This window comes from Myodes glareolus, chromosome 5, assembly GCF_982192425.1.
Source record: "Myodes glareolus chromosome 5, mMyoGla1.1, whole genome shotgun sequence".
Classification (NCBI taxonomy): Eukaryota; Metazoa; Chordata; class Mammalia; order Rodentia; family Cricetidae; genus Myodes; species Myodes glareolus.
In genome coordinates this window covers 90,682,772-90,815,744 of record NC_142030.1, presented here as the reverse complement: position 1 = coordinate 90,815,744, position 132,973 = coordinate 90,682,772, and the positions used below count along the sequence as shown (strand labels likewise).

The 132,973-nt window shown below is 51.1% G+C and overlaps 5 protein-coding genes across 11 annotated transcripts; 4 read left to right on the top strand and 1 right to left on the bottom strand.

The window, feature by feature from the left end:
• The first annotated feature begins 5,775 nt into the window (after positions 1 to 5,775).
• On the top strand, positions 5,776 to 17,633 carry Golt1a (golgi transport 1A). 2 transcript variants are annotated; one of them, XM_048430758.3, is made up of 5 exons: positions 5,776 to 5,903; positions 14,475 to 14,566; positions 15,378 to 15,556; positions 16,655 to 16,718; positions 17,311 to 17,633. In XM_048430758.3, exons 1-5 carry the CDS (start codon positions 5,879 to 5,881, stop codon positions 17,347 to 17,349), a joined length of 399 nt encoding a protein of 132 aa, XP_048286715.1. In that variant the 5' UTR covers positions 5,776 to 5,878; the 3' UTR covers positions 17,350 to 17,633. The 2 variants fall into 2 exon arrangements, with proteins under 2 accessions (XP_048286715.1, XP_087762637.1); XM_087906511.1 differs by lacking the exons at positions 16,655 to 16,718; positions 17,311 to 17,633 and adding an exon at positions 15,774 to 15,949.
• Positions 17,634 to 17,780: 147 nt separating this feature from the next.
• Kiss1 (KiSS-1 metastasis suppressor) lies at positions 17,781 to 25,352 on the top strand. Of its 2 annotated transcripts, none has more exons than XM_085688229.2 (3): positions 17,781 to 19,584; positions 22,308 to 22,448; positions 24,802 to 25,352. In XM_085688229.2, the coding sequence occupies exons 2-3, from the start codon at positions 22,346 to 22,348 to the stop codon at positions 25,101 to 25,103; spliced, it is 405 nt and encodes a 134-aa protein (XP_085544355.2). In that variant the 5' UTR covers positions 17,781 to 19,584; positions 22,308 to 22,345; the 3' UTR covers positions 25,104 to 25,352. The 2 variants fall into 2 exon arrangements, with proteins under 2 accessions (XP_085544355.2, XP_085544354.2); XM_085688228.2 differs by lacking the exon at positions 17,781 to 19,584 and adding an exon at positions 21,285 to 21,640.
• A 13,896-nt stretch (positions 25,353 to 39,248) lies between these two features.
• Positions 39,249 to 48,640, top strand: Ren (renin). The gene is made up of 9 exons (XM_048431107.3): positions 39,249 to 39,387; positions 42,357 to 42,507; positions 42,988 to 43,111; positions 43,708 to 43,826; positions 44,584 to 44,780; positions 46,599 to 46,718; positions 47,102 to 47,246; positions 47,504 to 47,602; positions 48,308 to 48,640. Exons 1-9 carry the CDS (start codon positions 39,293 to 39,295, stop codon positions 48,467 to 48,469), a joined length of 1,212 nt encoding a protein of 403 aa, XP_048287064.1. The 5' UTR covers positions 39,249 to 39,292; the 3' UTR covers positions 48,470 to 48,640.
• Positions 48,641 to 51,640: 3,000 nt separating this feature from the next.
• Etnk2 (ethanolamine kinase 2) lies at positions 51,641 to 70,157 on the top strand. 2 transcript variants are annotated; one of them, XM_048430761.3, is made up of 8 exons: positions 51,650 to 52,029; positions 53,593 to 53,852; positions 56,793 to 56,915; positions 61,966 to 62,108; positions 63,340 to 63,423; positions 65,680 to 65,825; positions 67,486 to 67,559; positions 69,173 to 70,157. In XM_048430761.3, exons 1-8 carry the CDS (start codon positions 51,775 to 51,777, stop codon positions 69,243 to 69,245), a joined length of 1,158 nt encoding a protein of 385 aa, XP_048286718.1. In that variant the 5' UTR covers positions 51,650 to 51,774; the 3' UTR covers positions 69,246 to 70,157. The 2 variants fall into 2 exon arrangements, with proteins under 2 accessions (XP_048286719.1, XP_048286718.1); XM_048430762.3 differs by lacking the exon at positions 56,793 to 56,915 and having other exon boundaries at positions 51,641 to 52,029.
• Positions 70,158 to 72,730: 2,573 nt separating this feature from the next.
• On the bottom strand, positions 72,731 to 118,518 carry Sox13 (SRY-box transcription factor 13). Of its 4 annotated transcripts, none has more exons than XM_048430759.3 (14): positions 117,964 to 118,518; positions 83,377 to 83,575; positions 80,660 to 80,771; positions 80,494 to 80,580; positions 79,526 to 79,698; positions 79,241 to 79,309; positions 78,816 to 78,930; positions 77,589 to 77,671; positions 77,244 to 77,406; positions 76,730 to 76,839; positions 76,537 to 76,633; positions 76,044 to 76,187; positions 75,009 to 75,225; positions 72,731 to 74,420 (listed from the first exon to the last, which is right to left on the bottom strand). In XM_048430759.3, exons 2-14 carry the CDS (start codon positions 83,572 to 83,574, stop codon positions 74,144 to 74,146), a joined length of 1,845 nt encoding a protein of 614 aa, XP_048286716.3. In that variant the 5' UTR covers position 83,575; positions 117,964 to 118,518; the 3' UTR covers positions 72,731 to 74,143. The 4 variants fall into 4 exon arrangements, with proteins under 4 accessions (XP_048286716.3, XP_085544352.2, XP_085544350.2 ...); XM_085688226.2 differs by lacking the exon at positions 117,964 to 118,518 and adding an exon at positions 115,573 to 115,626; XM_085688224.2 differs by lacking the exon at positions 117,964 to 118,518 and adding an exon at positions 106,810 to 107,237.
• Between the last annotated feature and the right edge of the window lie 14,455 nt (positions 118,519 to 132,973).

Here is a 132,973-nt window from a genome sequence, read left to right as displayed (position 1 = left end):
GGGGTGGTGCAATGCTGAGGTGTTCTTGGCACAAAGACCTGGACAGGTGACTGGATTCTGTGGCCTTGGGTTTCTTATCTGACAACCGTGACTATTCCCAAGAAGTTCTTGGGGGGGGGGGGAGAAGTGGGTGAAAAGAAAAGAGTCTTTTGAAAATTTGAATTCATTTGCAACCATGAGAGAGTGTAGTGGTGACACTGAGAATGTCCCTGAGCTGCCTGCAGGGCACGATCCCTGACAGGTGACTGTTTCATTAGATTCCTCCTTCACTAGCCCATGGTCTTTGCTGGAAGACATGCTGGCTGGCCAGCCTCCAGGGTGCTCTCTCCTGCTCGGTCATAGGTCTGTAGCCCCAGAGAGGACGTCTCTTTCCCAAAGTGGCTAGTTGAGAAGGCAGCCACAGGCTGAGGATCAGCCTGACCTTTAATGGCCAGACTTCTTCCTAGGATTGCCCTTGTGACACTCCCTCCCCAGGAGAGTGGACACCCCGCTCCAGTGTCCAGAAAATCATGCCAGGGAAAGTCCACTTCAGAGTCTGCTTGCGCCATGTTCCAAGTAGCCTACGATGAGAGCCATGACAGATAGCATCCCTAACTGACACCTGATACCTTTGGGGAACAGTTTAAAGCCACAATTTTTAGATATAACAATCTATTGATAGAAAACTAATAATAGTGAAAGTAATTAATATAACTGCATTAGAATATTAATAGCAATAACTCATTAAGTGCTTACTCTGGGACAGGTACCCAGATCTATACACGTGTATAAAGCTACTCAGTGATCCTCATGATTACCCCCGCCCCCCCCCCCCATGTAATAGCTACTCATTGAGAGTATAATGATACTCTCATTATAATAATAATGATACTCTCATTATAATAGCTCATGAGACCCGCCCTCCATGAGATAGGTACTATTCTTGGCCAAGAAATTGAGGCACAGAAATTTTAAATAGAAAGTCTAAGGTCTCGTAACATTAGAGCTCACGAATTTTAATGGTTGCCATACTGTCCCCTGGTGGCCGTTTGGAAGATTTGCAAGAGAGCCTTGAGCTTTTTCAAGGATAGTGGCAAAACTCTGGCTACAGTTGCTGCACTGCATGGGGACAGGCTTCCAAAACAAGACTCAGGCCTCTGCAAACCGCTTCAGATTGTCTGCCTGGACCAAAACTCACTTCTCATACAAGCTCGCCCTACGTCAATTCTTCATACTACTCAAAAGTTTGTGTGCGGCTTTAAGCTTTTGAGAAGACTTTATGAACAGCTCGGGAAAATGAAGAAACTTAAGTGGAATATGACATAGTCTCAGAATTATCAAATAACCCATTCTGTGTACAAGTGTATTATAACAGTTTGTGCAACCTAGAGTTCTTTCAAGGCTATGTTGCCAAAGAGCAAAAAAAGCTGGCTACAAGTATCTGCCAGAGGGGAGCCCAGCACCCAAAATCATTTGCTACAAATATCTCCCAGAGGGGAACCCAGCACAGGAATCACTAAGAGATCCCTTAAATGGAGGTCTCATAACAAAAGCTTTGAGAAATTATTTCATGGGCTTGAGAGACAGCTCAGTGGGTCAAAATGCATACTGCTCTTTCAGAGGACCTGAATTTAGTTCCCAGCACCCAAACAGACAGTTCACAACGTCAATTCCACAGACACCTGCAGTAATGTGCACACACAGGCACACCCAAGAGCATACGTGAAAATAAAAGTAATCCTTAAAAAAAAAAAAAAAAAAAGCAGGCAGTGTGGCAGACGTTTTTTAGTCCCAGCACTTGGGAGGCAGAGGCTGGTAGATCTTTTTGAGTTCCAGGTCAGCTTGGGCTATATGTATCAAGTTGCAGAACAGCCAGGGCTACAGAGTGAGACCCTGTCTTAAAGAAAAAAAAAGTACTAAAAAAATCATTTCATTTTGTCATTGTTTACATTTTCCCTTAATTTTTTGGTTTTGGTTTTGTTTTTGGAGATATGACTGTCCTGGAACCTATAGAACAGGCTGACCTCAAACTCACAGAGATTCTCCTGCCTCTGCCTCTGGAGTGCTGGTATTATTAAAGGCATGTGCTACCACTGCCTGGCATTTCCCCTTAAGTTTTAAGTTTTCTGTTGTGTGCAGAAGTCAGACAGCCTTGTGGACTTGCTTCTCTCCCTCCAAGTTTACCTGGGTCCACAGCAACTTTATCTGCGAGTCAGCTTTCCAGTCCCGAGTCTTTAAACTTTTTTAAGTTTTGTGTAGATGTTTTAAATCTTTCTCTGATACTGTCCTGAGGATACCCTTGTGGTTGTTTTTCTCAGTCCATCCCCTGTTGCCCATGGATCTTTGGAAATGTAGATTCGCTGAAGCCATTTAAATCCCCCCTGGGGATGGCATTTCATGGCAGATGTGAGTCTGAGAGCTACCACAAGTTCGCTCCATGTCGTGACAATGATGTCACACCACCCATGTCCCCTGCAGAGTCACATGATTCTTCAATCTACTTCGTCTCTAATCCACCCCTCTTCTCCATCCTCCTTCAACCAGGGTCACTTCCCTGTTTCCCTTGTTACATGCAACTACCTGGGGCTTTTCTTTGTTTGCAGTATTGAGGAACTGAATCTAGAGCCAGGAACAGAATCTAGAGCCCTAGGCATGTTGGGCAAACATTCTACCATTGTGTAATTAATAGATCCAGCCATTTATAACTAATTTTTAAAATGCCATTATTTTATGTGCATGAGAATTTTGTATGTATGTATGTCTGAGCTCTGTGTATCATTGCACAGAAGCCTGAAAAGAGTATTGGACACCCTAGAACTGAAGCTACAGACAGTTGTGAGCCACCATGTGCATGCTGGGAAGTGAACCTAGTCCCTCTGGAAGAACAGCCAGTGTTCTTAACTGCTGAGTCATCCATCTCTCCCAGATCCAGGCTTTTAAAAAGCTTATAGAGGGACTGGAAGGATGACTCAGTGGTTAAGGGGACTTACTGCTCATCCAGAGGTCCTGAGTTCAGTTCCCAGCAACCACATGGTGGCTCACAACAATTCGTAATGAGATCTGGTGTCCTCTTCTGACCTGCAGGCATACACACAAGCAGAACACTTATAAATTAAATAAATCTAAAAAAAATGTAGATAGATTATAATTACATCATCCTTACCCCACCCCTTCCCTTTCCTCCCTCCAAACCCTCCCATAATCCCCTCCTTGCTCTTTTTCAAATTCATGATCTCTGTTTTCAGAGTTGTTACACACACACACACACACACACATATATATATATATATATATATATATATATATATATATATATATATTCCTAAACGTAAGTACAACCTGCTCAGTCTATATAATGTTACTTGTATATTTCAGAGCCGACCATTATTTGGTACTGAGCAGTCAATTGGAGTGCTCCTCCCTGGAAAGACCATTCTCAGCACTTCTTAGTTGCCTACTGTTCTTCGTATGGATCAAGACCTCTGGGCCTCACCCTCCATCCATGTTAGCATGTCTATTGGTGTCCTCCTTGTTCAGCTCATTTTCGGGCAGTGATGTTGGTGAGACTTTACGGGTGTAGCCTCTGACATTCCTAGGAGACACGATCTCACAGCCAACTCCCTGATCTTCTAGCTCTTTGTTCTCTGAGCCTTAAGGTCTGAGGGTTGTTTTGTAGATGTATCCATTGGAACTGGACTCCACAACTCTGCATTTGATTGGTTGTGGCTTTCTGTCATGGTCACCATCTGTTACAAAGAGAAAGCATCCTGGATGCAAAGTGAGGACTACACCTCCCAGGCTAGACCCTGGAGAAGGATTCTTTTCAAGTATTTTATTTTGAGACGTGGTCTCATTAAATTGTTAAGGCTGACCTTGAACTCTAATCCCGGCTGCGAAGCCTTGCACGTGGGATCCTCCTGCCTCAGCCTACAGAGCAGTTGGGCAGACAGGTCTGCATGGCTCCTAGTGTCAGAGTCCAGTCTACTGCTCATTCTACTATTAAGGGGGAGAAGGGATGAACAAAGGATCTTACTAGGTAGTTCAGGTTAGCCCTAACCTCGCTGTATAGCCCAGGCTGACCTCAAATTTAGCTCCTCCTGCCTCAGCCTCCTGGGATAAGATTACAAACAGGTGCTACCATGCTTTGCTTGTTTGCTTATGGACATGTGGGGTTTCGTTTCTGTATAAAATGACTTAAGGTGATTTGTTATTTGTCTTTGTATTTGAGACAAGGTCTCACTAAGTAGCCTTGACTGGTCTGTCACTCACTATATAGACCAGACTAGACTCCAATCCAAAGAGGTCAGCCTGTCTCTGCCTCCTGAGTGGTGGAATTAAAGGCGGGTGCCACCACACCCAGCCTGACCCCTGCTTTTATTTCTTTTACATTTAGACACTTGTTATGCATAATACAATTACCTGTCTGTTTTGTGTGCATCTTCTTTATTTTTTGAAATTTTATTTATTTATTTAGTGCCTGCCTGTCTGTCTATGTCACATGGAATTACAGGTGGTTGTGAGCAGCCTGACGTGGGTGCTGGGAACTGAACCCAGGTCCTGTGGAAGGGAGGGAAGTGTTCTTAACCACTGAACCATCTCTCCAGCCCCATGTGCGTCTCCTGGGTGGCCTCGTCTGAGCTTTGGTATCTTGAGAGATACCACGTCTCATAATGATTCTGTGTTCCTTTCTGGTGCGGCTTTGAGTTTTCAGATGGTATTTGGATGTCAGTCATGTCATCTGAGAGCTTCATGTTGGGATCAAGGACACATTATAAAGGGGAACTGATCACGGTTCCCTCTAAAATGGGGGAAGGTCATCAGAAACCATCTGCTTCTTCTCTTGTTTTAAAGATGTTTCAAAATTTATTTGATGTGTATAAGCATTTGCCTGTATATATGCATGTGTACCACATGCATGCCTGGTGCCTGCTGAGACCAAGATCGAGACTTGGATCCCCCGGAACAGGGATTACAGGCAGCTGTAAGCCACTATGTAAAGCTGACAGCCAAACTTGGGTCCCTTCAGGAGCAGTAAGTGTTCTTAACTGCTGACCTAGCCCTTGAGGCCCCATCCCCCTCTTCCTCAGGCTCACAGAGCAAGGAAGGATGCACCCATGTACACCCAACTGCTACGTGAACTGACACAGGTTCCCTCACTGTCCAGTCTTCTCCTAGGACCAGCTCGCCAGCAGCTCGACCTCACCATCCCATCAGGACTCCGCTGGGGAAAGAAAGCTGAAGTCTTGCCACCCAACTCCGTGTGGCGCCTATGTCCTTGGTTTATATGAACCTGACTCCCCTTAGGTCTGCTACAGGTTTTACTCAGATGAGTCTGGGCCCATAGCATTTCTCATATGTACTAGCACAAAGCCAACAACAGAAACAAAAAAAGAAAAAAGAAACAATGATTAGCACATTTTCAAAGAGATGAGCCAGGCTGAATGTGGTGGCACATGACCTGAATCTCAGCACTGGGGAGGCAGAGGCAAGCAGATCTTCATGAATTCAAGGCCAGCCTGGTCTACATAGTGAGATCCAGACTAGCAAGTAGAGACCCCGTCTAAAAAAAAGCAAAAGGGTAAAGGGTAGGGCACCATCCCAACTCTTCCCATCCTCTCTACCAAAGCAGGTGAGAAAACCCAGACAGGCCCAGACCCTTGCCTTTCCATATCCAGACCAAGTTGTTCAGAGGAGGTAGGCCAGAAAGGGCCTTGTGAATGTTTCCAAATAGGCCTGTATCTTTAAGCAGCCATTTGTGTGTGTGGAATGATGGGAGTTAATGATTTACCAAAGATTCCTTCACTGTTGCCAAGGGTCAGCTTCCCAGGAACATGCCCAGGATCGGTCCTCCGGGCTCACTCCTAGCCAGCTGACCAGGAAGGCCCCAGGGGACTGAAGCATGATCTCCATCACCGAGTGGCAGAGTGAGTGGAGGGGAGGGGTGGTGTGGGAGGAGAGGCATGTGGGGCTGTAGGGGGGGGTTCCTGCTAGGGTGAGTGTACACGTGCTCTTCCCAACCTGGCTCTTCCTCTGGGACCTAGAAATGTGACCTCTGGAACCAGCAGTTAGAATCTGTTCTGTTGGCATCTTCAAAGCAGCAGGGTCAGGGCGAGTGTGACCTCTGCCTTGTAGAGGGTGGGGCCAGCCAGGAACCCAGGCCATCAGAGGCAAGTTCACGTGGCAGGCTGAGCCCCTGTCACCCACGGTTCTGAAAACGAGGGTGCCTCTGCCCAATCAGACATCTCCCAAACCCTCAAGGTCTCCTGTGGCCCTAGTTTGTGGTCTCACTCCATGCATCCCCACTTCTTTAGGGGAGCAGGGAGGTGGCAGCCCACTGCCTGGGAAGAGTGGCTCGGCCACAGGGAGGACAGAGATATAGGTGTCACTGGGTGAGTTGCTTAGCCTCTAAGCCGACTCCCTCTGCAGTGACCCTATGGTAACTGTCTAATGTATGCCAAGTACTATGCCAACACAGAATAAACTACTAAAAGTCAGGCAAGGGAGACTCCAGTTTACCTGCTATCAAGGGAAGGCAGGCCATTAGCTCTTGAAGAAGTGACTGTGTAGCAGCTCTGATGGTAGTAAGAACCCCCTTCCATTCTAAAACAAAACCGAGTAAAGGAACCATGGAGTTTGAAGAGTGTGTGTGTTTGTGTGTGTGTGTGTGTGTGTGTGTGTGTGTGTGTGTGTTGGGGGATTCATTTCCATTGGCCAGGGAAGGCTTTGCTGGAAAAGGCCCTAACTTGGAGGACTACAGGAAGTAAGAAGGCAATCTGTGCAGTCATCTCTTCCAGGAAGAGGGAGTAGCCAGCACAAAGGTCCTGAGGTGTCAAGTCTGTGGAGTGTGAGGTCCAGCAAAGAGGCTGGTGTGGCTGAGACTTCACAGGTGGAAGGTTAAGAGCTTGGGTAAGGGAAGTCCCCGAAAGGCAGCCCAAGGTGGAGCACCGTAGAGATGGGAAGGTTTGTAGTGAGCTCTATGTGAGAGGTGTGACCTCTCGGCGGTTTAGAAGCTCGCTCTGGTTGCTGGAATTCTCAAGAATAGAGTGTACAGGGTAGGATAACAAAAAAGAGGCCTTTCTGAGGTGAGAGAAGGCCGGAGACAGCGTGTGGCAGTGCAGAAATGGGAGGTGGTCCTGTGTGACTGGAGGAATTTGCTGGAAGATGGGATGTGAGACATGAAAGGATGAAGAGTCAAGAATACCTCCCCGGTACCTGGGGAGCAGACTGGAAAGTGGTTCCGTAAGTGGGAAGCAGGAGCCGGATTTGCATAGGCTGGGTATGTTTGTCTCAGATGTCTCAGATATCCAGGCAGGGAGGAGAGGGCCTGAACTTCAAGAGAGAGATTTGTCCAGAAAGAGAAATCAACAACATGTATATAGTCGCTGCTTAAAGCCATAGGAGTCCCCAGATCTCTGGGGCACAGCCTCTCAGCCTCCCAACTCCCTGAGCCTTCGGATGCAGCCCATACTGTTGTGGGAACTGCCCTGGGCACTAAGGAATTTTTAGCCATACCTCTGACCACCCACCAGGTGACAAACCTCCACTCCCTTGTGACAATCAAACTGTCTCCATATCACGCCAAAGCTCACCCAAACTACTCCCCCAGCATCCCCACCTTGCAACTCAGTGAATCAAAAGGGGGAGAAAGGATGATGAATCCCGGAGTCCTGACACGGGAGGCATGCTGCTGTGCTCATTAGGACAGGTTTCCCTGAGGAGCTGGCATGTAGAAGCGTGAGCAGAGTGTGCCACGCAAAGAAGCCTCATCTACAAAGGTCCTGGGGCAGGAAACTATGGGCAACATCGGAAGTCAAAGGCGATGGCGTAAGAGGAGTGTGTGCGTTTGAGAGAAGGTAGAAGGAGAACTTTGACCCCCTCGCCTCTATAGGATCTGTAAGGCATGCATAGGAAAGGCTCCCCCCTTCATTCCAAGTGGGTGGAAAGACCAGGATGCTCTATGGTCAGCTGGTATGTTTCCAATCCTTGAGCACTGGGGATGGGAATGGTGGCAAGCAGGAAACAAGAGACTAATGGAAGCCATGCAGGGGGTGGGGGTGGGGTGTCCTGGAGAGAGAAGAGGTGGCTAGGGGCGACGTAACAAGGGAGAAGCATGGCAGCTTTTGGATGCTTCCGGAAGCAGCCTCCTGAGACTGTGGATTAGACAGGGAGGGTGGCAGGCGCCTCAAGTGGCTTGGCAGCCGGTGGCAGCGGAGACGCTTTTCACAGGAGGTGCAGGATAAAGAAAGGGAGGCTGATCACAGCTTGGGACCAGAGGCACGCTGAGTGCCAGGGAGAAAACCAAGCCAGCAGCCAAGCAAGCAGTGGGATCTGCTGAGTGCTGGGCGAGAGAGATAAACGTAGACATTGTCAGCACACGTGCAGCATTTGAAAACACGGGAAGGCGCGTGGAAACAGAGCGAGGAGAGACAGGAGCTGCGAGGAGAGACAGGAGCTGGGCCCAAACCCTGAGTGAGTTAAATCATAAAAGAAAGAAAGTGCTGGCAAAGGAGGTGGGGGAGCACTGGAGTGGGGAGACAGCTAGACAGCTGGAAGAAAATCAGAACGTCTCCTGGAAGCCAGGAGGGGCGGTTTCCACCGAGGAGTGGCCTGCCTCTCGCTGCCAAGAACTGACACCTGCTGGGAGATTTGGCTACCTGAAGGTTGCTAATGGCCAGAGCAAGAACACTTCATGCAGAAGTGGTTAATGTCACTTTTCAAAGTCTCAGCTGTATCCAGACCTGGGCGGGCAGTGTTCCTGTGAATCCTCAGGATTCAGTTTGTGAAGTGGAGTAAACCACGGCCCCGTCACAGGTGGTTATGTCAAGTTAAGATGTGACCAGTGCCCACTGTGGCACAAGCACCAGGTGCTATTTTCAACTCCCCTTCTTCCCCTCGAACATTTGACGGACCGCGAAGAGTACTTAGAGTCCCAGCCTGTGGGCAGAGTGGGTAGCCAAGATGAGGGTGACGAGGGTGCTCCCATGGGCAGAGGCAGGGTTCTCATACAGGAGGGTCCAGTGTGTCACCTGGAGAGTAAAGAGTAAAGTGGTGTCAGGCTAGAAGCAGGCTCGCTCCCCAGCCCCCCAGGCTACTGGAAGTGTACCTGATAATACCCGGCAGACAGCTCTGCGTGGACTCTTAGACACACCCTATGAAGGGACCAGCTACAAAACGGTTGTTCTGAATCTTCCAAAGACCAAGATCATGTTGAGTTCCGATTGTAGAAGTATTCCAGACAGGCACACTAACGATGCCACGTGTTGATGAGCTGCATTCTCTTCCCATGAATGTTGTGGGCACACATAGGTAAAGCTTGGGTGGAGTCCGAAGGCTGGAGAATAGAAATATATGTGCACATTTCCTGTTTTGACATCTGTATCTTGTCTATCTGAAGGGTAAGGGAAAGGCACCCCACAAGGTTCAGGGGTGGTGTGAGGACAAAAGAGTCCTAATAGAGAAATTTTGGCACATTTGTGATTGTAAAAGAGAAAAAGATCACCGGCTGTCTCCCTCTTGTAGCCTTAGCTGCTCCGAAGGCTGAGGCAGGAAGATCACATGAATTGAAGGATGAGGAATTTGAGAAACAATGAATAATGTTTTACTTCTTCCACAAGCTTGAGCCAAAGAGACCTACCCACCTGCTCCAGGTGACAATGCCCTGCAGCAAAAAAGAGATTGAAGCTGGCTTTGCCTGATACATTCTGAAAAAAACGTGCCCTGGCCACCAGGCTTTGGCCTGTCCCCAAGGGCTGCAGGCTGGGGGTTCCTTCTGGCAGCAGTTTGGGAACTGCAGGACCTAGGGACCCAAGGCTGGAGAGTTGGGACTCAGATGCAAGATAACAGTCAACATAGGGAGACTCCAAACTGGCCAGTCCGAAGCCAGGGAGGTCTCTGGAGCCCTGGAGGAGCCCTGGAGCCAGGCTATCCTCAAGAGTTTGCCTTACTTACTCCCTGCTGTCTGCTTTGTAACTTGTGCAGCAGGGGGCGCACTGCGACCTCTGTCTGGATCCCGGGACAACACCTTCTAACACTTCTGCCATTCCTGCCTAACTGTGTGACCCGCCTACCCAAATCCACTGCTTCCTCTGCCATGGCTGCTGTCCTGAAAGGAACTTCGGGTGCAAGCCCCCCTCCCCAGATTTGACTGAGTCCCTAAACTACAGGAGAAGCAAAAGACGGGGGACGTTTTGAAGCTGTGTGTGAGAAACACATCTCCTGACACTTGTCTGTGAGCTGGTGTGTGATGCTGACTGCCAGAAACAACTAAATGTGGCCTATGAAAAAGGCTGATCTCAGCAGATGAAAATTCTAGAATCGCATCAACCTGTGAAAAAAAAAGGCGCAAGACAAACCAGAAAGTGAGCATGGCTCAAACCGCTGTTAGAGAAGATGTCTAACATTTAAAAAAAAAAATAAAAAAAGCCACACTCAGTGGAAGACACCTATAATCCCAGCACTGGGGAGGCTGAGGGGGAGGTTGAGGCAGGGGGACTCTCCTGGGCTACATAGTAATGTTAAATCTCAAAAACTCCAAAAATATTTGTAATGCGTATGAGAAGACAGAGTATTTGGTTGATTGGTTGGTTGATTGGTTGGTTTAGGTTTTTTGAGACAGAATTTCACTCTATAGCTCAGATTGGTCTCAGACTTGAAGTAACTCTCCCGCCTTTGCTTCTTAAGACTGGGATTGCAGCACGCACCACCACATTGGACATTTTGTTTGGTGTCAGCCCAAGCTGATCTTGAACTTGCCTCCTGAGTTCGGGGGTACAGACACACACTGCTGAGCAGGGCATGAATTCTCACCAGGCCGTGTCTGAGGATCACAGTCTTTCACACCTCAGGACGCTCGCCACAAGGACTTTCCTCATATTGGTTCTCAGAATCTTGATAGGGACCCAGAATGGTCCTGGGTGCCTATAATGACATCAACACACATCTTCCGGCACACTCAGCAGGCGGGGGGGGGGGGGGGGCGGTTACTGCTGTGGCTGGTTAGCCCAATCAATCCCGCCACTCCTGGCCTTCACTTTCATGAGGATGGCTCCGTGTCTACAAGCCTCTCCTGGCCTCCTGACTCAAGTTCCTGTTTCTCTATGAAGCAAGCAGCAGTGACTCACGGTCAGTGGACTGGAGAGCTAGGCTCTGCTGTCCTCCTCAGAAAGACATACAAAGCGGATCTGAGAAGCTTACATTCTTTGCAAAACAAATAGACAAACAAACCCGAGTCCATTCTTAAGGGTGCACAGGACAGGAAAACAGGTGTTTTAACAGAACAAAACCAAGAGCAAAGCCACACTCATATCATGTCTCCACGTAGGAGGAAGGGCGTCCTAGAAGACTGGAGTCATAGGACAGTCATAGACCAGTGTAAGGAGATAACAGACTTTTGTTGTTGTTATTGCTGTTGTTTTCAGGCAGAGTCTCTCTGTGTAGCCCTGGCTGTCCTTGAACTCACTCTGTAGGCCACCCTATAATTCACAGAGATCTGCCTGCCTCTGCCTCCTGAGAGCTGGGATTAAAGGCGTGCATCACCACACCCAGTTGATAATGTATTTTTATAACGTTTTATATATATATTTGTATATGTATACACACACACACACGTGTGTGTGTGTGTGTGTGTGTGTGTGTGTGTGTGTGTGTGTATTGCAACAAACAGGCAGGTCTAGGCTACAGACCATGACCGTGTCTGGGAGGCGGGTTAGATTTAGATGTAGCCCTAGTACAGAACGCTTGTCTAGCACATGGAGTACAACCCTGTATTCAGCTCTCACTACTGCAACAAATTCCAAACATCTTTATCATTCACACTAAAGAAATGTGGTATAGTCTTCCACCATGCCCTATCTGTGTGGTTGTAGTAGGTGGGTACCTTATCACCGAGGGGCCAGACATCATACAGTGTGAAGGGTGAATACCTTATCTCCTACGGTAGAAACATTGTACAGTGTGGAAGGTTGGTACCTTGTCTCCTAGGGTAGAATCATCGTGCAGTGTGGAGGGTGGGTAGCTTGTCTCCTACAGTAGAAACATCATACAGTGTGGAGGGTTGGTACCTTGTCTCCCAGGGTAGAAACATCATACAGTGTGGAGGGTTGGTACCTTGTCTCCCAGGGTAGAAACATCATACAGTGTGAAGGGTGGGTACCTTGTCTCCTAGGGTAGAATCATCGTACAGTGTGGAGGGTGGGTAGCTTGTCTCCTACAGTAGAAACATCATACAGTGTGGAGGGTTGGTACCTTGTCTCCCAGGGTAGAAACATCATACAGTGTGGAGGGTTGGTACCTTGTCTCCCAGGGTAGAAACATCATACAGTGTGAAGGGTGGGTACCTTGTCTCCTAGGGTAGAATCATCGTACAGTGTGGAGGGTGGGTAGCTTGTCTCCTACAGTAGAAACATCATACAGTGTGGAGGGTTGGTACCTTGTCTCCCAGGGTAGAAACATCATACAGTGTGAAGGGTGGGTACCTTGTCTCCTAGGGTAGAATCATCGTACAGTGTGGAGGGTGGGTAGCTTGTCTCCTACAGTAGAAACATCATACAGTGTGGAGGGTTGGTACCTTGTCTCCCAGGGTAGAAACATCATACAGTGTGAAGGGTGGGTACCTTGTCTCCTAGGGTAGAATCATCGTACAGTGTGGAGGGTGGGTAGCTTGTCTCCTACAGTAGAAACATCATACAGTGTGGAGGGTTGGTACCTTGTCTCCTAGGGTAGAAACATCGTACAGTGTGGAATCAGAGCACAACCATTCTGAAGCTCCAAGGGTGAAGTTTAATTCAGGCCAGTACCATTGGGCGTGGAAGGAGAAAATATGTTCAGACGCATCATGAAGACTTGTCACAAACCTGAGATCCCACACCAAAAAACAAAGCAAAAACCTACAATGTGATATCACAGTGTCAGCATGGCTGCTACCAGAAGCATTAAAATTGGGGTTGGAGAGATGGCTCAGCAGTTCAGAGTGCTCACTGCTCTTCCAGAGAAACCATGTCCCAGCCCCTAGGCCAGGAGGCTCAAAACTGCCTGGAACTTCAGGTCCAGGATACCTGGCCTCTGCAGGTACCCACACACATGACATGCAAACATATAACACACAGACACACATACATACACATAAATAAAAATAAAACTAGGAATGAATTTTTTAGGGCGAGGATGTGGGAAGTCTTGTGCTCTGGGGACAGGAAAGTGAAAGGAACAAGCCACTCTGGGAAACAGCACTGAAGCGTCTCAAACACCAGAGAGAAAAGTTATCATGTGACCCAGAAATCCCACTGCTGGGTAAAAACCAAAAGATCTGAAAGCAGGATTATTATTATTATTATTATTATTATTATTATTATTATTATTATTTGTTTGTGGAGAAAGATGCTCTGTGGTCCACAGTGATCTCAAACAGACAAGGATGACATGGACTCATGATCCTCCTGCCTCCACCTCCCAAGTGCTGGGATATTACGGACCTGTATTAACATACTCAGCTTTGAAAACAGAATTTCAAAGGTGTGTGTGTGTGTGTGTATACTTCAAACAGAAGTAACTTTTTATGTTTAATTTTTTTACTTTTATTTTATGTTCCTTGATGTTCTGCCTGTCTGTATGTCTCTTGAGGGTGCCGGGTCCCCTGGAACTGGAATTGCAGATAGTTGTGAGCTGCCATATAGGTGCTGGGAATTAAACCAGGCCCTCTGCAAGAGCAACCAGTTCTCTTAACTGCAGAGCCAATTCTCCAGTCCAATGTTTAATGTAGTTTAAAAAAGAAAAAAGCGCATAATGAATGGTCATTTGTTGCCTATCACAGTGGCAGAGAGTCAAATTCACACTTCCATGAGATGAGAAGGATCTCAGACCAAAGAGCCCACGTGCCCTGTCTATTATTTCTGGAGGGAATGTTCAGAAGCACACATCACATACCCAGAGTATAGCCCTTGGCCAAACAAGGTGTCCAGACTGTCCCACACTTCTGCCTCCTGCTCATTGGTTTTGTTAACCCCTGTGGTCTTTGGTGATGCCCGTAGGACATTGCTAATGGGTGGGGACACTGTCTGTGGCAGTCAACTCTGTGAGCTAATACTGATTTGAAATTAGAGGAGACTGGGGGTGGGGAGGTACCTAGGCCACTGCGGCAGGATGGGGGAGTGTATTCCTAACCGATGGCTTCTATTTTCCCAGTCACCTGTGGTAGGTCAGCCCTGAGGGCTGAGGAGAGAGGAGAAAGCACAGAGGGATCCAGGAGCCAGTCAGGGCCTGGAGTTCAGAGTCTTGAGCTTTCAGCCTCTTCTTCTCCTCACTGAGCTCCAACTGTAGGAAAGAATAGGCAGGTTATTGCGTTCAGCCGAGGCTCAATCCTGAAGATCGTGTGCTGTGGGCTCAGGAAGAAGCAGCACTGATAAAATGTGAGGGCAAAGCTTCCCAGGAGCCCAACAGCTCCTGCTCATCTTCCTTCCCCTGGTCAGCCTTCCCCTGAGAGCTCTCTTTGCTTCTTGCAGAGATTGGTGTGGGCGTCACCGGCTTCGGTGTCTTCTTCATCCTCTTTGGGATACTCCTGTACTTTGACTCCGTACTCCTGGCTTTCGGAAATGTGAGTCCCCCCAATACTAGGTGCCTTTGCTGGATGGCCAGGAGAGTCGGTCCCAAGTTCATTCAGGTCATGGCTATTTAGGGTGGATGAGGACAGGGTGGGGGGTAAAGGTGGAGCGACGGTAGAGTCTGTGGGCATGGAGAACCTGAGATGATTATACCAAGTAATCCTGAAGTCCTAGTGTTCCCGTGATGAATTAGACCCCCTGCCCACCACTGAATCCCTGAATCTAAGGACACCTCCAGGACAGCAGGAGCAGTGGGGGGAAAGCCAGAGTAAGATAAAAACTTCATTATGAAACAGGGGCTGAGAGAAAGGAGTAGACAAAAGATAGCTGGGAAGGAAATGGAGGCTAAAGCTCTCAGGAGTGATTGGAACACTGAAAGAAAAGGCATGGTGGAGGTGTGGGTGGGCAGGGAACATTCTAGAAAAAAAAACCTGTATACTATGGGAGCCTGGGCCCCCATAAACGAAGCACTAGGAACCATGCTGAAGGTTCTGGCAGAGCTACAGAGTGGGGACCCTTCAGAGACTTTGGGTACCAACTTCTTGTCAGTCAAAGGGGGAGGATTCCATTCCACAGACTCCCTGGGAGGAAGAGTTTAGAGCTGAGGAACTGGGTGGGAAATGAAAGGCCTTCAAGTCCATCCCTCTGCCTCAGGGCATTTCTATGCCCCTGCTAACTAGAGCCATTTCCAGTTCTGGGATTCCGCCCCACTGCTGGGACATACACACACACACACACACACACACACACACACACACACACACACACCACCTCTCTGTCCTCACTTCTTCCCTGGGCCTGCAGCTGCTGTTCCTGACTGGCCTTTCCCTCATCATCGGCCTGAGGAGGACATTTTCCTTCTTCTTCCAACGACACAAGCTCAAGGGGACCACCTTCTTCCTGGGGGGTGTAGCCATCGTGTTGCTGCGCTGGCCCCTGCTGGGCATGCTCCTGGAGGCCTATGGATTTGTTAACCTCTTCAAGTGAGTACCTTCCCCCTCTGCCTTTGTAGACCGTGATTTAGGGAGCAGTGGCCAGGTCAAATTCTGTGGGACCGTATTTCCACGTGGTGTGACAGCCAAGTTCTCTGGCCATCGGTGGTATCCAAAGCAATCAGGTACCCTCTAGACAGGCTGTCGCAACCTAGCTACCTAACACAGGCTCAGGAGGTCCTGCTCCTTCTCTTTTGCAATTATGCAGATCGCCTGAGAAGAAGTGTGAATGCCGAGCTGCTCACGTGACTGTAGTCCTGATACTCCTGGAAAGATAATGTTAATGAACTTCTACCTCAGTTTACCTTGGGGGATAAAAGGTGTTTGGATAATAAACGCGGGTGATCTTCAGGAATGAATGAAGCCTGAGACTCCCTTCTGATATTGCTGTGTGAACTCAGTTATTCCCATGCCTCCAACACTGGTCCAGAGAGGGAAAAGTAGTTTATGTTGGGGCACCGGACCCCGACAATTCAAATCTCTAATCTCCTCACTCACCCGGGACCTTGAGGGTTCACTTCTCAACCTGACTGCCTCCAAGCCCTACCAAAGGCAAAAGTAGCTTCAACAGGGGGATGCTGAGGCATAAGACTGTGCCTACAATGACACAAGCTCCAGCCTCCATCCATGCCAGGGGCTCAGCCACTCAGTGCGTTTGCTCCCTACCTCATCCAGCAAAGAGAGGGCATCAGGCCAGGATAATCATCAGGAGAGGAAGTCACAAAAATGTGCGCCCTTTGAGCTTGGCTTTATGTAAGGCCCAATGACGTAGGTACCAGTACTGCTAAGCATGTTGGGAAACTGGCCATGGGTTCAGAGAAGTGAGGATTTGTTCCCTGTGTACAGGGTCAGTAAGAGGCAGAGCCGTGATGTGACCATAAGGCACCCGAGCTCAGCCCATGATTCTCAGTCACTTTACTCTGCTGCATCTTTCAACAGAGCCCAGGACATGTCTGTCCCCAGGGCTCAGGGGCTGCTCTCCCAAGAGCTTTCAAAGTCTGAGCCTCTGAGTAAGAGCTTGTCAGTCTTGCTATCTTCCTCCTCCCCTCCTGGGCCACCACTGACCCCAGTCCTCTCTTCTGTTCCTAGGAGCTTTTTCCCTGTGGCCTTTGGATTCCTGGGCAGCGCTTCCAACATCTCCTTCCTGAGCGCTGTGAGTAGAGGGAACCTGGGCGTGGCAGTGGTGTCTGGGGTGGGAGAGCACTCGGAACTGCCTCAAGTGCCATCCTAAGTGTCGCAGACCCCCTCTCCCGTACTCTCTGAGACCCACGCACCCCAGTTTCACTCGCCTCCCCTCCCTGCTCCTTCTCCACTTGATAAGATCAAAAGTGGGGCCCTGGAGGCTGGAGTGGCTAAGGTGTGGGTGGAGAGGAGGCGGCCATTAATAGCTCCCCAGACAAAGAAGTGAAAGCTGAGGTGACCCAGACAAGGTGTGCTTCTGGGGACACTTGATTAAGCCTGGGCCACAGGGATGTATGACAGCTGGTGACATCAAGCCAAGCAGGGAACAGAGCCTGTTCTGGGCCCACACCCACCTCTGAAGTGCCTGATAGATCCACACTGAGACATCCAGGAAGGGGGCCAGAACCCACATCTTGGAGCGGCTGCCAGCTGGGCACACCCCACCACCACTCTCCATGCCTAGTGCATCATAGCCCCGCATCTCAAGGTCGGCTGGGTAATAGCCTGGATATTGAGTCTGCTTCCCACTCTTTGTCTGGAATAATGATTCTTGGCTCCCACAGCTGTCGCAGAGGCTTCAAGGCTCCAGCTCTATGGTCTGAACCGGCGGGATGCACTTCTCGAGCTTGGATTGTTGGCGGAGGGGCTGGAAGGGGGGCGGGGGTTATCTTCGTGAATCCCCGCCCCAGCACTGACTTACTTCCTATCACACGTGGGCATCGCCAAGTCCGGAAGAAAGATGGAGCTGAGTGACTGATCTTAAACCCCCAAGTTCTCCCAAGAGGCTTCCAGGAGTCGAGATCCTGTCCCTGACAGCTGAGACTGGAAGCAACATTCCCACCCCGAGTTTCTGCAGGGAGTCAAGATTAAATCCTCAAGTTGTAAACATGTCTGAGATTTGGGGTTGGTGTCTCCAGTTCGGAATATCCACCCCAGGCCTAGGACGGGTTGCAGCACCATCTGCAACCCCGAGCGAGTCCACAAGGTGTAATTGCATTCTCTAAGAGTCGGACCCTGTCCCTGGTGTGATTTTCATGCTGGTATTTAACATCCTGAAGGCTCTGGTATAATGTTAAGCCTCAGTTAATGTTAGGCGAGCAATGGGAACTAAGCCCACGCAGCATCAGGAAGAGCATCTCAGCCATGAGGTGACCACCCCACATAGGACATAGCAGGTAGAGGTGGGACTGAAACCGCCTTCTGTTTGGGGGTGGATGGTGCCTTTGTCTTCAGAGAACCAAGCCCCACAGAGCAGCTGCTTCTTGTTCTAGGGAGCTCCTTGTCTCACAGTAAAGGGTTTTTCTTTGTTTTGTTTTTCTGAGACAAGGTTGTAGATTGGCCCGGAACTCACGACCATCCTACTTCAAGTGTCTGAGTGCTGGGATTATACATATGACACACTAGACTTCTTAAAAGGAGTTCATGTACACTGAAGAAAGGTGCAGGCCAGGTTTTGTGGGCACAGACTCTAATCCTAGTATTTGGGAAGCAGAATCAAATGGATTTCTGTGAGTTCAAGGACAGCCAAGGCTACAGCGAGACCCTGTCTAAAATAAAATAAAAAACAAAGAACCGAATCCTCAAGGGAAGAAAGGGGGAGGGCAAGGGCAGAGTCATGGTGAGCACCCACTGAGCCCCTGCCTTTATTTGCCTAGTAGTAGAGTAGGTGCCGGGAATACCAACCGTGAGGCTGGCCCTGCCCTCCAGGCACCAAATGCTGCCCACTCTCTACACTTACTTTCTCAAGACCAGCTCGGCCACATCAAGTATAAAATAGATGTTCCCTCTCCCTTCCCTCCTTTTGTAGCATTATTATAGTTATCTATGGTGGGGTGACAAGGTCTCACTTTGTAGAATAGGCTGTTTGCAAACTCATAGGTTCACCTGCCTTTGTCTCCCAAGTGCTGGGGTGTGCTATTATGGCTACCACTTTTTGAGACAATATCTCACTCTGTCACCCAGCCTGGCCTGGAACTCCCTGAGTATCTCAGCCTGGCTTCAAAACTATCATCCTTCTGCCTCGACCACCAGGAGGTAGAATTCCGTGTATGGGCTGCTATGACCAGCTGGAGTCTCCTTCCTTCCTGACAACCAGCTGCTTATATAACTGCCCAGCACTTCTGACCATGTCATGTCACATACGTGTCAAGCCCTGCGTCATGCAGGAGCTCGGTTATCAAGGAGAAAAGGAGGGGGGGAGACCCCTCTGCCCCACTCCCACTCTCAATTCACAGCCCAGGAGCTGCCCCGATGGAGGCCAATATGACCCCGTTTCTCTCTGAGAGGGCAGCATGTGGGCATGGAGGAGCCTCTGGGTCAGGCTGTGCCCTTCCCCTCCTCCTCCAGCCTGTGTCTCCTATTCACTTCAGTGTGTGTATGTGTGTGTGTGTGTGTGTGTGTGTGTGTGTGTGTGTGTGTATGTGCGCAGAGAGGGATAAGACATTTCACATATACACTCCTCAGTCATTTTCTCTTCATTGTTTGGGGCAGAATGAGTCTCCAGCTGCAAGGGAGGGGGTGTCAAGAGGATGGAGAGGCTGGAAGAATTAGTGAGATTCTGAGAGCAGCCTTGGATGGTTTCTGGGGGCGAGGAGGTCGCCGGATCCAGACGTGACAGCCAGGAGGCGGAAGCCGGCGGCAGGGCGTGGAGTCCTGAGGAGGGCCTGGGAGGGCAGAGGTGGGATTGCGCCTGGAGACGTCACCCACCTAGACCTCATAAAAGGGGCTGTGACCAAGGATCAGAGAGAGTAAACCCAGGAGTCAGTGGCTTCTGTCGGTGTGTTCCAATACCCAAGCGGCTCTCCTCCCTCCAGCCCTCCAGCCAGAACCCAGCCAAGGTAGGTACACTGCTGACAGCGCTTGGGACTGCCCCGAGTCAGGGAAGATCTGGGAGAGCAGACTTCAGTCCAAGGCCAACTGAAACATCAAGTAAGCCAAAAGCAAGGAGCACTGATCACTTCTGATTGCCAGGCTGGCCTGATTATCCTGGAGTGTGTATGTGTGTGCACGTGTGTTCTTTTTGATTTTCAAACAATTAAGTTCTACTTACATGCACCACATGGCCTGTAGACTAAGCAGGTAAGAGTTATCAGGGTCTGGGGTGTCTGTATGTGTGCATGTGTGTGACATGTGTATGGTGAATGTGGGAGACATGTGGTATGTATTCGGAGTATGTGTGCTGTGCCTTATTCTACTTATTTACTTATTATTTATTTTTGCTGTGTGTATGTGTGTGAGCATAGCACACATATGGAAGTCAAGATGACAGCTTATGGGACTTGTTTTTCTCCTCTCGTCCTGTGGGCCCAAGGGATCAAACTCAGATCGTCAAGCTTGACAGCAAGCACATTGATCTGCTGAGCCATCTCACCAGCCCGTGTTGTATGTGGTGCGTTTGTGTGTGCTTTATGTGTGGTATGTGTGTCCATGTGGGGTGACGGTGTGTTGGGGGCAGGCAGAGTTCTACACATGAGACGTGCTGTCCCTGCATCCTCAGCATCCCAGCACCTAGCACAGTCCTAGTCTGGAGACAGTTGCCAGCAGTGGCTTACACTGGCCCTGATAACCAAGGCTCTGCCTAGTGGATTTGGTTTCTACCCCACATTCTATTCAGGCCTTAAGGCAGCTGCAGCATGTATCTGGCTTTCAGGGTGTCACAGAGTCAATAGCTATCTGAGCATGCAGCTGGTGCCCAGGTATCAATGGTACTCGGAGATGGGCGTGGCCTATCATGATTCATGGGATGAGGGAAAAGCTGGAGCATTTCGGAGTCAGGATTTTTTTATTTTTTTAACTTGGGGTAAAACTCATGGAACTCATCACTATCATTGGCTAAACAAAAGCAAACAGAATAGATGACAGGTAGAGAAGGGGAAGGAGACACGAGGTTAATAATACAAAGGCCCTGAAGTAGAAACCAGGGTACCGCAAGAGCCGCACACTGCTCATGACTGCAATCGCGAGAAAGCTGGCGTAAGATGGTAGAGAACCTGGTTCTGCTCAGCCCATGGATGCTTAGATACATGACCAGTTGCAAACTTTTTAAAGAGCAGTGTGAAATCTCTGAAAGAAACTATGTACACGGATTCTGTGGAAACAAACCTCAAACATGTGAAAATGGTGTTGTCTTTATGGTCATTCACTCCATACTCGTTTTTTGCCTTGTAAAGATTAGAATCATTGCCGGTTGTGGTGGCACACACCAGCAGGATTTGCTGAAGGAGGCAGAGGCGGGAGGATCACGAGTTAGAGGCCAGCCTGGGCTATACACACACACACACACACACACACACACACACAAGAAAGATTAGAATCATTACGATGCTTCCATGTTTCCTTACTTTAAAAGGAGCTACAGGAAGCTGTGGGAAGCTGAGGGCTGGAGGGTTCTTACCCACCACTGCATATGTGAGTCTGCAGTTGGCTGGGTAGAGGGACCAAGGAGGGGCACAGTAGCAGGATGCATGGTGCTGAGAAACTACTCCGAAAATGGGTCACAATGATACTCCCCACCCCTGTCCTTGGACAGAAGCCTAGGTTCAACCTGTTGTGCCGTCAGCCTCCCGGGCACTTTGTCCTTAATCCCATTTGTTGGACAGTGTCAAAGTGCTTGATGACTTTTTCAAAGAAAGATTGGCCTTGGGAGTTGGAGAAGTGGGGCGGAGTGGGAAGCAGGAGAGGAGGAAGGCGGAGTGGCTGGATGAGGGTCAGGCTACACAGCTCCTATCTCAGCAGTCAAACTGATGAGGCCAATTGAGTTGACAACCTCCCAGAGCCCCTGAGAATAGAAGCATCTGATGGGCTAGGTGAGAGAAAGGCTTTTCCTGTCTTGAATTACAGGCAATAAGACAATTTGATGATGGTCTCCAAGACTGCGGAGAGCTTTGAGAATGTGTAAGATGATTACTCTCTTTCTTCCTTTTTTTCCTGGAAGAGATAAAGAATTGGATTTCTATTCTAGCAGGAGGGCTAAGGCCAGATTGCGGCAGGTGTGTGCTACCCCGGGGAGTGAGCACCAAAAGTTGCGCTTTTACACGGAACCCAGCACTAAGGGGAGGAGGGCTTGATCCCAGGACCCCAGGAGAATAGCTGAACCTCAGAGCACGCACTATGTGACCTCATCTACCTCCATTCCCTGATCAACCCCATGGGCACACTCCTGCGTGACCTCATCTACCTCCCCTCCCTGATCACCTCCCCTCCCTGGCCGCCCCCATGCACAGCACACTCCTGGGAGACCTCATCTACCTCCTTTTCCCTGATCAGCCCCATGCTCGGCACCTTACTCTCCTTCTTCCACATCTCTCTCCAGCAAATCCATGACCCACAATCTCACCAGCGTGATCAGCTTATCCCTTCCACCAAGTCTGACCCTTCCTTTTTGTCCATCCTTCCCCGCTCCTTCAGTCCCGTTCCCTGTGGCCTCGTTTCACGCTTATCCCTCCACAGGTCGTGTCTGGTCACAGGGCTTTCTCCTCTCCCCCAGTTTCTCTCTTCGACCTGGGTTCTGGTACAGTGCTAACTCTGACCCAGACTTTTTGCCTCTCTCTGTCTCACTCAGCCTCTGAGCACATCGTGGACCTGCCTCTTCCTGACAGAATGACTGCACTGGCTTCTTGGCAGCTACTGCTTCTCCTCTGCATCACCACCTTTGGGGAGCCACTGGCAAAGGTGGCACCTCTGGCAAACCCTGGGCCCACAGGTACGAACGGTCCAGGAGAGTCACTGAACATGAGAATTACCATCTTTTTCATACTGTAGCCAGGCTACTGCCATGAGTTTAATTAGTGCACTTGGCGGATACCTGGGGCTGGCCCAGGACCAGCCTGCTGGGAGTACAGGAGGCTCACCTAGGTCTATTAACCCAGCCCCTTGGTGATGGCTCCTGCTGTGCTCTCTACTCTATACCAAGTGCTTCTCTGGATGGATGCCCGAAAGGAGCTGACTGTGTACGCCACTTTTATCTGTGACCTCAGATCCCTTAAGGGGGTTTGAAAAACAAACAAAAGTGGAAAACAAAAACCTCAACACACAGACCTTCATGTCTATCAACCTTTCAAGCTCACTGGGGGAACTGAGGAGCTGAGGAAACTAACGTCCAAAGAGGCAAAGTGTTCCCCAAAGGTATTCAGTCAAATCCTGATGAACCCCAGCAGGTGCTGGGTACCCCAAGAACATAGCTGCTCCCCAAAGGTATTCAGTCAAATCCTGATGGGCCCTAGCAGGTGTGGGGGTACCCCAAGAGCATGGCTGCTCCCTGAAGTTATTCAGTCAAATCTTGATGAATCCCAGCAGGTGACAGGGTACCCCAAGAGCATATCTTCTCCCCAAAGTTACTCAGTAAAATCCTGATGAATCTCAGCAAGTGCCGGGGTACCCCAAGAGCATATCTTCTCCCCAAAGTTATTTAGTCAAATCCTGATGAACCCCAGCAGGTGCCAGGGTGCCCCAAGAGCTTAACTTCTCCCCAAAGTTATTCAGTCAAATCCTGATGAATCCCAGCAGGTGACAGGGTACCCCAAGAGCATATCTTCTCCCCAAAGTTACTCAGTAAAATCCTGATGAATCTCAGCAAGTGCCGGGGTACCCCAAGAGCATATCTTCTCCCCAAAGTTATTCAGTCAAATCCTGATGAACCCCAGCAGGTGCCAGGGTGCCCCAAGAGTATGGCTGCTCCCTGAAGTTATTCAGTCAAATCCTGATGAACCCCAGCAGGTGCCAGGGTGCCCCAAGAGCATGGCTGCTCCCTGAAGTTATTCAGTCAAATCCTGATGAATCCCAGCAGGTGCCGGGGCGCCCCAAGAGCATGGCTGCTGAGTCAGGGGTCTGAATTCTCCTGGGTCGTCTGCTCTCTGTATGTACTAGAGCTTGATCAACCTCTCTGGACCTCAGATCTTAGGCGTGGAACGCAGGACACCCCTGTGAATCTGACATCACTGTGCATAACCACAGCGAAGGGAACAGGGTCCCAGACACTTCACCAATGGTGTCATCATTCCAGGGGAAGAAATAACCCCACCGCTTACAGGGACACTGGCTATTGGCTCTGTCTGGCCACACAGTATATCCTGTTGTGGAAATGAGATCTTCTCTCCCACACCAGTTACCCAGAGAAGGTAGGAAAGGCCTCCTAGATGGTTATTATTAATCTTGGACCATAGCCACACTCATCTCCAAAGTGTGCCAGGGTTTTGAGGAGCCAAGCTCAATGCCACCCTCGGCCCCAACACCCACTCACATCAGGCCTCCTTGCTACTAACTCGCTATAATTGACTAGACTCACTGTGTACTCTGAGCTACTTGCCCTGTTTTATTGCCAAAGAAAGAGAGGGAGGGAGGGATGAAGGGAGGGAGGGAGAGGGGGATTAATGAGCCTTGTCTGTGAAGTGTTTTCGGAGTGAGCCCTGTTAGCCTCCAGCAGGAAGGGAAGGCATTGCACCTGCCCGGGGAAGTTGTGCCTGTTAAGGCCACATGTGTAACATCTGGTCTTCACTCAGTCTTGATCCTGTTTATCAAAGTTTGCAATTGTCCTCAGCAGGCAGATCACAGGTCACAGGTGTGAGGAGGGGGTGGTCACAATGACCTTGGCTCCACCTTTTTGATTTCCGTTACCCCAGGTTTTTCCGTTAGCTTTTATTTAATGAGTACTTGTTGAGGCCCTACTACGTGCATGGTACTGTTTCACCCGTTCTGAGAGATAAATGGAGTCCCCTCCCTTGCCCACACCCCTTATGGGCGGCTCAAACTCCAGATGCAGACACTCACTGAGGGACCAGGCAGAGAGCCCAGAAGAGGATGGAACAGAGTGTTTGCTTCCTCAAAGGAGGTCGTTTAATAAAGTTATTTAGGAGAATTTTGGCAAGCACTTGAAAGCAAAGCTATCGAAGGAGGGAGGGAGGGAGGAGCATGCAGCTTAACCACCCTAACCAAGCAGCACTTTGGCTCCACGCTGAGGTCAGAGCTAAGCTTCTGAGGTTGAGGACCCGGGGCCAGCATCGAGAGGTCTGAGCGAGCCCTGCCGCCCCAGTCTCATTTGCCTTTGCTCTCTGTTTTAGGCCAGCAGTCCGGATCCCAGGAACTCATCAATGTCTGGGAAAAGGGCCCGCGGTGCGCAGAAGGGAAATCTGGGGTTGCAGGGCTGCGAGCCCGTAGGACCTCGCCATGCCCACCGGTTGAGAGCTCCGCGGGGCGCCAGCGACCCGCTTGCGCCGCTCGCAGTCGCCTGATTCCGACACCCCGCGGAGCAGTGCTGGTGCAGCGCGAGAAGGACCTGTCAGCCTACAACTGGAACTCCTTTGGCCTGCGCTATGGCAGGAGGCAGGCGGCCCGGGCGGCGCGGGCAGCAGCACAGGGCTGAGTGCAGGGCGGCGTGTGAATTGTCAACCCAGTCTGCCAGCATGCAGGGCTGGGGCAGGGGGCTTCTGGACTGGGGCAATAAAGCAATACTGCTGTCTCACTGCGTGTGATTCCTCCCTGACATCTACGAGCAGTGCACATGGGACAACAGGTTCTCTTCTCTCTCGGTTGCCTCTTAGCTGATTTCAAGATGTCTCTAGTGCCAATGACAGTGCTTTTGAAACTAATGGTTAAGGAAGGCCTTTACTGTTTCCCAGTCTGTTGCAGCTCAATGCTTTGAAAATATAAAATAAAAATTAAGGGGCTGGAGAAATGACTGGGCTGTTGTTAAGAGCACTTAGAATTCGTGTTTGGCTCCCAACGCTCAGTGGATACAGCTACTTGCAACTCCAGCTTCAAGGGATTCAAAGTCTTCCTCTGGCCTCTTGGGCATCTACCCTCACACGCACATACCCCAAGACAGGCAGACAGACACAGACAGGCATGCATACACTAATTAAAAATAAAATAGACCTTTACATTAAAAAATAAATTGCTGAGAAATTTAAACCTAAAGAGGTCGCCAATTGGATGCCATCTGACAGCAAGATAAATGTTGATCTTTTTAAAAGTATGTATCTATTAGAATGGAGGTTTTTGTTTGTTTGTTTGTTGTGAGATGGTTTCACGATGTAGCTCTAGCTTGCCTGGAACTCACTAGCTAGACCAGGCTGACTTGCAGAGATCTACCTGTCTTCACCTCTCAATGCTGGGATTAAAGGTGTGCCACCATTCCCAAGCCCAAGATCAAGTTACTCTAAAGTGTTCTGAAGCGGGCCTTCTAGTTCTGAGACGTCTCTTCTTTCCTAATGGAAGTTTTGCTGCACACATTGAATGGCGGCAGAGTGGGGCTCAGACCATTAAGTTCCTTCTCTTCAATTGCCTCGTATCAGTCAGCTGGGCAGAATGATCTGGAAGACAGTGCCGATCACTGCCCTGTGTGCAGAGAATTAACTATCACCTGAGCCAACACCAGGCTTCGGGAGGGCTGCCTGGCCCCTGGGCATGGAGGTGCAAGGGACATCCCCAGCATCCATCTCTCCCAGGGAAGCTCTTGGCGTGGGCCCACAGCCGTGTCTTCTGGTCTTCCCAGTAGTCTGCTGAGGACCTGGATGGACAATGACCCATGAAGTACAGCCTGTGACAGTGAGCCTAATGGTTCTCAGCCCTCGTCACAGCTGCACCTTCGAGACTCTTTAAGATGACAGCGTTCCCATCTCAGTCAATTCCTGGGAACCCAATAGCTGGGAAGTAGAAATTTGGGTAGAAAAAGGTAGAGCTTGTCATTAGGAAACCCCAGGAAACCTATCCTCCTGCCCATGAGATGCCTCAGTCTAAGCTGAGAGCCTTGGGGTTCCCTAGTCCTGGGAATTATAGGGTCTCCTTACCCCCACACTGTGAAGCGCCACAGAGTTTGGTCCATCACAGAAACCAGGACTACACAGGATGGAGGCAGAACTATGTTGCTATGGCAACACAAAAAGGCTGTCATGGGAACATGACAACTCGCCCCCATCCCCATCTTTATCCTTGAAATTGCCCTCCAGCATCCGCTGTGAGCTCGTGTTGAAGCATGTTGTGTCAGCAGGGTGACACTGTTGATACCGGAAAGGGCACCCCAATAGCACAGATGTGGTGTCAGCAGGGTGATGCTGCTGATATTGGAACGGGCACCCCAATAGCACGAATGTGGTGTCAGCAGGGTGACACTGTTGATACTGGAAAGGGCACCCCAATAGCACAGATGTGGTGTCAGCAGGGTGACACTGTTGATACTGGAAAGGGCACCCCAATAGCACGGATGTGGTGTCAGCAGGGTGATGCTGCTGATATTGGAACGAGCACCCCAATAGCATGTGTGCTGCTGTAGCTTGTGGGAAGGAATAAATTCAGCACCTATTCCCACGAGTGTTGTTTTTCTTAGACCAGCTCTTTTTTCTGGCGGAGCTTGTAGGTAATAAAGACGACGGGCCTCTGAACTCCGCTCTCAGCCCAGTTGTTATAAACTCCTGTGGCTCCCTCTGCCCATCCCTTTGTTGTTGAGGCAGGAGGATTGCCACTTTCGAGTCAGGACTGTTCTCTGCTATGGGAAGCAGGCCTTTCTGTGGAGGGCCGGACCACATTCTCCATTGCTTCTAGGAACAAAGGTAGAGATTGACCTCTGTGACCTCAAGGTGTGGCGGTACACGCCTTTAGTCTTGATGCCTGGGCGGCAGAGGCAGATTGACCTCTGTGACCTCAAGGCGTGGTAGTGTACGCCTTTGGTCCCAATGCCTGGGAGGCAGAGACAGGCAGATCTCTGTGAGTTCAAGGTGATGTAGCACACGCCTTTAATCCCAGCGCATGTGCTTGGTAACTCTCTACTGCTGCGTCCCTGCCTACTCCCGAGGCATCATCTGGGATAATGGGCAGCGGACCAATCCAAGAGTGACACGTCAGAAGCGAGGACTGTTTCCTTTATAAGGGCTGGGTTCCCCTCATTCTGGGTCTCCGCCATGTAAGCTTATGCTCTCCCTCTCAAGACGCATAAAGCTTTACTGCAGAAGAATCCTAAGTGTCCCGCGTCGTTCTTGCGGGCGAGGCCGAGCGCGGGGCACCTTTCTGTGTGATACTGGAGGAGATACGAGAAACTACATGCAGGTACATGTGTGTGTACCTGGGTGAGCCGGGTATGGGGCAGGCCCCCGACCACATTCCCCGCCTCGCCAGCCCTCAGTACAACCAAGCGCCTCTGCTGAAGATGACCCAGAGGTTACTGCAGCAGATAGTACAGCGGAGTTGGTTCTATGTCGCATGCCTCTTGACTCTAAACTGCCACCTGCAAGACTCTGGGTTTCCCAGTTCTCGGCCCCATGTCTTTAGAAAAGCTGGGGTCTCTATGGGACACAAGAGATCTTTGTCTTCATGTGACCCCAATTTAACTTTCAACCTGCTCTCCAGGTTGGAGGAAGGGCAAGGGAGAAAGGAAACTGTGAACGGATATTCTATTACACAGCCCCAAAGTTCCCAGGACCCTCTCCAGAGCTCATAGACTCGAAAGCAGAGATGCGTAGGGGCTCTCAAACCCAAAGTTCCCAGGAGTAAGGCATCTAGAAGGCACGGGCATCCTTCACTGTGGGAATGAGTCTGCCCCAGGCTCCACCCCTCTTGAGTAGCCTCCCATCCCTGAAGAAAGAAATACGGCGGCCAGGGTTAGGAGGGGAAGAGGGAGATTTTGGCTTCTTCTAACTACTACTCTTAGTATGTTCACAAGCAACGCTGAGAACCTACAGTTGATCAAGCAAAGGTTACGTCATTTCATCTTCACAGTGGCCTACGAGATGGGAAGTATAGACTCCATTGGTAGAGAAGAAAACAGGCTCAGAGAGGTAGGTGAAATGGGCCCACATGAGGTTCCTGAAAAGATACAGTCAAGAGGAAGGTACATTCCCACACGCCCACTTTCTGTCTGCAGTCAAGGTCATCTTCCTGCAGTCTGTCCTGAAATGGCACCCCCACCCAACTCCTGTTTGTCCAGGGATTTGCCGTAGGCTGCAGATCCAGGAGCCGGAGTGACACCACCGATAAGGTTCCTGGTTCCCAGAGCAGGAGAGCCTCAGACTCTTTTGCCTCTGCCTCCTTTCTCTGTCAACAACTTGCCTGAGACCAGGAGTGGTCACCAGAAGACTAAGGGCATCAAGTCTGAAGAGCCAGTCTGCTGGTCCTGAAGTGATTCTGCTTCCCTCTTTTCTCTCAAAGGCAGCAGAGCCCAACATGGTTCCTGGCTTGGGTCAAAGTGGGTGCCTAGGGTAGTGCTGGCTTCTCTCGTGGGAGGGGAGCAGGACACGGCAAGGAGCCATACGGTCATTACCTCGGGTTATGCCTTCTTCTGATGTCCCTAATATCAGCCTGATGTAGTCTGCTGCTACCCCTTTAGCACGTTACATCACAGGAAGTAAAAAGTGCCACCCTTGCGTCATTTGTGCTAACCTGACCATGGTTCAGGTCAGGCCTCACATTTTAGTCTCTCAATAGTCAACAGAGGAGGAGGGATGGGTCAGACCCTTGCGATAGCCACTTCACTTCACTTGTGCAGTGTTACCGTCGACAAGGATGACCTCAGGGAGCAAGGGTTCATTTTGGCTCACGGTTTGAGATGAGACAGTCCTCGAAGGTGGGATGGCAAAGACATGAAGCTGCTGTCACATGGGCTCACTTCCTTCTTTTTATTTAGTCTTGGACCCAGGGAAGGGGACCACCCACATTCACGGTAAGCCTTCACTTCTCATTTAAAACTCTGTGGAAACATCCTCATAGACACACAGAGGCACGTTTCCATGGAGATCCTAAATCTGGTCACGGCAACGACAACAATTAATCACCATGACTCCCAAGGACAGAGAAAAGGTTTAATAAGGGAATAAATAGATAAATACAATTAAAACATAACAAAATAAAACCAGAGCTGGCTAGATGCTTCGGTGGGCAAAGGCTCTTGCCGCCAAATCTAATGACCTGAGTTCTAACGCTGGGACCTACATGGTAGAAGGAGAAAACGGACTCCCACAAGCTGACCTCTGACTTCCACAGGTAAGCATGTCATGCTGGCACCCAATACCCCCCACACACACACACACATACACACATAAGTAATACAGGTAATTACCACATATTTTACAAAGAGGAGAAACAACGTTAAGATTTTGTGGATGGAAACTCCATGGGGTGGGGGTGGCAGAGCAAAGGAAGTTACAGCTACACAGTCAAGAAGAGCTCCTGGCTCAAAGCCCGTACCCAGGCTATGCCTCTAGATGGCAAGTGTCAGGTGTGGATAAAGCGTGGCCTGCAAACAGGAGGCCAACTGACAGTTCTGTATACAGCCGTTGGACTTCCTTAGTATGGTACCCTCCCCGTCATCCCCAGCCAACAGGCCCAGCCTTTCCTGCTAGCTTAGTATCCTACACGGAAGAGGCAGTATCCTCCCCTGAAGACGACATCAGAGGAGGGAGCCCTGCCTAGGCAGAGAGAGTGGCTGTGGAGACAGACTGTGTGGATGCTTAGGGGAGACCTGAGTTCCTTTCCTTTCTCTGCTCCAGGAACCCAAGCAAGCAGCAAGGCTTATGTCCCTGGACAGAAGCTGATGAGTCCGGAGAAGAGACCTTCCGGTACTGGAGCATGCCCCAGAGAATGGTAGACCAGAAACCTCCAGTGGGCACAGCCAACTGAAAGTATTGCTAGTGTAGGTTCCAGACCCTTCCACCTGCCTGGCTCCTAACCGCGTGAGAAGAGAGGTGAGGAGGCATGGGAGACCCAAGAAAGCCTGGTGTTCAGAAGACCAAAGCAAAAGAGAAAACAGTGCAGAACGTGTAGAAGACATTTTCTTTTCTTTTTCTTTCTTCTTTCTTTCTTTCTTTCATTTATTTATTTATTTTTGAGACAGAGTCTCTCTACATAGCCCTGGTTAGCCTAGAATTCATTTAGGCTGGCCTCAAACTTACAGAGGTTCATCTGCCTCTGCCTTCTGAGTGCTAGAATTAAAGGTGTACACCACCACACCCAGCCAATGACATTTTAAATGTATAGTTGAAACATGAAATTTACCATCATAATTGTGGGTAAGTGGGAAGCTCGATAGTATTAAGTATATTTCCATTTTTGTGCAACGAAGCTTTCCATATCAGAGATAGCATTTTGAATGATTCTATAATTAATATCTTACTGGGGAGAGGTAAGAGGAAAAATTTGCAACTATAAAAATATAAAAGATGAAATAAAAACAGGAAGAGGCAGATCAAAAACTTGGGAAGTTAAACACATAAGAGCAAAATTTTAAAAAAAAAAAGAGTTGGAACATTCAGGTAAGGAATGCTAGGAGGACAAACAAAAAGAAACCAGGAGATAAAATATAAAAATCTTAGAGAAGCAGAAGCTACGCAATCCTTTAGTTCTGGGAAGAGAAAGGAGAAAGGAGAGAAAAAAAAATTGACTCCAGGAAGACTTCCAGAAGAGAAACACGGTCTGCAGGCCCAGGTAGGGGTGGGGTCAGGGTGCTTGTAGAACATCCAGGCCATAGTAGAATGCGGTTTGCAGCAAGACTGCCTGGCATAAGTGCAGGCCGTAAGAGATGATTTGACTCTCCAGACCTAGAAATGTTCCTTTCTCCTGACCCCTTTCAAGGAGCACTGAGAGCCTATGCCAAACTCAGGCAAGGATGGAAGCTAAAGAAGTCCCCAGACAATGGGAACAGCAGAGAAGAGAAGCCCGGTGTGACTCTCAGCCGTCCAGACACCAGGCTGTGGGACCAGATGCAAAGGGCTTCGGAGCATCTGGGCAGAGTTCACGGGGTCGTGGAAACCCAAAGGGGCATCAGTGGTGGATTTAAGGAAAAGCATACACCACAGGGGTAACTGTAATACACAGAAAAAAAACCCAGAATTTTATCCAGAATAGTGACACACACCTTTAATCCCAGCACTCAGGCAGGTGGATATCTATGAATTCAAGACCAGCCTTATCTACAGAGTGAGTTCCAGGAGAGCTAGGGCTACACAGAGAGACTCTGTCTCAAAAAACACAGGAGTTTGTCTTGTCAAAACCTGGAGGATAGACCATGAGACAAAACCTCTTCTACTGTGAGAGATTAATTTTTAAAAAATCACTAAAATTAACAGTGAGAATTTGCAGCATGCATATAACAATGTTTAGGAATATAGATGCCCCATGACCAAGTAGGGCAGAATGGCCAGGGAGAGGGTGGGGAGCTGGGCCCTTGGGGATCAGGGCTGAGGATAAGGAGAGGACTGAAGAACGCCAGTTTTCATCATAAATGCTTTTTAAATTAGAACAGCTTCCCTATTCTTGCCCTAGCTAGCTCCCTGCTTGGTGAAGCTCAGCTCGCACCCCCTAGCGCCGCCGTACAGATCCCCCTTGAACCACCCATTGGTGTCTATGTGGACACAGATGAGCCCTCTTTCTGCCACACCCTCCTCTGCGACCCCCCACCCAGGTTCTTCAGTACCAGAGATCCCCAGAGGAAGTTGGGAAGAGTCTGTGTTTGTAGCTTCCCTGTGTCGGGGCGCAGTGTCAGGCTCCATTACACTGAATGCCCTGTGTTTCAGGAACCTTCCACTAGGCTCTCCCACTGACCCCCTGCTCCCTTGCCGACTCTTTCCTCCCCCATCCCCTGCAGCCCCTGAGGCCTAGGAGACTGATCTTCAGCTTCTTTGGGTCACGGCTTCACCAGGTCTCAGGTTGGGACAATCCCAATCCGATGGCTAAACCCCCGTCCCCACCAAGGTCCCCACAATGAATAGATTAGGACACATGGTTCCCCACCCCCATCCAGCCCCAAGGTTCTATCCCAACCACAACACCTTGCCTGGGCTCTGAGTAATATCCTTGTATCCACCTACACAAGGCAGCCCTGGGTGGCTATTCAACTCTATTCTGGGCCTTTCTCTCTCAAGGTCCCGGTTGCTCATCCCTGCTGAGTTCAGCCTCAGCTCTCTAATTGAAAATTTTCTGAAGAGCCAGCTGGGTCCTTGCGAGAATGGGAAACAAAGCAGGTGGTTGGGGCAGGGGCACAGCGAGGAAGGCACAGGGAAGAGGACACAAGGAGGAAGCTGTGTCTATTTTCCATCTTTCTTCTGCGTATCCACTTGCTATTTATGAACAGGAACAGGGCTGGACCAGAGACGATCGATTCTCAAGCACTACACTGGATGAGTCCTCTCCTCATCGCGGACTAGTCCCTGGGCATGTGTCATATTACATACTGATGGCCAGGAGAGAATCCATGCCCCTTTCAAAACCACAAACAAGGTTTTTTGATACCGCTCAGCCCTCCCCACTTCTACCTCCAGTCTTCCCAAGCCACCACAGCCACCATCTAAACAGCCATCTCTCATTGTCACGGAGGCGGATGGGATTGAAAACCAAATTAAGACCACCTCCTGACACCACTGTCTGTGGAGAGACTCCCTGGCTGTCAAAGCCCCGCCCCCAGTCCTGGACGTACTGACCATGGCCTCCGAAGACCAGTGGGAAAGTTGGGCTCAGCTAGATTTATGCTTCTCCTGCTTTGTTCTCACATCCACTCTGCCCCATAGGCAAAGAGGGGACCAACAAAACCCTCTCCTCCGCCCCTACCCCGCTCCACTTCCTTAACCTTGACCTTGAGATGACGTGATACAGCCTGGTGCTAGAAATGGCATCGTGGGGAGTCCTATGAGAAGAATTAGACCCCTGGACTAAGGGCCTCAGAGATGACCTGATAAGGGTCTTAAACACACTCTGTCCCATGGTCCAGGATGCCAGAAGGTCCTGGAGGGAAAGAAGGCCTGCCTGAGCTACCCGCCCCCCTCGCCAACAATAGAAATGGCAGAGGGTCAGGCAGGCCAATGGGCTGAGCCAAGACAGAGAGGATCAACTGTAATGCTGGAAGGCCTTTGATCAGCTCAGCCTCTCCTACCTGGGAAGCCTCCTAGCCTCTGAGCATCGGTATGACCATCAAGGGTCCCAGGATACCCACATGGCTCGAGACATTCATGCTCCTTCATGTGGAACCAAGACCAACTTGGTCTACAAACAAGTTCCAGGACAGCCAGGACTGTTACACAGAGAAACCCTGTCTCAAAAAAACAAATTAAAAAAAATTCATATCTCACCCTAACATATTCGTGAAGGCCCTGCCTCTGTGTGCTGTGGTCTAACCTGGGCTAGAGAAGCACTAAGAAGCTATGTCCCCATCCGTAGGTTTGGCATCACTCCCTCTGGCGAGGCTGAAGCTCAGCACCCATCTCTTTTGACTTCATTGGCTTGTCCTAACACCACAAGGGAAGTTACAAGGGAGAACTTCAGCTTGTCCTCCCTCCGTTCTGCAGCATCAGCATCCTTGTCTGAACAGAAGCTGTGCCTATGTCATGGGACTACTAAGGGGTCAAAGCCTGCTAGAGCTGCCCAACCAAGGTGGCTGGTGGGATCACCAGTCCCCACGACCCCTTCCCATTTCTTCTCTCCTTGTGTTTGCTCCCTCTCCTCTAGGACTGGGGAAGAGCAGAGGGAGGAAGGAAAATGATAGACGGGCCAACCACTCTCCCCAGCCACGGCAGATAACAGCCGTGAAGGAAAAAAGACATCACCAGTTTTAAGTCACTCCACTGAGATTGATGAGGAACTCCGTCTCAGCAGGGGCCTCAAGGTGTGGAGAGTGACATTTGGGGGCAAGGCTCCACCGTCTGGGTGGCTGCACCCTCTGTCTGTGAGTTAGGATACACTGCTTGTTCTCTGGGTCTTTGTTTCCTCTTGCATCCCTGAGAGCACTGGTCCATTTGCCTCCCAGGCTGACGTAGACACCGGGAGATGACCTTGGCCTTCTAGCCCTGCTTCTCTTCTTGGACCCTCTCCACTCGCTCACTGTGTTATTACTGGACTTGTGGGTCCTGCCCTGCCATTTATTACGGACTTCGGCTCCCGACTTGCAGGCTTCCTCCACCCTGTGCCTTCTGTAATCCTCCCCAATGACATCACTAACCACGCAGATGGTGACCTGGCTGTACCCTGACCTCCTAATTCCTTGGGTGGCTGATTGTGATAGCACATGCCAGTAGGAAATGCTGACGCAGCAGAGGCGAGAAAATCCCAAGTTCAAGGCAAGCTTAAACTACATCTTTCAATGTGTGCTGGCCATTTGGTGTAGAATTCTCTGGCTCCTTGGGCATCCCATTCCCAACAGCATCACCTCTGTTCTGTCTCAGCCATCGCCCACATCCAAGGCTGCCCTTATCCCATGACACCACTCCACCTTCAGACTAGCAAATGCCCCATACTCCTCGGACTGGCCACCCCAGCCTGGGATTCAGCTATTGGCACCACCCCGGCTCTCTCTTCTCATTTTATCGTCTTGTTTGGCTCAGCTTGTCCTATCTTGATTTCCCTCCTTTGGCCCACAGTTCTTCGGTTAATAATATTTTGTGTTGGGTGTGGGGACACACATCTGCAATCCTAGTACCTGAGAAACTAATACAGAAGGATCATGACTTTGAGGCCAGACTGGGCTATATAGTGAGATTCAGCCTCAAACCTCTCTCTCTCTCTCTCTCTCTCTCTCTCTCTCTCTCTCTCTCTCTCTCTCCCCCCCCCCTCCCTCCCTCCCCCTTTCCTTCTCTTGCTAAGACTGTAAATTCCTTTGTTCCTTATCACTGACTCAACCCTAGAGTAAAGCCAGCCACATGTTTCCTGTGTCTGTGTCTAAGCAGCTGGGGGAACTCTTACGTGACCTTTTCCTGAGAAGACATGAACATCTACTTACTCCAGATAAGCCACCAACAGACCAAAGTATGATTCCACTGAAGTCCAGTCCGGTGAACCAACGAGTTTACTAGGCTTCCTTACAAAGTCTGAGTGATTCCAGAGCAGCTATACCATCGAAAGGTCTCACTCCAGCACAATGACTCCCCGAGAGCGGCACAGGCGGAGCACCTCCTTCAGGTCACCTTCCACAGTCTCTGCACCCCAGCACCTCCACAGCCCACACAACTACCTGCGGCTGGATCCCCTACACCTGGAAGGCAGGTCTAGGAAGGAACAGCTGGACTCTCAAGTGAGGGTCTAATGACCTCAACCCCCTCTTCTGGAAAGGTTCGATTTTGAGGGTTGCTAGCAAGGAACTACAACTGTTTTGATGAAGATACTAAGGGCAGTTGTACAAGATACAAGACAGTGTGCTCTAGGCACTAGGGGATCAGGAATGGAGCGAGCTGGCTCCCTGTGCAGTTCTGGGCTCCAACCATTAAACATCTCCAGCCTCTGCAATCCTCTGATTTCCCAGGTCAGCTTCTGCATTCGCTGCAATCATTTCAAAAACACTGATGCTTTCTCTGTGCCTACTGGCTGGAGAAGATTACAACCTCGGGAGCAAGAAAGAACATCAGCTCCCTATACCGAACAAACCAACTACTTCCACACTGCCTTCCCTCTGCTCCTAAGGAGGGGTCACCCACTCCTGTGTGGAGTCGTTAGTCCTGCTTCTCCCTTTCCTCAAGAGAGCACAGTGGCAGTAGGGGTGCGGGTGGGTGACTATACTGGATTGCCTCTCTCTTCTTCTTCTGGTCATTCTGAGTTACTATTTGAAGTTATCTTAGGGTGTGGTGGCACAAAACTTTAATCCCAGCACTAGGGAGGCAGAGGCAGATGGATCTCTGAGTTCAAAACCAGCCTGGTCTACCGAGCACATTCTAGGACAGAGAAATTTTGTCTCGAAAAATCAAAAAAGGAAAAACTAGGAGTGACCTATGTGGTCACTCCATCATGGCCTCTTCTGCAGATTGCTTCTCCAGGCTGGTTCCCTGGAGCTGGGGTTCTGATCTTGCCTGCTGTCTTCTCCCAGACTCACAGCATTCACATCTGTGGCAGAAGATGCAGAAGCTTTTCCCCCAGGTCTTTCATTATCACCTCTGGAATTTCTCAAAAGAGGCCCACACCCAAGATGCCCTCGAACCCAGGATCTCCCCCAACTCCCTTCCCTTACACCACACAATCGCCCAGATCCCAATGGTCACTCCCTCAGTCTCTACACCCATGGGCCTTGTGGGTTTGACTGACTAAGTTCCTACCAAATCCGCTAACTTCCAAGCCCACCCACCCTAGCACAGGCACACTCCAGTGCTGTGGCCTCACCAGCATGGGTCCACAAAGCCAAGATATCTTTGCGAAATGTGCTGATTACATCATTCTTTCCCTGACCATCAAGGGCTCCTCACTGTTCTGTAGGTAAACCTACAGCTGCTTAGCGTGAGTTTGGTGGGACCCAGGTTACTCGGAACGCTACTCGGTTCTGTAAGGTGCTCTGGGTTCCCACCCAGTTTAGAGTCTGACTCTGACATATACTGACACATACTGTCACATGACTTTGGGCAAGTTACCTGAACCTTTCACTATCTAATAATGGAAGTAGCTCACACGTGAGATGCAGGGGCATTAAGTTTATCAAGCACCTATAGTAGTGCCTGTTACACACAGGTAAGAGGGATTCACCTGTGCACCCCAGAGGTGGGGCATCTCTTTCCACTCGCTCTCTCTATTCTAGAAGACACTGGCTTTTTCCTGGGCCTTACTTCATCACGTTTCCGCTCCACAGGGCCTTTGCACACGCTCCCATTGAGTCTTGTTTCCTTTCCCTCTTCAACCCTTCATTGCCCGTGCAGCCAGCAGGTCACAGCTCAAATGTGATCTCCTCGGCGGAGCCTCTGGAACCCCCTGGCACACACTACTCCTCAGTAAAACAAATTATATATATATATATATATATATATATATATATATATATATATATATGTATATTTGTTTTCATTCATTTGTTATTTTAGTTCTGGGGGTTGGTTATTTTATACTCATGCGTCAGAATAACAATCCTTCCTCCGAGGCTCTGGGCTCAGCAAGCAGAAATTAATTTTGTCAACTTTATAACTCTGGCATCTAGGCCAGGTGTGGTGGCACATGCCTTTAATCCCTGCACTTGGGAGGCAGAGGCAGAGGCGGAAACAGGCGGGCCTCTGAATTCAAGGCCAGCCAGAGCTACTAGTGTAACCCTGTCTAAATAAACAGGCTAACAAAACAAAACAAAAATCTCCAGCCACCAGCAAAGAGACTGACATAACAAAAGCTAAGTGAATGCTGGCTATTGAGAGAGAGAAAGAGAGAGAGAGAGAGAGAGAGAGAGAGAGAGAGAGAGAGAGAGAGAGAGCTCCAACGCCTAGAGACATGCATAACCAATGCTTGTTTAATCTGACAAGAACTCTCCTTTGGGGGAAGTTCTCAAAAGTCCTTCCCTGTCTCCAGACGCCTGAAAATTCTCAAAGGCCCCAAATGTGGGAGGGGATTGTCTCCACGGTGAAGACACCTTCCTTAATGGGCATCTAACAACATCTAGCAACAGAGACCAGTTCCTCCCCACAGCTGGCCGAACAGCGCTCATGACGCAGACTTAAAATGCTGGTGCATCTGAGCCAGGCCTGCCCTTGGGGTCCACCTAGCTGCTTCCTGGGGGACCCGGAGGAGGGTAGAGAGAAGTCCAATCTCAGGGTCTCAATGTCACACAGCAAGTTCTTGGTAGAACCTAGGGCGCTTCCCTGCTCATTGCCAGTCACTAGTCTTCTCTTTGGATAAACAGTAAGCTCCACATGTGACCAAGAGGCAGCAGCACACACATAACTTGGCTGCAAAGAGATGGAGGTCACACCCGGAGGAGGGCTGGGGAAAGGCCACAGCAGAAGATGGCTCATGCCAGTCAGGGTCTCCCTCATGGAATGGATGGGCTATTTGGAGTTGTCCCTAAGAAATCAGCAGGGAGAAGGAAAGAGAGAGAGCTCCTTACGGGGAATGAGTACTGCCAGCCTGGGGGACCTAGGGGTCAGGTGCATTTAGATAGCTCTGCCAGGCTGTTGTGAGGCTACGGGAGGAAGGAGGAAGGTAGAGAGACAGGTCTAAGAGAGTGAAGGGCCGGTAGGAGGGGGTGAGCTGGAAACCAGCTGCTGTTGAGACATCCTCCCCAGTCCTTGAGAGCTACCCTTCCCTCTGCCAATGCCAACCCCTAGAGGGGACATCCCATCCCATTCCCTGATGCCAGAGGTTAACTGAGAAGTTACTTTTTCCACCAAGCAGCGGCCAAATGGAATCAGCTATGATCAGGATGGAAGACAGGAGCCGAGTTAGGAGGAGCCAGCCAGAAGTAAGGCAAAGGTTAATGCAGCGGATGTAGCCTTGAGCATAGGTGGTGGTGTCTGTGTTGCAGCTTAGCGGCTCAGGTTCTACGCTCTCTGTACCCCGACCTCATGCCTGAGCAGTACAGCTCCTCATCAACCTCTTCCTAAGCTAGAGGTGGCAGGGCCAGGCCAAGCAGAGACGCTAGAGTTACTGGGCTCAGCCACGCTTCCCACACCAACACTACACACACACACACACACACACACACACACCCTGCTCAGTCACTCTGCTCTGCCTCCAGGACCTGCTTATCCCTCACCCACCTAGCCTGGTCTCACGAGGTAGGATTTATGAGGACTTCCCTGCCATGGGTCCTGGGGGAAATAAATCACACCAGAGCCTGTGTGTGTATAAAAGAAGGGTCATGGGCTCTGGAGCTACACAGACCTTAGACAGCCTTGGCTGAACCAGATGGACGGAAGGAGGATGCCTCTCTGGGGACTCCTGTTGATGCTCTGGAGCTCTGGAGCCTTCAGTGTCCCGACAGATACAGCTGCCTTTGGACGGTAACTTGGGCAGAGAGGGGGTGGCAGGGTATGGGACTGGCTAATGCTCTCAGCTTTCAGATACGTTGGGTCACCAGTTCTTATAGCCTGTCAGTCATGAATGTGCAGTCCTGCTCTGAGAATTTCAGTGACTTGCCCAATGCCACACTAATCAGCCGTATCTAATTAGACCTGGAAGGTTCTGTCTTTGGATACCCATCAGAGGACCACACATTCCTGACCCCTACGTTCATCATGCAATGACTGCAGAGGGTATGGGCAAGTTAACTCTCCTGGGCAAGGAGAACGGTGAAGAGGTCAGGGGCAGGGCCTCTAGATTCTTCCAGGTTAAATTCCCTGCTTCAATAGCAGCCGACAAAGCCAGCTCCAGCGAGCAGCAAGCTAATCCCACCAAGTCTTAGTGCGCTGTTTTAAAACAGGATCATAACAGAGCCTGCTTCGTGGGGCTGCTTTGAAGATTTGATGAGATAATACATATAAAGCCGTGAGTGTCATACTGGGCACGGTGTTAGAAGTCATGGCCACAGATTGGATTATCACCAAGTGAAGTAAAGGAAAGGTTCCTGGCAGCCTCATGCAGGGAAGAGGAAATATTCATTCAGTGCATGTCTAGGCCTGTGGGAACAAGGTTTCTTTGCTGTTGTTGTTTTGGAGACAGGGTTTCTCTGTGCAGCCTTGGCTACCCGGGAACTCGTTCTGTAGACCAGGCTGGTCTTGAACTCACAGAGATCCATCTGCCTCTGCTTCCTGAGTGCTGGGATTTAAGGTGTGGGAACAAGGTTTCTTACAGCAGGAGTAGGGAAGAGGCAAGACTAGGAGAAGGTTCACGCAGAGCCAGAGTCTGGAGATGGAGATGGGGGAGGGGTCTGGGGAAGTCCTGAAGGATTCATTGCAATAAGAGTTGTGAATCTTCCAGGTGGTGGTGGTGGTGCCTTTAATCCCAGCACTTGGGAGGCAGAGGCAAGTGGATCTCTGAGTTCAAGGCCAAGGCCAGCCTGGCTACAGAGTAAGTTCCAGAGCAGCCAGGACTACACAGTGAAACCTGTCAAAAAAAAAAAAAAACAGAAAAAGAAAAGTTGTGAATCTATCTGGTGTAGGATCTTATAGATTAATCCATCCTAATCGCGGCCCCAACCCTGAGCACCCATTTTGCAGATGAGAATACTAGGGATGTCCTCACAGACCCCTGGCCTTTGTTTCCAAAGCCTGCCCCTCCTTCGCTCCCAGGTTTGCAGACAGCCGCTGCTGCAGTAAGAGGATCGTGCTTCCCAGCACCCCATCCCCAAGGACAAAGGCCTAAGAAAGCCAAAACTTGTGAGAGGGAGAGTGGACTCAGAGGAGGGCAGGAGTCAGGCTCCCTGCTCCCTGCTCCGTGTAAAATATTGTACAAGTCACCTTAAGGGGTCTGAGCAATGTTCCTCTTCTCAAGGTCCTTGCCTTACATACACTTCGTGTCCAACTTCCAAGCTGAAGGCAGCCGGCTTAGCTTGAGCAGTGATTGGGCAAGACACAACCATCACGGTCCCAGGGGCTGGAGGGGTTAGAGAACGCTCAGAATCACATAGCATGTCCTCAGCACCACGTGTCCCCACTATGCCATAGGCTAGGCTGGTGGGGAGCACTCAGGGAAAACGGCTCCTTGGGCTGGCATCCTCGGGGTTGCCATCCAGGTATGCTCTGGTCATGGCTTGAAGGACTAAGGCTCCAGGAGAGGAATGGAGGAGGATTTGTTTTCTTGTTTTCTTTCTGAGACAGGGCCTTACTGTGGAGCCTGAAACTCATCATATAGACCAGATTGATTATGTTTTCCTTTCCTCCTGTAAGGAGTAGGAATAATGAAAACACCTATCTCGTGGGATGGCTGGGATCAAATAAAATAAGTGTGAAGCCACTTGTGAGGAGCGAACTGTGGTGGGACTACAAGTTGTTTATGCCAGAGATTACGAAGATAGGCGTGAGATAAGCCGAGTAGGCAAAGCAGGGAGGGTGAGGGCACAGAGGGCCAGGAAGAAAGTTTAGGACTCACGAGGGAGAGGAAACAGGGCTCCTCTGTGTGTCTGGGAAAGCACACCGCCGCTGAGGGGGCCTGTGCCAGAGTTCCCTGGCTCAGGGCTCGGGGTGCCTCTTCCTCTAACTGCAAAAGAGTCTTCGTGTCTGTCTGGGCCTGGCAGCCCTGGGTAGGAAAGACAACCAAGCAGAGTGTGGAGTCTCCGTCCGGCATTTCTGAGTCATCTTCACCCCTGTGAGCCTTCAGTGTCTCAGCTGGAAAACAGGGAGCTAGCTGTCTGGTGGTTTGTATGCGGACCTGGGCCAGGCAGCTGCTCGGTGGTCAGGAGCAGCCCTGTGGGCCGCCGTTTGTACACCTTTTTATCTCTGCCAGCCAAAGGTGACTGGAGGACAGCTGATATGAGGCGAAGGGCCTGGGATTCAGGCCCAGGATACATCATTCCCCAGGTGAGGCACACAGGCCTGCTATCTATAGACGCTGGCCCATCTGAATCTGGCTGGGTTCAGTGGATGCACACTACCTGGCTCTGTGATACCCCAGGGGTCCCCAAGTCCCTGCAGCCTGCTGTGGACATCTGCTGCCACCTATGGGCCCCACACGGCACTGCCTCCCCAGTCAATCAGAGGACAGGTCAAGAGGCAGTAAGTAATGACCTTTATGTCCCAATCCAGAACAATGAGGCACAGTGGTGTTCAAACACATGATGATGATGATGGATGGGTGGACGGAAAAATTACCTTTTCTAATTAACATGAGACAACAGAAGAGATTTGGGGATTATTTAGTACCAGAATAAGGAACTCAAAGAGGCGTGTACAGTCTCCTGAGAAACCCCTGGGGCACAAGAAGTGATTCTTGTGCATGGGAGAGGGCTAGTGATTAACAAGCCAAAAGCAAGGAGTCTGGGCTCTGTCGATGTCCTACGCGACTCTCCTGTTTACCTTCCTCTACCCTGGAGCAGGATCTTGCTCAAGAAAATGCCCTCCGTCCGGGAAACCCTGAAGGAGCGTGGAGTGGACATGACCAAGCTCAGTGATGAATGGGGGAAGTTCACCAAGAGGTCCTCCTTTGGCAATGGCACCTCCCCCGTGGTCCTCACCAACTATCTGGACGTGAGTGTCTACCCCGGCTGCTATTTCCTTTTCTCTCTGGACTAGCAGGCTGGGCTCTTTCCACACATGCTTGGCTGAGAGCCAAAGAGCGCCGAGAACTCTCTAGAACTCCTGCTTATGGTTGAGAAGTCTGTGATTTTGTTGGTGGTGGTAGTTTGTTTGTTTTGTCTTGCTTTTGAGACATGGTCTCACTAAGTTGTCCTGGCAGGCCTGGAACTCACTGTGTAGACTAGGCTGTCCTCAAACCTTCAGAGATATACACGCCTCTGCCACCATGTGCTTTCATGCCCAGCTATTTTAACCACTTTAATTGGGCTTTCATGCCTCAGTGAGTCTGCTACATTCCAGGACAGCGGAGGATACTGCAGAACCCCCACATTTCAGCAAAGTGGAAAACCAAGAGCCAAGAGGGGGTCCAGGCAAAACTCCCAAACTCAAGGCTCCTGAGCCTGGGTCCTCACTGTTCTTCTACCCCTGCAGACCCAGTACTATGGCGAGATTGGCATTGGCACCCCACCCCAGACCTTCAAAGTCATCTTTGACACAGGTTCCGCCAACCTCTGGGTCCCCTCCACCAAGTGCAGCCCTCTCTACACCGCCTGTGGTAAGGGAGTCAGGCCTCATGCTTCTCCCCAAGCCCTTCCTGCTTCACCTAACTCAGTTTCCCATCCTCCAGTGAGCTATTTTCCCTCAGCCCCATGCCCCCGATCCTAGAAAAAAAAGAGAGAAAATGTCTCTCACCTTACTGAATTGGCCACCATGGTGAATAAGCCAGCTAAGGGAAGAGTCTGGGCACCTGGAAGGCTGTTCCCCAGGGTTCCTAGGATTCAGTCAGGAACAATGTTGAACAATGTTGCAACCCCAGAGTCCTGCGACTTTTCCGGTGATAGACTTAGTCAAGGGCCCCACACTAAGCACTTACTCTGTACCTAGAATCCTCTCTGGCACTATATCAACGTTAGCAATGGCCATAGAATTCTTTGTTTGAAAGTAAAGTTTTAGAGCATAAACACATAAGACAAAACCAAGAAACACTATCCTTGACTGGTGTACAATTTTTCCAAACTGGAGACTCGGGAACCTCCGTCCCCTGACACACACACCTGAGTTAAGCCATACTAACCATGTCCACCACCTGCCCCGCTTCTGAGCCTAGGTCACTAACTCTCATGCTGATCTGAGCCTGTATCCCTCTGCTAGAGATTCACAGCCTCTATGACTCGTCGGAATCCTCCAGCTACATGGAGAATGGGACCGAATTCACCATCCACTATGGATCAGGGAAGGTCAAAGGTTTTCTCAGCCAGGACATAGTAACTGTAAGTAGGATCAGCCCTACTGACATCCATGGGGCCCATGTGGAGCAGGGTAGGTACACTCCAGCCCATCTTGGAGCCTGGGATGTTGAGGGACAACCTCCTTGGCAGCTTCCAGCTGAAGCCGCAGAGACCAAGGCTGCAGAGGAGCAGACAGGCTGACAATGCTTGTCGAGGCTTTGCATCTAACCCCCATGTGGGCAAGCCTAAACCCCAGCTTCCAACCTTGCTACGAGCCAGACCAGGCTTGGAGTTTTGTCGAGACTGGGGATCAGGGGTTTGTGCCGGGGCATGGTTTGCTTTCTTTTGGCCAGTGTCTAAACTGTGTTGTGGAGTTGCTCGGCACGGCTGTGCCAGAGCTAGGAAAAGACACATGGAGCCCCAGAGGGAATCTGTGTGAACCCTTCCCTCTCACTGTGCCTGTGAAATCGGGTTGGGACAGAAAAGGAAGCCCTGGTTATGATGGGAAAATTCTGAGCTCAGGCTGGTGGGGCGAGCCCGAAAACGGGCCTCTGGCAGGGGTGGCCTGGCAGGATCTCTTTCTCAGCCTTTCCAGCACTAGCCAATCCCATCTCTCTGCCCCCCCCCCCCCCCCCCCCCGCATAGATGTGTTGAGAACCTACATGTAGGCTTGCTGGGATAGTCTTAGCCACCTGCTGTACAGAACCTGGATAGCTCTGGGGTCCCTGTGTGGAAGCCAGAGCAGACCCCAGCCAGGTTTGGGCAGTGACCTCCATCCCCTCTGGTTCTTCTCTCACAGGTGGGTGGAATCTTTGTGACACAGACGTTCGGAGAGGTCACCGAGCTGCCCCTGATACCCTTCATGCTGGCCAAGTTTGATGGGGTTCTGGGCATGGGCTTCCCTGCTCAGGCCGTTGGCGGGGTCACCCCTGTCTTTGACCACATCCTATCCCAGAGGGTGCTGAAGGAGGAAGTCTTTTCTGTCTACTACAGCAGGTGGGCCTTTGATCCCAAGGCCAGGGCAGGGAGGGGTGGAGAACTGGAGGAATGGCAGGAGTCCAGGCCAGGATTTACGTGCTCCTGATGAAGTGGTCCTCAATCCATATCTAGAACCGCACGCTAGTCAATTAAAACGAATGGAAATCAAACACTGGGTCCTTAGGGAGTGGCCACACAGACACAGCCAGCTTCTTTGTTGGTACCTTTGTTTGTTTGTTCTCTCATTGATCCATCCGGCCAGTGCTCTGTGCCTTGTGCTGTGGGAGGCTCCAAGGGCGCACAGTGAACAAGACAATCCCTACCCTCCATCCTCATAGAGCTTGCTGTCCAGTAGGGGAGACAGGAAATGCAGCACAATGAATGCCCCGGGCACACCAGGCACCCAGTCCTGAAAGCTACGATGTTTTTCAGTTCTAAGCCAGGCATCTGTACAGTTCAGTCGGCCTTGGGGAAGCTGTGGTCAGGGTCCATGCCGGGCTGGGATCTACTGACAATTTCTGAGTTTAGAAAGACGGTCTGAGCTGGTGGTAAAATCGTTAGGGGTAAGAACAGAGTTCAGGGGCACTAAGAGTGAAGTGGAAGGGTGGAATCTACAGCAAACTCAGAGGAAGCAGCAGTCAGAGGGTCCTGTAGTCAGTGGATGTCTGTATTTCACAGAGTGAAGGCAAGACCATAAATAAATAATAGATAGATAGGTAGACAGATAGATAGAAAAGGTTAAGAGCAGAAGTGGGTGTCAGAAAGTGTAGATCACAAAATATAGGCTGCTTTGGGAAATGCAACAGGGAAGAGGACGTGAGGCAGGATGTGGGGTAAGATCCAGAGAGAAGCAGGGAAAGGAGGTGGGTGTTCTAAATGCTAGAGGATGCTTGAGCAACGCTGTGGGTGGAAGAAGAGCTGATGGGAAGACTTAAAATACATGGGGCTCAGAAATAGGGGCCATGGAAGGAATTAGGATCCAGCAACAGGCAGCAAAGCAGGTCTGTAAGCAGGGGCCCTAGGAAGAAGTAATATTCATATAAGTAACTGAGTTGCACACAACACGTGCACACCTACCCCGTGTACACACGTGCACATACATATGTGTAGGCCGTGGGTTCTGGGAAACTCCTTCACATACACTTAAGCACTTTGGAAAGCAACCCAAGGCAGCCCTGGGCTGAGGGTAGCATCACAAATGTGGAGAGGAAGACAAGGGCACTCAATTTTGACTGAGAACAACAGCCTGGCTCCAGCCACCACGTGTCCACGAACCTCTAGGTGGTTTCAGCTGTCTGAAGGGTGAAAATTAACCTCTACCCTACCAAACAACCATGTTGCTGAACCTTGCCCACAAAGACTGTCTCCTCTCTGCGTCCCTCTCAGTCTAAACAGGAATCTGAGTGAGACAGGAGCCCCATGTGGCCCTGAACCCTTGCCCCGGAACTATGCCACCACCCACACAGACTCCCATTTGTAAGGCCCAGCTGCACTAGATGCCTGATTTCTCCCTAGATGCTGGAGTCTGGAGTCTACCACACACACCCGTTGCCCCCAAGTGAGGAAGGCATTATTTATGACTTATATGCATCTACCCTGTGTCTTTAAATCTGACGGTTTTCTGCAGGCAGCTAAACAATCTTAGAAATACTTCTGCTGCATTTGGGGATGGGCCGGCAAAGGAGAGAAGCAATGGGTTCTGCGTGCCTCCTGATGGCAGCCCCTAATGGCAGACTCCCCACCTAACCCCTAATCCCTCCCTCCTGCCCGCCCTGCACCTCATCCCTGAAGTCTCAGGCTTCAAAGGTCTCTAACTTCTGCTGATCTTTCCTTTAGGGATTCCCACCTGCTAGGTGGAGAAGTGGTGCTGGGGGGCAGCGATCCCCAACATTACCAAGGCAATTTTCACTATGTGAGCGTCAGCAAGATTGGCTCCTGGCAGATCACAATGAAGGGGTCAGCGATCATAACCTTCCTAAACTGATGGTGTCACCGGGATTGGGGTGGGGTAGGATAAGGGTGGGGGCAGCCACTCCTTAAGGCACCGCCACTATCTGCTGTCTGTCAGCTCTGTCCAGGATGGGGACATGGGATGGGATTTGAGGATGAGCAGGAGAGGATTCAGGGAGAGGAGGCAGAGTCTCTAGACTATGTATTGGTGACAAGAACAGTCAGCACCTTCTCCGGGCCCCTGGGCTTCATCCAGTGTACCACTTGTATGGCTGATCTCCTACCACTACCCTAAACTGGGAAAGACGTGCCGGCTGGGGGATGCCTAGCAACTTCTGCTGCCTGCCTTCTTGTCTGTCTGTCTGCCTGGCTAACTGTAGCCTCCGCAGGGTGTCTGTGGGGTCTGCCACCTTGCTGTGTGAGGAGGGCTGTGTGGCCGTGGTGGATACTGGTGCATCTTATATCTCGGGTCCTACGATCTCCATGAAGCTGATCATGCAAGCCCTGGGGGCCAAGGAGCAGAGCACAGATGAAGTAAGAAATTGGTGGAGAGAACGCGGGGGGAGGGGGTAACACCACCCGGCTCCAGCCTCCAGCCCATCTGGACAGTTCTGGGTCCCAAGCAAAGCCATTTCAAGCCATCTCCTCCTCACCCCTCACACTTCCTGAATGTGTGGTGTGTCTCCCGTGGAGGGTGAGCAGAGACTGTGTCCAGGACTCTCTGGCACAGGGCTCTGGACTTCTTCAGAGAGTCCCACACTGAGAAGAGCTTCCTTCCTTCCTTCTTCCAGTATGTTGTGAACTGTAACCAGGTGCCCACCCTCCCCGACATCTCCTTCCACCTGGGAGGCAGAGCCTATACACTCACCAGTGCGGACTACGTGCTGCAGGTGAGGCTCAGTGGGAAGGGTGGGCAGGGGCCACAGAAAGGGGGAGAAGTTGTAACGTACAGATCACCTACTAGGCCAGTGGCTCACGAGTGCCACTCAGGTCGCCTAGAGAATTTTTACCAATCCCAGGACCCAGGCCACATGCCTCGCCTCGCAGATCAGAACTTCCATGGCAGGCACCCCAGATTCACTTGGGCAGTGGTGGCGCACACCTTTAATCCCAGCACTTGGGAGGCAGAGGCAGACCACTCTGTGAGTTTGAGGCCAGCCTGGTCTCCAGAGCAAGTTCCAGGACAGCCAGGACTACATTGAGAAACCCTGTCTCAAAAAAAAAAGAAAGAAAGAAAGAAAGAAAGAAAGAAAGAAAGAAAGAAAGAAAGGAAGGAAGGAAGGAAGAAGGAAAGAGAAAAGCAAACTAAACAAAACTAAACAACAAACAAAACGGGTGCTGTGCCTTAGCAGCAGTTCTCTCTTCGTTTCTGAAGCCCTAAGTAGGCCTGTGAGCCCAGGGTAGACACATTGCTTGCCTGATATCTACCGCAGTGCCTGCCTGCCCCGGGAAGGGTACAATTTAGGCAGAGCTAAGACAGCTCCAGAAGGATGCAGGCGAGAGGGGCATACATACACTAAAGACAGCTGCTGGGGTCAGGTGGTGAGGAGGGGTTGTGTCATGGGCAACAGAGCAAGCCTCATACTTCTTGCCAGGATCCCTACAACAATGATGACCTATGCACGTTGGCTCTCCATGGTCTGGACATCCCGCCACCCACTGGGCCTGTCTGGGTCCTGGGTGCCAGCTTCATCCGCAAGTTCTACACAGAGTTTGATCGACATAACAATCGCATTGGGTTTGCCTTGGCCCGCTAAGGCCCTCTGTTACCCAGTGACCCTAGTTTCTGGCCAAGGCAAAGATGGTGCTCCTGAGGGCTTAACCTCCACCCAGGGACACTGGACACAGCTCCCGAGGAGTGCCTGCCCCCTCGCCTGCACTCACCTGTCTCTGCTTTGAGGAAAGACAATAAAGACTTCATGTTACAACCTGTGTCAGGTTGATTCTTTGGAGTTTGGAGCAAAAGGAGGGACAGTCGTGTGCGGAAGACACACATGACCAACGGGGCTGTGGTATGGCTTTGTCAGTTAAGTGTGAGCGCCTGAGTTCGATCCCAGAACCACATAAAGCAAAACAACAACAACAAAACAAACAGACAAGCCAAAAACAGGCATGATGATGCAACCAGGAGGACAGAGACAAGCTGATCCCCAGGGTTTGGCACCTGAGGAATTATAGCTGAAGTTGTCCTTTGACCTCTACACACAAACACACAGAGAAACAGAGAGACAGATAGACAGACACAAGCACAGAGACACACAAAGAGAGCCAGAGAGAGAGGGACAATGTAACAAAACAGATACCACTCCCACATGCTTTTGCATATAAGGTCAATGCCTTCCATCTATTGTCAACAGGATTCACGTATAGCTTGTTCATACAGCAACCTTGGTTGGGGAGCTTGCAAAGAGAGAGGCTGCATGTTCCTTTAGGGCAACTGGGAAAAAACCCTTAGGGCTATGGCAGTAGAGTGTAGGTAAACATACTGGCTAGTTTTTCGTCAACTTGACACAAGCGAAAGTCATCTGAGATGAGGAAACCTCAATTAAGAAAATACCTCCTTAGGAGGGAGCCACAGGTAAGCCTGTAGGAAATTTTCTTAATTAGTGATTGATGAGAGAGGGCCCAGCCCAATGTGGGTGGGGCCGGGTTCTATAACATAGCAGGCTGAACGAGTCAGAAGGAACGAGTCAGAGGGAGCAAGCCAGTAAGTAGCACTCTTCCATGGTCCCTGCATCAGCTCCCGCCTCCAGGTTCCTGCTCTGCTTGAGCGCCTGTCTTGACTTCCTTTGATGAGCTGAGATGTGGAAGTGTAACTCAAATAAACCCTTTCCTCCCAAGTTGCTTGATCATGGTGTTACATCGCAGCAAGAGCAACCCTGACTAAGAGAGCCAGAAAGATGCTTGGAGCTCACAGAATCCAGTACTGATCCCAGGCTCTGTGCTGCTGAGAGATTCGACCTTAGTATGGAGTTCCCTGAGAAACTCCTCTCAGCTTGCTCTGCACCCTCTATACGCCCCTCCCCCACGTGACCATTTCCACAGGCCATCTAAGTCATCACCAACTAAGAACACAGGACTTCAGACCTCCAACAACCCTACCTTACATGTGATAAATATATAGACAGAAAAAGGCATTTGCCCAAGATCACCTGGTGAAGAATTGAGCAGCAAAGAATCCTGAAAAACTAGCCTAGAACCCAGTCAAGCTGGCTTCCTTAGGGCCTAGGGACTTCCACCTCAATTCCATGTGAGCGAGTGGGGCTGGCGCAGGGACAGAACTTCAGACACCTTGGGTTGGGTCAGGTTCACACACAGGCCTGAGGACACCACAGGCTGATGGCTTTTCTCCCACTCACCCCTCCACTGCCGGCTGTGTAGCTTAGGGGATGAGAAAGCAGCCTCTACCTGTAGCTTCTCATCCCTCTGTTGACCAAAAAGTATAACACACTGGGTATCAACGAAGCCCTTGGTGTCTGGATTTCACTCTCCTAGGGTTAAGGGTCCCAGGGCTTCTCTGAGGTGGTATTTGTATAGCAGAGCTGTTTGCAAAGTCCTGGCAGAGAGCTGAGAACAAGAGCCTGGACTTCCACTGTTTGTGATCCCTTGCCCAGCATGGTTTTCTTTGCCTATTGCAAAAGAAAGAGCTGGAGGCAATGTCCTTTCCAATTCTGGTATCCTGGGGCTTCATGACCTCAAGCAGACGATCCTTCCTCTATCATCTGCTACAATGTCCAGTATAGTGGCTACAAATGGCTATTTACATCCTTATTAAGATTAAAGTTATGCAAAATGCCACAGCAGTCGCATTTCAAGTGCTGACTAGCCCCACATGGGCTAGTGCCCACCATAAGAGGCATCAGCATAGAAATTGTACCAGAAGACCTAGGTTCTGGGCAGCAAGAATCAAAGGGCCTTGTGGTTGAGAGGTTCCTGAATAGGTCAAAAGGACAACTTAGGGTCACAGAAAGTCCATTTTGGGGGCATTTTTCAAGTGCAGCAGTATGAGATGGTAAGCAATGAAAGGCAAGTCTGGGCTGTGCTACAGCAGGGGGCTAGCAGCTAATACAGTTTGCTCTGGAGGTGACCAGGGGAACATCTGGCTAAGAGAGGGGCTTTCCGAAGGCTGGCATTGCGTCTTTCTAAAAGTCTCTTCTCCACAGCAAGTCCGCCAGGATCTGTGCCATTAGCCACTCCACGCGCGCTTAGGCCCACAGGTTGTGCAAGGCTTTTGATCACCTCTTTGTTCAACAAAGCACTGGGCTACAGGCGCCTGTGTTCCTACTATGTGTGCCTGCTATGTGTGCCCAGTCAGCCTCTCAGGACAGGGAAAAAGATTTAAGGATTATTTAGGGAGTCACAATGTGCCCGTGTACTCATAAGATACTGAGGAATATTCAGTTAGAGTCTAGTCTGCCTACAGGACAGTCACACCCCAGCACCAAGTGGCTTTCCACACAGTGTGTGTGTGTGGTGGTGAGCGATGCCTGGAGGCCTTAGAGATGTAGCCCAACCTTTTCCAGGGGTTCAGGGTTTTGAGGGCAAACCAAAGCCCACACTTTGGGAGCAGTCAATCTCCATATTCCGGATAAGGTGGGGACAAAGATGAGCCCTACCCTGGGCTACCGGGAAAGAGCTGGCGAAGGGCTGTGGGTCCCAATGGGAAACCGGTCATCCCGCGCTAGGTTGCCCAAACAGGGACCTGGGGCGGGGCATTAGGAGGCCCCACCCTTTGCGTCATTGAGGCGGGGCATCACCCCCACCCAAAGCTCCAGGTAGCTACTGCCCTGGCTGCTGGAGACAACCCTATGCTCTCGCCCGGAGGAGGGGGCGGGGCGGGCAGGGGGCGTTGCTGTGGCCCGTGATGTCAGTGTCGCGGCGGACCCTGGCGATCCCAAGCCAGCTGTGTTGCGGGGCTGGGCGCCGGCGCTCGGAGCGGACGGCTCGCTCATGAGTCATGGACTTCCCCTGGCCCCTCCTCGACCACTCCCACTCCCTCTCAGGGCCCCCCCGTAGGAGCTAACGCGGGCGCGGCGGCTCCGAGGGGGTGGGGCTGCTGGGAATGGCTGTGCCCCCTTCGGCTCCAGTGCCGTGCTCGCTCTTTTACCTGCGGAGGCAGGCGCCTTGCCCGCAGTGCTCATGGGGCATGGAGGAGAAGGCGGCGGCCAGCGCCGGCTACTGGGAGCCACCAGGGCCCCCGAAGGCCGCCGTCCCGTGCTTCAGCGTCGCGGTGGATCAGGATGACATCCTCCCCGGTGCCTTGCGCCTCATCCGGGAGCTGCGGCCGCACTGGAAGCCCGAGCAAGTTAGGACCAAGGTAGCCGAGCGGGCGCGAGACCGGGGATGGGGCCCTGCCTGGGCTGCAGCGGGGCTGCGTGGACTCCCGTCAGTGCATCTTTCCGAGTGCTGGTCCCAGGGTTGCGCCGCTGTTGCGCAGGAAAGGTTTTGGACCGTGGTTTGTATATGTGTTTAGCTCTCCATCCCTTTTGATCCCTGTGCAAAGCTGGGTTCACGCTTTCCTGGACCCTCCGCACTCGCCTGTTCCAGGGGTTCCCAAAGCACGCAACCTGAGGTCGACCTGCCCACTGTCAGCATGCTGTGCGTGCGGCCCCACCCCCTGTCGCTGAGAGCTTGTCCCCTAGTTGCCCAGAAGTGCGTACTCAACCACTTTGAAACCCGAGGAGGCACGAACTTTTAAGGAAACCTCCCACTACACCCTGAGGGGCTGCTTCACCCTATCATGAGGTCTGAACCCCAGGAACCAGCCCTGTGGAATTCGGAATTCCAGTAAACACCTTCACCATGGCCTCAGGCTAGCTCTGAGCAACACTCCCCACCCCCACCCCCACCCCCACAGATTGTCTTCCCACCTCAGCTGGATTCATTCTCCCACACACACCTGTGGGCAAAGCTGCCCACCTTGGCCCCTACCTCACTCCCTAACCGTCCTGCATGCTCTTAAAAATGATCTTTACATCTCTCCAGCCACCCAGAGCCTGGGAAGCCTGCAAGAAGGCGCAGAGGGGTAGGGTTCCATGTCACAGACTTTCCTAGTGGGGAAGGCACAGCTCTGAGGAGAATCTGGGTTGAGTGTGGTAGCCGGGTTTTTTTTGTTTTTTTTTTTTTTTTGTTTGTTTTTTTCCAGAGGACCTAGTCAGGAGCAAGGCAGACCTGAGATTAAATTCAGCACTAGATAGCAGATGCTAATCCGTACTCTCACTAGGCCTGTTTCCTCACCCAGAGTGGGTTCAGGTGGCCTCCAAAGTCCCATCCAACAGTCATGTGGTGCTCATTAAACTTTAGCTCATGGTTCCTTCTTCCCTATCACCATGCCCAGAGGCTGTTCCCACTCTCTTGTCTCCTGTTTCTTTTGGTGTGGAATTCAGAGATTCAATGACCTCTGGCCACCAGAGCCCTGGGATGAGTGCCAACCTCAGTACCCTCCTTATCTCTCTGCCACTGGATGGAGCAAGAGATAAAGCTGAGAGCCCTTGCCTGCCTTGGTAAGAGGCAGCTGGTCAGGATGTCTCTCTGGGCGATTTCCAGCCTCCTTGGCCACACTCTCGCCTGTGGTGGATTCCTTCATGTTAGGATGGAGAAAGTGGAGAGGACTTCTACCCACTTACTACCTAGTGTGAACATGCGCACTCTGCCAAATCCCATGCCCTGGAGGCAGATCTAGGCTGAGTGAGTGTGCCTGGGCTCACTGTGGCTGCCACCACAGTGTTTCAGTTTACTCCAAGGCAGAGGATAGTGCTGGCTGGTGTGGGATTGTGTTCCGTTGTCAAATGTGCACACTCTGCTTTGATTGAAGCTCTGGGAAGAGAGCCGAGGAGTGTACCCCATCCTTCCACCCATAGCTCCCCTCTCCCCATGCTAGCGCTTCAAAGATGGCATCACCAACAAGCTAGTGGCCTGCTATGTGGAGGAGGACATGCGGGACTGTGTCCTGGTCCGGGTGTATGGGGAGCGGACAGAGTTGCTGGTGGACCGGGAGAATGAAGTCAGGAACTTCCAGCTGCTGCGAGCACATGGCTGTGCCCCCAAACTCTACTGCACCTTTCAGAACGGGCTGTGCTATGAGTACATGCAGGGTGTGGCCCTGGGCCCGGAACACATCAGAGAACCCCAGCTCTTCAGGTGAGTAGGGTACAAGGCACTATGTACCATTTTCCCCGAGGCTATGGCTTCTTCAGTGTGCAGTGATGTTCATGGAGAAGAGTTGTAAGACTCCTAAGTCATATTTCCATATTGCTTTGGAAATATTTGTTGATATGCTCTACTCAGAGGCTGCAACATTCCATTGCCTCACAGTGGTGTCCACTAGAAGGATGCATTCCAGGGGAACAAAGGGGGTCCCAAAAATGTAACAGACATCAGGTTTATGTTGTCCTTGTATCTCAAACCTCCATCCATCCTGTGTTAGATATGGAAACATCCAGAAGCCCTGGAGATAAATCTGAGCCAAATTCTGAAGGCATACAGGATGGCCGCCTCCCATCTTTTTTTTTTTTCTCTCTCTCTTCTTTATTTTATTTATTTATTTATTTATTTTTGGAGGCAGGGTCTCTCGATGTAGCACTGGCTAGCATGGGATTTGATATGTAGACCAGGCTGGCTTCAACTCAAAGAGGCATACCGGCCTCTTCCTCCCAAGTGTCGGGATCAAGGTGTGTGCCACCTTGAGCAGCCTCCTTCCCATCGCTTGCAGAGAGTAGAAGGTGTGAAGGCAAACAGCCCAATCCAGAGCGAACTTTAGCAAGCTGGAGACAATCTCTCCTTGCTCCCTAAGCTGAGGGCCCTTTGAGTTCCCTAAAAGTGAAGGCCTGCAGTACGACTGAGGCCTCCATGCAGAAGGCCCACAAGAACTGGGCCCTGTTCCCAGTGAATACCTGGATATGTAGGGCCTAGGAACTGCATTTAACCTTCAAGCCTTGTGACTACTACTGTAGGACCCAAAAGGGGAAGAAGCAAACAGCCCCCAGTACACCACCCTCTCTGTGCTGACTGGGTCAGGAATGGTGGTCATTCAGTATCCTTTCCTCCCCAGTGTCATGAACCACGCAGATGAAGGCCACCAAGCTATCATAGTGAGGCATGTGCAAGTTGAGGCTTTCTCCTGATGCTGGGGGCAACAGTGCAGGGTCTGCCCAGGTGCTTTGCTTGGCATCTGCTGTGTCCAACCCACAAGGAAGGAGGTTTTTCTTGCATGCTGAGGGCAGTAATGCCCACCTAGGGGTAGGCTTAGCTCTTCAGTGCCTTCTCAGCTGCCCCCACCCCTAGTAAACCCAAGCACACTTAGCTCTCTACATACATGGCCGGCCCCCTCCACACTCTTCGGTGCTGCCCCTGAGACTGCTGGGGCCTCAGGACATTGTATTTGAGTTGTGTTATAGCTGGTGTTGGTGTGTGTGTGTGTGTGTGTGTGTGTGTGTGTGTGTGTGTAGGGCGTGTCCACCTATGTGGGGGTCATTGGCGGTCAAGCTGAGTATACCCAACCTGGAGAGGTGAGGTCAAAGCAGGGTACAGGGGACCCTGCCCTGCTTTTCTCATAGCTCCTCCTTTAGTCTTGTGCAAATAAGCTCAAATGCTGGCAGGTCCCCACCACTCCTAGTCTCTCTCTGCCTCTGTGAGCCTCATGCCGTCACTCATCCTCTTTCTGGAAACAATTACCACTGTCAGGAAGATTGAAGGGGGATTTAGGTGCCATAATAAGAAATTGGTGTTTGGGGGAGAGCCAGAAACTGGGGTGGGTGTAGGAGGAAGGCCTTCGCTTGGTGACTTTCCCAGGATGGAGCTTTCCCCACGGTGACAGGGGACCTGCAGGAAAGCGCCCCACCCCCGCCCCAACCCCACATCCCATATCCCTTGAGCCCACCCCTGCCTGGTCTACTGAGGCTCTGCTGCAGGAAAATGCTGAGTGTTGAAATTACTTCAATTGCTATTCACACTACAGCCCTTTTGACATTCAAGGAACGGCTCTATTCAGAGTCTCCCTAGAGAAGGAAGACTAGGGCTGGGCCTCAGGTCTGTGTCTTTAGTCTTCCCAGACCCTTGGTGGGCTCTCACCTACCCCAGGACCTCTGACCTCCATGTACCTTCTAACTGCTGATGGCCCTCCACCCTTGAGGAAGTGGCAGGCTTGAGGAGGAGCCTGCAATTGCCATTATCCTGATGGTGTATGGCTGGTCCCTTCCTAGTCCCGGCAAGAGGAGGAGTAGCCTTAGGACAGCTCTGTAACAAGGTTTCAAACAACCAGGGCCTTTGTTGTCCTTCCTAGTGATTATTATTCCAGCGACAGGCAGAAGCTTGGACACCGAAGGCTTGGCAGGCAGTTAGGGTTGGACAGGAGCAGGGAGGGCTGCCGCAGCCCAGCTGGGACCCCAGCCTCTCTGCTGACCTTGGCACTGGCCTTGGTGCTGGGCTCTTATCAGGGTAGTTCCCTCTCCAGTAGCTAGTCCTCTATGCACCCCTTCTCACTCCCAGCAGGCCTCCCTGCTACCCACTCCTCCCCCAGGACCTTGGATAATGTCTGCAGGAGAACTTGAAGATAGAAAGCTGGCTTGTTTTGTGTCCTTGGTATCCGCTCACCCTGTGGTGTCAGAAGGGGCTGCCCTGGGCCAGCCTCCTCACCTTGGCCAGACTGATAAAAAGCTAACATTTCCTCCTTGCCTGGCAACAACACCCACTTTTCTCTTCATGGAAAGGGACCTGCTGCCACCTCTCCAGAGAGGATGGAGGAAAGTCTGGGGGCTGGATACTATCCTTATGCCTGGTTACCCCTGCATTCTTAGGGGCAGCTATGGGAAGGCTGGGAAAGGTCAACCCACTAGCCTGGGGTGGGAGTGGGGATGGTCGTCTGCTTTTCTCTGACCCAGCTCTGGGACTAGAAAAGGAGCGATGGTTAAAGGTCTTACTGCATTTTTCTGTCTTCTGCTGGGACCTTGTTTGGAGAGATCCCACACGTGGCCCGCTGGCTAGTACCCAGAAGAACCTTCCAAACCCTTTCTGGTCAGGAGGGGCTGGGCAGGAGGACAAGCCCCGTGCTGGCATTCACTGTTCCTCCCATTTCTGTTGTAGGTTAATCGCCTTAGAAATGGCAAAGATTCACGCTATCCATGCCAATGGCAGCCTGCCTAAGCCCACCCTCTGGCATAAGATGCACCGTTATTTCACGCTGGTCAAGGATGAGATCACTCCCAGGTACAGAGATCTGAGAGGGCTCAGGGCTGCCAATGTCTCTGCCCCGCCCCCTATTCTTGCCTCCAGGCAACTCGTAGAAGCGGTTCAGGGATGCAGGTCCCGAGGAGGAGGAGTTTCTCCTGGGCACCTTCCATCTTGAGCCACAGTCCAGACAGAGGGAGGCCACTGGCTGCGTCTTAGCAATGCAGAACAGCAGTTTTGCACACTTGCACTTATTTCTCTTTGAGTTTCCTGACTGTGTCAGATCAGGGACAACTCCCATTTCTCTTAGAAGAGACTAAGGCTGCTCTGCTCCCCTGCCAGGCTGTCAGTGTGAGGCTTTAGTTTCTCATCCCAGGACTTAACTCTGCATGAACTGTCTTCCTTTGGAACCATGGGAGGATGGAGCCTCTGAGAACCTAAGGTGCCGAGCTCAGTGGGTCATAGAGTAGACAGCCAGCCCTTGGAATGCCACCATCTCCTGCAGATCGCCTGGGTTCCTCTTAAGCCTGTGCGCCTTTGGAAACCATGTTCCCTGTTCTGTTTCTTCTCACACCCACTGCTCCATCAGGTGCTCTTTTCAGGGACAGAGGTCTCCTTCCCAGCCTCATTCTACTTTCAAGCAAAGAAGGGTCCCCCAAACTCCCTTTGCTCCCTGGCCTGCAGGTATCCAGACACACTTTGAAGACTAAAGCATGGAAAAGAGTCAACAACATGACCCCTGACCTCCCATACATCCTCAAGGATTAAACAGCAACTTTTTTTTTTTTTTGAGACAGTGTAGACCCCGCTGGTCTGGAACTCAGTATGCAGCTCAAGCTGGCTTTGAACTCACAGAGATCAGTCTGCCTCTGTCTTTCCAGAGCTGAGATTAAAGGTGTGTGTTATCATATCCAGCAAGCATTGCCTCTTAAAATGTATTTGAAGCTGGGCAGTGGTGGCACATACCTTTAATTCCAGCACTCAGGAGGCAGAGACAGGCAGGTCTCTGTAAGTTTGAAGGCAGCCTGGTCTACAGAGTGAGTTCCAGGACAGACTCCAAAGCTACACAGAGAGACCTTGTCTTGAAAAAACAAAAACAAACAAACAAACAAACAAAACCCAAACCAAAACAAAAAGAGTGTATTTGAATGTCTCTGATAGACATACATACAATATGTGGTGATGAAATCGGGGAACACATTTCTTCACTTCAGATGCCTATCATTTCTTTGTGCTGGGCATTCAAAGTCCTCTCTCCTTAGCAGTTTTTGAAACAGTTAATCTGAATATGACTTCCGCCGAAGTGTCACAGTAGAGGGGCAAGAGGGAGGTCCGCGAGAAAGGACTCTCATTCCCTCTTCTATGGCAGTCCTAACTCCATCTCTTACACACACCCGCGACTTCATCTAAACTCTCACACCCAGTACTGTGCTGTGAGTGCCCAGGATGACCCTAGCCTGCCCCCTGTCTGGCCATGTTCAGATCCTGGGACAAGGACTACCATATCCCTGAAGACTAGAGTCCCCTCGGCCAGCACCACTGTTGGACAGGTCGCGATGGGACTTGTTTCCAGGCGCAGGTCTGCTGCTCATACGTGAACGGACACCACAGCGTCCTTTGCTGTCCCTGTGCAGCTGTGGAGAAAGATCTTGTCCAGGAGAGTGAGGTCCTTGGTGAAGCGCTGACCATCTCTTTGTTCTTGCCATGCCTTTGGCCTCGGGGAAATCCAGGCTTAAGTTCTTTGAGCCTCTCTAAGGGCTCATTCCCTCGTCCTTTAGAACCGCCTCGCATGGCCCACAGCAGGACAGGGCCGAGCAGTCATGGAGACAAGCTGGAGCATCTTGGACTCCAGCCAATTCCCTCACAGTCCTGCCTTATTCGATCCTTCATTTCACGAACACTGACTGGGATGAAAACGGTAGAAAAGCAATGGCGAATGTGGCAGGGGTCCTGCCCGTGAGGAGTTTCAGAGCCATCTGGGTCAACAGAACACGCCTGTACTTGGCACAAAAGAAGGCAGGGTGTGTAATGCATAGGCAGGGGTAGGAAGGGGCAGCAAAACTCATCATGGCAGAGGTGGCAGGGCAAGATGAGAGGGGCTGCTCCAGCTCAGGAGACAGCCTGAGGGGTCTGCTGAAGGGAAATGTGGCCAGTGTGTTCAGGAGACCGTGGCAGGGGAGAACGGGAGCTGGAGGGAAGAGGGTGCCAGGCTAAGGAGCCAGGACGGAAGTGAACAGGCAGCAGGAACTCATGAAGGTGTGTTTGGGTTTTGTACGTTTGTTTGTTTGAGACAGGGTCTCACTATGGAGCCCACATTGACCTAAAACTCATATAACTCAAGCTAACCTGTCTTGAACTCGTGGTCTTACTTCCCGGTCTCCCCAGTGCTAGGACTACAAGTATGTGCCCCCATGCCTGCTATTCTCAAGGTCTCTGAGTCAGAACTAGGGTTTAGGCAGGGGCCCATCGGGCTTAAGGACAGCTTTGGTGAGGGGGCTGGCTGTGCACTTGAGGTAGGGAGATAAGCTGGGGCGGGTCCTAGGACTGGGAGACCCAGGCTAGAAGAACCGGGATCCCCGTAGAGTACTTACTGAATGAACTTTGCCAGTCCAGGTCAGGGAGTGCTCCTATAGACCAGGGCTGCATTTAGGCGACCTCCCTGAAGCACAGAGCAATTTGGGGGCAGTTTAGTGGGTAGGTAGGAGTGGAGAATAGTAGGCTATGTCAGAGACTGCTGAAAGCGACTTGGTGGCCCTGGGTGGGACAGTGTGGGCTGGTAACTACCTTAGGGACATCATGAGGGGATACTGATGGGCGGTCTAATGAGGGGGCAAAGGTAGAAAGCCAAGAGACTGGAGAAGTCAAGAGTTGCTCCCTTAAAGGAGAAAATTTTTGCTGCTCCAGCGGGAACTGAAAGGAGATGGCCAAGCAGCAGTTCCTCCCCCAGCAGGAGCCCCAGGCCTCCCAGAGACCCCAGCCCTCATCCCCTCCACTGTTCCTGGGGTGTGAATGTTTCCGGGTGGTAACGATAGCCGCTCTACTGCCAACTGGAGGGGTTTGGTGCTGGCAGGATGGAAGGCTACAAAGCTGGCAGAGGCCCACATGTTCAGGGAGGGACGCCACAGTTGAAGGGGGCCCTGGAGATGGGCCCGGACTGTCCTCATAGTGAGTATCAGAGTGGCCTTGACGTGGCAGGGTAGGGTCAGACTGAGGGCAGCAACTGGGAGTGGGCATCCGGCTGTCACAGGCAGGGTTTTCAGACCGAGAACTGGGCCGACCAAAGGAATCCTCCTCGGACTTTATCTTGAGATAGTCTCGGAGTAAGACAGGAGTTCTAGAGTCGCTTCAGGGAGGACCACATGCATGGCTGAGGATGGAGCTGGCCCTCTGCTCTGTCCGTGGGCTGCCTGGCTCAGGGAAGCCATCTTAGAGACTGAGGGAACAGATCAAGGGTCCACAGCCCCGTGATGAGGACACATGGTAGGTGGGCTGGGAAGCCAGCTGGGTGAGGTGTTGGGTCTAGATGTACCCATGCTATGGGGCATCTGATATGAAGCTTTTTGCCCTTTTGGACCCTCCATTTCCCAGTCCTGTAGGATGGAAGACCTAAGACCCTCTAGCCTTGGCATTCCTCCTCTACAGGGGACATGAGGACGTCTCAGACAGTTCTGTCCAGTGTGGGGAGCTGAGCCAGGACCCATCTTGTTTTCATCTTCCCCTATGAACCTTTGCTGTCCTAGGCAGAGAAACAGGAGTGGAGACCAGGCCCAGCACCCCCCCTCCCAGGGGTAGTTTTGAATTTTGAAAGACTGTGCTGTTTGGCTTTTTCACTGTACACAGACCTGTGTACCTGAAGGTCAAAGTTCAGAGCACCTGCGTTCAGCATGTCCTTGCCCAACTTCGCATTGATTGACACACGATAGACCATTCCTCAACCCGGCACGCTGGGCAGACAACACTACTTCAGTGTGACATGGGAGTGGGTGGAAGTAGCCTTGTGCTTTTTGGCTCCGCCTTCAAGCTAGTCCAACAGATGTCAGGGACAGGAAGCACTCATAACTCGAGGTGACAGGAATTAGTTGCTGGGAATGGCAAAACAGGTCTCTCCCACGGGGTGTGTTAGGTGCTTTTGTTTCTCTGACATTGCACGGTGTATAGCTTGTCTCGTTACAGCCCTGTGAGGTGACTGATTAGATCATAGTCTATGGGGATGAGGGGCCACCCTCTGCTGTGTTGAGAAAGTTCTGTTTCTCCAGTCCCTCCTGGGGTTCTGTTACTGGGGAGTCTCATCTTAGAGGAGCACAGCCTTTCTTCGGGAGTTCCTGGTGCAGTCTGTCCTGCCTCTCACCATTAGTTCCACCATTAGTTCCATGGGCCCCATTCTCTCTTCCTGTGACACTTGTCACCTCTCCTATCTTCTCTTGGGTGTCCCCCCCGCCGCTTCTTTGCCCTGTCCTTTTCACAAAGTAGCCGGGATGCCATTTGGTTAGTGACTTTTTGTTTGTTTGTTGTTTTCCTTTTTGCTTTGTTGTTGTTGTTTGTTTGCTTGTTTGTTTTGGAGACAGGATTTCTCTGTAGCTTTGGAGCCTGTCCTGGAACTAGCTCTTGTAGACAAGGCTGGCCTCGAACTCAGAGAGATTTGCCTGTCTCTGCCTCCCAAGTGCTGGGATTAAAGGCATGCGCCACCACTGCCCGGCTTGTTTGTTGATTTTCAAGACAGGGTTTCTCTGTGTCTCCCTGCCTGTCCTGGAACTAGCTCTGTAGACCAGGCTGGCCTCAAACTCACCAAGATTCACCTGAGTGCTGGGATTAAAGCCATGCACCACCACTGCCAGGATGAGTTAGTGGCTCTTATGTTTTGCCAGCTACTTTTTTGATCAGGTTACTCCCTGCTTCTCATTGTAACCCTGGGAGCCAGAAGGACAGGATACACTTATGTGTGACAAAAGCGTGACTCTCAGGACTGGCCTTTTGCCTTTTTGTCTGAGGTCTCTACAGTCAATAAATAACTGGACTAGAGTTTAGGGTTTGCCTGTCTGAGCCAACCCTCCCCTGACCTGCAACTTTTTTTTTTCTTCCCATTGCCTAGCCTTTCTGCAGATGTCCCTAAGGTGGAGGTGCTGGAACAGGAGTTGTCCTGGCTGAAGGAACACCTGTCCCAACTGGAGTCCCCCGTGGTGTTCTGTCACAATGATCTACTCTGCAAGAATATCATCTATGACAGCTCCAAAGGTACAGCCCCTCAAGCCCCTCAGAGGTGGGCCAGCGGCTGGTCTGCTGGCTTCAGGGGTTCGAGGACAAAGACTAGGAGACCTGAGTTTTGACTTTCCTTTTTTATGGAGGACACGGGTGTGCCTAACGGTGATCTTAATTTGTGAGAAAGAAGAGGGAACTGGAACAGGAAAGTACTACTTAGAAAGACGCATTGTAAGAAGGCGCTCGAGATCCTAGCTGGGAAGCTCTTCAGCATGAGAACACCCAAGTCATGCATCCTGATGATTTTGTGGGCCTTTGAAGACATCATGGCTTCCCCAAGCCTCGAGAGGGCGGAGGGGGGGAGGGGATGGGGAAGAGAAGAGAGAGGGGGAGATTGCCTGCTTCTTACTGTGCTGAGGATGCAGTTCCCCCGGGCATACAGGGTTCCCTCATTACACACCGAAGATTGGTTGTGAGACACCTGAGAATGCCAACTCTCCTATAAAACAGCAGAGTGGGTGGAGCTTTGCAGGCAGAGTTACCATGTGTGGAACCCCAAACCCTGTCCCCAGCACCCTGAAAACAAGTGAAAATAAGCAAGAGTGTATCTGCATAGGACATCTATATAGCATCTTCTGGTACCTTCTGGCTACTCATAGTATCCAATACAGTGGACATACGAGCTAAATAGGTGTTAAGTCATGTTGTCTTGGGAATGACAAAGGGAAAAATGCTGTACATGTTTAATACGTATGAATTTTTTAATTAGTATTTTATGTGTATGATTATTTTGCCTGTATGTATGCCCGTGTGCCATATGCATGTAGTGCCCAAAGAAGCCAGAGGGGATGTTGTTGAATCCCTTAGACCTATAGTTATAATTGGTTATGAGCCACCATGTGGGTTCTGGGAATTGAACCTCAGGTCGTCTGCAAGAGTAGCCTGTATTCTTAACCGCTGGGCCGTATCTCCATCCCTCAGATCAGATTTTAAAGAGTTGCAGCCTATAGTGAGTTGACTCCGTGGCTGTGGGACCATAGACGTGGTAGGCAGGAAGTATTTGCTTTGCTTCTGGTCCCTAGCTATGCTATGGAAGGATGGCTGTAGACGGGAACCTGAGGACCCAGCTAAGCAGGAGGGGTCTGGCGCTATGAGGAAGGCAGGTAGACAGCGGGCAGCAGCCTAGAAGGCTGCAGCAGAGATCAGGGAGGACCAGAGGGTGTGTTGCGGGGACAAAAGCTCTCCCTGCTTCTGCTTTCCCTCGCAGGCCACGTGAGGTTCATCGACTATGAGTATGCGGGGTACAACTACCAGGCTTTCGACATTGGCAACCATTTCAACGAGTTCGCAGGTAGGGGGGTTATGCTGACCTCAGTCCCCTCCTCGTGATAGGGCATCACATCTACGGGGAGGACCACAAGTGGTTCTAGGCTTAGGCTTGATGGGTGGAAGGCGGGCATAGCCTTCCACTATCATATCATAGGCATAGATTAAAGTAGCTCCCAGTAAGGGACACCTCTCCAGAGCTGCCCTCTGCTAGCTTGTGTGACAGGCAGTTTGGTACAAATGAGGAAAATGCATTCACTGTTGGGTCCCAGGGGCTACTCAGTCTGACATGTGACTTAATAAGGACCCCCCTTCCAAGCGGGGCTCAGTAGTACAGTCCTGTGATATCAGCTACTTGGGAGGCTGAGGCAGGAGGTTCCCAGTTCAAGGTCTTTCTGGGCTATAGTATGTGTTTAAGGCCAATCTAGGCAACTCAGGAAGACCCCATCTTAAAATTAAAGATAGTTATAGATGTATCTCAGTGGTAGACCTCTTAACTAGCATATATAAGGCCCTAAGTTCAATATCCACTACCAAAGGGGGGAATGAGAAAAAGAAGAAAATATCCCTTCCTCAGGACAGGGACAGCCCTCACCAGCTTGGCTAACACTTCTTCATGCCCAGTACAACTTGTGCAATTGTTCCTGCAGGCCTTGAATGCAGATATGTGACCCAATAAGCTGTAAGTAGCTATTTACCTGGTGTCCTGAAGCAAATGTCGAGGCAGAGCTAGTTACAAGTAGTCCCACGACTTGACTTCCTGAGTTTCCACCCTAGTTTTGTCGTCACTAGTGGTGGGATTCAGGTCGATCGCTGCCCTTTGAGGCAGTAAAATGGAGATGGTGTAATACCTCCATCACACCCTTGAGTTGAGATACACACACAAGGCTGTGTGTTCTGGTACAAACCTTCAGTCCCAGTGCTCAGGAGGCAGATCTTGGTGAGCTTAAAGCCAGTCTTGTCTATTGTCTATATATTGATTCTAGGACAGCCAGGACTATAAAGAGAGACCCAACCTCAAAAAAAAAAAAAAAAAAAAAAAAAAGAAAGAAAAAAAGGCTCCCTCTTCCTACTCCCTCAGATTTGGCATCTGTACCCTAAAGACATAATCTAGACCCATCTATGGAAGGGCAGCAGGGCATAGGATCACGCAGACAACTCCTCACTGGAGTTGGGCGCAGCTGCGGGGCTATCTGCAGGCTGGTACATGGGCTTGCCAGTGTGCTATGGCTGGCCCCCAGGGCTTCTCCTAACCAACCCAGCTCAGCCCAGGTTGATGAATCACATCTCTTTTAGAGCCTCAGAGGACCAGGTTCATGCAGTTGCTTGTGGCCAAGAGCCCAACTCTCTAGGGCAATCAGAGGGGAGGGTTTGGGCCTCAGCAGAGCTGTGATGATGAACTGAAGCAGAGGCCTGGCCTGCAGGGCACAGACCAGGTAGTGGTCACCCGCTGGGAGGCCTTTGCAGGGGTGTTAAGTCCTTATCCAGGGCACAGAGCAAAGGTCAAGTGGAGCTTCTCCAAAGACGTGGGCTGGATCCTTTAGGAGCCGGCAGGCAGACTCTGCGCTCTGGGCAGTAGGAAGAAGATACAGATCCAATCCAACCCCGTCTGTAACAGACTGTATGACCTGGGCCTTCTCATCTGCAAGGGGGGATTCTTCACTACCCACATGCTTGGAACTCAGAAACTCTGCTTCTCCAGGGATATCAGGGACACGTGGGAATGTTGTAAGAAGGGAAAGGCGAAACCCTGGAGACGGTGACCCAGCTTCGTTCCCACCTTAAATAAACTACTTTCTAGTTCCTGGTCTACCCTGTGCCACGCACATACCTGGAGGAACTAGGAAGCAGCCTGAAAGCACTTAGGACGGGGAAGGGTACAAATGGGGGTGTCCGTCATGGGAGCAGTGGGGGTGGGACCCTTCCCTGGGAAATGCCAGTGCAAGCACCGACATTTAACATTGGTAGTTAAGTCTAACTCCTTGTCTGGAAGGTGAGGGAATTATGGCCCTGAGATGTGAGGGTTGGTCTGAGGTTAAGGGGTCCAAGCCTGAGACCTGAAGCATCACTTTATAGAGGGACATGCATATGGTGGCCCTGCCTTGGGATCCCCACCACTTGCAGTGACCACCCAGTCTCTCCTTCCTCACCCCTCTACTGGCTGAGCTGCCCTCACAGGGCCCCTCCCCAGGCCAGCCCACATCTCAAGGTAGGAGACTCCTGGGCTCAAACCCGAGAGGAGCTTTTCCAGCAACTTCCGTCTCGCTCCCCTGCCTTGTAGGTGTGAATGAGGTTGACTACTGCCGGTATCCAGCTCGGGAGGTCCAGCTCCAGTGGCTGCGTTATTATCTTGAGGCACAAAAGGGGACGGCCGCAACCCCCAGGGAGGTGGAGCGACTTTATGCACAAGTCAACAAATTTGCTCTGGTAAGTGCTTGAACCTGCCACAGTCTCCCACCCAGAGCCCAGGGTCAGCGGTTCTTAGGGAGGCTCTCTAGTGCTGTGATGAAACACAGCATCTTGGGAGGAAAGGGCTGGTTTTGCCTTACAGCTTAAGTCCGTCACCCAGGGAACCCAGGGCAGCAACCTGGAGGTAGAAACTGTAGCAGCTAGGAGGACCGCTGCTTACTGGCTTGTTCCCCATGGCCTGCTCAGTCAGCTTTCCCATGCCATCCAGGAGCACTGGCCTAGGGAGTAGCACTGCTCACAGTGGACTGGGCCCTCCCAAAGCAGTCACGAAAACGCCCTACAGACTTGTCTGCAGGGCAATCTGGTGAGGTTATTTTCTCAGTTTAGAACCCATCTTCCAAAACGACTCTAGCTTGTGTCAAGTTAAACATTAAGACTAGCCAGTCCAGTCTCGGTGGACTGCACCCCGCCGAAAAAGTCTTTGAACAATCATTTCAGATGTCCCCCTTAATGTTCCCGACACCCATGCCACCCAGACTGGGCACTCACCTCTCTAGACAAACATTTCCAAGAAAGACTCAGCTTCCTAACTCAGCAAATCTGTTTGGATGGGTTGTTCTCTCTGCTAGCTAGCCTTAGCGTTTCATGATGCACTAAGACCCCCCCACCCTTGTAACCTCCACCACTACCTCGCCCATAATTTATCAGCCTTGCCTCCCGGCCCCCCCCCCCAAGCCCCACTGCATTATGGCATTCACTTGGGAATGCCACTTCTCCAAGGAAAATGGTTCATGCCAGGTTTCCACTGGCCTGTGCCTAGGGCACTAGGACTACTAACACATGGGACACAAGCCAGCTGCTCCAAGTTTCACACTTCATAACAGAGCTTAGAAAATCGCTCCTTTCTGTTCTGCCTGTTCTAGTCCACACTGGCACAAACCTGGCCCTCTTCCTCCTTTTTGCACCTTAAGAACAAATCTCTTGGGGCTGGAGAGATGGCTCAGTGGTTAAGAGCACTGACTGCTCTTCCAGAGGACCCGGGTTCAATTCCCAGCACCCACATGGCAGCTCACAACTGTCTGAAGATCCAGTTGCAGGGGGTCTGACACCTTCACACCAATGCACATAAAATAAAGTTAAATAAACCATAAAAAATATTTAAAAATAAAAAGAACAAATCTCTTGCTCAACCTTCAACAAAACAACTCCATGCTTTCTGGCTCACCTATATCCCTTCTAAGTCATGGAAAGGGAAGTGGAGGGAACCCTTCTCAGAAACCACGTGACAAAAGCTTGGGATGGGTGGGGAAAGCCCTAAGGGTGCACCCCAATGCCTAGGAAGGTTATAGTATTGTAGTTTAGGGGGAGAACTGGGAATCATGGCTTTCTGGCTCTTTGAGCCTAGGGTGGAAAAAGAGGCAGCCTGGAGAACCTTAAAGCCCTTGGAGCCCCGTTCTGCCTGCCTGGATGCTGGGATCTGGGTAGAACTGACTCTTCTTGCCTTTTGCTAGAGGGTAGTGAGTCCCCCAAGTACTCTCCAGTGGTCTGGCCTCTGCGTTTTCCCACAATGGACAGTGTTTAGCTCTGCAGGACACCCACGGTGGCTGTGTCTCTCTTGCTCTTGAAGGCTGTGACGGGTGTGGCCTTGTAGGGCTGACCCTCTCTGGCCTGTTTGCAGGCCTCCCATTTCTTCTGGGCGCTCTGGGCACTCATACAGAACCAGTACTCCACCATCAGCTTCGACTTCCTCAGGTGAGTCTGGGCCATTCGGGGAAGATGGGCGTGGGGCAGAGAGAAGGCATGGCCCTGGCTAGTATGTGACCAAGCTGATCAAAATAAAATGCCAGAGTCCTCCCAGTGCACAGCTGACCCAACCAACCCCAGCTCCCAAGGGAGCCCCGCCAAGCCTAGCGAAAGCGCTCCCATCCTCCACTAGGCCTGCTATACTGCCCTACCCAGCACCAGGGCCCACACTCTGCTGGTACCGTCCTAGCCAGAGCTTGGGACAAATAAAGACAGGCCAGAGAGTCAGTGCGCAAGGCTGGAAGGCCAGGGAGACGACTCGGTGGGTGAAGGTATTTGTGGCCCAGCCTGCTGAGCCGAGTGTGATCCCCAGCACCCATGGAAAAGCGGGAGGAGAGAACTGGATCCTGAAAATTGTCCTCTGACCTCCACATGCACTGTGGCACACACACCCACACTCACACAATAATAATATTTTTTAAAAACTAAAAAGAAGCTACAGAGGGCAAGGGTCTTTCACAAATCACTCGGGTGAATTATATCTACCCACAGTGCCCCCTGGAACCACTCATATCCACCTCTTCCGTAGGTTTAGGGATCACATCCCAACTCTTATTATGACAACTTGGGAGCCCGTTAAATGAGGCCCCCTTGTCCATGCAGGCAGGGAATTAATTCCTCCATTCTGTCCCCATCCACCCTCAGCTATAACACTGTGCTGGCCTAGATACTGGGGCTCACATCGGAGTATGTTACAAAACCAACAAAGACAGAAAACCAAGAGCATCTGCAAGGATGTGGGGAAAAGGGAACCCCTGTATATGCTGGGAATGCAAACTGGCCAGCCATTCTGGGAAAGAATGTTCTTCAGACATTGAAAAACAGAATGCCTGTACGGACCAGCAATCCTCTTCCTGGGTGCATGTCCCAAAGAACTGAGGAGCGGGCTCACAGTAGTGTTTGCACACCCAAGTCTGTTTAGAACATTGGCCCCCACGGCAGCCAAGTGTCGTCACCGTACAAATGAATGACACACAACGTCAACGCCAACACGTTCTGGCTTTGTAAACAAGGGAATCTGGTCACGTGCTATGCAAATGAACCTTGGGGACATTTTGCTAAGTGAAATAAGGCGGTCACAAAAAGACACGACAGAGTCACGTGCATAGGGACAGAGCAGAGTGGACACTGGGCTGGGACCAGACAGTGACAAGGGTTAACAGCTTTAGCTTTGAAAGATTAAGAAGTTCTGAAGGTCCACTATGAGACAACACACAGATCAGCACCACAAAATAATAATCAAAACGCCAAGCACATGATCAGCAGGATTGCTCCCGTCTCAGTGAAGAAAATCAGACTATAGTGAAAGAGTTGTCTTTCCCCTAGCCGGGCAGTGGCGCACACCTTTAATCCCAGCCCTTGGAAGACAAGAGGCAGGCAGGCGATCTCGGTGAGTTTGAGGCCAGCCTGGTCTACAGAGTGAGTTCCAGGACAGTCAGGGCTACACAGAGAAACCCTGTCTCAGAAACAAAGAGTTGACTTGCCCAGACCTAGGCGGGCTCAGAGTCCTCAGTAGGCTGCCAGGCTCCCTGCTCACGCGCTTCCTTGCCTGTCCCTGGCAGGTACGCAGTGATCCGATTCAACCAGTATTTCAGAGTGAAGCCTCAAGTGCTGGCCTTGGAGATGCCAAAGTGACCAGCCTCCTGCTCCTCCATGTCCTCCGGCTACCGGACCTGCTCCCAAGGGTACCCTCTTGCCTTGAGGTTGGCACCCTTCGGAAAGGTGGGGAACCATGGTGAAGCGCTCGCCCCCCTCACCGTGGATGCCAATGAAGACTTCATTTTCCTGTTTGGAGGGGTTGAAACCCAGCGTTGGGGTGGGGGAGTTCCCCTTCACCCTGCCAGGTTTGGAGAGGAAGTGCCTGCAGATAGCCGGGCCCTGGACTATCACCCTGTGAAAGCACACCATTGCCAGCCCATGCCTGCTGGAGCTCAGCTGCCTGTTTGTCCTTGACCCTTCCGAGTAGGGGAGGGGGAAGGCTCCTTTCTACCTCTGGTGTCCCAGCCTCCAGCTGAGGGGCATCTGCCCCAGGTGAGAGGTGCTGAGCTCCAAGCCAGCAGGAAGCTAACTCTGCCGTCTCCTTGGGAGCAGAGCTTCCGGCCAGGCCTACCAGCTCTGCGGGCAGCGGCCTCATCTGAGCTGCTAACTTCTCCAAGCCAGATGCCGTCCAGTTACCCCTTCCCCAGCTCCCCTTGTACTTGGGCTGTGCTTCTGCCAGGCCCCTTAGGAGGAGAGGGAAGGGCAGACCCTGAGTAGGTATGGCCTTGGATCAGGTGGCAGGTACCAGATAAACCAGCAGTCTCCGCCTCTTTCCCCTTCAAGGATGTGTGCATCTCTATCTTCTATTCTGACCGTACCAGAGGTCTTCTTATGTGGAAATAAGCAGTGGAGGCAAGGGGCGTGGCCTTTACCAGCTCAGCCTGTTACCAGCTGGGTCTCTCCCTCCCAGTCCTTACTATTCATTCCTAAGGGGCCTGCTGTAGGCCCCCACTGTGATTCACCTGTAAATCACCATGTTTTTCTGCATTAAAATGTTTGTTTCTGGAATGCTGTCTTGGAAGGACAATGGCTTGGAGTGTAACCATTGTACAGGTGGAGGAGCCGGGCCAGGCTCAGCTTCCCTTCTGCTGAGCCTTTGGGGTTTGTTCCTGCTTGAGTTAGGAACAACAGCCTGTGCACCTCTGATGCCATCCTTGCCCGGCATCCTGCAGACCCAGGCAAGGCTGATGCTCTCTTCCACAGCCTCTCCACCTTCGCCACCCTGTCAATTGCCTCTGCAGTACCTGGCTTAGCAGGGGAGCCCTGATGCAATTGCCCTGGGCTAATCCAGAGAAGGGCCTGCAGAACACAGGACAGAACACTTATGTGCCCCCCCCCCCCCACCAGTCCTTTCTGACCCTCAGTTATTGGGGTGGGAGAGAGCCACTGTCTAACAACAGGTATGAGTTTTGCAGCCAGCCTCCTCAGGAGAGGCCAGAGCAGAAACTCAGGCGAGAACACCCCAGCTGTCTTGACTAGCAGCAGCTGGCCAGGGTAGAGGGTGGGGAAGCATCTGGCTGTTCGGCATTTGCCTGCAAATGGACCAGGCGTCATGGCAACAGCTTTAGTGGATACTGGCAGCTAGGGCCTTCAAGGTCACATGCTCCAGTGGAGGCAGGCCCTCCAGAGTGTGCTGACCGAGGACCTGGGGGAAAAGACGTGCCCAGGCATACAGATAGTGCCAGAGCTGGGAAGGAGGGGTCCCCAAGGTCACCTGTAATGCCCAGATTCTTATTCTTTCCCGCTACCCTGGAACCAAGTTAGTCCCTGTGCAGCTGGTTTCATGAGCAGCCTCCTAGGGCCTTTGTGCCATCACCCTGTAGACGAGCATGCTGCACTGAGTAGACTGTGGCTGCAGTGGGCAGGTAGGTGGGCTGGAGGCTCAGAGGGCTCTGTGTTCCTTCCCCACAAAGCCGGAGTCCCACCTCTCTCCTGTCACCCTAGGCAGGATCTCCAGGCCAGGGCCACCTTTTCCGGGTTGACCTTTGGCCTGTGAAGTGGGCAGGGGTCAGGTGAGCTTGCAGCTAGCTTTCCTAATAGTGACCAGAACACACTGTCCCTGTCTCTGCCCACCTGACTGTGCCCTGCTTCTCATAGGAAGGGGTGAGGTTCCAGTTGGCCAGAGGACTTGGGGTGGTGATGGCCCAGCAGGTAGATGAGGTCTGCGGACAGAAGTACTTGGAATACTTTTGGCACTGCGGGACCAACCCTCCAGGCTGCCAAGGACCAGCCACAGGGCAAAGGGGAACTCAGGACTGGAAGGAGTCCCAGGGAGATTAAAGATCAGGTTTGGTGGAGGTTCAAGTTTGGAGTGAAGTTAAGGGCTTTGAGCTAAGCGGCTCCCCCTAGTGGCCACTTAACTGGGCCAGGCAGCAGCCAAAGACATTTCTAGAACCCTGGGCTGATCTCTTACTGTTGGCCCTTCTTGGGGCTGGGCAGGATGCCAAGGTGTGAGGACAGCAAGAAAAGGCAGTCGGAGCTCCGAAGGACAAGGCTGGAAACGAGGCCATTCCCTGATCCACCGCCTCTAGTTCTTGGTAGTGTGGTCTTCATTCCACCTCCTGCCTCACCAGCAAGTAAAATTCAGAAACCCCCTTGCAGCGTCAAGTCTGAGTCGTAAGTTCCTGGGTCCTCAGGTTCGCTATTCTTCTGAATGTCTTTGCTGAAGTGTGTGTACATAGCCCCCCGCCCCCAAAGTGATCTTTGAGGCGATCAGCTCAGGTTCAATCTCACAGCCTCTGCCTTTGCTACCCAGAAACTGAACTTTCTCTTCTCCCTCGTGTCCCTTTGTGGACTGGGTGGCCCTGGCCCCTTGTGACTACTCCTCTAAGGATATACCCACCAGGATCCTTCTGTTCTCACAGGCTGATTCTGGGCCCTTCCAGATGATGGTGTTTCTTTCTTTCTAAAGAGGGGGTCTGGACTAGAGTGACACACTTCGGACTACCCCGTAGCCTCCCTCATTGAAGACATAACCCTGTTAATCTGGCCCATCTCTTCCACAAGAATTGCTATTTGGTTTTGCTTCCCCCCATGCCATGCTAATGGTATTAACTTAACCAGAACTTGTCTTATAGAATCCCATTAGTTTCGAAGGCTTTCAGCCTTTTATCCAACCCTATCCCCAGCGATGATGATGTCACAACTATGCCTTTGAAATCCCCATTCAAAGTGCAAGGTCACAGAGACTCGAAGATCATTGGAGAACCTGCTCCCTTACTGAGTGTGGCGGAGCTTCCCAGTGTCTGTGTGTGATGGCTCTTCCGGGATGAGCCCAGTTTTCACTAGATTTAAGGGGCTCCCTCTCCCAGAGAGGGGTAGGAATCATGGAGAAGTTCCAGGCTCCTGCTTTCAGGTGGGACAGTGAAGCCCAAAGAGGAGAGCTGGGCCACTGCTCCTCCAGGTGGCTGCCGCACCTCCTCCCTCAGCTCCCGGGCCTGCCTGTGGTCTCCCTCTTGACCAAGTCATTTCTTCCAGACACTTTGCCTGATGCTCCCATATGCTGCCACCAGGGGGCAGAAGTGCCTGGCTGGCGCGAGACCTGGGACCGGATTGAGGACAGCCTCTCTACAGAGCAAGGGTCCGAATTCTGAAATGGTCGGTCTTTATTATGCCATCAGAAAACAAATGTGCTGGTTAAGTTATTCATCATTATCTTCTTAGTAACAAAATAAAGCACTATCTATGTTTACAGTCATAAAAAGAAACAGTCTGGAGAGAAATAGGGTCACGGGGGTGGGGGCACCTGGCCATGTGGGGTTTGGGGTCACCTCCCTGGCTTGGGGACTATTCCAGATCTTTGGAGCTAGGTGCTAACGGTCTTTGATTTTCCTGGGAAAGAACCAGGATGCTCACCAGGAGTGAAGCCCATTTCCCAGGACAGAGTGGGGGAGGAAGGAACCCACCCCACGCTCATGAAGAAGGGATGGAGACCAGCTGCCATGGGGGTCCCCTCTGCAGGGTTGTCACCGACAGAAAGAGGAGCCATCAGTCCTCTGGCCCCCATGCCTGGGACGCGGGACAAAGCCCCACGTCGGAGGCTGAGGCATACTCTCACAGTACTAGGAGCTAAAAATGACTCCGTGGGAACCGACTGGCAAAGTCGGGAGGGAGAAAAGGGGTCGGCACGGGGTCAGGAAACTGCCAGTCCCAGGGGCAGGCTGGGCCCTATGGAAAGTCAGAGAGTCCAGTGGGTGGGGCGAGAGCACAGACAGACGGAGGAACAGAGAAGTGCACACTGGGAGAGAACGCACAGAACCTGAGACACCAGACTGACGAAGAGGTAGCAATTTGGGGACAAAGAAGCACAGAAGAGGCCCCCAGAGAAGCATCAAGAGACCCATCACAGAGCTCAACATGCCTGGCTCACAGTAGCCACTTACAAACACCTTCTGCCCAGAGAAGCGAGATGACAATGTGAGCGCGCACGTGCGCGCGCGCACGCACACACGCACGCACACACAGCAGCCAGAGGCACATGGACTTGGAAGACAAAGACAGGATAGCCAGACCCTTCTGCACAAAGGACAAAGTGATCCAGGTGACAGAGGAGTGACCTGGGTGGGAGCTTCTGGGGCAGACATGTTGTCCCACCAGGGCTGGGGTAGCCAGGACAAGATGGAAGCAAAGCACGGTTGGGGGACAGGTGTGTACCCGCCATCCCCTCAGGTAGGCAGACCTACAAGAGGGGGTACATCCAGTGTTCCCTGGCCATTAGCCCCGTGGGCCAAAGACCTCAGCCAGCTCGGCCCCTCATCGCGGCCACATGAATCCTGCCCAGCCAGGCCATTGACTCCTCAGATGTGCCCGAAGGTGTGGTGAAGAGGAGAGCCCTCCCCCCACCTTGGGAATGTATCTACAAGTGCACAGCTTCGTCCATCACCCGGGCACACCCAAGTCGAAGTACCAACATCGTTCAGGCTGGCCGGCCGGGCCTGTCGGGTTGGAATCAGGTCTTCCCCAGGGGCGACAGGCCAGGCCCAGCTGGCTGGGGATCAGTCTGTAAGGACCACCAGTTCCCCATCACTCTTCTCTTCGCCCTCTGAGTCCTCGTCCTCGCTGTACCGGTACATCTCTCCATCAGCCACTGAGTGCCTGTCATCTGTGCCCTCCCCTTCCTCCCGGAGGCTGCAGGTATTGACGATGACGGGCATGTTGGGGTCCAGGCCCTGGGGGACATAGTGCTCCACCAATGGTTGTGCCAGGGGCATGCCTGCTGCCCGGGGGAACAGGACATCTGAGGAGCTCACCTGTGCCTGGCCAGCCTGCGGGCTGAGAGGCAGAGAAAAGGGGGGCAGTTACAGATGTAAACACGTACCCTCCCGGCCCTCCCCGCTGGCTGGCCTCCGGGCCTCACAGGCATGCATTCCAACCCCTGTCCTGGCTGGGGAACTGTCACACCCTGGGCCCTGTATGTGCATCCTGACGGCCAAATTAACTGTCTGCTATAGATGGAAAATCTAGAGCCGTGGGTGTATTCTTGGAAGGTGGCACATGAATATTATTTCATTTTACGGTCACTGACTACAGGACTCCACTCTTGTGCTTGCCAGGGTTATAGCTAAGGAACCTTCCTATGGGGTGAACCCCTGCAGCGCGTCTCAGTTTGCCCTGCATTTGTTGGGCAGTCGCCCTGCAGTCTTTCTGGGTCGGACCCAACCCCCAGTCACCAGAGTCTTACATACAGTCATTATCCACCGGGGACCACGCATAGGCAGACGGCAAACAGATCTGCACACAGATGCCCAGGGAGCAGCCACACAAACCCTGCCTGCCCTCACACAAAGGCCAGCCACACATGAACCCAGCCTCTCCCAGCAGCCACGGGCTGCTTCTGGCCACGAGGGGAGGCCTGCTCACGGGATGGCGTAGCTTTGGCGAGCGCCCTGGCGCCGTGTTCTCATCAGGGCCTTGTACTCGCCCACGCGCAGCCGCCGCCCCTCCACCACGCAGGTGCGCTTAGGCCTCGGCTTGTACTTGTAGTCAGGGTATTTCTCCAGGTGCTGCCGGCTCAGGCGGGCCTGCTCCTCGTAGTACGGCTGCTTCTCTTGGTTTGTCATGGACTTCCAGCGAGAGCCTGATCCAAACCCAGGCAAGAACTCAGGGCCAGACTCTCGGGATCGCCCCAGACCCCAGGCCCTAGAAACCCTGATTGGACCCTGGTCCCTGAGTGGGATCAACAGATAACACAGGTGAAAGCACTCATCAAGGGCCTGGCCCAGTGCGGATGCTCCCTGGATGCTGGGCAAGGGAATGAGTGAGACTGGCAATGACGGGTCGTTGGCACCACCCTCATGCTGAACAACTCCCACCCGAGAGGTGTCTTCCCAAGGGCATTCATAGGAGAGAAGTCACTCCAGAACACCAGGTATCCAGTGTTGGTCTGAGGTGCTGCTCCATGCATGGTTGAGCACCTGCTGAGTGTGCACCAGGTCCTAGGCTGCATCCCCAGCACAACAAAGCTAAAAACAAAACCCTAGTGCTCCAGACAGTAATCCTGCATTGTTACTGGAGGGTTCAGCCATGAAAACATCCCCCTCCATCAGCCTTGTCTGCCCTGCCCCCTCCTCAGTCTCAGACACAGTGTGGCATTTAAAGTCTTGGTACTGGCGATCCAGGATACCAATCTCCCGTTTACTGCCACAGCACAGGCTAGGAGGAGGCATTGGGGTATGGGGGAGGTAAGGAAGGCACTAAGTGCCAAGGGAAGGAGCAACCAGAACAGCCTTGCACTGGTACAAGGTCCTAGGATCCAGACACCCATTACAACTCAACTCCTACACTCTCTAAGATTCTACCAGGGTTTAACAGGACATGGAATATCACCAAGAAAGCCCTAAGTCGGCCTAGCTGGATCCTGGGACCCAGTCCTATTGAACTATCCTTGACCCTTACCAAGAATCTTGCTGATGCTGGAGTTGTGCATGTCTGGGAAGGCCTGGAGAATTTTCCTCCGCTCATCCTTGGCCCACACCATGAAGGCATTCATGGGTCTCTTGATATGACTGCTGTTCCGGGACTCAGAGAAATGGCGGGAGCCTGGAGGATGGGTAGGCAGAGTCAGGCAGGCAGAGTCAGCAACGGGGCGGGCAGACATCCCTTGCATGGCCACCAGGAGGCACTAAGGAGGCTCACACAGCGGTCAGCTCAGTTCAGGTGAGAAGCAGAGAACAGCAGCAAGCAGAGGCCAGAGAACTGGCACAGCAGGGGCCCAGAACTGCAGGACCCCACAGACCAGACCTAAGGATAGACACCTGGGCACAGTGGAGATGCAGGCCAGGACCTAAGGGCTTAATCCCAGGAGGACCCAAGAAAGGAGGGAGAGAAGTGACCAGAGACAGACAGGGCCCTAGTGGAATGAAGCGGTACCCAGGATCAGAGCGCTCACCGTCCATGTCGCAGCTCAGCATGGCTTCCTCCAGCGGGTGCACACAGCTCTCCTCCGGCCTTTCCTTGGCTGGGGATGAGTCCAGGCTGATGAGGTCCTGCAGGTGACAGAGATGTCAGTACCTCCCGTGTCACCCTGTCTGCATCTTCTATCACACGCTCCTGCCCGCTGGAAGAGGATGTGTGGCCCATACCTTGCGGAATGGGGGATTGGGGGAGTTTTCCAAGGCCCCACTGTGGCTGTGCAGCAGTTGGCGAGCATCCTGGATGGCTTTGGTGACAGCATCCCCTTCACCAAGGAAGCCTGTTGAAGAGGGGGCAAAGTGGAGGATAGGGGACCTGAGGGCTTTATCCCTGGGGCAACCCACACTTCTTACACTCCCTGCCAACTCAATCCTAGGAGCTCCTTGTAGTGGCATCTTTGTGGTTGCACGCTCTCTGCCCATCCCCCACACACCTAAGAGGCTGGGAATGAAGACCCTGGGCTGTCTAATCCGATACTGAAGGACAAATGGGCCATGGAGGGAGGCCTCCTCCGAGCCAGCCTAGACCCCGGCTTTAAGAATGCAGAGGCCCGAGTTGAGCTCAGTGAAAGAGTGCCCTGGAATTGTTAAAACCCCAAACTGGAACCGAGAAAGGGAAGGGACGTGCCCACAGTGGCATCTGACTCAACTGTCCTCCTGGATGAGAGCAGATAGGAAAGCTTACCCAGAGGCAGGCTGGGGGGACTGGACTGCAGGTCCCTTGTGGGAGCCCCGTGGCTAGAAGGGTGAGGCCCACAGCTGTTCATCTTGAGGCTGGGGGAGCTGGAGGTGTTGGGCAGCTCAGGTGCCTTGGGCTTGGCTGTGAGGTTCAAGGGCTGGGGGGGCTCCTGGGGACCCAGAAAGTCAGAGTGAGAGACACCAAAGAAGGACACCCCCTCCCCCATTGTGGGACAGACAGGGCTGGGGAGAAAATGAGACTAAAACACCTGCCCAGAGCAGCCAAGAGGGCAGAGGAGGAGGGCAGCAGCTCAGCAGGGGAGGGCACCCCACATAGCGGGCAGGGGAGTACCTGCAGGGGGTGGTGGGTGGTCACCCCAGGCCTTTTCACTACAGGGGCAGGAGGGCTGTGCAGCAGCTGCAGCGGGTACTCCACTGTGGAGAGAAAAGCAAGGGGCAAAGTCCCAGATGAGACCTGAACTGCAGGTATCAGCGTGACAGGTCCCAGGACTACATGTGGGTGGGCTGAGCCTAGAGCGGGTCCCTCTTGTTCTGTCCTATCAGGTCCAAGCACCACAGGGGACTGTCCACCACCCCCTCTTCCTACATGGACCCTGCAGGCTGATGACCACGTCTGTCCTTTTTAACCGACTCTAAAGAGTTTCCCCACGGTCCATGCATGGGAGGGCACACTCCAGTCTTGCACTTGCAGAGTGTCAGGGGCAAAGCAACCCTGTTGGGAGGAATGCTCTTCCCCCCTAGGGTTAAAACACTTGCGGTATGTGAGAGACTGTGTAAAACACCAGTCTCATTTTACAGGTGTTATCAGTCGGGGTTCTCCAGACATCACAGCGGACAAGGAGACAGGTCAGTGGGCTGCCCACGAAGTCTTCTAGATGCCACAACCTATCCTTGGCTTGTACAGTTCTCTCTCCAACCCACCCTATCTCACCGGGCTTAGCATCGGGGGCGTGGCAATTCCGAAGAGATAAGACTGTATACAAATCACCAGCCCCAGGGCAGGTAGCGATAAGCTCACACAGGAGGTGTGTCAGGGCACTTTGTTCGAGCTAGGGTGGGGATGGGGTGGTAAGGTCTGAGGACGTGACTACCGTGAACCCAGCAGGCAAGCAAGGTTGTCTCTGTTGCAGAGAGCTGGCACTCTGTGTGGGCTTATGGAACGGGGAAGGTAGACCAGCAGTCTTCACTGCTACCCATCCCGTTGGGGCAGTTTCAGGCAGCAGTCAGCCCTGTCCCCAACTCTGTCACCAGAAATCATCTGGGATCATCCCATCAGTCACCTTCATCCCCACAGCTCACAACTAGAGACAATGCACTCCCTGCTCACGTGTTTCCACGCACCTGCTTCCCACACCCCATGCTCCAATCCTCGGCGGAATCCCACACCCCTCTCACTCTCACAAGCCTCTGCCACCTCTATTCCCGCTAAGCTCAGAAAGGACTTATTCTTCCACCAGACAAACCCCAGACTGTGGCTCAGAAGGATCATTGCGCAAGGATAGGCTCCCTCACCTCACAACAGCAGCTTCTGCGGTGGGCCCTTCCCTGTCTCACTCACCTGGTTTGCAGGGAATGGGCTGGATGGGCAAAGCCAGCTGGGAGTCAGGGGTGACAGGCAGTGGCTGGTGACTTGGGGGAAAGGCTGGAATCATGACGTAAGGCATGTTAACCTGCTGAAGGCAAAGAAACCCACCGTAAGTCACTGGGGACCCAAAGCGCTGCCCAGATGTCGTTCTGCCCAGGACCGGAGGTAGGGTGGGTATGCATAGAACACAGGGTAGGGACAATTTTCCAAAAGATCCATCTGACCCCATATGACATCTACGAGCCCATCTACTTGTCAGCCCCTCAAAACAGGACTCCGGAATTGGAAGGAATCGGAGCAAAATTGGATGAAGAACATGGCTTCTTCATCAAGTCTAGGGGGAGCCTGTTCTACCATCCCTTTTCCCCGCGGCTCTGCCTGCGCTGTCCCCTTGTCACCTGGATCTGCTGCTGGAGGACGTTGATCTTGTGCTGTTGCTGAATCAGCTGCTGCTGCTGCTTGGCGATCTGGCGAGACAGGGAGTCGACAAGGGAATCACGGAAGGCCCTGGCCTCCTCCAGTGCCTGCCACAACCCACCCGTCTTCCCCAGGAGCATGCAGGGTGGGGGTGGGGGGCGGGGGTAGAGCACCAGTTCTCAGAACCTGGTCTCCTCTGCGGACAGTCACCCTTCCCAAGGAGCCTCGGAGGCCCCTGCCCTGGCTGGCATTGCCCTGGCTGGCACCTGTTCCTGCTGCTGCCGGGCCAGTTCCATCTGCTGCTGCTGCTTCTCAAACAACATGGCAGCCATGTTCTTCTGCTCGGAGTGGGCTGTGAGGAGCTGGTCCCGAAGAGCGGACAGCTGGTGAATCATGACCAGAAGCTGAAGCTCCTTCTCAGCCAGGCTCTCTTGGGTCCCTGTTCACGGTGAAATGCCACCACGGAGACCTTTGTTAGTGCGCCTATCTATCTGCCCACCCACCCATCTGACAACCTCTCTGTCCCAGGAGCCTGCCAGTCCGGTGCCCAACTTCTCTGTACTTTAAGGGATTTTAAAAAATGTTTGGCATGATGGTAGTTACTTTCCGGGATCCGCCTGAGGATGAACGAGCTAATAATGCATGGAAAGTTGTTTGTCTAGGACCTGACCGACTGCTCATGTCCCTGTCTTCCATTCCAACCAGGCTGTCTGATGAGCAGTGTGCTTCCGAGTGCTCAAGTGGGCACCATTTACAGCCACGAGGCCTCTGGAAAATGCTGAAGCTCAGGCCTTCATCTTTGGGGCTTCCCATCCATGAATGCAGGGAGCATAGCATTGATTTAGCGCTCCCACTGTGGGCGTACTCAACAACACTGAGAAAATGGTCACCCTGAGGAGGTAAGCCTCGGCCTTCACCGTGGTTCTGGAAGCCTAGCTTCACCTGCCAACAGTACGTGGAAAGTTTCGGCTCACTTTAGACTGGGACCTGGAAGGTTGAACAACGAGCCTCGAGTCCCAAGGGTCCCCTAATGAGAGCCTAGATTCAACCCATGGGAACTGTTTCCAGTCAGGCCGTTCCCACCTGGGGATGGACCAGACAACTGCTTAGAGATGCCCAGGTGAGCCAGGTGGGAATGAAGTACTGCCCAATATCCTCGGAGGGCATGATAGATCAGAAGGGAAAGGCTCGGGCTGAGATGCCCTCCCCTGCTCTCCGCACACAGGCCCCGCACCTTTGACATCCTTGGTTTCCACAGAGCTTCTTCCCAGAAACCGCTCCTTCCAGTCACTGGACAGCAGCTTCTCAATGGCTGGCACAACTGGAAGAAGGCAGGGTAAGGGCAGGGCGAAGGCCACCAGAGAGCAGCCCAGATCTCACCTCTGACTCAAGCATCCTACCTTCTTGTAAGTTGCGGTTGAAGTCCAACCGCTCCTGGCTTCCCGAAGCGGCCTCAGAAGCTGTTGGTCTCTTGGGGTCTGGGGACCCACTGCTCTCTGGTGAGGTACAGTCCTGCAAGAGACAATGAATTATCACTGCCGCTCCCAAGAAAGGGAGCAGAGACAGGGCTGAGCACCCCAAAGGTGTCCTTTCCGAGGGACCAAGACTCTATGGGATATTGCTCATCCTCACATTCCCAGCCTGGCTCACACCACTCTATAACTAATACAGCGAGATGCACAAAGACTTGGGGACAGAAGACCTGGGTATCAGTCCAGGTCTAAGTGGCTCACAAGGGGCTGGATCTCACACAAGCCCCGACAACTCTCTAAAAGTCAGGACTGTCGCTAGGGTCCATATAGTAAAGCATCTGAGGATGCAATGAGGAGCCGATACATTGGGATCATCACGGAAACACACCTGTAGGTTTGTCTATGAGGATGCTTCCAGAAGGAAAACCTGCCCTGACTGGAGGATCCTGGACAAATTCGTCTCCCCACTTCCAGACTACAGATGCAACTTGGCCAGCTGCCTCAACTTCCTGGCCACCATACCTTCTCCACCATGTGTACCCTCGAACTGTCAGCCAAAACAAACCCTTCTTTAGGTTACTTCCATGGGGCATTCTGTCCCAGCACTAGAAAAGTAACTAACACAGAGCCCACCTCGGCTAGTTATTACTATGAACCCACATGCTGCTCCAGTCACGCTGCTTGATGTCGGGCACCCACTGTGGCCCCCCTAAATGATCCCCGGGGCTGGAGCACTGCCTCAGCAGTTGGGAGCTCTTGCAGAGGACTGGAGTTCAGTTCTCAGCACCCACATCCAGCTCCAGGGGATCCAACTGTTGCAGAATATTTATTTAACTCGGTAAAGATGTGTTGCATTTGCTTAATTATGGAAAGATGTGTTGCTGTTTTACCTTGCCTGCCTAAGGCACCTGATTAGCTTAATAGAAAGCTGAACAGCCAATCGCGAGGGAGGAGGTAGGTATAGGCAGAATCTCCAGGCAGGGAGAATAAGTAGGAGGAGGAATTTAGGCTTAAGAAAGAAAAGAGAAAAAAGAAAAGGAGACCCCAGAAAGATGCCAGGGGCCAGCTAGACACAAAGGAAGCAGGAAAATAGGATACACAGAAAGAGAGAAAGATTAAAAAGCCCTGAGGCGAAACAGAAATGAATAGAAACAGGTTAAAATAATTTAAAAGAGCTAGTGGTACAAGCCGAAGCTAAGCCTGAGCATTCATAATTATTAGTAACTCTCCATGTCTTTATTTGGGAGCTGGCTGGTGGTCCAAAGAAACTTCCAATTACATCCAACATCCTCTTCTGGCCTCCGGGGGCAGCTGTACTCATGTGTACATACCTCTGCCAGGCAGAAACACACATACACACACACACACACACACGCGCACACACGCACACACTCACACATTTTTAAAGAGAAATAGGGTCTGAAAAGGTAGCTCAGCAATTAAGAGCATTTGTGGCTCTTGCAGAGAACCAGGTTCAGTTTCCAGCACCCATATGGTTGCTTACAACCACTCCACTTCCAGGGGCTCTAACACCCTCCTCTGTAGCACCAGGCACTCATGTGATACACACATTCAGGCAAAAAAAAAAAAAAAAGACAACAACAATACAAAACCAAAAACAGAAACCAAAACTCATACATATAAAAATAAATAAATCTGAAAAATTGAAAAATATAAATAAGTATGTGGATGGATGAATGAAAACAAATCATCTTTAAAAAAAGAAAGTGTTCAATTGGGCATGGTGGTCCAGCCTTTAATCCTAGAACTCTGGGGTAGAAGCAGGTGGATTTCTGTGCATTCCTAGCTAGCCTTATCATAATAGAGACCCTGTCTCAAAAAACAAGAAGAAGAGGAGGAGAAAGAGGAGGTGGAGAGGGTGGAGGGGGAAGAGAGGGAGGGCAAAGAGGGGGAGGGGGAAGCAGCAGTGTTTCATCTAAGCCAAGCCTCCTGGCATTTAAGGTTTACTACTCCAAAATGTCTTCCCTGGCTACCCCCACTCTTCCAAATTGAGTTCCTCCTTAGAATCATCAAATTAAACTTCCTGTATGGAAACAGAAGTTTAAGACCTGCAGAATTTCTACCATGTATTTCAGTTCTCTCTCCTCTGTGTGCATGTGTTTTACATGTGCATGCATGTGTGGATGTGCGCACGCGCACACGTGTGTGGTGTAGGCCTAAATTTGACAAGCACCCATCATTTTATTTACTGAGGAAGGTCTCTCACTGCACCCAGCGCTCCTGTTCCAGGGACTCCCATCTCTGCCTCCAGATACCTGCTGCACTTTCTTGGCTTTTATGAGGGTCCTGGAAATCCAAACTTCCATCCTCTCACATGTGCAGCAAGCGCTTTACCCATTGACTCACCTCTCCAACCCCTGTTCCCTCGTCTTAAGGAAATTATAGTCTGAAATGGCCACTCAGGTAGGGATGGAGAGAGACACCTCCTGCTCTGACGAGTTACCCAGATTCTAGCCCTGACCATGTGGCTCCTCCCCTCTGCTCACCTGGGCCCCATCTTTCTGCACACAAACTAGACAAAAGCATGTAGGTAGGCCTGGTGGAGAGGGTAGATCAGCACCAGGAGAAGCCACAAGGCAGAGGGGGAACAATAACCAACGGGGTCCCTCGAAAGCGCTAGATACCTGGGCTGGAGCTTGTGAGTTGGCCGCTTCCTGCGGAGCCAGGGCTGGGTCTCCTGGCTGGGGCTCCACTGCAGTGGCTGTGCCTTGGGGGGCCTCGTGGGGAGGCTCCTTCTTCTCCTCAGACTTGATGGTGCAGTTCACCATGGTGCTAGCACTGTCCAGGGCCAGCTGCACAGAGATGGGGCTCCGCATGGACATCCTGCGGGTAGAGGGACAGAGGACACTGAGCAAATGAGGTCCAAGGCCCAGTTTATGAGCCCATTATGCTCCCCAGGAGATGCCCCCATCCTTTGTTTTCCAAACCCAAGCATTTCCTGGCACCCCTCAAAGATGCATATGTCTAAAACACAAGCCTACTTTGGAACCTGCTTTCTTATTTTTTAATTTTTAGAATCCATTTGGGATTCCCACCTCTGGTATTCACTCCCTCCTTTTGCTTTTGCAGTACCAGGGCCTTGCACATGCTAAGTGAACACTCCGTGTTTCGTGCCATGCTGGAGCCAGTGAGCTGATGAGCTCACCCGAGGAAGCCAGAGAGGATTATGAACCCAAGAAAACTGAACATTGTATGTATGTAAACATATGTACTGGAGCCGGGCAGTAGTGGCGCATGCCTTTAATCCCAGTACTCAGGAGGCAGAGGCAGGCGGAGCACTGTGAGTTCGAGACCAGCCTGTTCTACAGAGCGAGTTCCAGGACAGCCTGGGCTACACAGAAAAAAACCTGTCAGATAGCCCAGGCTAGCACTGAACTTACTATGTAGCTGAGGATGGCCTTGAACTCAAGTGCTGGGATCGCAGGCCTGTGCCACCATGCCCATCTTGCAATATGCTTGGTAGACTCTCGTGAAGTGCATGAAGTGGCCTTCTCCTCTATCATACAGCCTAGTGCCACCCGAGGGTGAGTGTCCGCAGGACTCCGGAGAGCAGTTTCCAGGGTCACATCAGGCTAGAGACCAAGCAGCAGTTCTCACCCTCTCCAATCCCTGGGCAAGCACTCAGAGATGCCCAGTGGTCTCTGCAGAAGTGTTGGGAGGTGGGGCCTCATAGAGAGTATTAGGTTAGGAGCCCTCTGTCTTCCTTCACAAATGGGTTAATGTCAGCTCTGGGGGAGACTTTACTAGAGTTGAGTTAACGTGGTAGTCCTGTGCCCTCCTGCCACAGGGTGATACAGCACTTGCCTTCCTAGCCTCTGCAACAGGAAGAACACACACTTAGATACATAGGGATCAAAGAGCAACAACCCTGAGATGCACTAACAGACCCTTAAACTAAACAGGTGGTGTGGCACACTAGTGCCACCTTACGGGCACGACCCCAGTAGGTTCCTGGAGCCACACCACTTCCAGCATAACCAAGCCGAGGTCCTACACCAAAGCTGTTGCATCTGCCATTTGAGTTGCAGCAAAAAATGACACAAAATCCTTTCCCTTTCTTCGCGACTCCACAATCGATGTCTTACCAGGTTTCATCAACTTCAGCAAATCATTTCCCCCTCTATCGAGGACCATCACCTCTTTCTTTACTGTTTTAGTGTGTGTGTGTGTGTGTGTGTATGCCGGGGTGAATGTTTGGGCACATGCGTGGGCAAGTGCCCATGGAGGCCAAAGAAGGCATTGGATCTGAAGAGGAGTTACAAGTTGTTGTCGGCAACCATTCGGGTGCTGGGAACCAAACCCCGGTCCTCTGCAAGAGGAGCAAGTGCTCTTAATGGATGAACCATCTCCCCAGGCTCAACTTTCACCTTCCCAATCAAGCGCTTTGATTGCAGCATCACTAAGCTTGCAGGTTGGGGCCACTGTTGAGTAAAGTCGGAGTAGCTGGAATACAAATACTGCCCTAGCTCCAGGCACAACAGCTGACTGAAGGAGCCACCACCAAGTGACCCACATAGTGTGCGGATACATTGGACAAAGGATGATCTACAACCCAGAAACTTCAAGATTCCACCCCACTACTGAGAATAATATGCTATTTAAAAAATGTACAGGGATGGAAATGTAACTCAGTGACAGAAAGCTTGCCTAGCATGCATGAAGTTTTGGATTCCATCCCCAGCAAAATATAAAACTAGGTGTGGTGGTACCCACCTGTGATCCCAGAACTCTGGAGGTGGAGGCAGGAAGATCACAAGTTCGAAGCCATTCTTGGCTACGTAGTAAGTTAAGGGATAGCCTGGGCCCAATAGACCCTGCTTCTAAAACCCAAAACAAGGCCAACAAGAAACCTCAGCAGGTAAAGGTGCTCACTGCCCAACAATACAAGCCTGGATAGCTAAATTCCATCCCTGGAACCCACATAAATGTAGAAGGCAAGAACCACCCCAGAACTGTCATCTGACTTCCATTCACATCCAGACACAAATATCTCCCTCCCCTCTCCTCCTCACACACGCAATAAGTTTAAAGCAAAACAAAAACATATTATGAATTATTTACTTCTATGGTTTTCCATCTAATACTTTCAGATCATGGTGCCCCCCTGAACCCCTGCTCAGTGAGACTGAAAATAGGGCGACCAGTGAATTTGCATATCATATCAATTCTGTACAGGGTATACTGTAGTCTATAGATTACACCAACTACTCTGGTACTGTATACTGGCTCATACAATGTCACAGCTTTGTATACAATGGAATACATAAGGTGTTTTATGAACAGCTACAGGACTATTATAACCGACTAAGATATATACATCTGTATTTGATTTGATTGTATCCTATAGATCAGAGGACGGCAGACTCCCCCACCCTCTTTCTGAGTGCAAGGTAATCAGGAACCCTGGACAGGACAGGGCAAGAGAAGGCTAGCTGACCCTAGTTGGGGCCCATCTCACCTGGATGCAGAGAAAGCAGACCCCAGCCTGGCTTGGCCCAAGGGGGCTGCCTGGAGAACCTGCAGAAAGCAGGCGGCTCAGCCCATCCGGCTGGGGAGGGGCCGGGAGCAGTCCCCGCAGGGGGCAGGAGTGGGGGCGGGGGGCATTATCCTGGAGCTGAGGGCAGCAATTACATAACAAACAAACCCGGGCTCAAGCTGTGAATTAATCAAACCGCTGAAAATAAAACCTTCCTCTCAGGAACTTCAGACAAAAGAAATGAAAACAACCAGGCTGGCTGGAAAATAAAAGGCAGCGGTGCTGAAAGCCGGGACAAAAGGAAACCAGACAATAGGGTGCTGGACAAAAGCAACAAAGCCAGAGGAAGTGTGACAGGCGCACAATGAAGGCCTGTGGGCTTCTGATCCCTAGGCTCTCAGCCACCTCATCCCACACCACTGGCTGCCACCAGATCGCCTCCGCTGGCCAGACTTGGGTCCCAAGGGCTCTCCTTCTTCATCAGGACACGGCCTCAGGTTTCCAACTCCTACCTCAGTTCAAGCAGTCCCGGCCACCGCAGCCAGAGCCCACGGTCAGACGAGCACCTGAGGCCAAATGCTGCCCCACGGGACATGGTGACCAACCACCCACCCACCCCCCGCCCCAAGACCAGTCTTCCTGGCTGCATTTGGCTACTGAGCCCTTGTAACGCAGCCAGTCTGGATGGGAATGGGCCACATCAAACACACCGAGGGTCCCCAGAACTCAGCATTCATTATCAGCTGTGGCCACAACCTGATGGATTAGGTTAGATAAAACAGTCTCTATTCTCCCTCTCACTTACATCTTTTAAAGATCTATTTTATTTTTAATTATGTATGTGTGTCCTATGTGTGTGTGTGCACTCATGAATGCGCGTGCCCGAGGCCTGAGACATCGAATTCCCCTTGGAGCTGGAGTTTACCTGTGCAAGAGTGGTACCACCTCTGAACGTCTGAGCCGTTTTTCTGCCTCCAGACAAAACAGTCTTTTGTTGTTGTTGTTGTTGTTTCGAGACAGGGTTTCTCTGTGTAGTTCTGGCTGTTCTGGAATTCACTCTGTAGACCAGGTTGGCCTTGAACTCATAAGAGATCCTCCTGCTTCTGCCTCCCGAGTGCTGGGATTAAAGGTGTGCACCTCCACCAGCCGGCGGCTAGACTAAACATTCTTACGACTCATCCCACCTTTTCTTCCCTGAGAAAGGGCCTAATCGTGTGAGCCAGACAACTAAGATCTACCTGCCTCAGTGCCCGAGTCACCTGACTAATTTTTTATTTATTATTTTTATTTTTATGTGCATTGGTGTTTTGCCTACATGCATGCCTGTGTGGGGGTGTCAGATCCCCTAGATCTGGAGGTAGAGACAGTTGTGAGCTGTCATGTGAGGGCTGAGAATTGAACCTGGACTGGATTCCCTGGAAGAGCAGCCAGTGCTCTGAATCACTGAGACATCTCTCCAGCCCCCAAACCTGATCCTCTTTGATCAGTTTGATCAGTGAGTTTGTTTATTCAGGGCCTCACACAGGTAGCTCACATTCTGCCATGGAGCAGCACACCCAGCATTTAAATTTCTTTTTACATGTATTTACTGGGAGACACAACATCATGGAAGTCATTGCCAGTGTGTTCCTCAGGGGAACCACTGAGCCTCGAAGCCCTTTCCCACCTCTCCCATCCCACCCAGCACCCCCAGCCTATACTTGGGGTTATCTGTGATAAAGTGGCATCTTGGGGCTCCCGGCACTGGTGAACTAAAGAAATGGCTCCCACTGACGTCTGACGAGTTTGGAGTTGTCACCCTTGTCACCTCAGCCTGGTGCCCTCAGGTAACCCTAACAGATCCTAGGGCCCATGTGCTCACAGGCAGGCACCTGGCTCAGCAGGACAGGGCTCGTGGTTGGTCCGCTCCGAGCTTACTTAAGGAGCGGCACAACCTGGGCCTAGGAGTCAAGCCTTGGCAGGTACTGCTGAAAAACTGGGTCCTGGACCACCTCAACTGCCGACCCATCCCTGCCCTGTCACAGCCTTGAAGGAAGCAAGGTGTAAAGGGAAGGGTCAGGGCTAGAGTCTGTAATTCTTGCCTGACTCGGCTCACCTGTGTTCACACTGGCGCGTAGCCTCTCGGCCTGTGGCATCTTCTGCACACTGGGCAGTTCGCCACACCTCACAGGAGTCTGTGGGGGTAAGTACCGCACGGCGAGCATCCTGGACGTGGATGTGAACAGCCCAGGATGCTGAGTCAAGTGGGCGACAGAAAAGTCTCCAAGTCACACAGACCTGGGTATTACCTACGCCCGAACTCTGAATGGCCACTGCTGTGCCACCTTGGGCAAGTAACCTCCCTGAGCCCGTTTCCCCCTCAGTAACATGGGCATAAGACAACCCAGGAAGAAGAGCTAACCTGTGAAATACGCCTGTTTTACATTCTCGGGCACCTTGAATTTGGCCTTCACAGGACTAACTCATAGCTGAAGATCCCTTCAAACGCCTGCTGTTTCTGACTCACCCGGTAGCTTGGGAACCCAACCAAGGCAGGGTGAAAATATAGCTGTTTCCACCCATCACTGTGGCCCCAGAGTCTAGCACAGTGCCTGCAGCACTGGGGGACCGGATGCTGCTCCCTGCCCTTCCCCTGTGTGAGCGACACCCAGCAACAGAGCAAGTTCATTTCTTTTTCTTCCTACCCCCAACTGATAAGAAACCTTTTCCTCAGTCTTTGGATTTAAAGACCCTCTAGGAGCCTCCCTTCTTAAGCCCCTTTTCCAGGGACTAAAGACCCTACCAACTTCCTATATTCCTTCCTTGCAAAGCACATGCTACACCTTCTCAGGAGATTTCCCTCTCTCTAGATGCCCAGAAGCCCAAAGTGTGCAGGAGACAATTATGGGCTCCCCCAGCTCCACCCTATTCTACAACCCCAAGTCCTAGTGAAGAGTCATAAACCCATGGCAGTCCACAAGCACAATGGATGCTAACCCATGTTATCCGCCCTCCCTCTTGTCCAGCATCACACTATTGGGACAGCCCTGCTTCAGAACTACCACCAGCAAGGACCGCAGCGGACCTTCCACCAGCAAGGAGGCTGAACAGGTGCATGCCTTTAATCCTGGCACTTGGAGGGCAGAGGCAGGGGGATCTCTGTGAGTCTGAGGCCAGCCTGGTTTACAGAGCGAGTTCCAGGATAGCTAGGGCTGTTATGTGACATGTGTACCCCCCTTAAAAGTGCCCACCAGGTACAGGTGGCTCTCTTGCCTTCTTCCTCTTTTCTCTTCCCTGTTCTCCCTGTTTGCCTGCCTCTATCATGTCCTGACTCCCACACAACCGTTCACTCTCTTGCTTCCCCCTCCACCCCCACCAATAAACCTCTGGCACTAATTCTGCAGCGCGGGCCATGTTTGCTTAGTGGCATACCTTGGCAGGGCCCACCAAAAGGCACCCACTTCGCCTTTTTTATTTATCATCGCACCCTTTTTCCACCCTCCCCTCTCCTAGGGAGCCCACCTCACGGGGGGAGGGGGGTCTTCTACTACACTCCTTCCTTCTTAGCTTTATCGCACTGAGACTCTGAACTGGTGCACAAGACTTTGAATCCAGTGTCTGGATAAAAGCACGGAGAAGCCCCTCCAAGGAGGAGGACTAGAGGCAGAAGGCTGCCAATACACGAGATGGATCCTGTCCTGTTCTCCCCATAAGCTGGCTTCCCCATCTTGCGCCAGCCCCTTTCTACCCCAAACAAACCATCAGTCACTTCCTCTTCTAATCACTCAATGACAGACTCAGCTGAATGGGAATCAAAGAAAGTCCTCCTCCCTCTGAGTTCTTCCTCCTCCATAACCACAGCTCCGGCCCCCGACTCGTCTAGATGTAGAGAAGATTCCAGTTATCACAGCATGACTATGACTCAGTCCTGGGGCACAGGAAGACCTTCCGAGGATGGCCCCTTGGCACAGCCAACTTCCACCGCTGCCCCTTCCCACAACCTGTCAGAGTGGCTGGTGCCAAGGGCATCATGGCCAGGGAACGAGATCCATGCAGCATGGGTGGGGCAGGCACCGGTCCCAGAGGGAATTGCACTTCCTCTGAAACCCCAGAGAGTTGAGAGCCTCAGGCTGCCCTGAACAATAGTCCCAAGGCGTGGGTGCCCAGAATGGTGCCCCGTGCCACATCCTGTCATTCTTCCCACAGGCCGCACCCTGCCACCCTTCCTGGCTCCACCCGATCCTATCTCTGTGTTTACTCAGAGCTGGGAGCTGGGCTGGCCACAGGCTGAGGACGAAGCTTTCCTGAAGGTCCCCTCACCCCTTGCAGTCTGTGGCGGATGGGATCCAGCTGTGGCTGGTCTAAGTCTCAGCTGGGTAACAAGAGCCAATATTCCAGCCCCTGAACTGACCGCTACCCCCTCGCTGGCCAAAGCGGTATCCATCCACCTGGGCAGATGGAGGGTCAGGGAGATTCCAGTTCCTGTCCCTAGCCTGGGAGAGGTGGCGGCCTCCTGCAAATAAGTGTCTCTAGCCTAGAACCATTCAGCACTGAGCTTTTGCCCCTGGCACTCAGAGATATGAGCCCCCAAGAGTACACTGGAAAGCAGTGGTGTAGAAGAAACAGTAGCTGAGATGGTCTACCCCCACCCCACTTGGCCTTCCAGCCTCAGAGGCGTTGTCAGGACAGAGGGTGACTCGGGAAGGGGACAACTCTGAGGCGCTGCTGGAGTTCACACTATGACGTGTCCCCAAGAGGTCTTCCATGGAGAACTGACGGTGTCTCCAGGCATGTTCCTTCCCAACAGTGCCAGGAATGTAACTGGACCATCCTTGTCTCCCAGAAAGGGAAGACTTCCAGGCCACTGCAGCAGGGACAGGCCGACCCTGTCACAACCCCATAAGGGACAGACCTGGGCATTAACCAAAGGAAGGAGAAGCAAAATGTAAGAGGTCCCAGAATAGCATCCCCTCAGCTGCGAGCACTGTGTGCTCCACTGTCTCTTCCTTGAGAGAAACTACAGAAGCCGATGGCTGGTGCACCCTGTCTGACAGAGGTGGGATATCTGAGGTCATTCTCATCGCGGCCGAGCCTACATTGTGCACTCACTGGTTGATGCCCAGCTATCATCCACTACCCCTATGTTTTAGCCCAACCAAGGCAAACTGACCACTGTGTTCTCAGTTCACAAGGTCAGTTCTTGACTGAGTTCTGACGGAGGAAAAAGTGGTCAAAAGAAACCAAGGCAGCTTTGCGAACTGGGAGGAGAAACTATTTCTCAAAACCTATAGCATGGTGGCACATACCTGCAATCCCAGCACTTTGGAAAAGGAGCGGAAGGATCAGAAGTCCCAGGCTAGCCTGGGCTGTATGAGACCCCCTTTCAAAACAACAAAACCCTCTCTGCTTCTTCCTGTATACAAAGAGTCTAATGCTTGCTTTGTGTTTACAAGGGTGATTGATGTACCCTTCAAGAAACCGTTGGTGGCACGCACCTTTAATCCCCCCAGTACTGGGAGGCAGAGAGGCAGGAGGATCTTTTTAAGTTCAAGGCCAACCCAGTCTACAGAGTGAGTTCCAGGACAAGACTCCAAAAGTTACACAGAGAAACCCTGTCTCAATAAATAAATTAATTAATTAATTAAAAAATAAACCTGGCCACATATGGTTTGGGACAGAGGAGTAACAGAAGGAAGATGGACTTCCCACTCCATTCCTTGGAATCACAGATACATACTTAGCCTTCACTAGTCTCCAGGCATATGACTCCTAAAACCCTTGCACTCTCCAAAGTGATGATCTCTTTTTATGTTTAGTGATCTGGTAGGGGGCTGGCAGCTCCCAAGCGGCCAGAGCGCAGCAGGACAGAGTTCTGTGCTCTCGCCTCTACCCCAACCTCTGGAGCACATCAACAGGGCGCTGGCCTTGCAGGGGCGAGGCTCTGCACTCCAGCCCTGGCCCTGCAAGGAATGAAATGACAAAAGGGAACTGATACACCTATCCTACTGAGGTCTCAAAACTGACAGGGATGGGCTTTTAAAAAGGAAGTAACGATCTTGCTCCCTGAACCTGCCCCACCACCCTTAGGTGGTAGACAAGCAAAGTCGAGAGTCTGGCTTCGTCACATAGGTTCCTTTGGCTCCACCTCACAGTCTACTAAAGTCGACTTCCATCTGCATGCCCCACGCCCCCACAATGCTAAGGATGGAACCCAGGGTTTCAGGCATGCTAGTCTGTCACTATGAGTTCTCTCATTAAGCAGTAGCGTCCCTCCCCGTCCTTGACCTATTTTTTTTTTAAGTTTAGATTTGTGCTATTTTTTTAAAATTGAAAATAGATTTTTCTGCACAATATATTCTGATCAATTTCCCCTCCCCAAATTCCTCCTAGATTCTCCTGTCTTCCCAAACCCACACCCTATCTATCTCTCTATCTCTCTATCTATCTATCATCAAAAAACAATCAGGCACCTAAAAAATAATAAAATAAAAACAAACCACAATAGGACAAAACAGACAGAAAACAAAAAGTCAAAGAAAAAGCATAAGAAACACAAAGAGACACAGAGAAAAATATTTGCATACACAGAAATCTCATAAAAGCACAGAATCAGAAACCATAATATGTAAGCAAACGAGCTATAAGGTCAGCAACAACAACAAACATTAAGTTCATTTTGTGTCAGGCATCTGGCTGGACACAGGGTTGCCCCTAAGTATGGTTTGTATACACAGTGAGACTCAGTTGGAGAAGACGAGTTTTTCCTTCTCAGGCCGTCATCAACTGGAGACAGGTTCTGAGTGAGGGATGCGGGCTGTGTCTCCTTCCCGTCTCAGCACTAGGACCGCAGATGGGTTAGACCTGTGCAAGCCTTGGGCAGGCTGCCAGTCTCTGCAGGGGCACTGGCCCACTCGAGCACGGCTCTGACAAACCTTGCCTTTCTCTCTATCCCCGCTGTCTTGCTAAATTAGATTACACACCTAAAGCTAGCAACCAAGGTCAAATCCTTACGTGGCCACTTCCTCCTCCTGAGGCTGACTACCAAAGTTCAACAATCAGAAGCCCCCTTTGGTTCACCTAATAAACAAGCCCCCCGTTAAAATTAAACATCTTTAAAAAGTTAAAAAAAATTAAAATTAAATACCTCATCCTAACACGGGGTTTCCCCCTTTGCCTTTATATACCACCGTTTGCCTGTGTGGCATGTCTGTCTCCTCTCTATCCAAGAACAATCCTTTGTTCCTCTGGGACAAATACCCCTGCCCCCTTTCTCTTGTCTCCTTCTCCTTCTTCCTCATCCCCTATCTCCTTTACCACCGCATCCGGGCCCATTCATTCTAACACAGACCTCCCCTTTTCCTCCTCTTAAAAATCATACCTGCAAGGTCATTTGCTGCCTGAGTCAGAAAGCAGCCGCTTTAACTTTTCTTCCCTGCTTAATAAAGGATCTCTCTGTGCAAACAGGTGTTTGGGTGAGGTTTGTGCCTAATCCTGGGTCTGGGAGGAAGCCCCCCCCCCCCTGCCCACTATGCGGGAGTCCTCTTCGGTCTCCCTGAATTTATCAGTCCTGTTGTGTCTAGAAGGTCTTCTCTCCTTGGCATCTTCCATCCCCACTGGCTCTCACCATCTCTGTCTCCTCTTCCACAGGGTTCTCTGAGCTCCAAGGGGAGGGATTTGATGGAGACATCCTATTTAGGACTGAGTGTTCCAAGGTCTCTTACTCTCTGCAGACTGTCCAGTTGGGGGTGCCTGTATGTTTTCATTTACTGCAGGAGATTCTCTGAGGATGGCCGAGCAAAGCACTGATCTGAACATAGCGGAATGTCATTAGAAGTCATCTTATTTGAACTGTTCATTTAGGAGAAGAGCAGGATTTGGCTTCCCTTGGCTCCATGGCCTATCTGGTCTCGGGGTCTTGGTGACCCACGCAGCGTGGGGCACGGGATCCAATCAGACAGTGGTTGGTTACTCCCACAACTTCTGTGCCACTATTGCACCAGCGCAAGCTTTCAGCAGGTCACTATTTTAAAGGTTTGTAGTCAGTAGGGATGTAAGCTCTAGATAGGCACCAGCTAGACCTCTCTCTTCGGTGAGCTATGTAAGTGCTGTCTTCAGCAGCAGCACCTTACCGTCACTTCGCAGAGAACAAGCAATAGCCTTGGCAATAGTGTGGGTTGTCTGGGGGTTTCCATGGGGTCTCTTTGGCCAACAACTCAATTAGATGTAACCCATTCCTGACCTTGACGGTTTCATTTGGTGGCAAGAGATATCTAGTTGGGATGTGTCTTCCCATTATTCCATGATTCTATTTAGATTTTTTTCATTTATGTAGATAGATAGATAATAGATAGATAGATAGATGATAGATAGATAGATAGATGGATGTTGGGGTTTTTTGTTTTTGTTTTTGTTTTTCTTTTTTTGGTTTTTCAAGACCAGGTTTCTCTGTAGCTTTGGAGTCTATCTGGAATTCACTTTGTAGACCAGGCTGGCCTGGAACTCACAGAGATACACCAGCCTCTGCCTCCCGAGTGTTGGGGATTAAAGGCGTGTGCTACCATCGCCTGGCTCATTTATGTATATATTTTAAGAAACTTCTACTGCAATAGGTTTATACACTACTCCTCAAATAGCCCTTAATTTTAGCTGTCCCTCTCTACACCCCCCCTCCCCGGTCCCTTGATATTTCTGAGATAGGATCTCAGGTTGGCCTCGATCCTCCTGCCTCCCTAGCAGCTGCTATTACACGTGTGTGCCCCCAGAACCGATGTCCTACTGATGTCCTAAATGTCCTTTTGGCGTCTGCAACAACTAGCACCTCTCTGACAAGTACTACACAAGGTGGGTCCTCAAATACCCACACTGGGGATACTGGCTTGTGAAGGAAGCCCAAGTAGGCAGAAGGCTCTACTTATCTGGACCAGTTACTGCAAGGAGCATGGACTATTGCACCCACCCTCCCTGGGATGACACATCTCTTCAGAACTCACCAGCTCCTCAGAATACCATCTCCCTCTGGTGCCCACCAGTGTGAAAGGCAGTGGCATGCCAATCTCAAGAACAAAGAGATGAGGATCAGAGGATGGTCACAGATGAGGAAGATGGTTGAGACAGTCTGCAAGAGGAATTTCAACCTTGCTACACAGACCTCCTACCATGTCTGGGCTGGGCAGCATGGGGCTTCAGCTTAGTGATAGGCTAGGCTCTGCCGACTAAGCTGTTTCTCTTTTCAAAATCGTAGGCGGTGTTAGGTGAAATAGTGGCTTTGCAGACATGCAAAGAGGGCTGAAACCTCAGTACCCTCCCCCTTCTTAGCTTTTATTTTATTTTTACTTTTATATGCACTGGTATTTTGCCTGCATGTCTGTGTGAGGGTGTCAGGATGCCCTGGAACTGGAGGTACAGACAGTTGTAAGATGTCTGTCAGGCTGGGGGTCCTCTGGAAGAGCAGTCATCTTAACTGCTAAGCCACCTCTCCAACCCCTTAACTTTTATTTGACATACATGCATGTTTTGCCTACATGTATGTCTGTGTATGTGTGTGCCTGATACTCAAAGAGGCCAGAAGAGGGTGCTGGATATTCCGGGACTAGAGTTAAGCAGAGCACAGCAGCATGGTTGCTGGGAATGAATCTGGGTCCTCTGGAAGCACACAGAATGCTCTTAACCGCTGAGCCATCTCTTCTCTTGTCTCCATTTTTCACTTTGCTGTTTAACCTGTTCTTTTAGCTTTATCATATCTATTATTGATAGGATGGGTGTGGTAGGAGTCCTCTTGAACACTGTGGCAGCTGCTCTTACTGCAAGTGTACCCCTCCCCCATTGTGAGCCCTTTTTTTTTTTTTTTTTTAGAGACAGTGTCCCTCTAACCTAGCCTGACTGTCCTGGAACTCACTCTGTAGAGCAGGCTGGCCTCAAACTCGCCGAAATCTCCCTGCCTCTGCCTCTAGAGTGCTGGGATTAAAGGTGTGCACCACCACCCCGGCTTTAAATGCACTTTTAAATAATCACACCCTACTCAGTCTGTATAGGGTGACCTGGATGTAAACCGTTTTCAAGGCTGACCATTTGGAAGTGGATAACCAATGGGTGTGCTCTTCCCTGGGGAAGACTATTTCTCCTGTTGTCAGCGTTCTTCAGTCTATAGTTCTGTGAGTAGAACTGAGGCCTCACGAGCACCCCCACCCCATATCAGCATGTCTATTGGTGTTGTCCAGGCCCAGTTCACATTTGGGCAGCCACATTTGTGAGATTACATGGGTGTGGCTTCTGAAGTACCTGGGAGACACAACCTTACAGTAAGCTTCCTCTTCCTCTGGCTCTAACAACCTTTCCACTCTCTCTTCTGCAACGATCCCTGAGCCTTGGGTGTAGTTGTGCTGTGGATGGATCCCATGGGCCTGAGCGCACCACAACTCTGCATTTTGACCAGCTGCAGTTTCCTTTAACGGCTTCCATCTGTTGCAAGGAGAAGTTTCCTTGCTAAGGGGTGTGAACAACACTTTTAGGATGTAATTAGGGTGTGGTAGGGTGGAGGTTGTAGGCTACTTTCAAGACCCATGGCTTCACTAGACCCAAGTCGTTATCTAGATTTCTAGTACCAGGCATGATTTCTCTCTCGTCGAACCACCTTAAGACCAATTACAGAGCCATCGGTTACTGCCAAGGTATGTGGGTGCCTCTACTGCAGCCTTAAGGTGTCTTGTGCTGTGCTGGTTGTTGCTGTGGTTCACAGGCATTGTAGCTGGATAGAGCTGTCGGCTGCTTCCTTCCTTTGGAAGCTTGCATGGTGCCTTTCTGGTATCAAGAAAGCTAGTCCCTAGGGAAGAGGCCTTCAGGTGAGATCTAGCTCCTATCCTCTTAGTCCTGCATCCAAAGTTAAGCACTTTCTTAGCAGCTGACTTATTAACTCTCTAAGCCTGTTATTTCCTTTATCTGTAAATGTGATGATAGACACACACACATGCACACACGCGCACACGCGCGCACACACACAGGGTTTTATGTAGTAAATGAGATAATAAAGACGAAGCCCAGTTCCTAACCAGTTGACTATAATGACTATAACCACAGCAATCAGATAGGCTTGGAGGCTTGAGGGCAGGATCAGGGAACCGCCCAACTTGCTTGGCGACCATTGAGACTGTCTCTCTCTACACTTCTGACACTAACGTTCTGACACTACCTTCTTGCAGGCTGGCTGGGGAGTTACCAAGTTACTGTAATCTAAAGGGCTTAGCACAAGTCTGCAGAAGACAGAACGACACTTAGCACTGGGTGGTTGGTTGGTTGGTTGGCCAGCCGGTTGGTTGAATGAGTGAATTGGATGAAGTGTGCATCTCTGGGGGCTCAGAGCTTTAGCTCTAGCAGCTTCAGAATACTCTGAAGGTATTCTTTAAAGGCATTTATACACCAGCCTCCACACCTCATGAGACCACACCCTGTTTCCTGATTGGCACCTCCACACAGCATCCCTAGGGCCCCTGCAGGCTGGGAAAGGGGACTGATTCTTCCTTCTCCTGGTTCCTCTCAGTCTGCTGCCTGCAGCCATCCCACTGCAACAGCAAAGAAACAGATCAGCAATCAAGATGGGTAACCATAACTCAAAAAATGAAGACGCCAGTTGATGCTCATCACCAAGAAAGCCACAGGCACTGTGGACAGGAAGGTTGTCATAGCAAGTCAGGCGGGACCACCTATCTATTCCGCCATGGGAAATTTACCTTGTCAGGTATGAGGGCTTCCCTAGGGACTCAAGCATCTAGCTCTCCAGCTTGAGCAAACACTAAGGACAAAGTAGGTGGCCAGCATGGCTCAGTCACCAATCCTGGCAGCAGTAACCCACTCAAGTCTGTTTAACTGTGGCCTCTCTTCCCCATCCCAGGATTCTAGATGGGATGCTACCTATGCCTCAAGTAAACCTAACTGTCACCATCTCCCCAAAAACCAAGTTCTGCAGACGCCCCCGTTCAGCAGCTTTTGCTCATATAGTGTTCATTTACCAGTGAAGAGCGTTCTGTCCATTTTCTCTGCAGAGGCTGCATGTCCTCTCCCATTATCTACTCCAGGGATAGTTACAAGATCAACATTTCTTTTTATTTTCACAGTACCCCCCCCAACACGCGCTGCACTGTTTGTATGTGTGTGGTATGTGTACACACGTGTGTATACATGTGAGTGAATGTTCATGTAGGTACATGCATGTGCGTGTGGGTGCCTGTGTGCAGGCCAGAGTCCAAGCTCGGGTGTCACTCCTCATGTGTGACCTTTAATTTTATAGGTATTGTTTTCAATTGGCTTTGGCTCCCTTTCAAAGGGGAAGGCAAGCAAAGAGGAGGCAGCCTCAAGTCTCTAATCCACCAAAGCATTCGACAAGCAGTGGCCAGCCTTTCCGGAAGTCTGTCCTGCCCCAGCCTCGGCTTCACTCACCAACTCTCTTTGGAAATGGAGGCAGCAACCACAACTTGGCAAAGGGCTGAGACGACCAGTGGGCAAGGTGCTGTCGAGGGCAGCACCAAGAAAGACTTGGAGTGGTTGAAAAGTTCCTGTACCCCATAAACCTCTCCACGGATGGCCACAGCCACCACAATCCAAATCAGATCCATCAGACCGAATTAGAAAAGGCCCAGGTTTAATGGCTAAAATGCTCCTGGGTGACTTTCCAGCCCCCAGAGAGGGCACAGGGAAGAGGTACCAGAAACCACCTGTCTGTTTTGTGGGGGGCAGCTTAAGCACCCTGTGGGAGCGGTCTTGAGCGTCTCTGGGGGAGGGGTCATCATTTGGCGGGCTTTCTGAGATGTGGCAGGGTTTGGGGAGAGATGAGGGAGGGGGCTTGAGGTGGAGCTTCCACCAGAACATTCCAGACTCTGGGTATACGGACACCAGAGGCTGGGGTGGAGGTTCCACCAGAACAGTGGTGACATCAGACAAGCTACGGGGAGCGGTTGAGCCACCCTGGTGCGTGTGGCTAAGGACCCCCAACTATAGCTAATCTTTCTTGGTTGTTTACTTCATGCCTAGCCTTATCCAAACTGGTTTTACTCCTACTCATATCGTCTGAGGTAGGCACTATTGTTAACCTCCATTTCTCACTGGGGAGACCTGAGCCCAGGCAGCCCGGCCTGGTGATCTGGAAACAGGAACTGACTAACAACACGGAGTGTCAGCTTCAGCTCCGTCCCGTCATCCATCAGCCCTACGATTAATCATCTCTCTTACTGATGAGGACACCAGATATAAGGAGGCAAAAGTCGCAGCCAATGGCACCTAAGAGGCTGAATTCAGAGGCTGGCGATGCGGCCCTTCTCCAAAGCCCACTGTGGCCCCTGAGAGCTGTCATGGGAAACCTGAACCAGCCCCACTCATGCTTGCCTGCCCAGCGCTGCTCCCTGGCTCAGGAAGCTCACAGCAAACCCGGCAGGAAAGACTCAGGTTCTCTGGCCCACGCGGCACTCGCTCCCAGAGACCAGAGCGGTACATGTGGGGAGCTTGCTGTGGCACACTCACAGCTCTTGCAGGGACAGGGGGTTCAAAGCCCCACTTGTAATCACAACATCTTCCTGGCAAACGAGGAGCACAGGGTTGCTCTGGCCCCCTTCTCCCTCACACATATCAATACTTTGGTTTCCAAACTCTCCTCCATGCCCTTTAGAGAGGGTACCCTACCCTCTCTAAAGCCTCCCGTTCACCCCCAAACTCTCTACAGCATTGGGTCTCGTGAATGGGTGTGATCACTTTCTATCTTTCTTCCATTCTTTCATTCATTCTTTCTTGCTTGCTTGCTTGTTTGCGCTCTCTCTCTCTCTCTCTCTCTCTCTCTCTCTCTCTCTCTCTCTTACTGTAAAAGGAATGTGTACTCTGTAGAAAATCTCCAAAAACTTTAGACAGAAACTGTGAAGTCACCCAGCTCACAGCAGTCTGGAGGTGGCCGCTCCCTGATCATCAGTGCCCATTGGTGCTCTTTCCAATCCCGGTTCTCATCACTGAGCTGGAAACAAAAAAGTTCCCCTATTTCTCCCGTGAATTTGCTACCAAGGGAATCTCTGTGCCGCTAAAGGCCAAATATTCTTTGAGTTGGGTGTGGGGACAAGTGCTTGTAATCCCAGCACCCGTGAGGCTGAGGCAGGAGGATCTCAAAGCCAGCGAAGGCTACACAGTGAGTTCAAGGCCAGGCTGAGCTATATACCTTAAGACCCTATTTCAAAATCCAAGGGACAGGAATGCAGCCCAGTGGCAAAGTGTTTTCTCAGCATTCACCAGGCCTTCAGAGTACTTAGGGCAGCCATTTTTAATGGCTGTACATCTTCCACCCTGTACCCCATATCCTCTCACACCACCCACAAGACCGTGACTCCCTAAACCCCAGGATCACTGTTCTGCTGAGTCGGCTGTTCCGCACTGCGGCAGGTGGGAAGCAAGAGCACCAACAGGGGACCTCACCGGCCTCCTCCTATGACAACATAGCAAGGAGCCTCGATTGAGAGGATGGAGGCCATGACCAGAGCCAGGAACCAGGCCCAAGGCCAGAAAGCTTCTAGTAAAAAGAGCAGTATCTGTGTCTTAAGATATTCACTTAAGAGGAAGACATCGTATCCCACTCTGTCTCTGCCTTCACTGTGAGACAAGGGGCTCTCACTGACTCTGGAGCTAGGCTGGCGGCCAGTAAACACCAGCAGACCAGCAGTCCTGTCTCCGCACTATCCACCCACCTGGAGCGGGTGTGTCTGTGTGTGCACAGGAACGTACAGCAAGCAATCCATGGCTGTTTACAAAGGCGCTGGAATTTGGAATTAAGTCTTCACGCTAGTGTAGCAAGCACTCAACCATATCCTCAGCCCTCAGACGAGTTTTTTTTTTTTTTTTTTTTTTTTAGATGGAAGTAAGTATCAGCTAGGATGTGAAGCACAAAACAAGGATGTTGTGGAGAACAGCAAGGTGGCTCCTCCAAAAGACCGGACACAGAATTGCCATGTGGCCCGGCACAGCCATCCCACGGGTCAGGAATATACAGCCCCAAGAACCGAAAGTAAGCTCTACCTCTAGACTCGCAACAACACTATGACAACCAAAAGACGGAAACAAACCAACAATATGCAGTTTATAGATACAATGGATTCTTTGCCTTAAAAAGGAAGGAAATGACACGCTGCAACATGAATGAACCACGAAACATGCTAAGTGAAAAAGACCAGACGTAGGGGACAACCACTGTATGTTTTCACTGGTGAGGGACTGGGAACACAGAGAAAAGGATAGCATTCTGGGCACTGGATAGGAGCCCGTTTCAGGGTAGAGTGACCTGCTGCGGGGTAGGGGGGATTGGTGACTGTCATATAACAGCATAAAGGTAGAGAATACCCTTTAACCACATTTTACAATGGTGTATCGGTAAATTTGATGCTATGTATATTTTAACACACATTGTTTGCTTTGTTGAGACGGAGCCTCAATTTGTACTGTACCTCAGGCTGACATGAGAGTCATGTTAATCCTCCTGCCTCAGCTTCTCAAGTGCTAGGGTTATAGGTGTGAGACACCACCCTGGCTCAGAGACAAGTCCAGAGCTGCAGTTCAGTGATAGGGTACTTAGCTAGCATGTATTGAGGCTCTGGGTTCCATACCTAGTACCCCCACACACACAAAATCAGCTAGAAACTGTTCATTAACTGTACTTCAGACACCTTTAATCCACACAGAAGCTAAGACAAGAAAGCGACAGCCCCACAGACTGGTGACTAGCATGAGATGGAGCGTCAAAAGGGCAACCTGGCTGCTGGCAAGGCCATAATTAAAGTCACTAATTGAAGAGTCTAGAAACGGCCAGAGCCAGATAGTGTGAGCCCCGCTCTGCCATCAAGGTCTTTCCCCACAGTCTCTGAGATGAAAGGCACCCACCTGCAACACAAGGTGTACTTAGATTCTGCAGCTGGGAGGCAGGACGCCTAGGAGAGAGAACGATACTTAGTCTTCTCTCAAAGCTGTCCTTCCTGGAAATCCCTTCTTCAGGGGTCCCTCCAGGGTGGCCATTTGGAGCTAGACTGACCCCTGGTTTCCAGAACAGCCTGCTGTATTTTCTATACACTCTGGGCTGTGAAATAAGGTTACTTCCAGATGTCCCACCATCTACCCAGGACACAGGACGGAGTAGTGAGTGTCACAGCAGCTGCCCTGTGCCGAGGAGCCCCTGGGGAGGGCAGGACCACTGCCATTCCAATCTTCAGGGAATAACTCACTTGAGGTCATGGTTGTTGGCTTCAGTTGACCACCTGGGTATCTTTTTCCTTCTCAATAGTGACAAACCGGCCCCAAAGTCCCATCTGACACTTAATTTTCTGATTGTTTTAAAGATTTACTTTTGTATTTTCTGTACATGAGCGCTGCCCTTGAACGCATGCCCGCATGGCAGAGAGGCCACTGGGTCCTATTATAGATGGCTGCGAGCTACCATGTGGTTGCTGGGAACTTAACCCAGGTCCTCTGGAAGAGCAACCAGTGCTCTGAACTGCTGAGCTATCTCTCCAGTCCCATTTTCTGATTTTTTTTAATCCTAGTATTTTACTGACAAAAACCACTATTCTCTCACAACAAAGAATACATCACAGAGTTTGCTGTGGTTAATTAAGAGTGCAGGTCCCTCAGATGGCAGCCCACCCCACGGGCCCCAGGGACCTCCTGTGCTGACTGAAAAGCCACCAGCATCTTCATTCACCCCTGTCTGATGAAAGAGAAGGATGACTATTCTGGGGATCTCTGATCCATCCGACCACTGAGGCTCCTCCAGTGGCTTCCCTTCCTCCACCGTGGCTTCCCTTCCTCCACCGTCTGCAGACCTGACCCAGGGGAGGGCAGGGGGTCAATGATGGGGTCACTGGAAGTGCCCAGCTCTGCACTGAGAAGAATTTAACCCTCTACCTCCCGGCTGGAGACTATCCGCCCTAGCAGATCTGCCTACATGGCCGAGGACAATAACTGCAGAAGCCTGGAAGGGTGGAGTGAGGGTTCAGAGTGTACTAGAGGGAGCCTGCCCAGATGCGAGCCCCACCCCCAGCCCTGTGCAAGTCTGGCTGAGCTTCCGAAGGTCTCCAGGCCTCAGCTTTCCCCTCCACACAAAAGGAGTCAAAACACCCTTTGCTGCCCAGGGCCTCAGTGATCAGTCCATGAACTTGATACATTAGACGTGACCTGGCCGGTCAGGGTCTGGTGCACATCGCCAGGACATTTGCACAGAGTGTCAGTTATGACTTCTCCCGCTGATGAAATTATAGGTGAGGAGGGCTCAGGCCTTTAATGCAAAGTGGGGGAGGAGGTGGGGACAGATAGTATGCTAAGGTCCTACCTTCCACCATGAGAGTGCAGCCCAAAGGAGGCCACATGGGGAAAGGACTCAGCAGACACTCATCGACTCGGTGACCTCAAACTAAACAACGTGTTAAACTTATTTTTTTTTCCTGGTTTTTGGAGATAAGGTTTCTCTGTGTCCCCCTGGCCATCCTGGAACTCACTCTGTAGACCAGGCTGGCAGAGAACTCAGAGATCCACCCGCCTCTGCCTCCCGAGTGCTAGGACTGAAGGCATGTGCCACCACCGCCTGGCTGGTGTTCAACCTTTTTACACTGTCTTGTCATCTACAAAGTCCACAACCGATTTACAAACACAAACGAAAGAATCAACAATACCCCATGACGTTAAGTAAGCTTATGGTTTTGTGTCTGTCCCCATTCATAGCCATCCTCGGTGGCTTGGACATCACTGGATTCTTTAACAAGGCTGGCTTGCGAGCCAGACACATTTCACAGACTAGGAAATCGAAGCTAAGAGGAGGGAGGAGGATGTAACCTTGGGTCAGTCTGACTCCAAATCCCAAACCACAGACCAGGCCCTCTGTGAAGGGGCTACTTCTTATGGTCTCTCCAGGCCCCATTAACCCCTTGCCATCCGTGGAATCTGCAGGTAGCAGGGACAGTGACCCATCAAGACATGTCCCTGCCGCCATGGTCCAAGGAGGAAGCAGATCCATATAGCCTTGCAGCCTTCACTTCCTGTCAGTCTCCTGCAGCGTCCAGCAACAAGGTCCAAAGGTCAGCTAAAGGCTATTATAAATTATGAAAACGCACAGCCCCGCTTCCAGCATTTATGTGGGGGAGTTCCAGGCCTCCGTTGGTTCTGTCTGGTGAGAACTACCATCTTTAGTTTAGAGGAGACAGGAAAGGCAATGGCCTCTGAGCCGAGCTATCACTTCTGTCACACCTACCCTGTACGTTTATTCTTTCAGAGCCCATGCCCTCGTCCAGCTGCAGGGCGCCTAGGACAGCAGTTCCCACCTTGGTTTTCTCTGGGTGAAATGGTCACTGACAACAGTGATCACAGCAGCCAGTTAACAGCATCAAAACCTAGACGAGATCCCTCCAGGCCAGGCTCCATCCTAGGCGCCTCTCACATACACCTTCTTGTGACCCCTCTCCACGCCTGCACTGGTGGCCAGGACTTAAAAAAAAACACTGAGGCATAGGAGAATCGAACCAAGACGTATGGTGCATCTGCTTCCCGGGTCCAAAGGAAGAAGGCTGTGGAAAGCTGAGGGAGGCATTCTAGGCGCCAGAGTCTGTGCCCACCATGCCTGGCACTCTTCTTTTACTAGATCTTCCAGAGAGCCTGCTTGGAGCACCGGCTGGCACCTTGTGAGGGCTGAGGACAGTTCTATCCCTGCCCAGGACAGGTCTCAGTGGCCAGCCGCTTCCACGCTGGCCACAGTGAAAACAAGAACACACACAGCACTGCACTGAATCCTCTTATCTTTCATCATTCCTTTTCCTACTGTGAGAAAACTCTGCTCTAAGGAAACAGCTTCCACAGTCGGCCTGCTTTTCTGAATCCCTCAAAAAAACTGTTAACATTTCCTTTCTTCTGTTTCCGTTGTGAGAAAGGTTTCTCTGGTTCTTTGGCGTCCCTTACATTTTCTCGAAAGCGGCCCTCCCTGCCGTGTGGTTGCTTGTCAGCCATGTGGCTAAGCTGACCTCTGTGCCGGCCTCACTCAAATCGTATGGTTCCCTTCCCTTCTCTACTTTCCTCCTCCTCCTCCTCCTCCAAGAAGCTGCTGAGATTCACAGCTTGCCTGCCCAGAATTTTTTTTTCTTTAAACATCTAATAAATTTGTCCTTGAATTTCAAGGGGAGGGGCATTCCAATATCTGCCAGAAATCATAGTTCCGAAGGAGCAGAGTCAGGACACAAACCCAGGTCTGACATGGCCTCTCACTCAGTCTCTCTCTCCAGGAATACTGGGAAGGCTACAGCCCCCCTCCCCCAACACACACAACTTCCTCAGATCCCACTGAGAGGGCTGAGCCTGGTTGCCTGCTCTCCCATCCCACTCAATCCTTCCATAATGAAGTCTTGGTAAAGTTTATGGGAATGTCATTCATTTCAAAATATACCTCAAACCAGGCAGGGCACGGTAACACACACCTGCTGGGTTCATCCTCAACTACGAGCCAGGGCTACAGGAGACCCTGTCTCGCAAACACTGACTACCACACTGTTGCCTTCTAAAAAGAACATATAGAGATTGGCCTGGAACACCAACTGCCCCTTCATCAGGAAGCCCAAACAGGCAGGAGTCTTGCGTAAGGTGGGGGGCATCCAAAAAAAGTAATGGGCAGCATGGGTCAGGCAGATGGTTAGAGCAACATGGCTCCCACACTGATAGCCTGAGCCCCACACCCTAGAGCCACTAGCCTTGGCAAGGCAAGGCAAGGCCCCTCAGTCACCAGTCATTCAGCACAAAGAGCAGGCAGCAACAATGGCTTCAAATGGAAAGGAAAAGAACAGAGACTGCTGGGAATTTTCACGGGACAATAAGAGACACTTCAGCCTGAATGAAGCAGCCACCCATTCTGAAAGTCTCTGAAACACCCTCTGTTTCCCCATTGTCAACATCCCAGTATTGTGACTGGATCCAAGGTTTGGCTGAACTGGGTGGGCTCTGTCTAACTGCAGTCTACGTCAATGCCCGCTGCTTCTGTTCTGACCCCGCAGGGCTCCCTCCCGAGTCTCTTGACTGGTCCTCATAATGCATGGCCCAACGGTGCCCCACGTGTGCTGATGTGCTGAGTTCCGTGTGCAGTGAAGCCTGGGTGCCATGAGTTGTGTGAGCTGTGTCTGTCTTTCTGTGAGCCCCTGGCAGGAGCCTTGGACTCTGAGATGGATGGCTGTCAGTCAGTTCAGAGAATGGAGGATGAGCAACTGGCCTCACTGCCAAGAGGCCACTAGCTGTCCCGACCGATAGGGCCAAACCTCACAGGCAGAAACCATGTGCAGGATCCTATGGCCTAACACAGTGTGTGCTCACGGAGAAAGTGAACCTGACCTTCGACAACCACCAAGTGGCACCATGCTTGGGATACAGCGGAGGTGCACGAAAGCCACCGCTCTCCCCAAACCAAAGCCACGAGCAGAGCTCTGGGAATCAGGCTCTACCTTCCCTGAGCTCAGGTTCCCCATAGGAGTTTGAAATCACGGCTTCTGGGGATGACCTCGAAGAAAGTGTGGGGACTGTCTGGAGTGAGCATGACAGAGAAATGAGGAAAAAAATAAAGTTCGCTTACCTGAGAGAAGGAGAGAGGTGGGGGACTTGCCTCCAGGAGTGGGGACCAGTGGTGTGCCCTGGGAAGCAGCTGGGAGGAAGGGGCACCCCGGATGCCAGCCCTGCTTCCTCCATCCTGGACCCCCACATGCCAGTCTGCACACACACACAGCCCAGGCGCCCACAGACCTCTATCTCCAGCCTGATCTTGCAGCCACCGACTGAAATTCCACTACCTCAGCGCATTGCAAAAAGGGGGTGTTTTGCTCAAGCACCATTCTTTCCTCGGGGGTGGCCATCTTGTCTGCTCCCCCTCTTCTGGACGTTCTCGTACATGACTGCCCTCCTTTTCCTTATAGGGGTCTTTCCAGAGTACTCAAGGAATATACTACAGGCCTGGTCAGCGTCACAGCCCAAACTCCGTTTGACAAACAGCTCAAGTCCAAGGTCCGTCAGGCACGGGGTGCAGGACGGAGCTGCCCACCCTACTTCCCTCCCTACGCGGGCCAGGCTCAAGCTAGCCTGTGGTGAAGCTGGCGCCTCCATAGCCCAAGACACCATCGTCAATCACAACTGTTGATCCCTTCCTCCTTCCTGTCTAGCCTTGCCATGTCCAAGTGTCTTCCCCCAGCACTGGAGAACAGAATGTGCTTGGCTGGAGACCCGGATGCAATAAATTGCTATTAACAGACTCAGTCTGAAAAACAAAACCAAAGGCCTCTTCCTTTCTGTGACTCTCAAGCTCAACACTCAGTCCCTGTGAGGCCGAGGAGAAAAAGGCTCCCTTAGGCCAGTCACTTCCAGAGAAACCGGTTCCCACTGGCTCACCTCTGCCTCTGACACCCTCTCTTGTAGGGTGACACCCCTCACCATGAAGCCTTCCTGCATGGGCACTAGCCAGGCCACGGGAATCCTATGTGCTTTGCTCCTTGTCATTCTGCTTCATGTCACATTTATTGACTACCTGCTGAGTACAGACCGAGGGTGCCCTGACCCCATTATGGTGGGAGAGGCTGAGCGTCAGCACTCTGTAATGCGGACGGAGAGGAAGGCAGCAGTGAAAGACAGACAGGACCAGCGAGAGATAAACCTAAGTGTTTGGACGCCAGCTGCAAATGTGAGTTCCCTGTACTGGCTGTACTCACGTTGCATTAAATATGAACAAGGCCCAGGGAAAGACCAGGGCTCCCTACTGTGCCTTCCTCTTCTCTTGCTTGCTGGTGCAGCGTTCGGAATGCCGACAAAGCCATCTTCACCAACTGGCCATGTGTCCCCCGAGCAGTGTGTATCCCAGCCCTAGTCCCCAGCATTCACCCTCAACACAACTGTCTCCTTGGTCTCTGTTCACCCTGTGGACACCTAAGAAACATAACTCGGGAGGAAGAGAAAAGGACTCAGCCACAGTGACAAGCGACAGGGGCAAGGGAAGGAACAGTGGTCCCTGCCTAGCACATGCCCTTCCAGATGTCCAGGATGGGCTATCTGCAGCTGTTAGGAGACCCAAAGGGTCCTGTCATCCAGACAGAATGGATGATGGATGGCCTGCTCCATGGATAGGCAACTTCGGGTATCAGGTCCTGCCTGGGCCTGTCCTTTCCCACTGGGGTGGAGCCTCTGGAGCCCAGAAAGTTCTATACACACCCAGGCCGTCTCACTGCCAGCCTTTCAAAGTAAAAATCCAAGAGACTCCGTGGCAGGCCCTGAGCCGCAGGGGCGAGACCAGGGTGCCCATAGTCCCATACCCCACCCCTAACACATACAACTATAAGGGTGATGCCAGGGAGCTCCTCCCCAGTGAGAAAGGCACAGGGGCAGCTCCGGGCAGCCCCATGCAGAGCCTGCTGCCTAGTGACATCCACTCGTGAGAAGAGGCCTCTCCATTCAGTCCTGCAGATGTGGCAGAGCCCTCAACGAAGCCAGGGGTCCTGGACCTCCCAGCCTGGCCCACCAGCTCTAGAAAGCCGAAGAGGAGACACAGACCATTGTTTCCTTGTCACAGCCATGACAAGGTCATGCTGCAACCCTACCTTAGGGAGTACCCTCACCCACCGGGCACCGAACACCTGGCCACGCTCCCTCTCTGTCCTCATGCAAACCCTGTGTGGGAAATACCACAACCCTGGGTTATTGATAAAGAAGAGGCAAGCGTAAAAAAAAAAAAAAAAGGCTCTAGGTAAATAGCCTAAAACCAATACTCAAAACCTAAAAGTATAAAATGTTCTGACCGCTCCCCCCACCCAACCCACCCACTCCCCCACCCCACCCCACCCCCGCACCGGGTGTTTCACTAAGCCATCCTGCCTCTATGTAAACTGAACACTAACCCCGAGTGAGCCAAGGTGTTACCACAACACAGAGCTGGGGGACAAAGGATGTCGAGGGGACAGAAACTGGTGCCTGACCTGGAGGAGCCGAGCCCGGGGTGCACCCTAACTTCTCACACGCCTTCAGGATGGCCTAGGACACCCTTCAGCTGTCAACCTCCCTACCCAGCACTCTAGGTACACCATAACTCACCCTCTGTGCTCTGGCTCACGGGCTGGCCGGCCTTGTCAGAAGAGCCTTGTCTACATTCCTGAGCAGCAAACGCCTACACTTCACTCAGAACCCCTTTGAAAGGCCACCCCCACCCCCTTACAAGCCCTTCCCTAGCATTCCTGGAAGAGTCAGTTACCCACAAGAGGCATCCTATGGACAAACCCTGGGCAGCCCAGCTGTATAGGACTTAACTAGATTGTAATTACCAGTTTCCTGTTTCATTCCCAGGCTCCTGCAGATACTCTCCCAAGGCCAGCAACAACAGCAGGCTTCTCCTAACGTATGACAGGGTGGTTCACACCTCTCCACAGGTGCACCGTCAGAGCCTGAGAAGGACACTACCGTTATCACCCCCATTTTACAGTGGAGGAAACAAGACTTAGCCTGGCAGCAGAGCCTTCCAGACTGCTGGCACTATCTGCCCAGGCCCTAGAACAGAGCCAGCAGTAAAGGTCAGTAAAGGTCTCTGGTGAAGGAGAAAGGAGGCGGGGAGGGGGTGTTGTCACACTAGCTCTCCAGCCCCCCCATGGATTTCTGGGGAATCCCCACTCCTGACCCTCACTACATCCAGTCCCCTGCCAAGCTCCAGGTACATTCTTCTCACCTCCTAAATCCTCTTGGGCTCACTGCCACAGCAGGGGGAGACTCAGGCCCATAGAGACATCTGGGCAATGGGATTATGTAGAGGCAGGTCCCCTTCCTCCTGGGGTGTACCTGCAGGATCTGTCTTAAGCAAGCATAAACACAGGCTGAGAGACAGCACCTCAGCTGACCTGGTCACTGGACTCCGGGCAGGCACCAGCGAGGGAGGGGGCTGCCCCTTAAGGCGGGAGGATGGGACAAGAGGCCCTTTGTGTCAGCAGCTCCTGAGACACCTGTTCTCCACTCCTGCCTTCCGTGGCCGCCCTCCCCCAGCCTGCTAGCGGCCTTGTTTATCCTGAAGTGCTGGCACTGGTGGCCCGACCCCTGCATGGGGCTCCGCAGCCCCTGCCAGCACCTGCCTGGTCCTGGCAGCCCAGAAGCTCCAGTCAAACACAATCTCCCAAGTTGACACTGTTGTTGGGTTTGGGGAGGGCAGCAAAAGATGGGCAAGCGACACAAGCATTTCATGCCAGCTTGGCTGGCAATGCCGTCCCTATGCTGCCTGGGAGAGACAAGACTGGGCATTCAGTCTCCTGGTATGACACTGTGCCCAAGCTCTACTAGAATGGAAGGCTCCCTCCTGTCCCTACGTATTATCACACACAGTAAAGCCAGTCCCACCCCAGCCTCAGCCCCGTTTAATATCATCTTTGAATTAATGAGGCCCCAGCTGGCGTCCAGGTTAATGCCTTATGGTGTGACCTGTGAAGATGCAACCACTCCGTGTGCCTAGACGGATCACATCTGACCAGGCAGTCATCTCCTTAGAGACCCCAGCACAGTGGACCGCTCCCCGGGAAGGACACAGATGGGCGAGTTCTGATGGGGAAAGGCAGGAGGGCTTTGATGCCAAGACCCATGTGTTGGAGTCACGTGGGCGAGCAAGATCCCTTCTTGCTTTCCACTCTTTGACTGTGTTGGGGCCCCATCTAAGCGCTCCAAGCCGAATCAGCCTTGACTGGGCATCAAGAGTCCTACTCCCACGTCCACGTAGGCAGAAGTCCACAGACCCTTTCTAAACAGCCAAATGCACCACACTTGAACACAAGCCCTCCCCTCAACTCTGGTCTCCCCCAACTTCACGTGTACACGTAGTCAAAGTCGCCCTCCAATCTGGGTCTGATCAGAGACCAGGGAAACCTCACAGAACAGAGAAGAATGAAGGCAAGAGCAAGTGAAGCGGCTCGGCAGGTGAAGGTGCTTCCCGTCAGGCCTGCTGACCTGAGTTCAAGCCCTGGAACCGGCATGGCGGAAAGAACTGACTCCTGGAAGTTGTTCTCTGACCGCACACGAGTGCACACACACACATACACGCATGCAAATACACATGCACAGAGAGAGGCAGAGACAGAAAGGAAGAGAAGTACTACATGAAAGTCACAGTGATGTCCCAACTCTCCCCAGACTGTGTTTCACTGAGCCGTCCTGCCTCTCTGTAAACTGAACACTAACCCCTTTCCCCTCCACTCAAAGAAAGAGGAGAGGGCTCCTTGAGCCACGGAATGGCAGACCCCCACCTCTGTTTTCAATACTTCCTAGGCCTGTCCCACCCAACACCCACCTGCTCCCAGAGCCCCACTGTACCTGCACACAGGCTTCCTGCCAGCCTTTATCCTTTCTTCCTACCTTCCCCACCCTACCCCACCCCTCAAGACACAGGCTGAGCACCCAGGCCTCCCTGGCTTGGTTGAATAAGCTTCAGACTCCTTTAGCAGAGCTGGGAGTTGGGAGGGATGGTTCGAGTCACAGAAAACCTGCACTGAGGACCAGACTTATCTGGCCTTGCGTCCCTGCACAAAGACCAAAGCTGGAGAACTGGGGAGTTCCTCAGCCAGTGCTGTTGAGTGTTCCGGGGCCTCTGGGCTGTCAGACGATGGCCTGGCCCAGTCTCCCAGGTCCTTTGTCCTGTAAAGGTCACTCCCCCTGGTAGGAAGTTCCTTTTAGCACCTAACTCCTCTAGGTCACCCATGGAAACATCCATTCCTTTCTCTGTCTCACTGGCAAATCTAGATATATCTTAAATCCTTTTTTCACCCTGGTAACAAAAGTAACTGCCCAGTCAATGCTACTTTTAGAGACTGGTAATGACTGAGTATGTGGCTCAGTGCTAGTCTGTTTGCCAAGCATAGTCAAGCAAGGTCCTTCCCCAGCACAGAAAAAGCATTCATTAATGAGTCACAATTTTTAAAAAGAAGTCAGCAAAGGCGGTTGGCCTCAGGAGGGTCACCCAGATACTGTGGCTGCCCACTCCCCATCAGCTGTTCGGTCCACTTGTCACACCTGAACCCCAGGGCACCTGCCTCAGCCCCAACTCTGCGCAGGCGCCGACCCCTTGTCCTGCCGAGGGGCGGGGCGGCCCACAGGAACCGGTTCTCCGCCCGGCCGGTTCCACAGGCAGGAGGCGGGGTACTTGGAGGACGGGCCGGCCGCCTTGGGGCGGGTCCCCAGGGAGCCAAGCCTGGCGGGGATTCCGGACCCAAACACCAGGGGCCAGGCGCCTGTGGAGCGCCCTGGCTGCCCCTTCCCCTTTCTTCTCTCAAGCCAGAACACTGGAACCTTCCTTACCTAGGACCCTGTGCTTTGTGGGGCTAACGAAGGGGGCGATACTAATGCTCCTCCCCCAGCCCTGCCCCATCCCCATGGACAGTTTAGGAGGCTTCCTGCTAAGGCCAGTGGGAGTGGGGGTGGGATGTGGGTTCCTATCTGGAGAACGGAATTCCAGATTTGACAGCTTCCAAGAGACCAGAGGGCCTAGCTCAAGAATGTTACTTAGGAAAAAAGCAGCGGCTGGAGATCTTGTCCCCACTTCTTCCTTGTCCTGTACTCCATAAGCCCCTGCCTCTTCAGTATCTGGGGCTCTTCTAGCTGATCTGGTCCCAGGAGCACCGGTGGGGACCAGGATACCAGGCCACACATTGCACAGCTAAAGCTGAGGCTGGTTCTTGGAGGGAAGCAGGGAAAGCAGCTACCACCTCTCCTCACAGTCTAAAGGTCTGATCACCATCTAGCTACTTCTCTGGGACATAGGGGTCCCTCTTGACAGTATCAAAACCTGACAGTCCTAGGAGCCTCCAGGCCAACCCAAAGGTGTCAAGCCATAAAAGAAGAGAGGTCTTCTTAAAGCTGGGAAACCCTCTTGCCAACCTTTGGCCATGAGACTCTGAATTCTGTAGGAGCAGGAGCAGGGGGTCTCGGGTCTTTTTGGCATAGACCAGGCAAGCTTAGGAGGATAATTGTGGCTTTTAAGAACGCCTGGTGGGTTGGGTGGTGGTGGCACACGCCTTAAATCCCAGCACTCTGGAGACAGAGGCAGGTGGGTCTCTGTGAGTTCGAGGCCAGCCTGGTCTACAAGAGCTAGTTCCAGGATAGGCTCCAAAGCTACAGAGAAACCCTGTCTCGAAAAACCAAAAAAGGAAAAAGAAAAAGAAAAAGAGAAAGAGAAAGAAAGCATGGTGACACATACCCACTTCGGGGACAGTAGCGAGTGACAAATCTACCCAAGGCTTCCAAAAGACAAAGGAAGAGACACTCAAGAAGAGGGGCACCAGACAAAAACCAGCATTCAGAACTTGCCTTCTGCCTTTGCATCCGGGAGATTGTGGGTGCTGGTTCCCTGTCTGGTGACAGGCATTGTGACAGCCACCCTGGTTGACATTTTCATGTTCCAGGAAGGGGACTAAGAATGGGTGAGAATGGCAGTAAGTTCAGGCAGGAGCAAGCCCTCTAAAGCAAACAGGAAAGTATCTCCCCTTCGAGGGGGCAGCCCTCCCGGCACAGAGGCCTTTTCAAACACTGAGCTTCACCCTCCAGGGAACTGAGGGTAGGAGGGCAGAACAGGAGCTCTAGAGTCCTCTCTCACCATGACATCGGCTTCTTGAAAACTTAGCCCAAGAAAGGCCGCCCCAAACCTCTGGAAGAAACCTCAGTGCATATGAGCCAGCATCAGCCCCACAAAGGCAAGAACCCGGGTCCCCAGGAAGGACTGGGGTAGCTCAGGCCAACAGCTACCTGGCAGCCTCACAGCCCAGATACAGGGCTGGAGACAACACTTGGCACACAACTGCTCTGCCCGAGGCCCTTCTCACAGTTCTCAATTCAGCCGACTTCCCAGCAAAAAAGCCCAGGTTGGGCCTCTTCCCGACTGGAAGTAAGGTTTCTGGTGGGCTTAAGTCTGGAAAGGTCTCTTCACCCGTCCTGGCAACCTGGATCACACGTCTACGACAGAGTTAGCACCATGCAGGTGAGACCTCCAGATGGTCCCTTATGGCCCAGCCTAGCTCAGGACACTCTCACCTTCCCTCAGGTTTCTCCCAAACCCTACCTGTCCCACCCTTCCCTCCGGACAAGTGAGTCTCCACCTGGGGCCATCTTTCTCTTCCACCTCCACATGAATGCCGCGACCAACACATCCCTACTACCAACACACACACACACACACACACACACACACACAGTGTAATTTAAAACATTTTTAAACAAAAAACCCTATATATACACCTTAATTACCTTTCCCAAGTTGTATTATACAGCATGCGTGTACATATGTCAGGTTTTTTTTTTTCACTTCTTCCAGGTTCTAAGCTGTTCTGCTAAACGGGTTTGGGGCACAGCTGATATGTGTGCACACTAAATTTGCAAAGAACAAAATAAATTACAGCAAAAACACAATCTTCCCTCCCTCAGCCATCATTTCCTGACCTGGGGCAATGAGAACTGCAGTTTCCCGTGCCTCAAATCATCTTTAAAAACCCTAACTGGGTCATTTCCCTCTACTTTCCAATGGCTTCCTGTGGAGCTGACAATAAAACGCATCCTCCTGCCACCGCCACCAGTCACTCCATCAGGTGCCACAAGCCAGGCTCTCCTCTCTCACCACAAAGCTGCACACTTGGTTCTGACACGGGCATAGGAGGGCATCTGCGGGTGCCTCAGCCTGGAATGCCCCTGTCCCCAGCTGTGTGCAGCTGGCTCCTTCTGTCTTCAGGCCTATACTGAGTTCTTCCCAAGACAGTCTTCCATGGCCTCCCAACGCTCCCATCACCCTAGGCTCCTCTATTTCCCCACCTAGGGTGTTTCTTCTCATGATCTGGTAGAAAGCAGCCTCCCTACAGAGAGGCAGTCCGCCTGTCTGTCCGCCTATCACTGCGTAGCACAGGCATAGTAGGTAACCGGCACATTCCTTTCAAGTTTCTGTTAAGGGATGAAGCAGCTAGCTGTCTTCTGCGCTGATTTCCATCTGCAAATGGTTTCCTTGCAGGACCTTCCCAGCACCAAGTTTTCCCACACTGGTCACCCTCCCCCGCATGCCTGGTGAGGATCAGAGGGCAAAAGGGGTGCCCCTGGCTCTCCCTCTCTGTGCTATGCAGCAGTAAAGGCAAGAACTGGCGCCTACCCTACACTCCCAGACTGCCCTGCAAAGTTGAAGGTGACACCACTGCCCCTCTATTATCTAAGTCCCTGATGCAGTATGCCTTGCCAGTCAGGCTAGCCAGAAGAGGTTCTCAAGTGAGCCCCAGCAACAGGAAACAGATACTACCTAGGGAACAGAACCCTCCAGGGCAGGCAGCCTGCCTGTCCCACCCGACTTTCCCTGAGCCCAAGACACCTGGGTTCCTCTCGGTGGAAATCCATCCAGTCCCCGAGACACAAGTGCACATCCAATCCCAAGTCTGCAGCACAGACCAGGGTGTACAGGAAAACCCTCTTGAGACATTTCCTTCCTGGGGTGGTCCCCGGGGAAAATCCTCCGCCGTGCCAAGATTAATTTTTAAGAATGAGGAAAGGAGGAATTGAAATGCCTTGCACAAAAACTGTGGAAGGAAAAAAATACTCAAAGTCGCGGCAGACAAATGGCAAGAAGTTTGATCTGAGGGATCAGAATCAATTAGAGGTAGGAAGAACTGTGAGATCTCTTCCTCCCCGGAAGTGAAAATTACCAAAATTGATTAAATGGGCACAATCCCAAAGAGTTCTTCTGGGCTCTGTACAAGGTCATTTAAATTGCAATGAGCCAGGTTGGAGAAGCCACTCCGTGGAGTCGCTTCCCTAGTATGAACTAGGCCCTGGGCTCCATAACAATGTTATTACAATAATGACAACAGCTGGCTTTAATCCTAGCACTTGGAAGGCAGAGGCAGGCGATATGACTTTGAGGCCAGCCTGATCTACACATGAAGTACCAGGGCAGCCAGAGCTACACAGAGACCCTGTATCGATAAAAATAAGCTAATAATGATGATGATGATGAAATATATAATGAATAATAACAGTAGACAACGGCTAACTTCCCAAACGCACACACCGGTACCCAGGATTTCCTGCATGTCAGGCTAGCGCTCTACCACTAAGCTACACCCCGACCCCAACAGTTAACAATCGCCTAGCATTTACTAGGTGCCAGGCACAGCGTTCGGAGATTATACTAGGTCTTTTCATCTTCAAGGTCACCCCGACAAGGTGGATATTGTCAGAATTTAACCACATTTTACAGATAAGTAACCTGAGCAAGAAAGTTGTATTAAACTGCCTACATACAGAGCGGCACCACCAGCGGCTGCACTGGTGTGTACAACTCCAGCTTCCTGGTTCTAACTACTAGGTTATCTGGCTCTCGGTGGTGCAGGTTAAAGCCTTCCAAACAGCATCCTCCAAACCATTAACATATGCCAGTTTCAAAGATATAATTGGAGAAAATACAGAGGATGTTTGGAAATCGCCAAACTCAAGCGGCCCCTCTCTCTGAGGAACAAGACCCAAGCGTGCTGAATCCCAGCATTCAGAGAGGAAAAGGCATGAAGTGGTTGGAAACAGGGTCTCAGGAAAATCAGCTCCGAGCGGCGGCAGCATCCCTGACTGCTGTAGGTCAGACCCCTCCGCCAGTGCGGGGGCGCCGGGCCCGGAAATTCCCACAGAGCTAAAACAAACTTCCCAGGAAAACTCCTCGGCTTCCTCCAAGCCCTTGTCAAGGAGATCGCTGCCAAGAGCGCCAGCTGCTGGGGACCCTCCCGGGCGGGATCCGCCGCTCGAGCGCCCGGGGTCCTCCCGGAAAGGTCCAGGGCTTAAGTTCAAAATTCACTTCCAGCCCAAGCCAGACTCTCGGCTCCGCCAGCGACTCTGGGGCAACTCCCACTCTCGCGTCCCTCTCCCCCAGCTCCAAGCAATGTCCTGCTAGGACATCTAGGCTGGCTGCGGGGAGATCTCGCGGGCGACCCTAGAGCTCTTGGGGAATCTAGGCAGTCGTAGCCGGCGCGTGCACACACACGCATGCACACACAAACACACTCGCGTGAGTGTGTGTTTACGTACCGAACGTGGGGTGGGAAAACAATGGCGAACCGTTGGGACTAAGCGACCACCTCCTTCCTCATCCCACCAGCCCTGTGTTCAATTTATTTCTGCCTTGAAAAAGGGGGCGAAAGGCGCTCCACCGACACCCCACCGTGGGAGGCAGCGGTGGCAAGGGGCAGGCTAACGTGGAGAGAGGACAAGAGCAGCAACGGCAGAAAAACGGGAGGCGGCGCCCGACTGGTCCGCGGGGAATGAACCGGAGCCGTGGGAAGGGTGCGCGCTGGACCCCAGCGGCCCACGTACCCAGGAACCGGAGCTCCGCGTCGCTACCACCCAAGCCCCCACGCGGGGCGCGCACCGGACGTCTAAGCACCGACTGGAAATGCTAAAACTGGGCGGGCTGGTCAGGCTGGGGGAGAAAGACCCAGAGGCGGCGGGTCGCAGAGGGCGGGCGGGCAGAAGACTCCCTAAGCCCAGCTCGCGCGGCGCGCGCACGCCACCCCTAACCGCTTGCAGCCACTGCTCTCCAAAAGGACTCGGGTCAGCGCGGCGCCACCGGACGGCATTGTGAGGGGTTCCGTAGGATCGGCTTCGCCTGGCAAAACTTTGCCTAAGATGGAAAGTCGCGCGGAAGAGAGCCAGCGTGTCCCCAGGAACGCGGGGCCGTGCGTGTCAAACTTCGCGAGGCTGGGGAGAAGGGCGCACTTACTAATCGGTCAGGCGCTGGCCCGGGGTCGCAGCTCCGCGCTCCGGCTCCTGCTCCGTATGTCCCGGCGGCCAGCAGCCTGGTCTTCCCGCTCACATGCCCGGGCAACGCGGCGGGCAGCGGGGCGGCGCGGCCAGGCGGAGGCACGCCCCCCGCCGTGGGCTGGAGGCGCTCAGGACCCGCAGCCCGCCGGGCTCCGCTGGCCACTGTCGTGGGCTCCGAGCTGAGGCCGGGCCGGGCGGCGCCCTTCGCCGAGCCAGGCCGCTCGGCACTCTGCCCTCTGCCCCCGGCTGGCCGCCGCCGAGCTGCCTTCCGCGCTCCGGCTCCCGGACTCCCCGCTGCTGTGCGGGCCAGGCGTAGTGCGTTCTGCCCCTCCGCGCAGTTCCGAGCCCGCTCGGTCCAGAGCTAGAGCCTCCGAAGCTGAGCGCGCCGCCCGGGCCTTCGACCCGCGCCGGCCGCTCCGGAGCTCGGGTTCCAGGAGCACCGCTCCGACACTTCAGTTCCCAGCCCGGACTGGAGCAGGGCGCTCGCCACTCGCTTCTGCGAAAGCCACTCGACAGCCGCGAAGGAGAAAGAGGGAGGGAGGGCGCGAGCGGGCGGGGGAGGAGGGAGGGTGGGGAGATGAAGAAGGAGGGAGGGACCGAGTTTCCTCCTCCTCCCAGCAGCTGGTCCAGCCAGGCCTCAACAGCTGGAGACCTGTGCTGAGAAGGGGACCGCGGAGGTTCTCCGGAGCGGAGGCCAGTGGAGATGTAGTGACTTCTGGGTAAAGAAAATGGGAGAAAGAAGGCGAATTCGGCCCACTCCCTCGACCCAGGTTTGAGAGTTGCTGTTGAGAATTCTCACTCCTTGGAACAAGCCCAGGGAAATTGTTTGTCCTGCTCACAGCCTCCTCTAAAAACAGAGCCTGAATAGAACTTTCTTTTTCTTCTCACTGTGTAAATCAGGCTGGACTCACAGAAACCATCTTGCCTCTGCCTTCAGAGTGCTGGGATTAAAAGTGTGCTCTACCTGTCCCAGTCTGAAGACTGAATTTTTTTTTTTTAAACACTGTACTTGAGAGCAGTCCTTGAAGCTGGGCATGGCTCATATCTATAATACCAATACTGGGGAAGTTGAGGCAGGAGGGTCTTCATTTGAAGTCAGCCTGAGGGGGAGGACAGACAGCTTCCACAGATCTCTGACCACTCGCGGTCATTTTTCAGTCTCTCCAACAAATCCTTCATTTCCTCCCGCCCTATTCAGGAGGAAGGCATGTCTGAAGAAAGGGTTCTCCCCATTCAGCCCATTTATTGAATGTCCACAACAGACCTGACCCAAGCAGGTGCCTGGGACCACCAAGATGAATGAGTGACACAGTTGACAACTCTTCTTGGATTCCTATATTGTGAATCAATTCTAAAAAGTGCTAGAGTACTCAGGCAAGGTAAGCCTTAAGGCCACCAAGGACTGGAATGGGAATCTCCTTAGAGAGGCCACCTTCTGAAGTGGGTTGGGACCTGTGGGAGGGAGTAGAGCAGGTTGAAGGAATGCCAGTTATGAGTCTGTATGACTGTCCTGAGGGATGGCCAGCCAGGAAGTTCCCAATCCTCTAGGGGACTGCATTTCGTCACTCCCCATTTCCTGCCTGGATGACAAGTCCTTTTATTGTCTTTTGCCTTTTGCGTCTCAGTCTGGTATCAACTCTTCAAGAATTCTTTCTAAGGAGTCAGATCAGGGCCTGGAGCTCCATGTATGGGCTCTGAGAACTCACCCGCCAATTCCTTTGCCTGCGTACCCCGCTGAATGGCGAACTCTGCAGGACAGGGATCTGCCTCTTGTTCATGGTTAGATCCCTGTGTCTGGATGGGACTCGACAAAGAGCAGGCCCCTAATACATTCTGGTTTATCGGTTGGCTGATTAAAGGCAAGGGGTTCTAAATGAGCCTCTGATGAGGTCAGTCTAGCTAGGCTAGTGACCAGCATCAAAAGGGTGAAGGCCTGAGCCAAGGTAGGGCTAGGGTATGGGAAAGCAGATGGGAAACGCCAACATTAACTACTGAGGATCTGGTTTTATAGTGACCGAATACCCTGCCATGTTTCCCCCTTTTTGTCTAAATAAAAAAGAAAGGTTTAATCTCTAACAAAGTAAAACTATATAAAATAAAAACTATACAATTGTAACAATTATCAGGCATTGTCTAAGTAAAAAGGGAAGATTTTAACTCAACACAGTAAAACTATATACAACAAGAATAATTGCCATTAAGAAATAACCTTTTTAGACCTTAAAACATTTTTTAAATAAACAACTTAAGCTTTTATGTCTCTCAACTTTATAAACATTACACCTCTTTTGTTAGTTACTTTTCTGAATTTGGTAACAAAGAAAATGATGTAACTATCTAGTCCTCAGCCCCTATCAGGGACTGGAGATGGATAAGCTATTACCTGAGTAAACAAGAAGAGCAAGGCAAGCAACATCCAAAACGATAGAAATGACAGACAGAGCTGGTTTCCAGGACAACCATTCAAGGTCTCTCTGCAACACTTCATCTTCAGCCTACAGGCCTAGGATATCTGTCAGACTTTTCTGTGAAGCAGGAATTTTGAAGAACTGACCTATCTTGTCTTGGAAAAGTTCAGCAGTCAACTTCCTATAGCAAGCTTTCTCAAGTGTTATCAGACTATAAATATCTTACAACAACTTCCTTTGTGTCCTGCTTGTCCAATTTGGACATCATATTGTCCACAGTTGAGGCAAGGGCAGTTTTTTTGTCCAGTGGCTAACTTTTCCACAATAAAAACAAGTTCCATATGGAGGTTCTTTGAAGCCCATCATCTTCCCTGAATTAAATTGGTGCTGCCAGGAGCAGATATATCTCACTGTCATGAAAAGCCTTATGTTATTAAAACATTTTAAATGCCATATTCTGTAGATCTCTGAAGTGTTTGAAGACCACCTATCTATCTAATATATGTTTAATCCTGAAAACATACCTAAAATGACTACAAAGTTTGATTGTTATAGATGACCAACTACTAATCTTCTTCTTCTTCTTCTTCTTCTTCTTCTTCTTCTTCTTCTTCTTCTTCTTCTTCTTCTTCTTCTTCTTCTTCTTCTTCTTCTTCTTCTTCTTCTTTTTGGTTTTTTGAGACAGGGTTTCTCTGTAGCTTTGGAGCCTGTCCTGGAGCTAGCTCTGTAGAACAGGCTGACCTTCAGTGGTATATCACTTCGTGGGCCGCTCCCTGCCCTTGCACTTAGCTATAGCAGATGGAGACAGTGTCGTAGGGTTTCTATTGCTGTGAAGAGACACCATGGTCACAGCAACTTTTATAAAGAAAACATTTAAGTGAAGGGACTTGGTTACAGTTTCTGAGGTTCAGTCCATTATCATCATGAAAGGAAGCATGAATGAGGCAGACATGATGCTGGAGAAGTAGCTGAGAGTCCTATATCTTACATGCAACAGAAAGTCAACTGAGACAGTGGGCAGTATCCTGAGCATAGGAAACCTCAACGCCCACCCCCATAGTGACACACTTCCTTCAACGAGGCCATTCTCTCTCCAAGAAAGCCACACCTGCTAATAGTACCACTCCCTGTAAGATTATGGGGCCAAATATATTCAAACTACCACAGATAGGAAGGACAGTTTGAACTGAGCATGAATTTGCTCTCCTTTAACCCCAGTCCCAGAAGGCAGAGGCAGGTGGATCTCTGTGAGTTGGAAGCATCCTAGTCTACACAGAGAGTTCCAGACCAGCCAAGCCTACACGAAACACTATCTCAATATAATAATAATAATTAATAATAATAATAATAATTTAAAACAAAGTCAAACCCCTAGTACCTCTAAAAACAGCAACAGAGAGCCGAGAGGTGTTCCTCTCTCCAGCACTCCTTGCTTGATGATTCACTTGTAACGGCCTTCCCCGATCACCGATCACTGTCACCAGATTAAGCTATGGACCCTCTGCCTGCTGAGTCTTAGACACAGTACTGTTTCCCCAAACAATATCTGCTGGCACCTTACTTTGATTCTGTGGCATTGGTATCATTGCCACCATTTTAGAGATGGAAAAAAATGAAGTTGAAGTTATAGACCATAAGTGGAGGGAGGAAACAAAAGATCAACAAAAGCCTTAACACAACAAGAGTCTGAGAAAAGACTCTAGATCCTTCTTACGGTCATACCATCAAGTTTATACCTTTAACTCACTCCTTGAATACTCTGCACCCCCATACTCAAGATATCCTCCGCCTTCACAGTGAGCTCTTTCTCTGTCCTGATTCCAGGGGAGTGTTCTGTTCTGGAATCCTCTCCTGTGCCCCACTTTCTTACCTATCTACCTTCTTTCCTGAGATGAAAAGGGGGAGCAGGAGACTCATGTAGCCCAGACTATCCCCAAACTATTTAGGATGAACTTGAATTTCTGATCCTCCTGCCTCTGCCTCCCAAGTGCTGGGATTATAAGCGTGCAAAAGGCAGGTTTATGTGGTGCTGTGGATGAAAGCGAGGATCCTTGGGTATGCTAGGCTGCTACTCTACCAACTGAGTCACATGTCCAGTCCTCCAAGGTGAAATTTTATCTGTTCATAATGTTGGGTACTAGGTACCAATGACCCCCCACCTCCGCCATCATTGGTGATTAAACTATTTAGGAGCTCTCGTGTGCTGGGCAAACAAAATACCCTACCTTAAACTATATTCCCAGACACCCACCTTTTTGTTTTTGTTTTTAATTTTGAGACAGTCACACTAAGTTACCAAGGTTGGTCTTGATTTTATGACTGTTAGCCTCACATCCAGGGTAATAGGGTCACACATTCCTTCCTCTAGGCCAATTAGTTCACTCAACATACCTACACACACACACACACACACAGAGAGAGAGAGAGAGAGAGAGAGAGAGAGAGAGAGAGAGAGAGAGAATACCCTAGGCCTGTCCTGAACTAATGGTACCACTGGTTACCCAGTGATTCAAGGCAAGAATCTAACCACCATCTTGCTTTCTTCCCATCCAGACAATTTAGTGATCGTCATTGTTCTGTCTCCAAAAGCTTATCCCAGCCCATCCATTTCTCTAGACCAGCACTCTCTGCTTCTAAGGCCACCTGCTTACCTCCACATGACCTTGATATTTGTTCCAGAAAGATAACACTGAAACCCAGTAAACAGCTTCATTATTTGCTTCAGGAACTTTCTGAAGATAATTGACCTGAAATCGGACTGTTATAAACCACTGCCCTCTCCAGATAATACTTTAACTGAGAAAACCAATAACTTATCAATAATTTGTTTATATTTCATGATTCTCCCCTCACTGTGTCTTCTTTTTTCCTTCCTTCCTTTCTTCCTCCATCCATTCTTCCTTCCTTTTTTTCTTTTCTTTTTTTTTTTTTTTTTTTTTTTTTTTGAGACAAGTTCTCTCTATGGACCAGCCAGCCTTAAATTCACAGAGATCCCGCCCCCACCTGCCCAGTGGTGGAATCGGAGGTGTGGAGCATACAGACAGTTCTCATTATGTCTTTCACCCTAGCTGAACTTCATTCTCTACAGAGCAGGCACTCTCATCTGATGAGAATGAAAATATCCCTAGACATCAGCCACAGCAGCCACTTGCTTTGTTTGCTCCTGGTTTGTTTTTTGTTTTTGTTTTTTTTTCTGCTCCCCTTCAGACCTAAGCTCTGTGAAGGGAGAATCTTGTCTGCCCTGTGCCCCATTTCATCTCTAGAGTCTACAGTAGATGCTTAAAAAATAACGACCCCAGGGCTGGAGAGATGGCTAAGCTGTTAAGAGCACTGGCTGCTCTTGTAACAGACTTGGGATCCATTCCCAACACACACATGGCGGCTCACAACCATCTACAACTCCAGTTCCAAGGGATCTGGTACCGTCTCTTGGACTCTATAGGCCCTGCATGCAAAACATTTAGGCAAAACACTCATACACATAAAATAAAATAAATGAAATTTTAAAATAAATAAGTACCCAGTCTGGAAAGATGACTTAGCAGTTGAAGGCTTACTGCTTTTACCAGAGGGTCATGGTTCAGACCCACATCCGGCGACTGCAAGTGATCTGACATTCCCTCCGGCCTCTGTGGGCACCTGCACATGCGCAACCTCCATACACACATAGATAAAATAAAATAAATACTTAAAAAAATAATTGCTCAAGTGATGTTAAAGGTTATTAGGATGTCTTGCTATAGTTCAGACTGGTCTGGAACTCACTATGTAGTCAGGCTAACTTCAAACTTGAGGTGATCCTTCTGCCTCAGTCTCTCAAGGGCTAGAATTATAGATGTCAGTCACACATCAAGCCTGTTCTAACGTGTTTGCATGTTTGGTTGATTTGGTTTTTGAGGCAGGGTTTTTTGTGACCCAGACTAGCCTCAAATTCTGTATGTAGCTAAAAATGACCTTGAACTCCTGATCCTCCTAAGACAGACAAGTTGATAGGGCATAGTTTAACAATTTAGGGCTTCCTTTGGTTTGGACTACACCATACCCCAGTTCTAACCATTCACATGGCAGCTTACATCTCTGCTTGCACGTATTATGCACACATGTCCCTTCCCTGACAGTATTTTTAACAACTTAGGACCCTCACCTGCTTTGGGCAGCACTCTGAACAATGACCTAAGTTTCTCTGCTCTTGAACTCCCCTAATGTTAATCCCAAAGATGCAAGGAGACAAATCACCAACCCAAACGTTCTGACCAAATGAATTAAAGCAAGCTTTTTTATTCATGTGCACGGGCTGCTTCCCCCAAGACAGGGTTTAAGAGGTTAGTACTGGATGTCAGGAAGACAGGGTTTTTATAGCTTGGGGGTAGCTCAAGATGGTCGTAACAACTTTTTGAAACAAAGCCACCTTTGCCGTTTCCTGGAACAGGCAGCGCAGAACCATGTGTAGTTAAGGTTACAGGTGGGGCATAGTCCAATTCTTGAGAAACAGATTTAATCATAAACAGGAATGAACCTAGTTTCTTTACTATAAGATGGTTAAAAAAGAAAGAAAGAAAGAAAAGACTGCTTTCAAGCCTAAAACGGATCTATTGGTAGTTCAGGTAGATCCTGCCTGAACTAGTTTTGTGTGCATTCAGAAGGCAAACTGTGACCATTTGGTGTACTGTGAGGTACTGTTTACCATCTTACACCTATGCATAAGAAGTGTAAGATAATTTTTAAAATTAGGCATTCAGATGATTTTTTAAAGATTTATTTATTTATTATGTATACAATGGTCTGCCTGCATGTATCCCTGCAGACAGAAGTTGGCACCAGATCTTATTACCAGTGATTGTGAGCCACATATGGTTGCTGGGAATTGAACTCAGGACCTCTGGAAGAGCAGTCAATGCTCTTAACCACTGAGCCATCTCTCCAGCCCCCCAGATGATTTTTTTTAAGATGCATCATGGGAACAGGCATATGCAGTCATTCAAAATAGAGACCTGCACTACTATGATTATTAGCAACTTAACCCCTCCTTCCCTAAGAACCCAGACAATAACTTCAAGCCCTACAGTGATCTTTTACTCTAAAGACCTAGTGACAGCCATAGCTTAGCTGCCGGTACTATCATTTTGCTTTGGAATGGTTTCCTTAATGCTTCGCAATCTGTGTTCGGCTTTACTCCATTCCAATTTTACTCGCCTTTGTGTCAATTATTTGAACAAGATGCCAAGATTACTGGAAATACCCAATCCAGATCCTAACAACCACCATTAACACCTCAGTCCCAGCCTCCCAAATTCTGGAATCACAGGCATGGGGCCACCCCTCCAATCTTCAATGTGCTTTGCATACAGCTAGCACCTAAGATGTTGGTGGGCTTGGACTAACCAGGGATGGACACTCTCTTTAACTTCTGAGGTTAGAGATGGGATCTCACCAGCAAAGTCTCTGCTGGGAGCCACAAAAGGGTTAAATCCAGAGACATTCTAAATTGCTTTCCTTCGTCAGGGCCAGTTTCCTGAGAAAGCGCTGAAACAGAAGCAAACAGAGGGACAGAAAAGGGAGGAAGAATGGGCTTTCTGTCTGGCTTGCCCTGCCTGTTTCCGGTCCTCCTCTATGTGAAGTTTGGAGAGCGGCATTGGCAATGTGTAGCTTGGGCTAGGTTGGGTAGCTCCACCCAATGGGGCTTAATTGATGATGATACCAGGTCTTACTATTAACCGAAAACTCGTGGAGACGGGAGGCATAGGAACTCTGTTGTCTGTCTTCAAGGATTGAAACCACGACCACTACCCGTTGACTGGGCTTGTGCTGGTGACCCTTTGACCTCTGGAGACCAGGGTTCCTGAGGACACCACTCCAGTCACATCTCTTTAGACCTCAGGCCACATAAATGCCCCAACCCCTATCCTCAGGGAGACATATTTGCAACTTGGGAGCTCCTCCTTCCTCGTATGGCTGTTCACGAATAAAGTTCTTTGCTAAACTTGGTGTCTCAGTGATTGGTACATGTACGGTGGGCAAAATGGGCCACATTGGGTGACACTTAGAATCTGAACCATAGAAACCAGCTCTTGAGTGTTGTTAATACCCCGAATCCCATCCTGGACCCCCTGTTTTCCGTGTGACAGCTCTCAGTCTTCCGACTGGAAGACCCAACCCATGCCATCCTCAACACAGATGGGTGAGTCTTACATGTACACACACACATACCTTACACACACACACACACACACACACACACACACACTTCTAAAATGCCTCCAGTTTATCCCTCACATCTTAGTCGCCATGAGGAATGAGGAACTAAGGGTTGAACACTCTTACTCTAGGACCTGGCCTGTATACAATTTTTGCTTTACAAGACAGGGTTTTTCTCTATAGCCCTGGCTATCCTGGAACTCACTCTGTAGACCAGGATGGCCTCGAACTCACAGAGATCTGCTTGCCTCTGCCTCTCATGCGCTGGGATTTACAAGCATGTGTCGCCATGCCCTGCAACTACGTACAACTTTTTAAAAACACGAATTTATTGATTTGTATGAGTGCTTTGCCTGCATATGTGCACCACATGTATGCCTGGTGCCCACAGAGGGCAGAGAGAGTAATGGATTCCCTGGAATTTAGGAATGTTGGTGAGCGTGAGTGCTGGGAATTGAACTTGGGTCCTCTGCAAGAACAGTAAGTGCTTTAAGCATTGTGCCATTTCCCTGGCCCTTGTATCCAGATTTCATGCTCGGGTAATAATAAGCAGGCGGCGTGTCTTTACTGTTCCAGTTTAAAGGGCAGCCACCTGCGTCTCAGGGGACACCACAAACGTCCACATGCAGACACATAGGGCTTGGCTGCCTTTCTCCTTATCTCTCCCATCTCCTCCTACCCACCTGAAAGGGGGCAGGAAGACGGTGAAGAAATCCTTCCCCTCCCAGAAGCCTGAGCACGGTAGGAAATGCTGTCTCTGACTGTGGGCCCTTCACTTCCATCCTAGTCAAGCTTAGAGAGCCCCACCCCCACCACCTAACTTTTTAAAACCCTCTTTCCTGTCTGGAGGAAACCTAGATCCCCATCCTGGGAGGGACTGGCAACAATTAACAAAGGCACCATGGAGTAAAGACAATTAACAATCCAGAAAAGAGGGGGGAAAAAAGAGGCTTTGTTCTGGTCTCCATGACAACGCGGGGGGGGGCTAGGGAGGAGGAGTAGGGGCCATTCAGAGAGGCTGGTCCTTTCACTTTCCTTTCATCCCTCCCTTCTCACACCACTTTGGGTTTCTGCCAGGGAGCCGGGGAGATCCTGGAGGGAGCAGGGCCGGGACTGGCCAAGGCTCAAGAGAAGAGATCTGAGGAGAGTCACTCTGAGACTTGATCCCTAAGAGCCCACCAGGGAATTAGGGAAGACCAAATCAAAGGCAACTGAGCCCTTCCTCGGAAGGGCTCACTTTGTCCTGAGAACTGCATCCAAATCTACCCTGGATAGACAGCGCCTGGTCAAAGCCAGCTTGACGGCCCTGGCTTCCTTCTTGGTTCAAGGAGGGGGCGGGGACGGACAACACAGACCTTGCAGGGTGCAGAGCAAAACAGAAGGGCAGCTTTCCTGGATCAGGAGTTATGAGGGGGTTTAAAAGGCTACAGCAGAGTGTTAGTCAAAGGCGCGCTAAGATTTCCCAGATGTAAAGCCAACTCCCAGGAGGCAACCCGGGGCTGAGTTCTCTTGGCCTACTTAGTCTGAGTGAGAAGCATACAGGACATTACTTTGGGGCAGGTCTCGTCTCCATTGATTGACTCAATATGGAGTCTATCCTGATCTCAAACTTGTGGTGAGGTTCCTGCTTCCATTTTTAGAGAGCCAGAAGAACAGGTGTGAGCTACCACTCCAAGTCAGTCCCCTGGGTTTATGTCTCCTCAACCACTGAGGAGAATGAACTGAGCGATCCTTGCCTTGGCTGACCTCCTTCACAAGATTCAGTGCTTCTTCTCCAAGGTGAAAAGTAGTTTCACTTCCGCGCATGCGCTAATGGGCTTGTGGCCTGAATGTTTGTGCCCTACCTCTACCCCCTCCCCTTGTCGGGCAACTTCACATGCTGAACGCAGCAAGCGGATGGCAGGGGGAGGCCTGGGCTTTGGAAGCTAACTGTGTTGTGAGGCAGAGCCTTCCTGAATAGGATGGTGCCCTATAAAAGTCTTAGAAGTGTCTCTGCCCCTTCCACTACGTCAGGATACACACGCGCTGTCTGCCATCTTTGAGAAACAACCCTTACCTGACGATTCCGACTTTGCTGAGACCTAGATGATGGACTTCCTCCTCTCCATCCATTATTTAGAATTGTGTACAATGAATTTTGTTGTTTGCTTGGTTGGTTTTGGTTTTTCAAGATAGGGTTTCTCAAGAATTTTTGTTGTTTATATATTACCTAGTCTGTGGAATTCTGTTCCAGTATCCCAGACAGACTGACACACCTGCTTTGGAACAAGAGAAAAAATGTTAAGAGTGATATGTCCTATCCGGGAGGTGATGGCAGGGCATTCGTTTAATCCCAGAGGCAGAGGTGGGTGGATCTGTGAGTTCAAAGCCAGCCTGGTTTACATAGTAAATTCCAGGACAGCCAGAGTTACACAGAGAAACCCTGTCTTGAAAAAACTTGGAGGAGGAGGAGGAGGAGGAAGAGGAGGAAGAGGAGGAAGAGGAGGAGGAAGAGGAAGAAGAAGAAGAAGAAGAAGAAGAAGAAGAAGAAGAAGAAGAAGAAGAAGAAGAAGAAGAAGAAGAAGAAGAAGAAGAAGAAGAAATGTTTTAATGGGCAGTGGTGACCAGGCCCAGGCAGAAGAGAATGAGACATGACCAACAATCGTGGAGATCATATTTTCTCAGAAGGAGCCTTGGGCCTTGTGAGTGTTTCTGTTTAGAGAAGTTTCTTGACAATTCAAAGCCATCAGTCCTGGCCTCAAGGACACACTAAGAGAACTGCGGCAAGGACCTTCCCTGCTGTGTGTAGTTTTAATATCATAAGGGAAGATGGGGCAGGATGCCATAGCCTTGTGCCTCTAAGGGCCTTGTCTCTGATGTGTGGGCCCAAGTGAAATGAAGAATATGTGTATCAAAAATGAAAACCAAAGACTCAAAATCAATTGCATCAGAACCTCAAATCATACTAGACACGGTGGCACATACCTTTAAATCTAGACCTCAGTAGGCAGAGAGGCAGATCTCTCTGAGTTCAAGGCTAGCCTGCTCCACATAGTAAGTTCCAGGACAGTCAGGGCTATGCATCTAGACACCAACTTTCAAGTGCTGGGATTGAAGGCATGTGTCACCATGCCAGGCAAGGGTTTACAGGAGTGATGGAGTTAAAATGTGGTCACTAGAGCAAGCCCTAGTGTCTCTGTGAAATCATGTAGGGGGATCAACCAGTCTCTCTCTCTCCCCTTGACCATGACTTTCAGCCTCCAGAGCTGGGAGTCAACTAACTTGGGCAAGCTCCTCACTCTGTGGGGCCTGACTCAGGGAGCCTTGGCAGATTGTTACAGTTGCTCAGACCTAAGGTCAGTGTGAGTGGGATGCCTCCATCAGGCTGTGCCAGAGGGAGCCTGGGCTTGTGTGCTTGTATTGCTGCATCATGTTAGCTTGAAAGGAAATTGTTACTCTCCCCATAACCAAGTCTTTTGAGATATACATACATATATGTGCATATATACATTTTTTTCTTTTTGGGGGGTGGGGGGTAGTGTCTCATGTGCCCAGTTTAGCCAGGAACTCAGTTTGTTACTGGAGATGGCCATGAGCTCCTGATCTTCCTGCCTCTACCTCCCAAACACTCAGACTGTAAATGTGTGCTGTCACACCCGCTGGAGACTTCATTGCCTTTGCTAGCCTCACAATGCATTTTATTGTTTTCATCTCTTTAGTCTTTTATTGTTCAGGTTTTAATGATTTTACTTATCTCTGTCATTTTTAATCTGTCCTTTCTTCCTAGCTATTTCATATTATTTCTTTTTATCTCATCTTATCTTCCAGATTTACTGTTATTATATTATCTCTTCTCTCACTGTCTTTTATTTCTAACCCTTGCCTTATCGTGTCTTTGTTCTATCTTTTAATTTCTTTTTTAGTCTATTTGGTGTATATTTAGTTTCTACTTTTTATTACCTGCCGTCCCCTCTCCCCTTTAACTGTTCTTAACAGTCTTTTTATTTCTTTTTAGTTTATCTTTTTATTGTCTGCTGTATTATCTTCCATTCTTAACTGTTTTCAATTCTCTCGGCTTATTAAATGTGGAGGGAGGAAACACAGCCCTCGGGAGAAGCATCAAGGCTAGCTCAGACACACAGGGAGGAGGCTGCATGCCCTCTGCTTTCCCTGCTGCCTCTGAAGAAACCCTTAATGCCTCCTTGGCCTCAAGGCTGGCTTCTCCCACATGTGAGACTGAGACCGTGTAACACAGGACACTGAGGGATAAAATTCCCTCAGGAAGATACTAGGCTTGTTTACACTGCAGCAGCAGAATTGCTAGGCAGATGCTGGACGTGACATGCCTGCAGTCTCCTTAGGAGGTAGAGGCAGAAGCATCATGTGTTCAAGACCCACCAGACTCAGGTAACACATTGTCTCAAAAGTACAAACAAAACCCTCTCAACAATGGGCATGAGTCACACCTATAACCTCAGCATTTGGGAAGCTGAGGCAGGATGAAGATGGCGCAAACTGGAGGTCAGCCTGCTGTATATGGAGCAGATCAGCTCAGGCTACAGAGAAATCCTGCTCCTAAACAAACAAATATCCGTCTTCGAAAGGCTCAGTCACTGAGGGGCTGGACTGTAGCTCAGTGGTGGGACATTTGCCTGGCAAGTGTGAGGCTCTGGGTTCTGCCTCCAGTAGTGCACAATAATAAACAGTTACGATCTAATTAAAACTTGTGTACCTGATAATGTTACCAACGCTTTGTCTTCCTTCCAGGAAAGATTGGGGATGGGGGCTTGTATCAAATACTGCTGGTTGTCCCCTTGTAGTGATATTTCATTTTTATTTTAATAAATAAAGCTTGCCTGAAGTTCAGAGAATAAAACAGCCTCACCGATTAGCCTTACAGACTTACAGACCAGGCAGTGGTGACACACCTTTAATCTCAGTAGACACACTAGTTTGCCATAGAAACCAGGTGGTAGTGGTGTACACCTTTAATTCCTGTCCTAGAAAGGAATATAAAATGGGAGGAGACAGCTCTCACACACAGTCTCATTCTGAGGCTTCCTGGAGGCTGGATCGCCATTTTGCACTGAGGTAGAGAGAGGTAAAAGCCAGTGGCTGGCTGGTTTGCTTTTCTGACCTTCAGGTTGAACCCAATTTCGGTCTCTGGGTTTTTATTAACCATGCTGCATCCCCTGGTATCAATTTTTCCCTTCTTGGGTAATAGAAGTTTAGCTAAGAAAATGACTACCAATTAGATGACTGCCTTGCTCAGCCCCTCCTTACTGCTGAGGCTGGGCAAGTAAGCGCCTGGAGTCTGCCCTAGGCAGACGATACACTCAGCTTCCTGATTCTGCCCAGCAAATCTGAAAGATGCCTACTTCCTGGCTCTGCATCTGCAAGACAGAGTGGCACATGCAACTTCCTGGTCACATCTCACGAAAGAAAGGGGGGAGGGTATTCTCCCTTCTCCTTCCGCAGTTGCTGGCTAGAATGGATGCAATGGTGGCAGGAGCTGTGGCAGTGACCAGGCCGTGAGATAAAGGAAGGGCATTGAAGTGAGGAGTCTGGCTGGGGCCCTGCTACCAGGGAGCCCTCATAGGGCCCTGCAATGCTTGCTTCTCAACAACCGCATGAGACAATAAACCAATGTCGTGTAAGCCTGTGTAACAGTGGCCTTCGCCCCAGCAGTGGAATCAGTTCACTCAGACATGTAGTTCTCCCCCCCTCAGAGCTCCCCAAAATTTAAGAGCCAAGGAGTGATCAGCCTGGCATCATATGATTCTGAAAACTTTTTAGAAAATAATGAAATCTGTCCCTATTGGGTTGCTGTAGGCAAGGAGAACCCCTCTGTTGCCATCAGGGTGCACAATGGAGGATGATCTGAGCGCTGTGTGGTTGGGTCTCCGAATCCACACAAACCTGCTTTGCTGGGCATCCCTCTTTTCTGGAGTCTGGAAAAGCAAGTGGGGTCTTAGCATTTGTTCATTTATCTATTCTGAGACAGGGTCTCACCATGTAGGTCTGTTTGACCTGGAACTCAATATATAGACCAGACTGGCCTGGAATTTACAAAGATCCGCCTACTTCTACCTCTGGAGTACAGGGATAAAAGATGTAAGCCACCATGCTCAGCCTATCTTCCAGATTCTTAAACTGTAGTCAGTACATGAGAATATTGTGATAGTAAATCTCCAAAATTGGCTCCAGTGATTCTCACCTCTTGGTGTTCATGCCAGTACCCCAGAATAATCTCTTATTATTAATCACGGAGTGTGTTTTGGCCTTGTGACTCATTTCTAATGCCTAGAATAAACAGATGTTACAACGTATGGCAAACCAAATCATAAAGTAAAGAATGGTATTTGGGTCGCTTGCTGTGTAAACAGT

Excerpts from the sequence above, each read along its gene's own strand:
- Golt1a (XM_048430758.3), top strand. The coding sequence starts at position 5,879 with ATGATCTCCATCACCGAGTGGCAGA. Across the intron at positions 5,904-14,474 it reads CTCCATCACCGAGTGGCAGA|AGATTGGTGTGGGCGTCACC; the intron begins GTGAGTGGAGGG and ends TGCTTCTTGCAG. Across the intron at positions 14,567-15,377 it reads TACTCCTGGCTTTCGGAAAT|CTGCTGTTCCTGACTGGCCT; the intron begins GTGAGTCCCCCC and ends CTGGGCCTGCAG.
- Kiss1 (XM_085688228.2), top strand. Across the intron at positions 22,449-24,801 it reads GGCAAACCCTGGGCCCACAG|GCCAGCAGTCCGGATCCCAG; the intron begins GTACGAACGGTC and ends TCTCTGTTTTAG.
- Etnk2 (XM_048430761.3), top strand. The coding sequence starts at position 51,775 with ATGGCTGTGCCCCCTTCGGCTCCAGTGCCGTGCTCGCTCTTTTACCTG. Across the intron at positions 56,916-61,965 it reads AAGGATGAGATCACTCCCAG|CCTTTCTGCAGATGTCCCTA; the intron begins GTACAGAGATCT and ends CCCATTGCCTAG. Across the intron at positions 67,560-69,172 it reads ATCAGCTTCGACTTCCTCAG|GTACGCAGTGATCCGATTCA; the intron begins GTGAGTCTGGGC and ends TGTCCCTGGCAG.
- Sox13 (XM_085688224.2), bottom strand. The coding sequence starts at position 106,937 with ATGTGGGGGTCCAGGATGGAGGAAGCAGGGCTGGCATCCGGGGTGCCC. Across the intron at positions 80,772-83,376 it reads ACTCACAAGCTCCAGCCCAG|GACTGTACCTCACCAGAGAG; the intron begins GTATCTAGCGCT and ends TGTCTCTTGCAG. Across the intron at positions 79,699-80,493 it reads GGAAACCAAGGATGTCAAAG|GGACCCAAGAGAGCCTGGCT; the intron begins GTGCGGGGCCTG and ends CACCGTGAACAG.
- Ren (XM_048431107.3), top strand. The coding sequence starts at position 39,293 with ATGGACGGAAGGAGGATGCCTCTCTGGGGACTCCTGTTGATGCTCTGG. Across the intron at positions 42,508-42,987 it reads TCCTCACCAACTATCTGGAC|ACCCAGTACTATGGCGAGAT; the intron begins GTGAGTGTCTAC and ends CTACCCCTGCAG. Across the intron at positions 47,247-47,503 it reads AGGAGCAGAGCACAGATGAA|TATGTTGTGAACTGTAACCA; the intron begins GTAAGAAATTGG and ends TCCTTCTTCCAG.